Source organism: Neoarius graeffei, chromosome 15, assembly GCF_027579695.1.
Source record: "Neoarius graeffei isolate fNeoGra1 chromosome 15, fNeoGra1.pri, whole genome shotgun sequence".
Classification (NCBI taxonomy): domain Eukaryota; kingdom Metazoa; phylum Chordata; class Actinopteri; order Siluriformes; family Ariidae; genus Neoarius; species Neoarius graeffei.
In genome coordinates this window covers 72,160,810-72,304,988 of record NC_083583.1, presented here as the reverse complement: position 1 = coordinate 72,304,988, position 144,179 = coordinate 72,160,810, and the positions used below count along the sequence as shown (strand labels likewise).

General features: G+C 45.0%; 1 protein-coding gene across 1 annotated transcript; it reads right to left on the bottom strand.

Moving 5' to 3' along the window:
• Window positions 1–45,449: 45,449 nt before the first annotated feature.
• Window positions 45,450–123,446, bottom strand: LOC132899062 (complement factor H-like). Its single transcript, XM_060940703.1, has 12 exons — window positions 123,365–123,446; window positions 123,052–123,222; window positions 122,833–122,938; window positions 122,487–122,563; window positions 108,375–108,557; window positions 107,836–108,000; window positions 107,495–107,689; window positions 105,307–105,465; window positions 105,047–105,212; window positions 104,659–104,810; window positions 64,840–65,031; window positions 45,450–45,640 (listed from the first exon to the last, which is right to left on the bottom strand). The coding sequence occupies exons 1-12, from the start codon at window positions 123,444–123,446 to the stop codon at window positions 45,450–45,452; spliced, it is 1,839 nt and encodes a 612-aa protein (XP_060796686.1).
• Between the last annotated feature and the right edge of the window lie 20,733 nt (window positions 123,447–144,179).

Genomic DNA, 144,179 nt, shown 5'->3' with positions numbered 1-144,179 from the left:
ACACGAAATATGAAAGTGAAATGTTGCACCGAAATCTCGTAGCTTGCCTGTGTGCACTGTGTGTTATTGAACAATTCAATTCAAACATTATTTGTTTTGCTTAGTATTCCTTTCTGGCCTGTTGGATGTAGAATGGTAGGAGGACTGATCACGTCAGGTTGGCGAGCTAACTTGCTTGCATGATTAGCCAACCGAATAACAGACTAGTTACCATTATGTTACAGTACCAACAGGTTGCTACTTCAACATTAGCAATGCCATCCACTATTTTTGGAATATAACCAGCCTATTGTCAGTTTTACTATGGAAAGGAAACATTATGATCAGGGGCGCAGATACATTTTTTGAACTGGGGGGGACAAAAAACTGGGGGGGACAAAGCTGCCAGCAAACCAACCCCGATATGCCTGTCAAACTTGTTGTGGGTAACCATAGCAACCAAGCTCAAGCCCGCAACCTGTGCAGTCTGCGCAGCTCAACCAACCGAATATCAGTCTTTGTTTTGTTTTATGTGAGTTGTTGCAACTATGTATATACTGCTGTGCACCTCAATAAACCAAATGGTAATTAGTCTTTTGATTTTTCCGTGAGGTTTGCCTTATGCAAAGAAAGACAGCATAGACGTTTTTTCCTCCCTATAAGTGGGGGGGACCGAACGAGGTGAATTTAAATCTGGGTGGGACGAATCCCACCCATCCCACCCTCTATCTACGCCTGTGATTATGATGCCAATGACAATACTTACCTCAACATGCTTGCGCAGATTAGACGTCGAATTTTTGTATGCCGCAATGGTTGTCTTCTTGGGCACACATAATCTGCATTGCATAATGAAACTGTCACCCCTTTTCTCTACAAAGCTGAAGTGATCACGTATGTAGGGCCAGGGGTGCACTTCATTACTGAAAGAAATTGTGTTTTCTGCAGGGTCGTCCACCACAGGTTCCTCGGTCTCCTCCATGTCCGCAGGGGCGCTTTATCAACACCCGTGGCCCAGGGGCTAGGCCCCTCATAGGCTACCTGTCAACCCTACCCTTACCGTTGGCCAGGAAAACACTCTTATTTTATTTGCAATACGTGTCAAGCATTTATAGTGTAAGCGCGTAATTAGCCTAGAAGCCTACAATAGGTTACGTTTGGCTCAGTGTAGCTGCGCAAGGCCCACGCTCACATCGCTCAACACATCTGACCACAGAGGGAGAGAAGAACGCGTGCATTATCATTACAGAGCCGGTTCTGATTATTACCACGGACAGGACAGTGATACTGCGTAACTTTCACGCAGAGGCATGGCCAGAGATAACCACACAAGCGCGCGTGCGCTAATGTAGACCTATGTGTTGTAAACATAAAACACACACACCTATAGACAAGTCCTTTTAAAAAATACATAAAAATAGCTCAGCGGCATGAAAACAAACATTCACTGCAAGACAAGGTGCCCTAGAATCGCCATCAGTTTTTAATATCTATATGGACTTTGTTGTCAGGATTGCACAGCATGAGATATCAAAACTGTACCCAGATACAGGCTTCAAGTTCAGATATTGCATTCCAAATGAGGTATCCACAAGAGAAATGCGTACAAAAGCACAAGCATCAGGAGAGGGTTGCATAACAGAGATTCTATACGCAGATGATCAGGCCATACTCGCTGGATCCATTGAGGAGCTTCAGAATATTCTTCAGTTGTATGATAAGACCTACACCCGCTTTGGTTTACAAAGATCATATGTCAAAACAGAAACAATGGCTTTTAACGTCAATGAGGATATCAAATGTAAACCAAGTATCATTTCCCTTGGCGGCACTAATATTAAAAACGTCCGCACCTTTAAATATCTTGGTTATAATGTCAGCAACTGTGATGAATCCTCACACTTCCTGCATGCTAGGATAAGTGCTGCATTCATGAAATGGAATGAACTGAAACACGTTCTAACTGACCACCGAAGACTACTAAAAACCCGTATAAAGTTCCTAGTGGCATGCGTTCGATCTCGCCTCCTGTACAGCACACAGGCATGGCAACTATCATCCAATGAAATTCACAAAATTGAGGTAGTGTGGCACGGCTTCCTAAGGAAAATGATTAAAGGTGGATATAAACGAAAGAATGCCCCTGACCAAAAGAACACTACAAATGAAGATATAGACTGGAGCTACAAGATGTCCAATGCTGACCTCCGGAAACTGACAGGAACCCAGGATATAAAACTATCCTGCTACGTACAACAACTAAAATATATTGCTCACGTTTGCCGGATGGGCAATAACCAAGTGCAAAAGCAGCTCCTGTTTGACAAAAATGGTTACAAATGGACAAAATGGGAAAATCTGCTGGGCATAGACACCCAACAGATAAGACGTATGATGATGGACAAATCAAACTTTGAGCAACTGCTGCAACTGCTACAGCAGAAGCACCCCTAGAGAGTTTAACTTTTAACAGGGGAGCATGATGATGATGCTGAAGGTACTTGGCTCGGCGGCCACATGAAACGTAAACACCATGGACAGCGGCCAAACTCATAACTCTACAGACCGAAATACACGAAACCAAGTCCTACTAGGGTCTATTTTACCGATCTATGTTCAAGCATCATGCAAGTCTTCCTTCTCCTTGAATAAGACCGTGCATTCAACTGCCTTTTTGACATGACTGCATCGAAATACCACTCAACAATATTTCATGCACTCCATCAAGAAAAAAGTTAAACATGATGAGCACAGGCATACTGTTTTGAGCATACAATTTTTTAAAAAGAAACTAGCTACATCAAAGTCCTTCAATAAACCCATCCTTTAGCGCAAATGAGCTTAACCTAGTTCAAAGCATGACGCTAGCAGTAGCTGCATAAGGCAAAATTGTGTGGGCCTTTCGTCAACAACAAGCCACGGTGGGCAAACATTAATAATCAAGTGTCCTTACCTTGAAACGTTGTCTTGACCACAGAACTTCTCAAGTATTTCACTTAAATCCACACGAGTTAACAACACACCCAACACAGCTAGTGAGAAATGTGGATATGCGCTAGCTTTGTATTGCTATTCCCCTCAGTATGCTTACTCTGTCTGCTGCCCGAACTGTGAAAATTATAGGCTACAATCTTTTCATCAATTTCTTCAGTAGATGCCGTTTTAGACATTTTATTATCCCCATCGAAATATGCTATTATACTAACAGGATTATAACTCAAATCACACAACACATATTCAAATCACAACTGATTTATTTTACTGTTGGACAGATCATAGCATATCTAGCCTAGCTGCACATAGCCTAGCTGCTGGTAGGCTGATAACTGATAAGTAGCTGATATTCTGAACAGATTGGTGATCCTTACCTTAAAAAAGTCTGTGACTTTAGGCAACGATTCTATCATTACCTGCATCTCTCTTTTTTTCCTTTTATGTGCCCCGCTAACATGTGAACGCTTCATCTTTCAAAGCCTCTAAATTTGTGTCTCTGTAGTCTGCAGTCTTTGGCGCGCTTTCGTGCGTGACGTTACATTTTGTTACATTTTATTCTGGTACAGTTGTGGGTGTTTGTTTCGCGAACCACATCCACCATGTCTCTTACAGTAGGCTACTGTGCGCTCATTTATTTCTAACCTTATTTCTATCCGTACATTAATGTAGGCCCACGATTCCGACAGTTTATTATTTTATTAATATTACAAGGCCCCTGATTGGCTGTGGCCCAGGGGCTTGAGCCCCCCGAAGCCCCCCCCCTTAAAGTGCCAGTGCATGTCCGCCATCGTCTGTGTGAGACTCGCGCGCGCAACAACTGTCCTTCCCGTGATTCATTTCCAGAATGCATTTCCCCTTCTCCATTTTAGCCTTTTTTTATTTATTTTTTATTTATTTATTTTTTTACTCAGTAACGGTTGTGATGTAAAATGTACCGAAGTACACTACTTAAAAGAAAACATACTTAAGTAAAAGTAAAAGTACACTCTTTAAAAATTACTTGAAAAAGTATAAGTACACAAAAAAGATACTCAAGTACAGTAACGCGAGTAATGTAATTCGTTACTTTCCACCTCTGGTGTTACGGAATGAATACCGTTACCCTCTGCACACCGTTTTGTGCATTCTCTGCTACGCACTTCCTGGTTCCTGAGTTGTTTGCGCCGAGTCCTTTTTTCCCGCGAGCGCTGGCGTTAATTACTAATCTTTTTTTAACAAATAATTTTCCAGTATCCTCTTCATTTTTATTGTACTGTCGCTTTCCTTTTTCCATCTTTTTTCTCTCTCTTTTTTAGGAAGAACACCGAGATCGAAAGCTTTCTTTTTCTCTCCTCCTGTGTAAAGACCACAAGTGGAGGCCATCTACATTGGATCTGCTTTAATATCAACAGATCTTCGATTAAGGTACGTGAATCTTTTCATCATGGCACACCTTCAGCCTGTTCAGTGTGCTGAGTGCAGGATGTTTAGTCATTCTTCCTCCATTGCTAGCGATAGCTTTATTAGTGATAAGTGCAGATTAGTTAGCTCTCTGACAGAGAAGATTACAGTGCTAGAAGCGCGTGTCCAGGCTTTAGAGAAGGTTAGTGAGCATGAGAATAGTGTAGTTTCTGTAGGGGAAAGTCTGGATGCCCTAGGTGGAGTTAGTAATCCCCCAACTCCGGAATTAGAGCCCTTACAGCGGGGCGAAAGGGTGACGACTTGGCGACATAAGCGTAGAGCCAAAGCTACCGCTGAGGCTCGCCCATGGGAGCACCACTCCTCTCCGCATCACGTGTTGAACAGGTTTGCTCTCCTTAGTGATGCACCCACTGAGAAACCTGAAAGAGCTCTGGTTATAGGGGACTATATCATACGGCATGTGAAATCAGCTCAGCCTTTAGGGGCACCAGCAGCTTTAGTCAGGTGTATACCGGGAGCCAGGGTGCCAGACATAGCAGGTAATCTTAGGGTCCTAGGCAAGCACAGGTTCTCAAAGATAGTTATCCATGCAGGAGCTAATGATATACACCTTCGTCAGTCTGATGTTACTAAGAGTAACTTTGTAGAGGTGTTTAAATTAGCGAAGGCGATGTCCGATGCTGCAGTATGCTCTGGCCCCATCCCAATGCGGCGTGGCGATGTAGCTTACAGCAGGTTATGGTCGCTGAACTGCTGGCTGTCCAGGTGGTGCTCTGTAAACAGTGGGGGCTTTATAGATAATTGGACTAATTTTGAGGGCACTGCTGGCCTGTTAGGGCGGGATGGTATCCATCCCACTCGGGAAGGTGCTGCTCTCATTTCTTGCAGCATAGGTCATAGTCTCAGGACAGGCCTAGTTAATTCCTGACAATCCAGAGCCAAGGCCAGGGAGCAGATGAACAGGCTAAACTGACTGTCTGCTAGCTGCACAGAGTCGTCACTCAGGGTCCACTACATTGAGACTGTGTCTGTTCCCCGGGCTAAACAAAAAGGTAGAAATTTTCAGAGAGTTTGCTCCAGTAACCTAATCAATATAAAATTAGATCATACTGACTGTACAGCTGCTGCTAGCACCTTTGATCTAGAGGTGGGGCTATTAAATATTAGATCTCTTACATCTAAAGCGCTAATGGTTAATGAACTCATTACTGATCAGGAGTTTAATGTACTTTGTTTAACTGAAACATGGATTAAGCCAAATGAATATATAGCATTAAATGAAGCGAGTCCTCCTGGATACAGTTATATACACCAGCCTCGTCAAACTGGCAGAGGAGGAGGCATTGCGGTTATTTATAATGATTATCTAGGTGTAACACAAAAACCTGGTTATAAATTTAACACATTTGAAGTTCTTCATACTCATAGAATGTATGTAGCCTCGAAAAATAAGTCTACCCAGTTAATTCCATTGCTTATTATTTACAGCAATAATATTCTACAGCCATATTCTGAGTTTCTTTCTGAATTTGCAGATTTATCTCAGATCTGGTTATTTCCTTAGACAAAGCTTTAGTTGTTGGAGATTTTAATATTCACTTCGATAACCCAGAAGACCCTTTAAAAACAGTGTTTGTGTCCATTTTAGATTCAGTAGGGATTAATCAGAATGTCATAGGACCGACCCATAATGGTGGTCACACCCTCGATCTAATACTAACATTCAGGTTAAACATAGACAATATAGTCATACTTCCACAGTCTGAAGTTATCTCAGATCATTATCTCATCTCATTCAAACTATGTCTGAGTAATAATATATGCACCTATCCTCGCTACTGTATGAAACGTACATTCACGTCAACTACTGCACAGAGCTTTATAAATGATCTCCTAGAGTTATCAACTTTGATTGGATCACTGTCAGCCCCTGCAGAACTTGATCAGGCAACTGAATGCTTAGAGTCAACATTCCGCCATACTTTAGATAATGTAGCACCTCTTAAAAGGAAAATGGTCAGAGACAAAAAATTAGCACCCTGGTATAATGATGACACTTGCACATTAAAACGGACCACTCGAAAATTGGAATGTAAATGGCGTCAAACAAAATTGGTAGTGTTCAAATTAGCATGGAAGGAGAGCTTCCTGAAGTACAGAAAAGCTCTTAGTGCTGCAAGATCAACATATCTCTCCTCCCTAATAGAAGATCACAAAAATAATCCTAGATTCCTATTTAATACTGTAGCAAAATTAACCAGGAATAAGTCCACTATAGACACATGCACACCTGCAGTATATAATAGTAACAATTTCATGAATTTTTTTAATGACAGAATTGAGAATATCCGACAAAAAATTCAAACTACTAATTTAAGGTCAGACAATGAAAGTGACCTTGTAGTTAACCATATACAGTGGTGCTTGAAAGTTTGTGAACCCTTTAGAATTTTCTATATTTCTGCATACATATGACCTAAAACATCATTGTATGTGAACCTTTGCTTTCAGTATCTGCTGTGACCCCCTTGTGCAGCAATAACTGCAACTAAACGTTTCTGGTAACTGTTGATCAGTCCTGCACACTGGTTTGGAGGAATTTTAGCCCATTCCTCCATACAGAACAGCTTCAACTCTGGGATGTTGGTGGATTTCCTCACATGAATTGCTCGCTTCAGGTCCTTTGACAACATTTCCATTGGATTAAGGTCAGGACTTTGACTTGGCCATCCCAAAACATTAACTTTATTCTTCTTTAACCATTCTTTGGTAGAATGATTTGTGTGCTTAGGGTCATTGTCTTGCTGCATGACACACCTTCTCTTGAGATTCAGTTCATGGACAGATGTCCTAACATTTTCCTTTAGAATTCGGTGGTATAATTCACAATTCATTGTTCCATCAATGATGGCAAGCCATCCTGGCCCAGATGCAGCAAAACAGGCCCAAACCATGATACTACCACCACCATGGTTCACAGACGGGATAAGGTTCTTATTCTGGAATGCAGTGTTTTCCTTTCTCTAAACTTAACGCTTCTCATTTAAACCAAAAAGTTCTATTTTGGGCTCATCCATCCACAAAACATTTTTCTAATAGCCTTCTGGCTTGTCCACATGATCTTTAGTAAACTGTAGATGAGCAGCAATGTTCTTTTTGGGGAGCAGTGGCTTTCTCCTTGCAACCCTGCCATGCACACCATTGTTGTTCAGTGTTCTCCTGATGGTGGACTCATGAACATTAACATTAGCCAATGTGAGAGAGGCCTTCAGTTGCTTAGAAGTTACCCTGGGGTCCTTTGTGACCTCGCTGACTATTACACACCTTGCTCTTGGAGTGATCTTTGTTGGTCGACCACTCCTGGGGAGGGTAACAATGGTCTTGAATTTCCTCCATTTGTACACAATCTGTCTGACTGTGGATTGGTGGAGTCCAAACTCTTTAGAGATGGTTTCGTAACCTTTTCTAGCCTGATGAGCATCAACAATGCTTTTTCTGATGTCCTCAGAAATCTCCTTTGTTTGTGCCATGATACACTTCCACAAACATGTGTTGTGAAGATCAGACTTTGATAAATCCCTGTTCTTTAAATAAAACAGGATGCCCACTCACACCTGATTGTCATCCTATTAATTGAAAACACCTGACTCTAATTTCACCTTTAAATTAACTGCTAATCCTAGAGGTTCACATACTTTTGCCACTCAAAGATGTGTAATATTGGATCATTTTCCTGAATAAATAAATGACCAAGTATAATATTTTTGTCTTATTTGTTTAACGGGGTTCTCTTTATCTACTTTTAGGACTTATGTGAAAATCTGATGCTGTTTTAGGTCATATTTATGCAGAAATATAGAAAATTCTAAAGGGTTCACAAACTTTCAAGCACCACTGTAACTCTATCAGATCATCAATTAGAATGTTTTACTCCCCTTAAAGAAACTGAATTACTTTCATTAATTTCGGTATCAAAAGCCTCAAATTGCGTACTCGATCCCTTACCTACACGTCTATTCAAACAGATAATACCTGAAGTAATTGAACCGCTTCTAAAAATAATAAATTCTTCTCTCATGATTGGCTATGTACCCAAATCCTTTAAACTAGCAGTTATCAAACCCCTGATTAAAAAAACCTGACCTTGATCCCTGTCAGCTGTCCAATTATAGGCCAATATCAAACCTCCCTGTAGCAGTCCATGTAGGTGGGTGGAGCACAGAAGGACGGCAGGACAGAACTGTTTTAACAAAACTCTCTTTTATTTGCACTTTTCAGTTGCAAACACACACTCAGACACACACATCAGCCGTCTGGTTGTGGAGAGAGTCCCTCTGCTCTCACTCTCTCTCCTTAAGAAGGGCGCGGTCACTGGGAAGACACACAAACACATCAATTAACAACAGGTGTAGTGATTCTGCCACTTAACTTCCCCGACTCCACCCTCCTGTCACAGACCGATGCTAGACCACGCCCCTGCTGCCACATACCCCCACCATCCAACTCAGGCCGGGCAGCCATCCGGCCTGCAGCCGACTCCCCCCCCCTTGACGGGAGAGGAAGTCCGCCACGACCATCTGTGCCCCCAGCCTGCAGATCACCTTGAAGTTAAAGGGTTGGAGTGCCAGATACCAACGGGTGATCCGCGCATTGCCATCCTTCATGCGGTGGAGCCACTGGAGGGGCGCATGGTCCGAACAGAGGGTGAAAGGGCGTCCCAGCAGGTAGTACCGGAGGGCAAGGACCGCCCACTTGATCGCCAGGCACTCCTTCTCGATGGTACTGTAGCGCCCCTCATGCACCGACAGCTTGCGACTAATGTACAAGACGGGGCGATCCTCCCCCTCCACCTGCTGGGACAAAACGGCCCCCAGCCCTCTGTCCGACGCATCCGTCTGCAACATAAAGGGGAGAGAAAAGTCAGGGGAGTGTAAAAGTGGCCCCCCACACAGTGCAGCCTTAACCTTAGAAAAAGCCCGCTGGCATTGCTCCGTCCACTGGACCGGATCTGGTGCCCCCTTTTTAGTCAGATCAGTCAGTGGTCTGGTGACGTCCGAATAATTAGGTATAAACCTACGATAATAGCCAGCCAGTCCCAGGAACTGTCTCAGCCCCTTTTTCATCTTGGGCCTCGGGCAGGCCGCAATAACTGCAGTCTTGTTAATTTGGGGACGCACCTGCCCGTTGCCCAAGTGGAAGCCCAGATACCGTACTTCCACCCGCCCAATTGCACACTTCTTTGGGTTGGCCATGAGACCCGCCTGCCTCAGTGACCTAAGGACGGCCCTCAGGTGTTGTAGGTGCCGCGGCCAGTCATTACTATAAATAATGATATCGTCTAAGTACGCGGCCGCATAGGTGGTGTGGAGGCGGAGGACCCTGTCCATCAGCCGCTGAAACGTAGCAGGCGCCCCAAACAGCCCAAAAGGAAGGGTGACGAATTGGTGTAAGCCGAACGGTGTGGAAAAGGCCATTTTTTCACAGGATAATGGAGTCAAGGGGATCTGCCAATAACCCTTTGTTAAATCCAGTATCGAGTAAAAACGAGCCGTGCCAAGCTGATCGAGCAACTCATCAATACAAGGCATTGGGTATGCATCGAATTTAGACACCGCGTTGACTTTTCTATAGTCCACACAGAACCGGACCGACCCGTCGGCCTTGGGTACCAAGACCACCGGGCTGCTCCAGTCACTGTGGGACTCCTCGACGATGCCCATTTCGAGCATGGCCTCGAGTTCTTCCCGAACCACCTTTTTCTTGTGTTCGGGTAACCTGTGGTTCTCTATGAGGTTAGTGCGGCCGGGCAGGGGTGAGAACATGTCCGAAAACTCGGTCTGCAACTGAGCAACCTCCGCGAGTTGGGTCGGGGAGAGGTGGTCTCCACAGGGGACCGGAGAGGGACGTGATGCTAATGTTCCTTTTTGAACCTCCGGCCCCAGCTCCGCCTTCTCCGGAACCACCGACACCAATGCCACGGGGACCTCCTCGTTCCAGAGTTTGAGTAGATTGAGGTGGTAAATCTGTAGCGCCCCACCCCTGTCTGTTCACTTCACCTCATAGGCGACGTCCCTGACTCGCCGTGTGACCTCAAAGGGTCCTTGCCACTTGGCAACTAATTTAGAGCTCGATGTGGGCAACAGTACGAGTACTTTCTCTCCCGGTGCAAACTCTCTAAGGCGCGTACCCTTGTCGTACAGGCGGGTTTGCCATTCTTGGGCCTGCCGCAAATTCTCCTGGGTTCGTTGTGTGAGTGTGTGGAGTTTTGCGTGCAGGTCAATAATGTACTGAATTTCATTTTTGCCTGGTGAAGGTCCCTCCTCCCAATTTTCTCACAGCACGTCTAAAATGCCGCGCGGCTTATGCCCATATAATAATTCAAATGGGGAGAACCCCGTGGAGGCTTGGGGGGCCTCTTGCACTGCAAAGAGCAAGGGTTCGAGCCATTTATCCCAGTTACGCGAGTCCTCACTTACAAATTTCTTAATTATGTTTTTAAGGGTGCGATTAAACCATTCCACTAAGCCGTCCGTTTGTGGGTGATACACGCTGGTGCGGATCAGCTTAATACCTAATAACCCATACAGTTCATTCAGTGTTCGTGACATAAATGAGGTGCCTTGATCAGTCAGAATCTCTTTCAGGATTCCGACTCGGGAGATGACGCGGAAGAGCACCTCTGCAATACTGCATGCTGAGATATTGCGAAGAGGCACTGCTTCCGGGTATCACGTTGCATAGTCCATCAGAACTAATATAAAGCGGTACCCTCATGTTGACCGATCTAATGGCCCGACGAGATCCATTCCAATTCTTTCGAACGGGGTCTCGATTAATGGTAGAGGGCGCAAAGGCGCTTTTGGAATGGCCGCTGGATTTACTAACTGGCATTCGTGGCATGCCGTACACCATCTACGGACATCACCACGAATCCCCGGCCAATAGAATCGGGCCATTATTCGGGCTAGTGTTTTATCCTGCCCTAAGTGTCCAGCCATGGGATTAAAGTGAGACGCCTGGAATACCAGTTCCCGGCGGCTCTTCAGAATTAAAAGCTGCGTGACTCGCTCTTTAGTTTCAGTGTCCTGCGTCACTTGGTATAATCCTTCATAATCACGAAGTAGGGGAAGGATGGGGTGGTGTTTGGCTGGACCGTTTGACCATCGATTACTCTCACTTGGTCAAAAGCATGCCACAGAGTCTCGTCTCACGATTGCTCTAATGGGAAATCCGCGAGGGATTCCCCAATACAGAGAGGAGGAGCCGGCGGCTCCTCACTCTGGCGCGGAGATGATGTAGACGGCTCTGTGACAGCTGCTCCCGCCAAAGTGACACCGGGACCTCCCCCTGTCAAATGGCAGGACCCACTCGTGACTAAGTGTGTCATTAAACCCCGAAATCCCGGCCAATCAGTCCCCAAAATTAAAGAGTGGGTAAGGTGAGGATTAACCGCCGCCTTCACTATAAATTTTTCCCCTCTGAAAATAATGTGGACCGACACTAAAGGGTAGTTGTGAACATCCCTGTGCACACTCAACACCTTCACCAATTGTGCTCCCCCCAATGGCTCGTCTTGCACCAGGTTTTGGTGGATTGAGGTCTGATTACAGCCAGAATCCACCAACGCCTGATATGTATCCCCTTGGATACTCACCGGTATGCGATACGCTCAGGCCCGATTGAGGGCGGCTCCTGGCGTGTTGGGGATCCGAACCACTGCGCCCACCTCCATTATCGAGCACTGCTGTTGGAGGTGGCCCGGTTCCCCGCAGCGCCAGCAAACCGGCCCGGGCTTCCTCTCTGCACTAGTGCTCTGGGGCTCACTCACCTGAGGGGGGGGAGAGACAGACACAGAAGGGAGACACGGAAGGGCACCACGGGTGCGGCGGGCCGGCTGAGGTGGCACCGGCCCCCGTCTCCGCGGTGGAGGAATGGGGCGAGGAGAAGACACAGGAGGAGGGGAGAGAGAGAGAGAGGAGAGAAGAGAAGAGGTCGTCTGCTGTCCTGCCATCGGGACAGCCGCCAGATGATCCTCCGCCAGCTCGATTGCCTGATCCAGCGATGCCGGGCAGTGGCACTGGACCCACTCTGTGGTTCCCGCTGGTAGACGTGCGACGAACTGTTCCAGTACCACCTGGTCGATGAGTCCCTCGGCGTCGCAGCTGTCGGCCCTCAACCACTGCCAGCAGGCGTCCTGGAGTTGCTGGCCAAACGCGAATGGCCGGCCGACTTCCTCCAAGTGCAGAGCGTGGAAACGCTGATGTTGTTGCTCTGGGGTGCGTCCCACCCGCTGGAGGATGGCCTGGCGAAGGTCCGCGTAGGCCAGCCGGCGGTCAGCGGGGAGCTGTAGCGCGGCCAGCTGTGCCTCTCCCGTTAGCAGCAGGGGGAGGAGGCGCGCCGCGCGCTGTTCCACCGGCCACCCCGAGGTCTCTGCTACCTGCTCAAAGAGCGTGAAGAATGCCTCGGGGTCGTCCTGCTGGCCCATCTTCATGAGGTTGAGGGGGGAAGGGCCCGCGGCGGTGGAGATGGTGGACACCGCCGACGCAAGGAGGTGCCGGAACGCCCGACGATCTTCCTGTTGCGCCAGCACCAGGGCCTCGAACCGTTGTTCTTGCTCCTTTCGGAGGGCGAGCAGCGCCTGGTGCTGGCTCTGTTGGGCCGTGGCGAGGGCATGGATCAGGTCAGTGAAGGTGGAGGACTCCATGGGGCTGTTGTCTTCTGTGCTCGAGTCCCGGGTTTCGGCACCACTGTAGCAGTCCATGTAGGTGGGTGGAGCACAGAAGGACGGCAGGACAGAACTGTTTTAACAAAACTCTCTTTTATTTGCACTTTTCAGTTGCAAACACACACTCAGACACATGCACACACATCAGCTGTCTGGTTGTGGAGAGAGTCCCTCTGCTCTCATTCTCTCTCCTTAAGAAGGGCGCGGTCACTGGGAAGACACACAAACACATCAATTAACAACAGGTGTAGTGATTCTGCCACTTAACTTCCCCGACTCCACCCTCCTGTCACAGACCGATGCTAGACCACGCCCCCGCTGCCACACTCCCCTTTATCTCCAAGATCCTTGAAAAAGCTGTGGCACAGCAGTTATGCTCATATTTACATAGGAATAACATCCATGAAATGTATCAGTCAGGATTTAGACCTAATCACAGCACAGAAACAGCTTTGGTTAAAGTAGTAAATGACCTACTGTTGGCGTCTGATCAGGGCTGTCTCGCTGCTTGTGTTGCTTGACCTTAGTGCAGCATTTGATACCATTGATCATTCCATTCTTCTGGATAGACTAGAAAACATTGTGGGAGTTAAGGGAACGGCCCTCTCCTGGCTCAGCTCTTATTTAATTGATTGTTATCAGTATGTTGACATAAATGGTGATATTTCTAGACGTACTGAGGTAAAGTTTGGTGTTCCACAAGGTTCTGTCTTGGGTCCACTGCTTTTTTTTCTCTATATATGTTACCTCTGGGTGATATTATTCGTAAACATTGTATTAGTTCAGTGTTTCCCACAGACCAGGTAGCAATTTGTGGTGCTCCACTGTAAGGATTTATTCTTAATTGTAAGTTTTTATTCTTAATAATAATTGTAAGGATTTATTCTTGATCTCAGTTTAACCAAGACTGACATGTGCAAATATTTTGTGTTTAATCTTGTGTAACATTCTGCTTATTATTGATAAGAAATGGCCTTTGATATCTGTCTGAACATTCTATCAGAACATTCTGCTTATTATTGATGTAGATAATTTGACCTGCCCAGACCAAGGTCTTTTCACTTGCACGTAATCTTTCTTCCCCCCTCCCTACACACACACACACACACACACACACACACAGACATATAAATTCTGCTGTATTCTCTTGTCTTTTGGCGAAGCTGTGAATAAAAGATGGTGAAACTAATTTCTGGGTTCCTGTCTTTTTCACGAATCGCCCCAGAATTCTGGGTGGTACGAGGGGACCTATCTGCGAGAAGTGTAATCGCTCTTGTTGGGGGGCAAGAGGGAGAGATGGTGGATCTCTGTCCTTACAGTTTTGGGGGCTCGTCCGGGATACTCCTGATCAGGTAAGAAATCTCTTTTATTTTAAGGGACTTCCGCCTGGTTGGTAGTATCCGAAAACCCATTTATCACCATGTTAGTTGTCATGGAATGATTTATGTATCCCCATGAAGAGTTGCCACGGGATGATTAGTGCGCGCGCGTCTGTGTGAGTTACCACAGAATAATTTATCTCGAGACGGTCCTTTCGTGTCACCATGGGGGGAAGTTGTGTTAAGGTACCCAGACCGGACCCCGAAGAAACTCCACAGGATTGGATGAATCGCTGTGGTGTAGCATTCTACACTAGTCCATGGTTAGACAATTTGGCCAGCTGGACTGAATCCCAGCCTCAGCTTCTGACTCATCCTCATGCAGGCACTTTTAAACCAAAATACCTCGCTTCGGTACATAAACAAATATACGAGGGACTGGGCGACCCAGAATGGGATTATGATTATATGATTAAAGGCTATTTAGAATGGGTCAGAATGAAATCAATATGGATGATTTTCACGGAATTAAAGAAACTAAGGAGCAAAAAAAATCAGTACCATGCCCTAAGCCTGAAGATAAGGCAAAACCCGTTTCGTCTACATCTGTTACTGTTACACCTGTTATCACACCACCTATAGCCTCCACTCTACCACCACTGTATGAGGGATCAAATAATGTTCCTGCATCCACACCGGTCCCAAAACTATATTCGGATTTAAGTAATCATTCATGCCCTGCTGATAGCGCTCCCAGCGCACCTGCATCTCTTGAGACAGGTGCTAAACCTAAGAAACCTAAAGCAGGTAAAAAAAACCCTGTAAGCTCAAATATGCCGGTACTAAAAAAACAAGACTGATGATTCTAATACAGATGACAACTCTGATGAGGACGATGATGATGTGGGACCAGATAGACCGCCGCCTCCCCCCGCGAATACTGCTTGTGTATGGATTCAGAAGGGCAGAGGGCTAAAAATCACTCCGCCTTCTGCATCAGACCTAAAAGATAGTATTAAAATGTTGCCTTCATTAGACAAACCACTTAACTTCATAGACATGCTCGTAAAAATGTCACGACACTGCCAGCTGGTAGGAGCAGATTATCGTTTTATCCTTCATGCCGTCCTAGGCGACAGTTATGATGAAACTGCATTAATAGCTGCAGTGCCATGTCTAGATCCTAGATCCTAAGAATGATGAATACGAAGTGGTTAAAACTAAGATAGAAGTAGGTGATGGCAAAACCACCACAAAGAATGAGTTTAATTTCTACTGGAAGGATACCCGTAAAGCTATGAAGGAATTAAAAGAACAATTGACGTGTTATCTGCTCTCATGACAGCAGGCTAACCGTGATCTTTCACAGGTTACTAATTGTAAACAGGAGAAGGCTGAACTCACTTCAAAGTTTCTGACGCGTTTTAACGAGACGTGGACTTGCCTGGGAAACATGCAATTAGATCAGCAGCGAGCCAACCTGCTCTTTATCTCGACATTTTTGAATAACTGTCATCCTGACATACAGAAGGTTCTGAAATATAATTTAAGTGACTGTAGCAATATGATAATAAAAACCCTAGGGGAAAGAATTAGAACTATGGAGGGAGATGGTATTTTGGATAGTAAGCAGGTAGCCTGCCTCTCTGTGGCCGGTGGAAAATCGTACTCACAGCCCTGTGGAGACATGAATAGACGACAAAAGAATCAGAATTTGAGCATCCGCCCGCAAGGCAGGGTATGCTCTGGAGCGTGCCACTATTGTGGCAAAGAAGGACATTGGCAACATGAGTGTAGAAAGAAAAAGGCGGATGAAGCCAATTCGCAGCATATGTTTCACCCTCACCCCCCTAACCCTCAATCTTCTGATATGTTTCCCCTTCCTCCTCCTAATCTTCAGCAGCCACCACCGGCTGCCCCTACGGCAAATCCTTTTGCGCAGCAACACCCCACAGGCCCATATCAACCTTAGAGCTGCCTACAGAGCTGTGACCCCATAATGCTACATTGTTCTTTCAACTCTTATCTAGCCAATGATTTGCCTGTTGTAGAATTAGCTATAGATGGACAGGTGCTTCCTTTTCTAATTGACACTGGTGCTACGATGTCCTCTGTGGGAAAACCCCATGAGGGCCCTCTCTCTAACAAAACCGTTTGCTCTATGGGAATTGATGGGGTCCCCTTCTCCTCCCCTTCTCCTCTCCTCTGTTATTGGTAACCTGTCCCGCCGACACAGCACTTCATACACATCACTCTTTTGTGTTTATGCCACAGTGTCCCTTTAATCTACTGGGGCGGGATCTAATGAGTCTGTTACATTTATCCATTTCATTTCAGGGATCCAGAATGATTATTTGCACCCCTGACTTTCTGCCTCCCACCTTGGCTCATCTCTCTTCATGTATGACTGTCCCAAATATCTCTGCTGTTTGTACTGCTGCTGTAAACCCTGTTATATTTTCTCCTACAGATCCTTTGAGTGCCCTCCCCTCCTCCCTCTGGGCGGAACACAAGGACGAGGTTGGCCTGGTTCACTGTGTGCCTTATGAGGCTAAGCTTAAACATGTGCTTCCTGTTTATATTAAACAATACCCTCTCTCTAAAGCTAAGGCTCAGGGGATTGATGGCATCCTACAGTCTCTTCTCGAGCAAGGCGTGGTGAGACTGTGTACCAGCTCGTACAATACACCTGTCAATCCAGTACCTAAACCTGATGGTACCTGGCGTTTTATGCAGGATTTATGTAAGATTAATGAACTGATTGTCCCTGTTGCACCCATTGTACCTGACGTTTCCTCTGTAATGTCACAGGTTCCTGCTCATCATTGCTGTTTTTCTGTTATTGATCTCTGTTCTGCCTTTTTCAGTGTTCCTGTTGAAGAGCAGACACAGCCTTTGTTTGCCTTCACGCACAGGGGGAGACCGTATACTTGGACACATTTGCCTCAAGGTTTTATTGACTCTCCTGCTGTTTTCTCAGCCGTAGTTCATGACGCACTCTGTGACCTCTCCCTCCCCCAGGGCTCTGTGGTCCTGCAGTATGCAGGCGATCTTCTGGTATCTGCTGAGTCACCAGAAATCTGCCAAGACACTTCCTTACGCCTGCTCCAACATCTGGCGCACAAGGGCTTTAAGGTTTCCAGGACCAAGCTGCAATATTGCATGGACACTGTTAAGTATTTGGGGTTTGAACTTTCACAAGGTTGTTGTAAGCTGTCATCTGATCGGGTGCGGGTGATTCTACACACAAAGCGCCCTGCAACTAAACATGCACTGATGGCTTTCCTGGGTCTTATCAATTACTGCAGACAATGGATCCCTGACTGCTCTTTATATGACAAGATTCTCCGTTCTGCAATCTCTCATCACGATCCACTGCAACACCCTTTGACCTGGACTGACGCTATGGTGGACGCTTATCACTCCCTTAAAAGCGCTCTTTGTTCCGCCCCGGCCCTGGGTTTACCTGATTACTACAAGCCCTTCCATCTCTATGCCTGTGAACACCAAGGCACAGCCTCTGCTGTTTTGGCCCAGGAGCATGGGGGTGGGATGCATCCTTGTGCGTTTTTATCCAAAATGTTAGACACTGTTGCTCAAGGCTTACCTGCGTGTTTAAGGGCTGTCGCCGCATGTGCTCTCATGGTTTTAGATGTGGAAAAACTGGTTTTGTCTCACCCATTGATTTTGCACTCATCACATCAAGTTAAACAGGTGTTGCAAAATTTACAGACCCAACTGTGGCAGCGGGGGCGTGGTCAAGCGCCGGTCTGTGACAGGAGGGTGGAGCCAGGGAAGGTGAGTGGCAGAATCGTGACACCTGAGGATAATTAACCTGTGTTTGTGTGTGTTTTCCCAGTAACCGCTCCCTATTTAAGGAGGCAGAGAGAGAGGAGAGGGAGCGCAACCCGGGACCAGACAAGTGTGTGTGTATGGAAGTATTTAGACTGAAAAGTTGTGAAAATAAATAGATTTATCTGCCTCCAAGCATTGTCCTGCTGTCCTCTGTGCTTCAGCCACACTCGATACGCGCTACAGTGGTGCTGAAACCAGGGATTAAGGTGGAGCACCAACACAGCAGCCCCATGGAATCCTCCCCGTTCGCGGACTTGGTCCACACCCTCGCCACGGCTCAGCAGAGCCAGCACCAGGCACTCGTCACGCTCCGAAAGGAGCAGGAGCGCCGCTTCGAAGCCCTGGTGCTGGCCCAGCAGGAAGATCGAGAGGCGTTCCGGCGTCTCCTCGCGGCGGCAGGGTCCACCAGCGCCCCGGCCGCGGGCCCGTCTCCCCTCACCGTGACCAAGATGGGCCCGCAGGATGACCCCGAGGCGTTCATCACATTGTTCGAGTAGGTCGCCGAAGCCTCGGGGTGGCCGATGGAGCAGCGCGCGGCGCGCCTCCTCCCCCTCCTGACAGGAGAGGCGCAGCTGGCCACACTACAGCTCCCCGTCAACCGCAGGCTGGCCTATGCCGACCTTCACCGGGCTGTCCTCCAGCGCGTGGGGTGCACACCGGAGCAGCAGCGCCAGCGCTTCCGCGCGCTGCGGATGGAGGAAGTCGGCAGCCCGTTCGCATTCGGCCAGCAACTCTGGGACACCTGCTGGCGGTGGCTGAGGGCCGAAGATTGCGACGCCGAGGGAATCATCAACAGGTGGCGCTGGAACAGTTCATCGCCCGCTTACCAGCCGGAACCGTGGACTGGGTCCAGTGCCACCGCCCAGCGTCGCTGGATCAGGCCGTGGGACTCGTGGAGGATCATCTGGCGGCTGTTCCGGCGGCAGGACAGCGGACGTCATCAGCTTCTCTCTCCTCTTCTCTCTCTCTTTCTCCCCCCCTCCTCCCGTGTCCCGTCCTCTCCCCATTCCCCCACTGCGGAGGCGGGGGCCGGCTCCACCCCAGCCGGCCCGCCGCACCCATGGTGCCCTCCCGTTTCTCCCTTCTGTGTCTGTCTCTCCCCCCCCTCAGGTGAGTGAGCCCCAGAACACAGCTGCAGAGGGAAGGCCCGGGCCGGTCTGCTGGCACTGCGGGGAACCGGGCCACCTGCAGCAACAGTGTGCAGCGATGGAAGTGGGGGCGGTGGTGCGGATCCCCGACGCGCCAGAGGCTGCCCTCGATCGGGCCGGAGTGTATCGCATACCGGTAAGTGTACAAGGGGCTACATATCAAGCTTTGGCGGATTCAGGTTGCAATCAGACCTCAATCTGCCAAAGCCTGGTGCAAGATGAGGCATTGGGGAGAGCACAAGGGGTGAAGGTGTTGTGTGTGCACGGGGATATTCACAGCTACCCATTGGTGTCGGTCCACATACATTTCAGAGGGGAAAAATCGATAGTGAAGGCAGCGGTTAGTCCTCGCCTTACCCACTCTTTGATCTTGGGGACTGATTGGCCGGGATTTCGGGGTTTATTGGCATGCCTAGTAAAGAGTGGGTCCTGCCAGTTGACAGGGGAGGGTCCCGGTGTCGCTTTGGCTGGAGCTGTGGTCGCAGAGCCGTCTACATCATCTCCGCGACAGAGTGAGGTGCCACCGGCCCCTCCTCTTTCTATTGGGGAATCCCTCGCGGATTTCCCACTGGAACAATCGCGAGACGAGACTCTGCGACACGCGTTTGACCAAGTGAGAGTAATCGATGGTCAGACGCTCCAGCCGAACGCCACCCCGTCCTTCCCCTATTTTTCCATTTTGAAGGATAGGTTATACCGAGTGACGCAGGACACTCAGATGAAAGAGCGAGTCACCCAATTGTTAATTCCAAAGAGCCGCCGGGAATTGGTATTCCAGGTGGCTCACTTTAATCCCATGGCTGGACACCTCGGGCAGGATAAGACACTCGCCCGGATAATGGCCCGATTCTATTGGCCGGGGATTCGTGGCGATGTCCGTAAGTGGCGTACGGCGTGCCGCGAATGCCAGTTAGTAAATCCAGCGGCCATTCCAAAAGCGCCCTTGCGCCCCCTACCATTAATCGAGACCCCGTTCGAAAGAATTGGGATGGATCTCGTCAGGCCATTAGATCGGTCAACACGAGGGTACCGCTTTATATTGGTTCTGGTGGACTATGCAACGCGATACCCTGAAGCGGTGCCTCTTCACAATATCTCAGCACGCAGTATTGCGGAGGCCCTCTTCCACGTCATCTCCCGGGTTGGAATCCAGAAAGAGATTCTGACTAACCAAGGCACCTCGTTTATGTCACGGACACTGCGCGAACTGTATGGGCTACTGGGTATTAAGCCGATCCGCACCAGCATTTATCACCCACAGACGGACAGTTTAGTTGAACGGTTCAATCGCACCCTGAAGAACATTATCAAAAAATTCGTAAGTGAGGACGCACGTAACTGGGATACGTGGCTCGAACCCTTGTTGTTTGCAGTGCGAGAGGTCCCCCAAGCCTCCACGGGGTTCTCCCCGTTTGAATTATTATATGGGTGTAAGCTGCGCGGCATCTTAGATGTTCTGCGGGAAAATTGGGAGGAGGGACCTTCACAGAGCAAAAACGAAATTCAGTACGTTATGGATCTGCGCGCAAAACTCCACACGCTCACCCACCTAACTCAGGAGAATTTGCGGCAGGCCCAGGAACGGCAAGCCCGCCTGTACAACAAGGGCATGCGCCTTAGAGAGTTCACTCCGGGAGATAAGGTACTCGTCCTGTTGCCCACGTCGAGCTCCAAATTAATCGCCAAGTGGCAAGGACCCTTTGAGGTCACACGGCGAGTCGGGGACGTCGACTATGAGGTTAGGCGAATGGACAGGGAGGGGGCGCTACAGATCTACCACCTCAATCTGCTGAAACTCTGGAACGAGGAGGTCCCCATGGCATTGGTGTCGGTAGTTCCGGAGAAGGCGGAGCTGGGGCCGGAGGTCCAAAAAGGGTCATTGGCATCACGTACCTCTCCGGTCCCCTGTGGAGACCACCTCTCCCCGACCCAACACACGGAGGTCGCCCAGTTGCAGACCGAGTTTTCGGATGTGTTCTCGCCCCTGCCCGGTCACACTAACCTCATAGAACACCACATAGAGACGCCCCCGGGGGTGGTAGTGCGGAGCCGTCCTTATAGATTACCCGAACACAAAAAAAGGTGGTTCGGGAAGAACTTCAGGCCATGCTCGAAATGGGCATCGTCGAGGAGTCCCACAGTGACTGGAGCAGCCCGGTGGTCTTGGTTCCCAAGGCCGACGGCTCGGTCCGGTTCTGTGTGGACTATAGAAAAGTCAACACGTTGTCTAAATCCGACGCGTACCCAATGCCTCGTATTGATGAGCTGCTCGATCGACTAGGCACGGCTCGCTTTTACTCGACACTGGATTTGATGAAGGGATATTGGCAGATCCCCTTGACTCCATTATCCCGGGAAAAAACGGCCTTTTCCAGACCGTTCGGCTTACACCAGTTCGTCACACTTCCTTTCGGGCTGTTTGGGGCGCCCGCTACGTTTCAGCGGCTGATGGACCGGGTCCTCCGGCCAGCGCTCGAAACTAACGGTGTCCCGATGTCCCGGGGACCATAAAAAATGTCATCGGGACACAAAATTATTATATCTGGGACAATCCCGGGACAATGGAAAAAATAGATCTAGAAAAAAGTTCTACATTAATATTATTTACAAAGCCGTAACTCATACGTAGACATTCACCTAATTTGTCAATTTTAATTTTAAAACGTTAACAGCGAAAAATACATAGTAGCTACACTTTCGATGCACCTGCATCCGTAGGCTACAGAGCAGCGCATTCTGTTCTAGAATCTTCGGCCGGAGTCCGCATTATATGGACTTGGAATGGAATTGCTGCCGCACACGCTGCGCCGACTCTTGCCAGAACAAAAATGCTGAAGTGGTTGAAGCGGACCGACCGCGGGGAAGAAACTGAAAGCCCAGACATAACGTCTCCGGGACCTTCAGGATCCAAAGTGTCCTCGCCTGGTCTGCAGGCAACGCTAGCAACTGAATGAACTGAATGAACACTGTTAGACACGTTATAAAATACAACAGGAATGATGTGGATAATATTGACGGAAGATACCGTTCAACAGAATAAGTGAGTTTTCTTGGTGTCTTTCTAGTTCAGAAAGTTTAGTCAGTCAGCAGCACAACTAGGCTCGGACCTGCCACTATGCTGATGGTGCTAACATTTACACCCGGCAGTGAAAGTTCATAAAATGGATAATGGTAATGGATAACGGAAAGTTCATAAAATGGATAACGGAAAGTTCATAAAAATGGATAACGGCAATGGATAACGGAAAGTTCAGAAAAATGGATAACGGAAAGTTCAGAAAAATGGATAACGGTAATGGATAACGGAAAGTTCAGAAAAATGGATAACGGTAATGGATAACGGAAAGTTCATAAAATGGATAACGGAAAGTTCAGAAAAATGGATAACGGTAATGGATAACGGAAAGTTCATAAAATGGATAACGGAAAGTTCATAAAAATGGATAACGGTAATGGATAACGGAAAGTTCATAAAAATGGATAACGGAAAGTTCATAAAAATGGATAACGGTAATGGTGAAAATTATAAGTTGGCCTTATAAGTGCCAACAGATATTCAAGGTATAATTAGATGAAATGAACATAAAAGGGGTCTTATTTTCAACTAAAGTGTACTGCAGATGTAGGGAGTTGAAACATTTTCTGAATGAGCTAGTTGGCCCCTTTAAATAAACGGGTATCTATTCATACAGTGAGATCGCCAAAGTTTAATAAACTGAAAATGCAATAACTGTAATTTTGAAGTAGATGATGTATAGGACATGTGTCGCTTGTGTCTTGTGACTTATTGTAAAAATGATATAAAGGGTTCAAAATCGCATAGTTACAAATATAATAGTAACTTCATATGATGGGCGGCACGGTGGTGTAGTGGTTAGCGCTGTCGCCTCACAGCAAGAAGGTCCGGGTTCGAGCCCCGGGGCCGGCGAGGGCCTTTCTGTGTGGAGTTTGCATGTTCTCCCCGTGTCCGCGTGGGTTTCCTCCGGGTGCTCCGGTTTCCCCCAAAGACATGCAGGTTAGGTTAACTGGTGACTCTAAATTGAGCATAGGTGTGAATGTGAGTGTGAATGGTTGTCTGTGTCTATGTGTCAGCCCTGTGATGACCTGGCGACTTGTCCAGGGTGTACCCCGCCTTTCGCCCGTGGTCAGCTGGGATGGGCTCCGGCTTGCCTGCGACCCTGTAGGGCAGGATAAAGCAGCTAGAGATAATGAGATGAGACTTCATATGATAATATTAACCACTGGTTATTTCAGAGAGGAAAAAAATTGGGACACTATTGCTTCCATTCGGGACAATACAACACAGAATTCGGGACCACTGGGGGACACAAAGAAAAAAAGTTAATTTCGAGCCCTGCCTCCGGCCCCACACCACCTATGCGGCCGCTTACCTAGATGATATCATCATTTATAGTAATGAATGGCAGCGGCACCTACAACACCTGAGGGCCGTCCTTAGGTCGCTGAGGCGGGCAAACTCACTGCCAACCCGAAGAAGTGTGCGATTGGGCGGGTGGAAGTACGGTATCTGGGCTTCCACTTGGGCAACGGGCAGGTGCATCCCCAAATTAATAAGACAGCAGGGATTGCAGCCTGCCCGGGGCCCAAGACCAAAAAGGGGGTGAGGCAGTTCCTGGGGCTGGCTGGCTACTATCGTAGGTTTATACCTAATTATTCGGACGCCACCAGCCCGCTGACTGACCTCACTAAAAAGGGGGCGCCAGATCCGGTCCAGTGGACGGAGCAGTGCCAGCGGGCTTTCTCTGAGGTAAAGGCTGCACTGTGTGGGGGGCCACTTTTACACTCCCCTGACTTCTCTCTCCCTTTTGTGTTGCAGACCGATGCGTCGGACAGAGGGCTGGGGGCCGTTTTGTCCCAGCAGGTGGAGGGGGAGGACCGCCCGGTCCTGTACATCAGCCGGAAGCTGTCAGTGCGTGAGGGCGCTACAGCACAATTGAAAAAGAGTGCCTGGCGATTAAGTGGGCGGTCCTCGCCCTCCGTTACTACCTGCTGGGGTGCTCTTTCACTCTCTGTTCGGACCACGCGCCCCTCCAGTGGCTCCACCGCATGAAGGATGCCAACGCGCGGATCACCCGTTGGTATCTGGCACTCCAACCCTTCAACTTCAAGGTGGTCCACAGACCGGGGGCGCAGATGGTCGTGGCGGACTTCCTCTCCCGTCAAGGGGGGGGGAGTCGGCTGCGGGCCGGACGAGCACCCGGCCTGAGTCGGGCGGTGGGGGTATGTGGCAGCGGGGGCGTGGTCAAGCGCCAGTCTGTGACAGGAGGGTGGAGCCAGGGAAGGTGAGTGGCAGAATCGTGACACCTGAGGATAATTAACCTGTGTTTGTGTGTGTTTTCCCAGTAACCGCTCCCTATTTAAGGAGGGAGAGAGAGAGGAGAGGGAGCGCAACCCGGGACCAGACAAGTGTGTGTGTGTATGGAAGTATTTAGACTGAAAAGATGTGAAAATAAATAGATTTATCTGCCTCCAAGCATTGTCCTGCCGTCCTCTGTGCTCCACCCACACTCGATACGCGCTACACCAACATATGATTGTGCAGCGCCGCTCTGGACACGAAACCATTCTCTGTTCTACTAACAATCTCGAAATTCATGCCACATCCTCTTTTGATACTGTAGGTCACGCTCTCGCATGCCTCCTTAATTCTCAGGATGACACTTTAGATGACCTTTACCATGATTGTCTGTCTGAAATCGTACATACTACTACTATCAGGTCCGACCTCTCCTCCAGCCCTCTAGGAATGGGGGAAGTACTTTTTGTTGATGGCTCTTGTTTTAAACCCTCAGACGGTGTTTTCCTCTGTGGTTACTCTGTGTGCTCACTGCCTGATATTGTGCATGAGGCATATGCTCTTCCTTTCTCCTCAGCTCAGGCAGCTGAGTTGTATGCTCTTATGTGTGCCTGTATTTTGTTTCAGGGCAAGGATGTCACAATCTACACAGACTCCCGTTACGCCTTTGGTGTGGCTCATGCTTTTGGGAAGATTTGGCAGTCTCGAGCCTTCCACGCTGCAGACGGGAAGCCCATTTCTCACTCTACCTTAGTACAAAATCTCATTGATTCTTGTCATCTCCTTAGGTCACTCGCCATAGTTAAAACTAAGGCGCATACCTCAGGAAACACACCTGAAATCATGGGTAATTCTCTTGTCGATCGTATTGCAAAACTTGCTGCTGCCTCTGGTGTCATGTCTCCTGACCTAGATCCTTCGCCATGTAATACCTCTTGCCTCACCAGCGCGCTGATTCCGGACTTAGATCTTTTTTTCTTTACAGGCTTCAGCCTCTCCAAATGAATCTGCCTTTTGGCAGTTACAAGGTGCTTATGTTGCCCCTGATGGCCTATGGTACAGTCAGGATGGCCGCCTTTTGTCTTCCATCTCATTGCCTTCCCTTCCTCGTGCGCGAATTTCATGGCATGACACATCGCGCGTGAAGGGGGACATGAACAAACTTTTTTGTATAGCCAATTTAAACAGCTTGGTGGACTCAATTCTCGAGAGATGCCTCATCTGTGCACAAAATAATCCCTGTAAAGCAGGCACGGAACACGAGTGTTTACCCATACCTACGTCTCCGTTCCTAGAATGGCAAATCGACTTCACACACATGCCTCCCTGCGGGCCATTTAAATATCTCCTGGTGATTGTGGACAAATTCTCTAAATGGGTAGAAGCCTTTCCCTGTTCTCGAGAAAACACGAAGGTAGTTACTCGTATTCTGGCAAAAGAAATAATACCTTGTTATGGGGTTCCAGACGCCATAGACTCAGACAAAGGTACCCCTTTTACCTCAAAAGTCACACAAAACCTTTGCAAGTATCTCTCACTAAGCTGGCATATTCACATTCTGTACCACCCTCAATCTTCTGGTATCATAGAACGTACTAATCGAACATTGAAAGACAAACTAACTAAGGCCATGCAGGCCACAGGTTCGAAGAATTGGGTAGACTTATTGCCAGCCACTCTGGCTGAAATTCATATGACACCAACACCTAGCCTAGGGGGATACTCCCCCTACGAAATTATTTTTGGAAGACCTTTCCCTCTCCCCTGAAAGAAAGGAACTCCATCTCTGGGTACCTCTGATTTGAAAACACATATGGATGAGTATTCTGCAGCCCTTATAGATAAGTTGCATAAAATTTGTACCAAGGTCAATAGTACAATATCGTCTCCACCAGCAGCACCCACACACCCCTTTCACGTGGGAGACAAGGTGCTGGTGCGACTTTTTAAACGATTTGGACAATCGGGAGAACCTAGATATAGTGGGCCTGCAGAAATAGTCGCCATTACTCGTACTGCTGTTTTAACTGACCTTTTTACAAAGTGGATCCATGCCACGCGATTGAAGAAGGCCCCATAACAAAGCTGTATTACAATGACAAGTTTGCTACTTACATTTTCTCTGTGTCCCTCTCTAGTCTCTCTCTCCTCTCTAAACTTTGTACAGGGATCCTGCAGGAGCTGAGGATCTTCCAATCACTTCCTTCAAGAAGCCGTGAACAAAGAGGGGAAGAGATCTCACGGCCCGTCTGGGACCAATCATCCTCACTACAACCAAGAAAATCCTCATCACGAGCTTCGTGGCCATTCTACTGCTGCTTGGAGCAGGGTTACCCGCTCGAGCTGGACCTCGAGACAACATCTTTTGGCAATTCGCTCACTGGACTGCACGAGCGCACATGAATGAAAGTTGTTATGTATGTCATCTGATGCCGTCTTCTACTATTATTACACGTCCACCTTTGCCTCTATGCTCTGAAGCTCTGTATTATGCGTTCTCGGAGAATCACAATCTAATTTTTACTGTTTGGGGCCCCTTCTGTAATTACTCTCCACACCCCTCTGTGGCAGCAATGTTAAACCAGACTTCTTCAGTATCTAGCACGGAAACCCCTGCCATTGTCTTACAGGACTCTGTTCTCACTACTCTGCAGGTCGATATGCCCTCTAATTTCATTTTCCCTCACTGTTTTAGAACAAATTACTCTGAAGGAAGTAGTGTGTATTTGGGACAAATTCCTAATTCTCTATGTAATCACATATATGATCAGAATTCCACCACCTCTCCATGTCCTCGCTGGGTCCCAAATTCATGCCAATGTAACCCTCCGCTAACTAATTGCACACACAACAGCATCGGGTATGTCAATAATACGTGTAGGGCCCATCCTGCTTGTGTTCTGCCGCACCCTAATAATTATCCTGGTGTTAAATTAGCATTAAACTGGTACTGGTACTGTGGTAATAGATCTGACCTCTTTGTTTCATTTCCCACCAATTGGTCAGGCGTTTGTGCTCCCATACAACTCAAGAACACTATCACTGCTCTCCATCCCCTCTCTGCTCGTCACCCGAAACGAGATGTCTATAGTACTTTCCCACCCCCAGCACATCAGCTTACTTCTAAATGGCACCATTTCTGGACGTCGCTGTTTCCTCAGTTTGGTGTATCTGATCTGTGGAGGGAAGTAGAAATAACACATTATCCCTTAGCCAGCTTTGTTAATGAAACCACTAGAGCTGTAGACGGTATTAGGACTGAATTAACTGCCCTGCGACTAATGACTACTCAAAATCGTATGGCCCTTGATATTTTGTTGGCAGAAAAGGGGGGTGTTTGTGCTATGGTCGGAGAAAGCTGTTGCACCTTTGTCCCTGCTAATGACATCCCAGATGGCGAAATAGGTGCAGCTGTACATCAAATGAAACATATCGCTCAACAACTGGAGCATGACAAGCATGGAGACTCAGCTGGGTGGATATGGTTCTCTAGACTGTTTGGGAAATGGACTGCGACTTTATCTATGTGTGTACCAGTGATTGTGGTTTTCCTTTTGTTTCTTCTTTTTGGACCCTGTATTTTTAGATGCTTGGTGGATAGGATATATAATATGATGAATGTTTTTACCTATACTCCCCCGCGCAGGGAAAACCCCAATGTATATTATCCTGCTATTACACAGAATACCAGGGTGTGATACTAGTTGTAATCTCTAGTATCAAAGAGGGGAATTGTAAGGATTTATTCTTAATTGTAAGGATTTATTCTTGATCTCAGTTTAACCAAGACTGACATGTGCAAATATTTTGTGTTTAATCTTATGTGGAACATTCTGCTTATTATTGATAAGAAATGGCCTTTGATATCTGTCTGAACATTCTATCAGAACATTCTGCTTATTATTGATGTAGATCAGGGGTTCTCAACCTTTTGCAACCTGGGCCCCACCAAAGCTGGTTCATTGCAGTTGGGGGCCCCTCTTCTCGCCCCGCCCCCATCCCCCCCAAACACACTCACCCGCAGTGACGCCACCCGACCTACAGCACCTTATATCGACTGATAGATAGATAGATAGATAGATAGATAGATAGATAGATAGCCCTGGGCTAGATTATTATTATTATTATTATTATTATTATTATTATTATTGTTATTATCATTATTATTATTATTATTATTATTATTAGAAGTAGTAGTAGTAGTAGCAGTAGCAGCAGTAGTAGCATTATCCATTCCATAGAAATACATAGGCCTATTATCATTATTAGGCTATTGTTATAATTGGCAGTAGCACCACATTTCTAATCTGCTTTCGGGCATTATTATAATTATAATTATTATTATTATGGCCTATTATCATTACTAAGCTGTTGGCAGTAGTACAAGAATTATGTTCTTTCAGGCATTATTATTATTATTAGGCCTATTATTATTATTATTATTATTATTATTATTATTATTATTGCTGTTGTTGGTTGTTGATATTATTATTATTATTATTATTATTATGCTATTATTATTAATAGGCATAATTATTATTATTATTATTATTAGTGTTTTTATTAGGTATTTTATTAGGCTTATCATTAGCTGGCTATTGATATCATTGGGAATTGGGACCAGGCGTGAATTTAGGTTTTACTTTTTACTGTGCCTTTGTGATCTGCATTTGCGTTAATGCGAGACCTGAGCCTGCTTTGCCTTACAAAGATCCTCGATTCTTGGCGAAATGTTTGACAAGCACAGTCTCAAGTCATCCTCAATTTGCGCACGATTGCGATATTTCATTTTGAGCGCAGTCATTTTTGAAAATCCTGCCTCACACAAGTAGGTCAATGCGAATGGGATGAGCAGTTTCAAGGCTACGTCACACAGTTGCAGGTACTCCTGCAACAATGCTGCCCAGAATGTCGAAAGAGGGCATGAGGTGAAGACTGCCTTAAGTCTACTGTCACTCTTCAGCTCAATAAGCTGTTCCTGCATGTCAACTGGAAGTTCGTCAGCAGTACACACAAATGGATCTCAAACCCACGCAAAAGAGCGATAATCCTCTGTGAAGTATGCCGCAAACTGTTTTCTCATTACCGACAGGTGCTCTGACGCTGCTTGAAAGACAGATGAGAAATCGTGGGAAGTGCCTGCATTACTGATAAAGTCTGCAAGGCTTGGGAACATATCACAGTTCACCCGACTGATGCGGCCACACACACAAGATTTTATGATAGATTGATGATAGATTTTATAATAGTATTGATTTGTATGTAATAGTCCAATGTCCTGCATTTTGACATGGGTAAATGTGTTGCATCTGCTTAGCTACTATAGCCTGTTAGCCCCAGATTTTTTTTTTCCTCCATACATGAAGCCTACTCGCGACCCCCCTGGAGTACCTCCGCGCCCCACCAGGGGGGCGCGCCCCCCCGGTTGAGAACCACTGATGTAGATAATTTGACCTGCCCAGACCAAGGTCTTTCTTCCCCCCCACACACACACACGCACATAAATTCTGCTGTATTCTCTTGTCTTTCAGCAAAGCTGTGAATAAAAGATGGTGAAACTAATTTCTGGGTTCCTGTCTTTTTCACGAATCGCCCCAGAATTCTGGGTCATATGAGGGGACCTATCTGCGAGAAGTGTAATTGCTCCGGTTGGGGGGCAAGAGGGAGAGACGGTGGATCTCTGTCCTAACATGTGCCGATGAGGGAATCGTGCATTGTGGTGTCGTGACGGTCGGTGGAGTCGGTCATTGGGGTGTATGCAAAGTGTTTACAGCGGGCGGTGTTCAAACACAGTATTTTTCTTCAGAGTCACCTGCTGGGACTATTTTAAAGCTACAAGAAGCATTTGAGATTATTCAGTTCAATCTAAATTCTAATAAGTTCTTTAAAAGAAGACAGCTAAAACAATTTTTACCAGAACCCTGCCTGGTTTCATTCCTCGACCCAACTTTACATTACAGGGCAGGCCATTAGTTTGCTGGGCTTGATGTTGGTGGAAAACCTGTCTTTTTAAATGTATGAAAATTACTCACCAAAATTGAAGTTAAAGTTTAGTTTTTACCTTAGTTTTTTGCCTTTTTGGTGGCAATCTTTCAATCATTCTTTAGTTGACATTCAAGGAATAAATTGCAAAAAACAAGCTGGAGGTTTTTATTTTAAATATTGAACTCAACACTTACCTCAATCAATACTAAAATGAAATAAATAGTATAATGTAACAATAAAATAATAATAAAATATCACAATTAGATGTAAGAAACCACTTAAGGTAACACCAAGGCAACTAACAATAATAAAAAAGCATTACCCTAATTGGTGCAAAGCCTGCATGCCATATCAGAACATTTAATTCTGCGTGGCTTCCTGAAAAAAAACTCAAGTGCCCTATCGTAAGGGAAGTCATTGGGTTCAGGACCATTTATGGAGATTCGTAAGCAGGCTGCCAGGTGTTCCCCTTGGAGCCAATTCCTGAAGTCTGTTTTAATCTATGGATAAAAAAGTAAATTTTCTTCATCATCAAAGCACTAAAAATTTCCATTACATCAAAAAAAAATACAAAGGAATACTGAATTTCTATGTGCTTACCCTATTCATAGCTAAGAAATCCCACTCGCAATTCTACTTCACCAATAAAGCTAATAAAGATGTTTCTTAAAATATTCAGATTTTATCCTTCAGATAGCATCAACTAGGCATCCCCGCAAGTATAACAACATTTTATTTAGGCTAGTGGGAAATCCTTATTTATTGTGAATGTCAAGCCATTATTAATAACTTGCATGAATCCTGAAGCGGGATAAACGGGATAATGCAATAAGGCCGGTTCCTCGCATCAAGCTGCTACTGTATGCATCAAAATTGGTTTATAGCCTGACTCAGGGATGTCCGTTTCCTGTAAGCCAAGAAGGCTATTCTAAAGCTCATCACAAGCACGACGTAGGCTACCTTTTAAAATAAGGGGTTGGAAGGCAAATCGGGAAGGCTGCGTTATTTTTAATTAGCCTAACAGGCCTACTTGCAGTCCGGGTATATGCGCAATGGCAGGCCTGTGTACATGCCTCTCCGTCTCTCTCTCTCTCTCTCTCTCTCTCTCTGTGTGTGCACACGTGAACAAGAAGAAAGAGCACTATGAATGAACGGAACGATACGCAACAGAATTTTTTTTTTTTCAAAATCGCGAGTCTGATTGTGTGGCGATAGGAATCCATTGTGTGGCGCTGCACCACACAATGGTCTATGTATGGGAAACCCTGTAGTTTCCACTGTTATGCTGATGACACACAGTTGTATGTTTCTGCAAAACCTGATGAGAGACACCAGCTTTATAGAATTGAGGAATGTGTTAAGGACATTAGACACTGGATGCTTATTAATTTCCTTCTGCTTAACTCTGACAAGACTGAAGTACTTGTACTAGGACCACATACAGCTAGAAGAAAGTTTTCTGATTACACAGTGACTCTGGATGGCCTTTCTGTTTCTTCACATGCAGCAGTAAAAGACATCGGAGTGATTATTGACCCCAGTCTTTCATTCGAAACTCACATTGATAACATTACCCAGATAGCTTTCTTTCATCTCAGAAATATTGCTAAGATAAGAAATTTAATATCAGTACATGACGCGGAAAAACTAGTTCATGCTTTTGTTACCTCCAGTTTGGATTATTGTAATGCCTTACTGTCTGGATGTTCCAATAAGTGCATAAACAAGCTCCAGTTAGTTCAAAATGCAGCAGCAAGAGTCCTTATTAGAACTAGAAAATATGACCACATCACGCCTGTCTTATCCACACTGCATTGGCTCCCAATCAAATTTCGTATTGATTATAAAATACTACTATTGACCTTTAAAGCACTAAATGGTCTCGCATCACAGTACCTGAGTGAACTTCTGCTCCTCTATGACCCGCCACGCCTACTTAGATCAAAAGGTGCAGGCTATCTGCTGGTACCTCGTATAGTGAAGGCTACATCAGGGGGCAGAGCCTTTTCATACAAAGCCCCACAGTTATGGAACAGCCTTCCAAGTAGTGTTCAGGAATCAGACACAGTCTCAGTGTTTAAGTCTAGGCTGAAAACATACATGTTTAGTCAAGCATTTTGTTAATGGTGTTTATTAGGTAAAGGTGTAGATCTGGAGGGTCCTCAGACATAGAGTGTTTTGGTAAACTGGGATGTATGGATGCTGTCAGTCCTCACTCGCTTGCTCACTCAAGTTTGTTGATGGTGTAGTGGCTGGCTGCTTTATGTCCCGGGGCTCTCTCATGCCTGTGTTACCTTCTGGCTCTCCCCTTTTAGTTATGCTGTCATAGTTAGTTGCCGGAGTCCCTGCTTGTACTCAGTGCAATATGTATACTGCTCCTACTTATTCAGGTGACATTGGGCATACCTAACAACCTGTGTTTTCTTTCTCTCTCTCTCCCCCCCTCCCTCCAAATCTGTCCCTCTGAGTTACATGGAGTCAACAGGAAATCTTTTGGTGGAGAGGGTGGAGACCTCGACTGGCTATTGTAGCCTGCAGGGAATCAGCTGTCAGACATTCTGTCGCATGTCCCAGACCCGGTGAAATGTAACTGAATTGTCTTGGCCAGCCCTAAGGGTCCCATCTACATCCCATCATTGCTGAGGAGTGTGCTCCCATCACCCAATCAAGCATCCAGCCAGAGCAGGTCATGATATTTTTTAACCTTATTAACATGCCATTGTTGTGTATTATGCCTGATGTCAAGACTCTCGTCTCTGCGAGCCTACCACACAGACTTAATACTTTTGTCATTTTTAGGGCATATCTAACAACCTGTGTTTACTCCCCCCCCCAATCTGTCCCTCTGAGTTACATGTCGGTCCTGGGATTGAGATGCTGACCTCTTCTGCCCCTCGGACCTGCTTGATCCATCCTGGTGCCCTGTGTCTGGTTGGAGTCTTATTGCATCGCTCCTGTGGAGGATGGCCCCATGAGGACAGTTGAAAGTTACACCTGGAGGACGCTCTGGACTCTTACAGTAATGCTTTTATGGCTGAGGACTACAGTTGACTTGGTAACTTTAGGACTTCAGTTGTCATGAACAGTTTTGCACTCAAGTTTCCATAAATGAAGAATTACAACATCAACAAAACTGTCTTCATGTTAAAACTGTCAATGTTATAGTCATGCTGTCTGTTGTTGCCCAAATGAGGATGGGTTCCCTTTTGAGTCAGGTTCCTCTCGAGGTTTCTTCCTCATGTCGTCTGAGGGAGTTTTTCCTTGCCACCGTCGCCACAGGCTTACTCATTGGGGATAGATTAGGGATAAAATTAGCTCATGTTTTAAGTCGTTCAAATTCTGTAAAGCTGCTTTGTGACAATGTTTATTGTTAAAAGCGCTATTCAAATAAACTTGACTTGACTTAACATCCATCTGCCATGTCTTCACCTGCTTGAACTCAAGACTCCACTTCCCAGAATTCACAGCAGCCTTCAAATATGGCTGGAAAGGACCACAACACCCATCCTGCACTCACTGCTCACAGTCCCCCAATTACTGATCGCATGCATGTATTCACAATTAACACAGCACACTATTTAAGGACTAACCATTGCCTGTTTTTGATTCTGTGTTCTGCCTTATGATTTGGATTTCTCTGCCAGTTTCCCTGAATAAACTCTCTTTCAGTTTTTATATCTGTCTATCAACTGCATATCTGACAGATTACTTTATGGCTGTAGCAGAGGAGAGCAGGCACACTGCCTTGTCTGCACAGGGCCATCTCCTAGGACAACAGCAGCAACACCTGGGGGAACTCAACGCTTGTGTGATCCAGCTTACCAGTGCTGTATCGCAAGCACTTCTAGACTACCCTGTGTTGGCTATGAACTCCAGCACACTTATTCCCCATCCTGACAAGTTCTCTGGAGAACTATCTGAGTGTAATGGATTTCTGCTGCAATGCCCCCTATTTTCACTGCTCAGACAGGGGCCAAAGACCAACAGAAAATAGCCCAGTTTATCAACCTTCTCACCAGTAAAATGCTGAAGTGGGCGTTTCACAGGAAGAGGGCATAGTTTGCCAGCTGGAGGACTTCAAGGGACCTTGGCTTGAGCGCACTCAATGTATCAAGAGATTAAACTCAGCACCAGTCTCCCACCCATACTTGTTTCTTTCGCAGCAGTTGGTGGGTGCAATGGCTGTTGGGATGACCAGTGGCAGGAGATGTGTGTGCCCATGTGATGAGTCTGCTCCTGAGATGTTTAGGAATGTACAGGCGGCCCAGTGGGCAGTTGACTGGAGGATTCTATGGTTGTGAGTCCCTTATCTCCTTGTTGAGGTCCCAAGTGATTGCCTGGACGAAGCATTCAGGTGTCAGCATGGGATGAGGTTCCTGGTCATGAAGAGATAGGGCATCAGCCTTGGTGTTTTTGCTACCAGGATGATAGGATATCATGAAGTTGAAATGGGTGAAGAACAGTGCCCATCGGGCTCGGCGTGAGTTCAGTCTCTTTGCCTTCTTGAGATACTCAAGGTTTTTATGATCAGTAAAAATGACAACGGGGTGTGTGGCCTCCTCCAACCAGTGCCTCCATTCCTCTAAGGCGAGCTTGATGGCCAGTAGCTCTCGGTTCCTGACATCATGGTTTCTCTCTGCTGGAGTGAGCTTTTTGGAGAAGAATGCTACCGGGTGGAGTTTGGGCCTTTCACTGAAGCACTGGGAGAGAACAGCTCCTACACCAATCTCGGAAGTGTCCAGATGCTGAAAGATAGGGGCTGTGTTGAAAGCCGTTTTGAGCCTGTTGAAGGCCTCTTCAGCTGTGGGATTCCAGTGGAGGTATTTGGGTCCGTTCTTCAGGACGGAGGTCAGGGGTGCTGCAAGGGTGCTGAACCCTCTAATGAAATGATGATAAAAGTTTGCGAAGCCTACAAAACATTGGCGCTCCTTCACCGAGATGGGTACAGGCCAGGATGTGACTGCAGTTACATTGGAGGGGTCCATGCTGACCCCCTCAGCACTGATGATGTACCCCAGGAAGGAGATCTTACGCATGTGGAATTCACACTTCTCAGCCTTGACATAGAGATGGTTCTTAGATAGGTGCTTGAGTACTGATTGAACATAGTTAAGATGACTCTCTTCATCAGGGGAGTAGATCAGGATGTCATCGATGTAAGTTATGATGTACCTCTCTAACATGTCTTGCAGCACATCGTTAATGAGGCACTGGAACACGCTTGGCACTGAAGAGAGGCCATAAGGCATGACCCAGTACTCAAAATGGCCGGCGCTGGTACTGGAGGTGGTCTTCCACTCGTCACCCTCATGGATATGGACCAGGTTGTAGGCACTATGTAGATCAAGCTTGGAGAAGATCATGGCACTGCGGAGCTGTTCCAACGAGGAGGGCACAAGTGGAAGTGGATACGGATTTCACTGATATCCGATTGAGTCCTCGAAAGTCTATACATGGATGAAGTCCACCCTCTCTCTTCTCCACGAAAAAGAATCCTGCTGACGCTTGTGAAGTGGACAGGTGTATGTACTCCTGCTTGAGGGCCTCCTTTATGCACTCTTCCATAGCTGCTTGTTCATTCTGGGACAGAGGGTAAATGCGGCTGCGTGGGGGAGAAGTACCAGGCAGGAGGTTGATGGCACAATCATATGGACAATGTGGGGGTAGGCCACATGCTTTGCCCTTGCTGAAGACCTCCCCTAGGTCCAGGTAGCATGCAGGGATCCCTTCCAGGGAGTCAGGGTGAGGACTCTCTATGGAGGTGGAGGAAAGATTTAACTGAGAACATCAGAGGCAGTTCTGGAAACATGTCAGGGACCACTGGAGAATCTCCTTGTTCTGCCAAGAGATGAGTGGGTCATGAAGCTGTAGCCATGGATAGCCCAGGATGATGTCGTGATGCTAGGAAGCTGTGAGATTTGTTCAGAGTGGAGAGCTCCCACATGAATATGCATGGGAGCAGTCCAGGAGGTGACAAGGCCCTTCCCTATGGGGCCTCCATCGATGGACCGGATGCTGAGTGGGCTCTGCAGTGAGTTTGTGGGCAGATTGAACCTCTGGATGACTGAGCTGGCAATGAAGTTTCCCTGTGCCTCTGAGTCGATAAATGCAGACAGCACGTGGGTAGAGGAAGACAGTTTCAGTAATACTGGAAGCTTAAAAGACTGAGCTCTTAGTGATCTCATGGGACTCACCGAATCAGCCTTGGTCTCCTCGGAGCTGGTGCATGGCGGGTGGACTGGACACTGGATGACAGGGTGACTGGAGCTCCCGCAATAGAAGCACAAGCCCTCCTCCTTTCTCCAGTCTCATTCATTATGTTTCAGGTGAGCATGAGAAACTTCCATGGGAGAGGGAGAATCAGAGGTCATGGCGGGGTTGGCTTCCTCTCAGAGGGATGGGTGGCTGGATAGCAGATGGTCTAGCCAAATGGTGAGATCAATGAGAGCGTCCAGAGTGAGATGTTCATCGCAGCATGCTAGTTCACTCAATACTGAGGGGTGAGGTCCTTGGCGAAACACTGCCTTTAATGCTGGCTCATTCCATCCACTGGCGGCTGCAAGAGTCCAGAAATCTAGGGCATAATCGGCGACTCTCCTTGAACCTTGGGTGATGGTGAGTAGGCTTTCGGCAACTTCAATTCCTTCCAGTTTGTGATCAAATACACACTTGAATAACTCCAGAAAACTGTTGTAGGAGGTGGTGTGTTTGCCTCTGCTCTTCCACACTGTGCTGGCCCATTGTAGCACTTTGCCAGTTAAAAGTAAAAGAAATCCGGTGATCTTGCATTCATCGGAGATGTGTGGGAGAAGTATATGGAGCACTGAAGCAGAAACCTCTTGCAGCTGAGCGCATCCCCAGCATACTTCTTGGAAATGGGAGCATGGGACTTGGAGGAGCTTTGGGGTGCATTAGGAGGGCCTGCGGCGGCATCGCAGCGAGCTGAGCCATCTTGTTGTTGAGATTGGTGAGCATCTGCTGATGTTCTCCTGAGAGGCACCCTTGAGCGAATAAAGCAGTCTGCCACACCTCCTCTGCTGCATCCATATGTGGCGAAGTATCCTGTTAGGATGCAGGCACTTACGGATGTATGTGCAGGGGAGAGTGGGGAACGCAGGCTGGCAAACAAATCCAAAATGCTAGATCAAATTGAAGTCGAGGGACAGGCAGGGGTCAATCAATCGACAGACAGAGTAATAAGGGCTAGACTGAAGAGTAATGAGAACGAGACAATAACAAGGGTTGAGAACACGATAAGGCAGGCAGAATAACAAGACTTGGTATGACAGGTAAGACACTGAATGATACTTCACATCAAGTGAGTGTGGGAGAGGTGTTTATACAATGTGGGCTGATTAACCAGGAAATGAGTAACAGGTATAATTAATAGACAGGCGATAGAGGATGCTGTGGTTCTTGGGTGTTGTAGTTCAGATCGGCCATGTTTATAGTCTGACTGGAAGTGGCACATTCTATTGTGTTACTGACAACAAAAGTACAAAGAAAAGATTTCAATAGTTTTTCTGATCAACTTAATTGTATTTTGAAAATAAATAAATAAATAAATGCGCGCAAAGTTATAATTTGATGCCTGGAACACACTCAATAAAAAAAAAAAAACTTGGGACAAAGGCAAAGTAAGACTAAAATGTTTATAGGATATTCAAGTAACATCATTTTGGAAGATTCCACAATAAGCAGGTTAATTGGTAACATGATTGGGTATAAAAGGAGCTGTGGCAGCGGGGGCGTGGTCAAGCGCCGGTCTGTGACAGGAGGGCGGAGTCAGGGAAGGTAAGTGGCAGAATCACTGCACCTGATGTCAATTAACTTGTGCTTGTGTGTGTCTTCCCAGTGATCGCGCGCCCTATTTAAAGAGGGAGAGCAGAGAGCAGGGGAGCTCTTCCCGAACCAGACGCCAAGTGTGTGTGTGTGTGTGTCTGTAAAGTGCATACCAGTTGTTAGACTGAAAAGTGTGGCAATAAAATGCTCTGTCAACCCGGTCTCTGTCCTGCCATCTTCCGTGCTCCACCCATCCACACAAACCGCTACAGTGGTGCCGAAACCCGGGATGCCTGGAGCACAGACGCCGAACCGCCCCATGGAGTCTTCCCCATTCCCCGACCTGGTCCACACCCTCGCCACGGCCCAGCAAAGCCAGCACCAGGTGCTAGTCACGCTCCGTAAGGAGCAGGAGCAGCGTTTCGAGGCCCTGGTGTTGGCCCAGCAAGAGGATCGTCAGGCGTTCCGGAACCTCCTCGCATCGGCGGGGACTACCGACACTTCCACCGTGGGCCCGACCCCCCTCACCCTGACAAAGATGGGCCCGCAGGATGACCCCGAGGCTTTCATCATGCTCTTTGAGCAAGTCGTGGAGACCTCGGGGTGGCCGATGGATCAGCGCGCGGTGCACCTCCTCCCCCTGCTAACGGGAGAGGTGCAGCTAGCCACGCTACAGCTCCCCGCTGACTGCCGGCTGGCCTACGTGGACCTTCGCTGGGCCATCCTCCAGCATGTGGGGCGCACCTCTGAACAGCAGCACCAGCGCTTCCGTGCTTTGCGCTTGGAGGAAGTCGGCTGGCAGTTCGCGTTTGGCCAGCAACTCCGGGACGCCTGCTGGCAGTGGCTGAGCACCGACAGCTGCGACGCCGAGGGGATCGTTGACCAGGTGGTGCTGGAGCAGTTCATCGTGCGCTTGCCAACAGGAACCGTGGAGTGGGTCCTTTGCCACCGCCCGGCGTCGCTGGATCAGGCCATCGAGCTGGCGGAGGACCATTTGGCAGCTGTTCCGGTGGCAGGACAGCAAACAGCCTCTTCTCTTCTCTCCTCTTCTCTCTCTCTCTCTCTCCCCCTCCTCCTGTGTCCCGTCCTCGCCCCATTCCCCCACCGCGGAGGCGGGGGCCGGCACCACCCCAGCCGGCCCACTGCACCCGTGGTGCCCTCCCATTTCTCCCTTCTGTGTCTGTCTCCCCCCCCCCCCCCTCAGGTGACTGAGCCCCAGAACACTGGTGCAGAGAGGAAGCCTGGGCTGGTTTGCTGGCGCTGCGGGGAGCCAGGCCACCTCCAACAGCAGTGCACGGCAATGGAGGTGGGTGCGGTGGTTCGTATCCCCGATGCGCCAGAAGCCGCCCTCGATCGGGCTGGAGCGTATCGCATACTGGTGAGTATTCAAGGGGATACATATCAGGCGTTGGTGGATTCCGGGTGTAATCAAACCTCAATTCACCAAAGCCTGGTGCAAAACGAGGCACTGGGGGGAGCACAAGGGGTGAAGGTGTTGTGTGTGCATGGGGATGTTCACAGCTACCCTTTGGTGTCAGTCCACATTTTTTTCCGAGGGGAAAAATTCATAGTAAAGGCGGCAGTTAATCCTCACCTCACCCACTCGATAATTTTGGGGACTGATTGGCCGGGATTCGGGGAGTTGATGAGCCGTTTAGTGGGGAGTGGGTCCTGCCGTACTTCAGCAGGGGGAGGTCCCGGTGTTGCCTTGGCAGGAGCAGCTGTCACAGAGCCGTCTATTTCACCTCCGCGTCAGAGTGAGGAGCCACAGGCTCCTCCTCTCTCTCTCGGGGAATCCCTCGTGGATTTCCCGTTAGAACAGTCACGAGATGAGACTCTGCGGCATGCGTTTGACCAAGTGAGAGTAATCGATGGTCAAACGCTCCCGCCGAACGCCACCCCATCCTTCCCCTACTTCTCTATTATGAAAGATAGATTATACTGAGTGACGCAGGACACTCAGATGAAAGAGCAAGTCATGCAGCTTTTAATTCCAAAGAGGCGCCAGGAATTGGTATTCCAGGCGGCTCACTTTAACCCCCTGGCTGGACACTTGGGGCAGGATAAGACACTAGCCCGAATAATGGCCTGATTCTATTGGCCGGGGATTCGCGGTGACGTTCGTAGGTGGTGTACGGCATGCCACGAATGCCAGTTAGTAAATCCAGCGGCCATTCCAAAAGCGCCTTTGCGCCCTCTACCATTAATCGAGACCCCGTTTGAAAGAGTTGGGATGGATCTCGTCGGGCCATTAGATCGGTCGACACGAGGGTACCACTTTATATTAGTTCTGGTGGACTATGCAACACGACACCCGGAAGCAGTGCCTCTGCGCAATATCTCAGCATGCAGTATTGCGGAGACGCTCTTCTGCGTTATCTCCCGAGTTGGAATCCCGAAAGAGATTCTGACTGATCAAGGCACCACGTTTATGTCATGGACACTGCGTGAACTGTATGGGTTATTGGGGATTAAACCGATCCGCACCAGCGTGTATCACCCACAAACGGACGGTTTAGTTGAACGGTTCAACTGCACCCTCAAGAATATAATTAAAAAATTCATAAGTGAGGACACACGTAATTGGGATAAGTGGCTCAAGCCCTTGCTGTTTTCAGTGCGAGAGGTCCCACAAGCCTCCACGGGGATCTCCCCGTTCGAATTATTATATGGGCGTAAGCCGCGCGGCATTCTAGATGTGCTGTGGGAAAATTGGGAGGAGGAACCTTCACAAAGCAAAAACAAAATTCAATACATTATGGATCTGCGCACAAAACTCCACACCCTCACCCACCGAACCTAGGAGAATTTGTGGCAGGCCCAAGAACGGCAAACCCACCTGTACAACAAGGGTATGCGCCTTAGAGAGTTCGCACTGGGAGATAAAGTACTCGTACTGTTACCCACATCAAGCTCCAAATTGGTCGCCAAGTGGCAAGGACCCTTTGAGGTCACACGGCGAGTTGGGGACGTCGACTATGAGGTGAGGTGAATGGACAGGGGTGGGGCGCTACAGATTTACCACCTCAATCTGCTTAAACTCTGGAATGAGGAGGTCCCCGTGGCGTTGGTGTCGGTGGTTCCGGAGAGGGCGGAGCTGTGGCCGGAGGTTCAAAAAGGGGCATTGGCGTCATGTATCCCTCCGGTCCCCTGTGGAGACCACCTCTCCCCGACCCAACTCGCGGAGGTCACCCAGTTGCAGACCGAGTTTTCGGATGTGTTCTCGCCCCTGCCCGGTTGCACTAACCTCATAGAGCACCACATAGAGACGCTCCCGGGGGTGGTAGTGCGTAGCCGCCCTTACAGGCTACCCGAACACAAAAAAAAGGTGGTTCAGGAAGAACTCGAGGCCATGCTCAAAATGGGCATCGTCGAGGAGTCCCACAGTGACTGGAGCAGCCCGGTGGTCTTGGTACCCAAGGCCGACGGGTCGGTCCGGTTCTGTGTGGACAATAGAAAAGTCAACGCGGTGTCTAAATTTGACTCATACCCAATGCCTCGGATTGATGAGTTGCTTGATCGACTAGGCACAGCTCGCTTTTATTCGACACTGGATTTGACAAAGGGATACTGGCAGATCCCCTTGACTCCACTATCCTGAGAAAAAACGGCCTTTTCCACACCGTTCGGATTGCACCAATTCGTCACACTTCCTTTTGGGCAGTTTGGGGCGTCCGCTATGTTTCAGCGGCTGATGGACAGGGTCCTCCGCCCCCACGCCACTTATGTGGCTGCTTACCTAGATGACATCATCATCTATAGTAATGACTGGCCGAGGCACCTTGAACATCTGAGGCACCTTGAACACCGTGCTTAGGTCGCTGAGGCGAGCGGGGCTCACAGCCAACCCAAAGAAGTGTGCGATTGGGCGGGTGGAAGTATGGTATCTGGGCTTCCACTTGGGCAACGGGCAGGTGCATCCCCAAATTAATAAGACGGCAGCAATTGCGACCTGCCCGAGGCCCAAGACCAAAAAGGGGGTGAGACAGTTCCGGGGGCTGGCTGGCTATTACCGTAGGTTTATATCTAATTATTCGGACGTCACCAGTCCGCTGACTGATCTGCCTAAAAAGGTGGTACCAGATCCGGTCCAGTGAACGGAGCAATGCCAGCGGGTTTTCTCTGAGGTAAAGGCTGCACTGTGTGGGGGGCCACTTTTACACTCCCCTGACTTTTCTCTCCCCTTTATGTTGCAGACCGATGCGTCGGACAGAGGGCTGGGGGCGGTTTTGTCCCAGGAGGTGGAGGGGGAGGACCGCCCAGTCCTATACATCAGTAGGAAGCTGTCAGTGCATGAAGGGCACTACAGCACCATAGAAAAAGAGTGTCTGGCCATCAAGCGGGCAGTCCTCACCCTCCATTACTACCTGCTGGGGCGCCCTTTCACCCTCTGTTCGGACCACGCGCCCCTCCAGTGGCTCCACCACATGAAGGATGCCAATGCGTGGATCACCCATTGGTATCTGGCACTCCAAGCCTTTAATTTCAAGGTGGTCCACAGGCCAGGGGCGCAGATGGTCATGGCGGACTTCCTCTCCCATCAAGGGGGGGGGAGTCGGCTGCGGGCTGGCCGGCCGGCCGGCCTGAGTCGGGCGGTGGGGGTATGTGGCAGCGGGGGTGTGGTCAAGCGCCGGTCTGTGACAGGAGGGCGGAGTCAGGGAAGGTAAGTGGCAGAATCACTGCACCTGATGTCACTTAACCTGTGTTTGTGTGCGTCTTCCCAGTGACCGCGCCCTATTTAAAGAGGGAGAGCAGAGAGCAGGGGAGCTCTTCCCGAACCAGACGCCGAGTGTGTGTGTGTGTCTGTAAAGTGCATACCAGTTGTTAGACTGAAAAGTGTGGCAATAAAACGCTCTGTCAACCCTATCTCTGTCCTGCCGTCTTCTGTGCTCCACCCACATGAACCGCTACAGGAGTATGCACCAAAGGCTCAAATTTTTTAAGCAAGGATGGATCATGGCTCACCCGTTTGTGCCAAAATTCATGAGAGCATTGTTGGTCAATTCAAAAAGAACATTTTTCAACACAAGATTACAGAGAATTTAGGCCTTTCAAAATCTACAGTATGTAATATTGTGAAAAGATTCAGAGACTTTGGAGACATCTCAGTGCATAAAGGGCAAGGTCAGAAACCACTGTTAAATATGCGTAACCTTTGAGGCCTCAGGTGGCACTGCCTGAGAATCCATCATGCTAATATGACAAATATAGCCACATGGTCTCAGGAGTACTTCAGAAAACCATTGTCACTTAACCCACTCCATCACTATATCCAGAAATGCAACTTGAAACTGTATTATACAAGGAGGAAGTCATTCATCAATTGTATGCAGAAACGTCATCAAGTTCTCTGGGCCTGAACTCATCTGAGATGCATCGAAAGATGGAAACATGCTGTAGTCAGATGAGTCCACATTCAGCTTGTTTTTGAGGAAACTGGACATTGAGTTTTCACTGCCAAAGGTGAATGTGACCATCCAGTTTGTTAACAGAGAAAGGTGAAAAAGCCAGCATCTGTAATGGTATGGGCATGCATCAGTACCCAAAGAATGGGTGCACTGCATGTGTGTGAATGTACCACTGATAAATTGGAGCATAGATTAGAGATAAAATTAGCTCATATTTTAAGTCATTCAAATTCTGTAAAGCTGCTTTGCGACAATGTTTACTGTTAAACGCGCTATACAAATAAACATGACTTGACTTGATATATTGGGATTTTAGAGAGACATTCATCAAGGCAACATCTCTTCCCGGGAAGGCCATACTAATTTCAGCAGGACAATGCCAGCCTTCATTCTGCATGGGTTTTGGAGACACGGAGCATGTGTGCTTGACTGGCTTGCTCCCAGTCTCCTAATGAGAGTGTATGGTGCATCATGAAGAGAAGAATAAGACAACGGTGACCACAGATTGTTGAGCAGCTGAAGGCTTGTATCAAGCAAGAATGGACACAAATTCCAATTTCAAAACTGCAATAATTAGTATCCTCAGACCCCATATGATTTAAAAAGTGTTATTAAAAGGAAAGGTGATGTAATATAATGGTAATGCCTCAATATCCAGGAAAGGCCTAGCCTTTATGGAGCAACGATGGGCTGATGATCTCCAGTTTGTCAACAATTGTATTTTATTCTTACAATTGTTGCAAGAATAAAAATTGAAATGTGTTTATTTTGAAAAAACAATAAGTCATGAGGTAAAAAAAAAAATCAAAATGTGCTGCTGTGTTGTGCTGAATACAATATAGGACACAGTGTATTTAAAAATCATTGTTTGCAGTTTTAATTTCAAATTTAACATATTGTTCCAAATTTTTCTGACTGGGCATTGTATAATAAAGCCATGTACATTTGTTTTGTTTTGTTAATAGCTAGCTAAACTTCAAATTTTCAAAGGTCTTGAAGTATCACTAAAAATTATTAAATTTTAGACAGTAAATTAACAGTGTTGGTGTTGAGTGAGATGAATAGTGTGGCTCCAATGCCAAAGCACAGTGCTGGGGTACTAGTAAGAATATTAAGAGTTATATTTTTGGCTTGTTTGTTTGTTTGTTTGCTTGCTTGCTGGGTGGCATGGTGGTGCAGTGATTAGCACTGTTGCCTTACAGCAAGAAGGTTCTAGGTTTGAACCTATGTGGAGTTTGCATGTTCTCCCTTTGCCTGTATGAATTTTCTCTGGGCACCCTGGTTTTCTCCCACATTCTGAAGACGTGCAGATTAGGTCAACTCTAAATTGCCCATAGGTGTGAAAGTGAGTGTGAATGGTTGTTTGTTTGGTAACCTTATGATAGACTGGTGACCTGTGCAAGGTGTACCCTGCCTCTTGCTTGAAGTCAGCTGGGATTGGCTCCAGCTTTCCCCACAGGTTTAGATGTTTGTTTGCTTGTTTTATTTATTTATTTATTTATTTATTTATGAAACAAAGATAGTTTGCTACTCACATTATATGCATCGTGGGTAATTCCATTCTTTTGCAGAACATGTGGCCTCGGACCCATTCTCAAATTGAAAGCCTTCTTTACACTTGTATGTTACTGTGCCACCTTCCTCATAGTATGCTTTCAGTTGTGCGCTCACTCTTGTTGCATTATTTATTTCTCGGTCAGGAGATGGGCATCTGTGTTTTTCACTCACTATAATAAACATCAAACAATCAACAAAGTTACATCTACAGTCAGCAAAATGTTAATCATGCTAATCAAATTATTAATTATTATTATTATTATTATTATTATTATTATTATTATTATTATTAATGTTGCAAGTGGCAATTTTTGAAACTAGCACCCTCAGTGTTCAGTTCCTGCCAAGATATATCGAATGATATAGAAACCACACATGAACATACTTATCAAGCTTTGTGATAATAGCTCAAGGCTAGTTTTGTGAAATGCCTGTTGAAAGCTGAATGGCCGAAAGTACCATGGTTTTAAATGTATTCAATGGTTATTAAAAATTAAGTTCCACGTTTGCAGATTGATGCAGCACACCAAATTTCAGCTCAACTGGATTTAATTGGCTATTTCAAATTAACTTCACCCTCTATTGATGGTCTCTGTGGCTCTGATGAGAAAGAGGCATGCTGGGACCCCTGGTCTCTTGTGGACATTCTTATCCCAGAGAGCCCAGGTTGCCAAGTTGCAAGGGGAATTTTCCTATGTAGTTTTGCTTCTAGTAGGTCAAACAAACCTCACAGAGCACCACATTGAGACTCTTCCAGGTGTGATTGTATGGAGCCACCCCTACTGTTTACTTGAACACAAGAAAAATGTAGTTCAGAAGAAACTGAGGCTATGCTTCGCATGGGAGTAATGAAGGACTCCCATAGTAATTGGAGCAATGCTGTGATTTTGTTTGCCCAAGTCTGACAGGTCAGTCTGGCTCTCATACCAATGACATGCACTGATGAATTGCTTGCTCAGTTAGATGCAACTCACTTTTACTCAAAACTGGATTTAGCCAAGGATTTTTAGTAGATTCCTTTGAATCAAATATCCAGAGAAAAACTGACTTTTCCACTTTGTTTGGGCTACAACAATTTATCATCCTTCTATTTGGTTTCTTTGGAGCCCCAGCAATATTTCAACATTTCATGGACAGAATACTCCACCCACACAGTGCATATGCCACTGCTTATTTACACGATTGTGGCCATAGGCAGTGGTCAAGTTATAAAATCAAACCAGGGGGAATGGTGAAATTTTTAGTTGCTTGTCAACCCATCGGTCGGTCCGTCGGTGGGAAACTGGTTTGCTTTTAGGAGGGTTTGTACACAACGTAGGTCTGTGGGCCTTGTTCATTTACCAGACATACAGTATTTTGTGCTGATAAAGTGTGTAGTACACACTGTGTACCCTTTTTATTGTTGTAAAAAAAATAATAATCCACTGGTATTTTACTGTAAAACATGCACAGTGTGGATGTCATGTGTCATATTTAGTCAGTCTCCTGGCTGACATATCTACCACATTCTCCATATTAGGGTGAAATGCAGATGACAAATTTGAAGTGTAACTTCATAGTCATGGTACTGTAGGCTCCTTTTAAATCGTTTGGTAAATAATTTATTAAAACCTCAGCAGACAATGTAAATGAACAACTGAATCTTTTCATATCAAGTCAATAGAATTTTTATTCAAAGCTGAACATTGGGAACATTGAGTTAAATACAGAGGTAGGTAGGTAACCAATAAGCTAAAACAAGCAACAGTAAATTGTAAATCAGACTAAACTTCCTAAAAGATGTTTGAGGCATTATGCATTTTTTTGTTTTTTTTTCCTTTTTGTTATTATTGTGTTTATTCTTATGAGTAATGCAAATTATACATGTCCATACCGGTTATTATTTTAATGGAAAGAAAAGTACTTATAATGTTATTTCTGATTTATTTATTATCTGAACGAGGATTTGAGCTTTGAAAAATGACCGGATTCTTTCTGTAACGTTGATTCCTGCTGTTATCTAGGTCATGTGACACCTTAACGTTGACGGTTACCAAGGAGCTGCCTTGGATACTTTGATACTTTGCTTCGATACATACCAGCACTTTGATACATACTGGATACAAGCTAGCAAAACGAGTTAAAAGCAGGCATCTTTGGAAAGTTTCTTTGGAAAGGGGAAAAGGCCCATTGAGGAGACAGAAGAAGAGCCTATGACAAAGAAAAAGAAAGCTGCAGACACTTTGTCGAGTCCTACACCAATCCTGCTCTGCCTTACATGTTGTGTAACATGTAATCTCTAATGAGGCAATGAAGCCTTCAAAACTGCTAGTGTCATTTATTTTAGTCTTCCTGTCTTGAATAACATTTTTTTGTTGCCTGAAGAATAACAAACGAACGTCCAGGCTGATTAAATTAATGGCCTTATACAAGAAATCAAAGCTAACATGAACCTGAGTAAGCTATCGATAGCTGGCTAGACTCCAAACTAACATTCATTACGATAGCTGTGTTGTTATCCGCCGCCCACAAATTAGGCTACATATCGGTAACTTTACAGCATGATAGTGGGCTCACAGAAAGTGTGACTGATATTCGTAACTCTTGACGTACCTCCTGAAATGTTTTTTCTTGCGATCTTAAATCCGAACATGCTTAGGTCTTGCTGTCCACTCCGCTTGGCCATGATGCTGCAATCCGCTGCTGTCACTGATGCCGAATGAAATAAAAAATAACGGAACCCCAACTGAATGTCACCTCCTCAAACACTTCGCTTGTGTGTGCCCTCTCTCACGGTAGCTTATTGTATGCTCAGTTTCAGCAAAGCTACATGGAATGGCATTTCTAATTCCAATGTTAAATAAAGTAATGTCCACATTTATTGATAAAATTGCTCAAGGGAAGGGAGGGGGGATGCCCGTTTTAGAGGGGGGATGATTTTGACCATTTTTTATTCTGGGGGGATGGCATCCCCCCCATCCCCCCTCAACTTGAGTACAGCACCTGCCTGTTTCAGTGTCCACTGTACTAGGGAGACAATACAGCTTGTTATTATTAAACATTATTTCTAACTCCATTTCCAGAAAAATTGGGATATTTTCCAAATTGCAATAAAACAAAAATCTGTGATTTGTTACTTCATGCAAACCTTTGTTTAACTGACAAATGTCAGGATGCATGCACTTACAGATGTATGTGCAGGGGAGAGTGGGGAATGCAGACTGGAAAACAAATCCAAAACGCAAGATGAAATCGAAGTCGAGGAACAGGCAGGGGTCAATCGATTGACAGACGGAGTAATAAGGGCTAGACTGAAGAGTAACAAGAATGAGACCATAACAAGGGTCAAGAAAACAAAAAGGCAGGCAGAATAACAAGGCTTGGTATGACAGATAAAACACGGACTGTTACTTCGCATCGAGTGAGTGTGGGAGAGGTGTTTATATAGTGTGGGTTGATTAACCAGGAAATGAGTGACAGGTGTAATTAATAGACAGGTGATAGAGGGTGCTGTGGTTCTTGGGCGTTCTGGTTCAGATTGGCCATGTTTGTAGTCTGACTGGAAGTGGTGCTCTTTATCGCATTACTGACAGGACCCCCCTGAGGAGCTCCCTCCAGGAGCTACATTCTTCCTAGGATGCCCTCTGTTTCTGGGTGTGGGCTTGTCGGGGTGTTGGTTGTAAAATTCTTGAGTAAGGAGAGGGTCTAGGATGTCCTTTGCTCCCACTCAGCTTTGCTCCTCTGGTCCATAGCCCTCCCAATCTACCAGGTACTCTCACTGACCTCTTCTACGTCTAGAGTCTAAGATCCAATTTACCTGGTAGATGGGTTGTCCTTCTGGGCCAGGAGATGGGTGATCAGGGGTGGGCATGTTCTCAGACAGGGGACCCTGGATGGAGGGTTTGAGGCAGGAGACATGGAAGGTGGGTGACAGACGACTGTGAGTTGGGAGCTCAAGTCTATAGGAAACCTGGTTGATGCGCCGGAGCACCTTGTACGGTCCGATTTAGTGTGCCTGTAATTTTTGGCATGTGTTGAGTTCCCTAAAGTCCCTGGTGGACACCCATACCCAATTGCCAGGAGAGTACTCGGGGTTGTTGCTCTGGTGCTTATCGGCATATTCCTTGTACTTGGCATTAACTGACGTGATGCATTGGTGAACTTCCTTCCAAATCGACTGGCTATGGGTGAACCACTCTTCCACAGCCCGTACCCATGCTGGAGAGTCGTTCCAAGGAAACAGGGGAGGTTGGTAGCTGAGCATACACTGGAAGGGTGTAAGTTGTGTGGCTGAGTGTTTGAGAGAGTTTTGCACGTATTCGGCCCATGGGTTGAATTGGGCCCAGTCCCCTTGGTTTCGCATGCAGAAGATTCTGAGGAAACATCCTATTTCTTGGTTGGCTCTCTCTACCTGGCCATTTGACTGGGGATGATATCCTGAAGTGAGGCTCACCAAGACCCCTAGCCACTCCATGAAACTGGTCCACAGATGAGAGATGAATTGAGGGCCATGGTTACTGAATATGTCTTCTGGGATGCCAAAGTATCGGAACACATGCTGGAACAATAATACAGCAGTCTGAAATGCTGTGGGTAGGCCAGATATGGGATGGGTCTCAGCACCTTGGAGAAGCAGTCAGTGATGACCAAAACAGTGGAGTTGCCTTGGGATGGTGGCAGGTCGGTGATGAAGTCGATTCCTAGGTAGGGCCATAGTCTTTGAGGCACAGGAAGAGGACATAGTTTGCCAGCTGGAGGACTTCAAGGGACCTTGGCTTGAGCGCATTCAATGTATGAAGAGATTAAACTCAGCACCAGTCTCCCACCCATACTTGTTTCTTTCACAGCAGTTGGTGGGCGCAATGGCTGTTGAGATGACTAGTGGCAGGAGAAGTGTGTGCCCATGTGATGAGTCTGCTCCTGAGATGTTTAGGAATGTACAGGCGGCCTGGTGGGCAGTTGACTGGAGGATTCTATGGTTGTGAGTCCCTTATCTCCTTGTTGAGGTCCCAAGTGATCGTCTGGATGAAGCATTCAGGTGTCAGCATGGAATGAGGTTCCTGGTCATGAAGAGAGAGGCCAAAGATGTGTGATAGGGCATCAGCCTTGGTGTTTTTGCTACCAGGATGATAGGATATCGTGAAGTTGAAATGGGTGAAGAACAGTGCCCACTGGGCTTGGGGTGGGTTCAGTCTCTTTGCCTTCTTGAGATACTCGAGGTTTTTATGATCTGTAAGAATGACAAAAGGGTGTGTGGCCTCCTCCAACCAGTGCCTCCATTCCTCTAAGGCGAGCTTGATGGCCAGTAGCTCTCGGTTCCTGACATCATAGTTTCTCTCTGCTAGAGTGAGCTTTTTGGAGAAGAATGCTACCGGGTGGAGTTTGGGCCTTTCATCTGAGCGCTGGGAAAGAACCCCTCCTACACCAATCTCGGAGGCATCCACTTTGACCATGAAAGGTCAGGTCGGGTCCAGATGCTGAAAGACAGGGGCTGTGGTGAAAGCCATTTTGAGCCTGTTGAAGGCCGCTTCAGCTGTGGGATTCCAGTGGAGGCATTTGGGTCCCTTCTTCAGGAGGGAGGTCAGGGGTGCTGCGAGGGTGCCGAGCCCTCTAATGAAATGATGATAAAAGTTTGCAAAGCCTACAAAACGTTGGCACTCCTTCACTGAGATGGGTACAGGCCAGGATGTGACTGCAGTTACCTTGGAGGGGTCCATGCTGACTCCCTCAGCACCAGTGTTGGGCAAGTTACTTCAAAACTGTTTTGCATTATTTATTACTTGTTACTGTCATTTTAAAGTAATTAGTTCCATTACAATATTACTGTATTTAAAATGTAAGGCATTACACTACTATTGCATTACTTTTAAGTTACTCTCACCAAAATAAATGGAAGTATGGATTTGGCAATCTAAATGTAGCTCAAGATGCTCAATTAGCTCATCACACATCCAGTGGAAGGTGATGTGGTGTCTGACTGAGCTAGGCTTATGGTTAAAAACACTAGAATATAATAGCCACAGTGATGGCTCATGGCACAATACAAAGAACAATCATCGCAAGAACAGACAAAAGGTGAAAGTCTGGCAAATTGTGATAGAAATACTGTAACTTTAGGCCTATTCATATTAACAACTGTATTGTATTGTAATGTCTAAAGATATGACAGGATACAAAATTAGCATTTCTATGCCTTTATTGTTTTCAAGTTTATAGCATTAAGCATAGTTTATGCTTCATAAAGAAAAAAGATTAGCCCTAAGGGATATGACTCCATTTCAGAAATTTAACAAAAATGAACATATTATGGCAAATCGTAGCCTACAATAAAACTGGCCTGAAAAAAACACACGAGCCTTTTAAATCACAGCTAGACAATGACTATTAGCTATATGAAGCTACCCAGTCACATTTCGAAAAACAGAATTAGAAATAACAAAATCAAAGTGCTTTTAATGATATTGAAGTGCTTAGGCATATTAGCCCTCGAAGGAAAGGCAGCTCACTCACTTTAGTCTGACTTCCAACCAGAAAAAAAACTCAGTTATACAGGACAAAAATGTAAACAAACTGTCAGCATATCTTCAACAACATACTCCGCCACAAGTCTCCTAACCTCTTGAGGCTGAAAGAGCATCTCAGAGCGGCAGAATGTTAATTCTGGCTGCTTTGTGATTTTATCGCCACTCTCATCCTCCGCTTGCTTCCTTGCTAACTTCATGTTACTATGGCACCTCTGTAAATGCTTAGTTAAATTACTGGTGCTATTTCGGGAAGTGGACAGTTCTTTAGGTTTAGCACACAAAGTGCATTTGACTACGATGTTCTTCACATCCTTATTTTTCACAAACTTAAAGTAATGGGCATATGCCCATCTGGAGAATGTGCTATCCGACGTTAGATCAGCTGCAGGTTCACTCATCTCTCTCTTCTGTCTGACTAGCCTAAAGGAAAAGGAAGTGAAACATTTTGCATGGACGTTTCACCTCTGCTGATCTCACGTGATTTTGGTGAATTTGTATGAAGGAAAAAAAAGCCCACCACTTCATTCCAGGTTAAAAATGCATTGTAAAGCGCGTTACTGACATTTGTACCGAGTAAAATATTACCAAATTTTTTTTCTGTAATGCCTTACATTACCACGTTACTGCAAAAAGCAGTGCATTACAGTAATTCGTTACTTTTGTAACGCATTATTCCCAACACTGCTCAGCACTGAGATCTTGCACATGTGAAATTCACACTTCTCAGCCTTGACATAAAGATGGTTCTTAGACAGGCGCTTGAGTACTGATTGATCATGGTGTGGCAGCGGGGGCATGGTCAAGCGTCGGTCTGTGACAGGAGGGTGGAGTCAGGGAAGGTAAGTGGCAGAATCATTACACCTGATGTCTGTTAATCTGTGTTTGTGTGTCTTCCCCAGTGACCGTGCCCTATATAAGGAGAGAGCAGAGGAAGGGAGCTCTCTCCCCAACCAGATGACTTTTTTTTGTTTTTGTGTGTGTGTGTGTGTGTGTGTGTGTGTGTGTGTGGCTAGGAGTATAAAAGCTGAAAAGCTAAATAAAAGTGTTTTGTTGGAACTCAGTTCTGGCCTGCCATACTTCTGTGCTCCACCCACCCGCTCTTATACTACAGTGGTGCTGAAACCCAGGACTGGAGCACAGAGGAGAATCACCCCATGGAGTCCTCCCACTTCGTGGACCTGATCCACGCCCTCGCCATGGCCCAACAGAGCCAGCACCAGGGTCTGATCGCCCTCCGAAAGGATCAAGAGCAAAGGTTTGAGGCCCTGGTGCTGGCGAAACAGGAAGATCATCAGGCATTCCGGCACCTCCTTGTGTCGGCGGGGTCCACCACCTCCACCACCGCAGGCCCTCCCCACCTCACCCTAATGAAGGTGGGCCTGCATGACGACCCCGAGGCCTTCCTAGCGCTCTTTGAGCAAGCAACAGAGGCCTGGGGCTGGCCGGTGGAACAGTGCATGGCGCGCCTCCTCCCCCTGCTAATGGGCGAGGCACAGCTGGCCGCGCTACAGCTCCCTGCCGACAGCCGGCTGGTCTACGCAGACCTGCGCTGGGCCGTCCTCCAGTGTGTGGGGCGCACCCCTGAACAACAACGCCAGCGCTTCCACGCTCTACGCCTGGAGGAGGTCGGCCAGCCATTCGCGTTAGGCCAGCAACTCCGGGACGCCTGCCGGCGGTGGCTGAGGGCTGACAACTGCGACACCAAGGGAATCGTCAATCTGGTGGTACTGGAGCAGTTCATTGCCCGGCTGCCTGAGGGGACCGTGGAGTGGGTCCAGTGCCATCTCCCGGCATTGCTGGATCAGGCCATCAAGCTGGCGGAGGACCGTTTGGCAGCTGTTCCAATGGCAGGACAGCATGTTTCCTCTTCTCCTCTCTCTCCCCCTCCCCTTCTGTTCCTCATCCTCACCCCGTTCCCCCACCGCGGAGGTGGGGGCTGGCTCCACCCCAGCCAGCCTATCATTTCCCGTTTCTGTGTCTGTCTCTCCCCCCCTCAGGTGAGTGAGCCCCAGAGCGCCGGTGCAGAGAGAGAGCCCGGGCTGGTTTGCTGGTGCTGTGGGGAGCCGGGGCACCTCCAGCATCAGTGCTCTGCAATGGAGATGGGCGTGGTGGTCCGGATCCCCGACGCGCCAGGAACTGCCCTCGATCAGGCTGGAGCGTATCGCATACCGGTGAGTGTCCAAGGGGATACGTATCAGGCTTTGGTGGACTCCGGCTGTAATCAGACCTCAATCCACCAAAGCCTGGTGCAAGACAAGGCATTGGGGGGAGCACAATTGGTGAAGGTGTTGTGTGTGCACGGGGATGTTAACAACTACCCTTTAGTGTTGGTCCACATTCTATTTCGAGGGGAGAAATCTAGTGTAAAGGCGGCAGTTAATCCTCGCCTTACTCACTCGATAATTTTGGGGACTGATTGGCTGGGATTTCGGGAATTAATGACTCATTTAGTGAAGAGTGGGTCCTGCTGTAGTTCAGCAGGGGGAAGTCCCGGTGTGGCATTGGCAGGAACAGCTGTCACAGAGCCATCTACATCATCCCCGCATCAAAGTGAGGAGCTGCAGGCTCCTCCTACCTCTCTTGGGGAATCCCTTGTGGATTTCCCGTTAGAGCAGTTGCGAGACAAGACTCTGCGGCATGCGTTTGACCAAGTGAGAGTAATCGATGGTCAACCGCTTCAGCCAAACGCCACCCTGTCCTTCCCCTATTTCTCTATTATGAAGGATGGGTTATACCAAGTGATGCAGGACACTCAGACTAAGGAGCCGATTATGCAACTTTTGATCCCAAAGAGCCACCGGGAATTGGTATTCCAGGTGGCTCACTTTAATCCCATGGCTGGACACTTGGGGCAGGATAAGACACTAGCCCGAATAATGGCCCAGTTCTATTGGCCAGGGATTTGCGGTGATGTCCGTAGGTGTTGTATGGCGTGCTGTGAATGCCAGTTAGTAAATCCAGCTGCCATTCCAAAAGCGCCTTTGCGCCCTCTGCCATTAATCGAGACCCCGTTCGAAAGAGTTGGGATGGATCTCGTCGGGCCATTAGATCAGTCAACACGAGGGTATCACTTTATTTTAGTTCTGGTGGACTATGCAACGTGATACCCAGAAGCAGTGCCTCTTCGCAGTATCTCAGCATGTAGTATTGTGGAAGCACTCTTCCACATCATCTCCCGAGTTGGAATCCCCAAAGAGATTCTGACTGATCAAGGCACTTCATTTATGTCACGCATACTGCGCGAACTGTATGGGTTACTGGGAATTAAGCCAATCCGCACCAGCGTTTATCACCCACAAACAGACGGTTTAGTCGAACGGTTCAATTGCACCCTTAAGAACATAATTAAAAAGTTTGTATGCAAGGATGCATGTAATTGGGATAAATGGCTCGAACCCCTGTTATTCGCAGTGTGAGAGGTCCCACAAGCCTCCACGGGGTTCTCCCCATTCAAATTATTATATGGGCGTAAGCTACACGGCATCCTAGATGTACTGTGGGAAAATTGGGAGGAGGGACCTTCATCGAGCAAAAATGAAATCCAATACGTTATCGATCTGCGAGCAAAACTCCACACACTCACACACCTAACCCAGGGGAATTTACGGCAGGCCCAAGAATGTCAAATCCACCTGTACAACAGGGGTACGTGCCTTAGGGAGTTCGCACCGGGAGATAAAGTACTCGTACTGTTGCCTACGTTGAGCTCCAAATTGATTGCCAAGTGGCAAGGACCCTTTGAGGTCACACGGCGAGTCGGGGACGTTGACTATGAGGTGAGGCAGATGGACAGGGGCAGGGTGCTACAGATTTACCACCTCAATCTGCTCAAATCCTGGAATGAGGAGGTTCCCATGGTGTTGGTGTCAGTGGTTCTGGAGAAGGCGGAGCTGGGGCCGGAGGTTCAAACTGGAACATTGACATCGCGTACCTCTCCGGTCCCCTGTGGAGACCACCTCTCCCCGACCCAACTCACAGAGGTTGCCCAGTTGCAGACCAAATTTTCGGACGTGTTCTCGCCCCTGCCTGGCCGCACCTGCCTCATAGAACACCACATTGAGACGCCCCTGAGGGTGGTAGTGTGCAGCCGCTCTTAAAGGCTGCCCGAACACAAGAAAAAGGTGGTTTGGGAAGAACTCAAGGCCATGCTCGAAATGGGCATCGTAAAGGTGTCCCACAGTGACTGAAGCAACCCGGTGGTCTTGGTTCCCAAGGCCGACGGGTCGGTCCGGTTCTGTGGGGACTATAGAAAAGTCAATGCGGTGTCTAAATTCTATGCATATCCAATGCCTCGTATTGACAAGTTGCTGGATCGACTAGGCACGGCTCACTTCGACACTGGATTTGACAAAAGGCTATTGGTAGATCCCCTTGACTCCACTATCCCGAGAAAAAACGGCCTTTTCCACACCATTTGGCTTGGACCAATTTGTCACACTTCCTTTTGGGTTGTTTGGGGTGCCCGCTATGTTCCAGCAGCTTATGGACAAGGTCCTCCACCCCCACGCCACCTATGCGGCCGCATACTTGGATGACATCATAATCTATAGTAATGACTGGCCGCGGCACCTGAAACACCTGAGGGCCGTCCTTGGGCTGCTGAGGCGAGCGGGCCTCACAGCAACCCGAAGAAGTGTGCGATTGGGCGGGTGGAAGTACAGTATCTGGCCTTCCACTTGGGCAATGGGCAGGTGCGTCCCCAAATTAATAAGACAGCAGCGATTGCAGCCTGCCTGAGGCCCAAGACCAAAAAGGGAGTGAGACAGTTCCTGGGGCTGGCTGGCTACTATCGTAGGTTTATACCTAATTATTTGGACATCACCAGCCCGCTGACTGATCTCACTAAAAAGGGGGCACTAGATCTGTTCCAGTGAACGGAGCAATGCCAGCGGGCTTTCTCTGAGGTGAAGACTGCATTGTGCGGGGAGCCACTGTTACACTCCCCTGACTTTTCTCTCCCCTTTATGTTGCAGATGGATGCCTCGGACAGAGGGCTGGGGGCTGTTCTGTCCCAGGAGGTGGAGAAGGAGGACCGCCCCATGCTCTATATCAGCAGGAAGCTGTCGGTGCGTGAGGGGCACTACAGCACCATAGAGAAGGAGTGCCTGGTGATCAAGTGGGTGGTCCTCGCCCTCCGCTACTACCTCCTGGGACGCCCTTTCACCCTCTGTTCGAACCACAAGCCCCTCCAGTGTCTCCACTGCATGAAGGATGCCAACTTGTGGATCACCCATTGGTATCTGGCACTCCAGCCCTTTAATTTCAAGGTGATCCACAGGCTGGGGGTGCAGATGGTCGTGGTGGACTTCCTCTTCCGGCAAGGGGGGGGGAGTCAGCTGCAGGCCGGACGGCTGCCCGGCCTGAGTTGGGTGGTGGGGGTATGTGGCAGTGGGGACGTGGTCAAGTGGCGGTCTGTGACATGAGGGCGGAGTCAGGGAAGGTAAGTGGCAGAATCACAACACCTGATGTCTGTTAATCTGTGTTTGTGTCTTCCCCAGTGACTGCGCCCTATATAAGGAGAGAGAGAGAGCAGAGAAAGGGAGCTCTCTCCCCAACCAGATGACTTGTGTGAGTGTGTGTGTGTGTGTGTGTGTGTGTGTGTATGGCTGGGAGTATAAAAGATGAAAAGCTAAATAAAAGAGTTTTGTTGGAACTCCGTTCTGGCCTGCCGTACTTCTGTGCTCCACTCACCCGCTTTTATACTAAACATGGTTAAGATGACTCTCTTCATCAGGGGAGTAGATCAGGATGTCATCGATGTAAGTTATGATATACCTCTCTAATATGTCTTGCAGCACGTCGCTAATGAGGCACTGGAACATGCTTGGCGCCGAAGAGAGGCCATAAGGCATGACCCGGTACTCAAAATGGCCGGAGCTGGTACTGAAGGTGGTCTTCCACTCGTCACCCTCATGGATGCAGAGCAGGTTGTAGGCACTACGTAGATCAAGCTTGGAGAAGATCATGGTACTGCGGAGCTGTTCCAACAAGGAGACCACAAGTGGAAGTGGATACGGATTTCACTGATATCCGATTGAGTCCTCGAAAGTCTATACATGGATGAAGTCCACCCTCTCTCTTCTCCACAAAAAAGAATCCTGCTGACGCTGGTGAAGTGGACGGGTGTATGTACCCCTGCTTGAGGGCCTCCTTTATGTACTCTTCCATAGCTGCTTGTTCATTCTGGGACAGAGGGTAAATGCGGCTGCGTGGGAGAGAAGTACCAGTCAGGAGGTTGATGGCACAATCGTATGGACAATGTGGGGGTAGGCCACATGCTTTGCCCTTGCTGAAGACCTCCCCTAGGTCCAGGTAGCATGCAGGGATCCCTTCCAGGGAGTCAGGGTGAGGACTCTCTATGGAGGTGGAGGAAAGATTTAACTGAGAACATCAGAGGCAGTTCTGGAAACATGTCAGGGACCACTGGAGAATCTCCTTGGTCTGCCAAGAGATGAGTGGGTCATGAAGCTGTAGCCATGGATAGCCCAGGATGATGTCGTGATGCTTGGTAGCTGTGAGATTTGTTCAGAGTGGAGAGCTCCCACATGAATATGCATGGGAGCAGTCCAGGAGGTGACAAGGCCCTTCCCTATGGGGCCTCCATCGATGGACCGGATGCTGAGTGGGCTCTGCAGTGAGTTTGTGGGCAGATTGAACCTCTGGATGACTGAGCTGGCAATGAAGTTTCCCTGTGCCTCTGAGTCGATAAATGCAGACAGCACGTGGGTAGAGGAAGACAGTTTCAGTAATACTGGAAGCTTAAAAGACTGAGCTCTTAGTGATCTCATGGGACTCACTGAATCAGCCTTGGTCTCCTCGGAGCTGGTGCATGGCGGGTGGACTGGACACTGGATGACAGGGTGACTGGAGCTCCCACAATAGAAGCACAAGCCCTCCTTCTTTCTCCAATCTCGTTCGTTATGTTTCAGGTGAGCATGAGAAACTTCCATGGGAGAGGGAGAATCAGAGGTCATGGCAGGGTTGGCTTCCTCCCGGAGGGATGGGTGGCTGGATAGCAGATGGTCTAGCCAAATGGTGAGATCAATGAGAACGTCCAGAGTGAGATGTTCATCGCGGCATGCTAGTTCACTCAATACTGAGGGGTGAGGTCCTTGGCGAAACACCGCCTTTAATGCTGGCTCATTCCATCCACTGGTGGCTGCAAGAGTCCGGAAATCTAGGGCATAATTGGCGACTCTCCTTGAACCTTGGGTGATGGTGAGTAGGCTCTCGGCAACTTCAATTCCTTCCAGTTTGTGATCAAATACACGCTTGAATAACTCCAGAAAACTGTTGTAGGAGGTGGTGTGTTTGCCTCTGCTCTTCCACACTGTGCTGGCCCATTGTAGCACTTTGCTGGTTAAAAGCAAAAGAAATCCAGCAATCTTGCATTCATCAGAGATGTGTGGGAGAAGTATATGGAGCACTGAAGCAGAAACCTCTTGCAGCTGAGCGCATCCCCAGCATACTTCTTGGAAATGGGAGCATGGGACTTGGAGGAGCTTTGGGGTGCATTAGGAGGGCCTGCAGCATCATCGCAGCGAGCTGAGCCATCTTGCTGTTGAGATTGGCGAGCATCTGCTGATGTTCTCCTAATGCCGCTTTTCCACTACCAACGCGGCTGAGTTGGGCTGAGCCGTGCCATGCTGAGTTGGGCTGAGTCGAGCTGAGTGGGGCTGCTGGAGTTGCATTTCGACTACAACCACGCTGAACCATGCTGGCTGGAAGTGGGTGGACACATTGGGTGGAGTTAGCGAAAGTGGGTGGACATCAGGTGATGTCGTTAGGCAGCGCAAACAGTGACATCAGTGACCTTTTAAGTGGTAGTCTCACGACCCGGATAGTAAACAATAAACATGGAGGACATGGTGTCGTTAGTGTTGCTGGTCTTGGTGCTGTGGCTTGTTGTCACCGACAACGCCAACAGATACTGGCAAGAGCGTATAGATGAGGCAAGGCACATAAGGCTTCATAATTCTCGTAATTCGTAATTCTCCTTCTTCCGGGTTTACGGTGTTTACAGATCCCAGCGTGCTTGCGGGATCGTGTGTGGGCATGTGAGGACACGCCTCCTCACCAATCAGTGCACAGGGGAGTGTCTTCTCACGCCCCTAGCCTCACTCAGCTCAGTTTGGCTCGCTTCAGCCCCACTCCAAAACCGTGCGAGTTTTGGGGGCTGAGCAGGGCTGAAGCGAGCTGAGTCGTGCTGTTCTTAGATAGTCGAAACGCGAGCCGTGTCGGGCTGAAGTGAGCTGAAGTGAGCTGAAAAAGGGTAGTGGAAAAGGGCCATATGAGGCACCCTTGAGCGAACAAAGCAGTCTGCCGCACCTCCTCTGCTGCATCCATATGCGGCGAAGTATCCTGTTAGGATGCAGGCACTTACAGATGTATGTGCAGGGGAGAGTGGGGAACGCAGGCTTGCAAACAAATCCAAAATGCTAGATGAAATCGAAGTCGAGGGACAGGCAGGGGTCGATCAATCGACAGACAGAGTAATAAGGGCTAGACTGAAGAGTAACGAGAATGAGACAATAACAAGGGTTGAGAACACGATAAGGCAGGCAGAATAACAAGACTTGGTATGACAGGTAAGACACTGAATGATACTTCGCATCAAGTGAGTGTGGGAGAGGTGTTTATACAATGTGGGCTGATTAACCAGGAAATGAGTAACAGGTGTAATTAATAGACAGGCGATAGAGGATGCTGTGGTTCTTGGGTGTTGTAGTTCAGATCGGCCATGTTTATAGTCTGACTGGAAGTGGCGCACTCCATTGTGTTACTGACAACAAAAGTACAAAGAAAAGATTTCAATAGTTTTTCTGATCAACTTAATTGTATTTTGAAAATAAATAAATAAATGCGCGCAAAGTTGTAAGTTGATGCCTGGAACACACTCAAAAAAAAAAACTTGGGACAAAGGCAGAGTAAGAGTGAAATGTTTATAGGATATTCAAATAACATCATTTTGGAAGATTCCACAATAAGCAGGTTAATTGGTAACATGATTGGGTATAAAAGGAGCATGCTCCAAAGGCTCAAATTTTTCAAGCAAGGATGGATCGTGGCTCACCCGTTTGTGCCAAAATTCATGAGCGCATTGTTGGTCAATTCAAAAAGAACATTTTTCAACACAAGATTACAGAGTATTTTGGCCTTTCAAAATCTACAGTATGTAATATTGTGAAAAGATTCAGGGACTTTGGAGACATCTCAGTGCATAAAGGGCAAGGTCAGAAACCACTGTTAAATATGCGTAACCTTTGAGGCCTCAGGTGGCACTGCCTGAGAATCCATCATGCTAATATGACAAATATAGCCACATGGTCTCAGGAGTACTTCAGAAAACCATTGTCACTTAACCCACTCCATCACTATATCCAGAAATGCAACCTGAAACTGTATTACACAAGGAGGAAGCCATTCATCAATTGTATGCAGAAACATCATCAAGTTCTCTGGGCCTGAACTCATCTCAGATGCATTGAAAGATGGAAACATGCTGTGGTCAGATGAGTCCACATTCAGCTTGTTTTTGAGGAAACTGGACATTGAGTTTTCACTGCCAAAGGTGAACGTGACCATCCAGTTTGTTAACAGAGAAAGGTGAAAAAGCCAGCATCTGTGATGGTATGGGCATGCATCAGTACCCAAGGAATGGGTGCGTTGCATGTGTGTGAATGTACCATTGATAAATGGGAGCATAGATTAGGGATAAAATTAGCTCATATTTTAAGTCGTTCAAATTCTGTAAAGCTGCTTTGTGACAATGTTTACTGTTAAAAGCATTATACAAATAAACTTGACTTGATATATTGGGATTTTAGAGAGACATTCATCAAGGCAACATCTCTTCCCGGGAAGGCCATACTTATTTCAGCAGGACAATGCCAGCCTTCATTCTGCATGGGTTTTGTAGACACGGAGTATGTGTGCTCTGTACTCGAGTTGAGGGGGGATGGGGGGATGCCATCCCCCCTGGAATAAAAAATGGTCAAAATCATCTCCCCTCTAAAACGGGCATCCCCCCTCCCTTCCCTTGAGCAATTTTATCAATAAATGTGGACATTACTTCTATTTAACATTGGAATTAGAAATGCCATGCCACATAGCTTTGCTGAAACTGAGCATACAATAAGCTACCACGAGAAAAGGCACACGCAAGCGAAGCATTTGAGGAGGTGACATTCAGTTGGGATTCTGTTATTTTTTATTTCATTCGGCGTCAGTGACAGCAGTGGATTGCAGCATCATGGCCAAGCGGAGTGGACAGCAAGACCTAAGCAAGTTCGGATTTAAGATTGCAAGAAAAAACATTTCAGGAGGTAAGTCAAGAGTTACGAATATCAGTCACACTTTCTGTGAGCCCACTATCATGCTGTAAACTATCACTATCTGATAGTGATATCACTATCACTATCAAATATAGGCTACTGATATGTAGCCTAATTTGTGGGCAGCGGATAATAACACAGCTATCGTAATGAATGTTAGTTTGGAGTCTAACCAGCTATCGATAGCTTACTCAGGTTCATGTTAGCTTTGATTTCTTGTATAAGGCCTTTAATTTAATCAGCCTGGACATTCTTTTGTTATTCTTCAGGCAACAAAAAGTGTTATTCAAGACCGGAAGGCTAAAATAAATGACACTAGCAGTTTTGAAGGCTTCATTGCCTCATTAGAGAGCCGGTCACAACATGTAAGGCAGAGCAGGATTGGTGTAAGACTCAACAAAGTGTCTGCTAAAATGCAGCTTTCTTTTTCTTCGTCATAGGCTCTTCTTCTGTCTCCTCAATGGGCCTTTTCCCCTTTCCAAAGAAACTTTCCAAAGATGCCTGCTTTTAACTCATTTTGCTAGCTTGTATCCAGTATGTATCAAAGTGCTGGTATGTATCAAAGCAAAGTATCAAAGTATCCAAGGCAGCTCCTTGGTAACCGTCAACGTTAAGGTGTCACGTGACCTAGATAACAGCGGGAATCAATGTTACTGAAAGAATCTGGTCATTTTTCAAAGCTCAAATCCTCGTTCAGATAATACATAAATCAGAAATAACATTATAATTATATTTAATTAAATTATCTTATCCACTGCTCTTTATTTCAGATGACAGTCAGCAGCAACTGCAACACAGCGCGACAGGAGCTGGAGGGGACCGGAGTGTGAGACAATACAGGAGCAGGAGCAAGCAGGAGAACCAACAGCTGAAGAGCTGAAGATTTACAATTTACTGTTGCTTGTTTTAGCTTATTGGTTACCTACCTACCTCTGTATTTAACTCAGTGTTCCCAATGTTCAGCTTTGAATAAAAATTCTATTGACTTGATATGAAAAGATTCAGTTGTTCATTTACATTGCCTGCTGAGGTTTTAATAAATAATTTACCAAACGATTTAAAAGGAGCCTACCATGACTATGAAGTTACACTTCAAATTTGTCATCTGCATTTCACCCTAATATGGAGAATGTGGTAGGTATGTCAGCCAGGAGACTGACTAAATATGACACATGACATCCACACTGTGCATGTTTTACAGTAAAATACCAGTGTATTATGTTTTTTACAACAATAAAAAGGGTACACAGTGTGTACTACACACTTTATCAGCACAAAATACTGTATGTCTGATAAATGAACAAGGTCCACAGACCTACGTTGTGTGCAAACCCTCCTAAAAGCAAACCAGCTTCCCACCGACGAACCGACCGATGGGTCGACACGCAACTAAAAATTTCACCATCCCCCCGGTTTGATTTTACAACTCGACCACTGTGTGTGCTTGACTGGCTTGCTACCAGTCTCCTAATGAGAGTGTATGGTGCATCATGAAGAGAAGAATAAGACAACGGTGACCACAGATTGTTGAACAGCTGAAGGCTTGTATCAAGCAAGAATGGACACAAATTCCAATTTCAAAACTGCAATAATTAGTATCCTCAGACCCCATATGATTTAAAAAGTGTTATTAAAAGGAAAGGTGATGTAATATAATGGTAATGCCTCAACATCCAGGAAAGGCCTAGCCTTTTTGGAGCAACGATGGGCTGAAGATCTCCAGTTTGTCAACAATTGTATTTTATTCTTACAATTGTTGCAAGAATTTATTTTGAAAAAACAATGTCATGAGGTAAAAAAAATCAAAATGTGCTGCTGTGTTGTGTTGAATACAGTATAGGACAAAGTGTATTTAAAAATCATTGTTTGCAGTTTTAATTTCAAATTTCAACATATTGTTCCAAATTTTTCTGATTGGGCATTGTATAATAAAGCCATGTACATTTGTTTTGTTTAGTTAATAGCTAGCTAAACTTCAAATTTTCAAAGGTCTTGAAGTATCACTAAAGATTATTAAATTTTAGACAGTAAATTAACAGTGTTGGTGTTGAGTGAGATGAATGGTGTGGCTCCAATGCCAAAGCACAGTGCTGGGGTACTAGTAAGAATATTAAGAGTTATATTTTTGGTTTGTTTGTTTGTTTGTTTGCTTGCTTGCTGGGTGGCATGGTGGTGCAGTGATTAGCACTATTGCCTTACAGCAAGAAGGTTCTAGGTTTGAACCTGTATGGAGTTTGCATGTTCTCTCTTTGCCTGTATGAATTTTCTCTGGGCACCCTGGTTTTCTCCCACATTCTGAAGATGTGCTGATTAGGTCAACTCTAAATTGCCCATAGGTGTGAAGGTGAATGTGAATGGTTGTTTGTTTGGTAACCTTATGATATATTGGTGACGTGCAAGGTGTACCCTGCCTCTTGCTTGAAGTCAGCTGGGATTGGCTCCAGCTTTCCCCACAGGTTTAGATGTTTGTTTGCTTGTTTTATTTATTTATTTATTTTCTTATTTATTAAACAAAGATAGTTTGCTACTCACATTGTATGCACCGTGGGTAATTCCATTCTTCTGCAGAACATGTGGCCTCGGACCCACTCTCAAATTGAAAGCCTTCTTTACACTTGTATGTTACTGTGCCACCTTCCTCATAGTATGCTTTCAGTTGTGCGCTCACTCTTGTTGCATTATTTATTTCTCGGTCAGGAGATGGGCATCTGTGTTTTTCACCCACTATAATAAACATCAAACAATCAACAAAGTTACATCTACAGTCAGCAAAATGTTAATCATGCTAAACAAATTATTATTATTATTATTATTATTAATAATGTTGCAAGTGGCAATTTTTGAAACTAGCACCCTCAGTGTTCAGTTCCTGCCAAGATATATAGAATGATAAAGAAACCACACATGAACATACTTATCAAGCTTTGTGATAATAGCTCAAGGCTAGTTTTGTGAAATGCCTGTTGAAAGCTGAATGGCCGAAAGTACCATGGTTTTAAATGGTTATTAAAAATTAAGTTCCAAGTTTGCAGATTGATGCAGCACACCAAATTTCAGCTCAATTGGATTTAATTGGCTATTTCAACTTAACTGCACTCTCTATTGATGGTCTCTGTGGCTCTGATGAGAAAGAGGTGTGCTGGGACCCCTGGTCTCTTGTGGACATTCTTATCCCAGAGAGCCCAGGTTGCCAAGTTGCAAGGGGAATTTTCCTATGTAGTTTTGCTTCTAGTAGGTCAAACAAACCTCACAGAGCACCACATTGAGACTCTTCCAGATGTGATTTTATGCAGCCACCCCTATTGTTTACTTGAACACAAGAAAAATGTAGTTCAGAAGAAATTGAGGCTATGCTTCGCATGGGAGTAATGAAGGACTTCCATAGTAATTGGAGCAATGCTGTGATTTTGTTTGCCCAAGTCTGACGGGTCAGTCTGGTTCTCATACCAATGACATGCACTGATGAATTGCTTGCTCAGGTAGATGCAACTCACTTTTACTCAAAACTGGATTCAGCCAAGGATTTTTAGTAGATTCCTTTGAATCAAATATCCAGAGAAAAACTGACTTTTCCACTTTGTTTAGGCTACAACAATTTATCGTCCTTCCATTTGGTTTCTTGGGAGCCCCAGCAATATTTCAACATTTCATGGACAGAATACTCCACCCACACAGTGCATATGCCACTGCTTATTTACACGATTGTGGCCATAGGAGTGTGATCGAGTGGCGGCTGTGAGCAGAAAGGAGGCAGGTTGAACTGGCAGGTAACCCATGATGACTTTAACCTATGCTTAATTATGTTATTTACATACAGTACCAGACAAAAGTTTAGATACATCTTCTAACTCAATGTTTTTTCTTTATTTTTATTAATTACCAGTGTGATGACCCCTTGTGGTGTCATCTTCAAGTGTGCTTCCCAGATGGTGTCATCTGGGGGAATTATGTTCATGACCTGTCCTTCCCATGTAGGTAATTAGTGGCAACTTGGTACACCTGGGCCCAGTGTACTGAGTTTGGTAAACGCCATCTTCAGATTCATTCTTTTGCTGGCTAGTGCTCTGACTTGACTGCTTTTCTTTCTCTCTCTTCCCTTCTCTCCTTTGCAGGTGCTCTGTTGTTTGTTTGGTTATGTTACTTTAGTTTATTCCTTATATTTTGCACCATACAACACTGGCACACACATTTCTCACTCATCCACACCCTACACCACTGACTTCTCTGATTATTCATTTCATGTTGTTTAAAATATAATTTGGCTTCTTGATTTTGCTTAATTTGGATTAATAAAATACTTTTGTTAAATGTCTATGGTGGTGCATCTCCCTTGTGGCCGTTGAGCCAGGTCGTAACAAATGGGGGCTTGTCCGTGTTTTGTATTAACAAACAGGAGCTTTTCTAGTATGGTTAATTTGGTAAAAGTTTGTTTTGTGCTTCACGTAGCGCACCTGTTGTGATTGTGTAGCTCCGGTAGCTAATTAGTAACGTTAGTTCAGTGTTGTGCTGTGTTTGGGCTGCAGGGCTTTTCTCTTTCCTGACTTAGCTGTAGTGTTGGGAGACATATTATATTTTTGTTGGAAGCACTGACTGACCTGGTGTTGGATTGTTCGTTGCCACGCAGAAGGTAAGAGTTGCTGTTTGTTCTTGTACAGGGATTTCCCCATTAGGTCTAGTGGTATTTCCCCACTTCCCCACTTGGGTTGCACCCGTTAATTGTTTTCTTAGTATTTTGTTCTCGTGGTTTGTGCCAGCGTCTTCAGATAGCTGTCTCAGGGGCACATCCGTGTGACTTGCTGGGATTGCAAGTCGCTTTACTGGTCCACTGGTTTTTCATGCATAAATACCCACCACAATCCACATGAAGACTTGGGATGAGTATATAGTTAGTTTTGTGGTGGTAGTTAGGGGAAAATTCTCTGGCGGGTATTACTTTGTATTCTGGTCAGTAACATTAATTTGGTAAAGTATGGCTTCCTTGTTTGATTGTTGTGATGCGCCTATAGAGGCATTTGTGAATGGCTGTGAGAAGGTGCAGTTGTTGGGAATTGTGAACCATTATGAAGTGGAAGTTTCGGGTGAGACATGTAGAGATGAAATTGAAACAATTGTTTTGGCGCATCTGTTTTCGGGAGGCATGTTGTAGAGGAGTTGGTCTGGTGCATCCATGGCAGAGTCTGTGCACTTGCTAGTGCCCACTCTGCCAGTTGTGCAGGCTGCATTGAGTTTTGAGCAGCAGAAGGAGTTATTGGCTGTGCAGTATGAGCAAGAGGGAGTGTGACTTAAACTGGAGTTGGAGAGTAGGGAGTTTGGTTCTGTTACTTTAGTTTGTTACCCAAGTTTGGTGATTGGGTTGCGCATGCGCATTCTGTGCTATGCACTTCCTGGTTCCCGAGTTGTTTGCGACAAGTCTTTTTTCCGCAAGTGTTGGTGTTAATAACTAATATTTTTTTATTTTTCTACTATCCTCTTCATTTTTTATAGTACTTTCCCTTTTGTTTTTGTACTTTTCACTTTCTTTTTTTCTGTTTTTTTCTCTCTTTTTTCGGAAGAATGCCAAGACCGGAAGCTTTTTTTTTTTCTCCTCCTGTGTAAAGACCACAAGCAGAGGCCATCCACATCGGATCTGCTTTAATATCAACAGATCTTCGATTAAGGTATGTGAATCCTTTCATCATGGCACACTTTCAGCCTATTCAGTGTGCTAAGTGCAGGATGTTTAGTCATTCTTCCTCTGTCGCTAGCGATAGCTTTATTTGTGATAAATGCAGATTAGTTAGCTCTCTGACAGAGAAAATTATAGTGTTAGAAGCATGTATCCAGGCTTTAGAGAAGGTCAGTGAGAAGGAGAACAGTGTAGTTTCTGTAGGGGAAAGTCTGGATGCCCTAGGTGGAGTTAGTCATCCCCCAACTCCGGCATTAGAGCCCTTACAGTGGGATGAATGGGTGACGACTTGGCTACCGCTGAGGCTCGCCCACGGGAGCACCACTCCTCTCCGCATCATGTGTCGAACAGGTTTGCTCTCCTTCGTGATGCACCCACTGAGAAACCTGAAAGAGCTCTGGTTATAGGGGACTCTATCATATGGCATATGAAATTAGCTCAGCCTTTAGGCGCACCAGCAGCTTTAGTCAGGTGTATACCGAGAGCCAGGGTGCTGGACATAGCAGGTAATCTTAGGGTCCTAGGCAAGCACAGGTTCTCAAAGATAGTTATCCATGCAGGAGCTAAAGATATATGCCTTCATCAATCTGGGGTTACTAAGAGTAACTTTGTAGAGGTGTTTAAATTAGCGAAGGCAATGTCCGATGCTGTAGTATGCTCTGGCCCCATGGCCATGTAGCTTACAGCAGGTTATGGTTGCTGAACTGCTGGTTGTCCAGGTGGTGCTCTGAAAACAGTGTGGGCTTTATAGATAATTGGGCTAATTTTGAGGGCACTGCTGGCCTGTTAGGGCAGGACGGTATCCATCCCATTCGGGAAGGTGCTGCTCTCATTTCCTGCAGCATAGGTCAAAGTCTTAGAACAGGCCTAGTTAATTTCTGATAGCCCAGAACCAAGGCCAGGTAACAGACGAACAGGCTAAACTGACTGTCTGCTAGCTGCACGGAGTCATCACTCAGGGTCCACTACATTGAGAGACTGTGTCTGTTCCCCGAGCTCAACAAAAAAAAGTAGAAATATTCAGAGTTTTTGTTCCAGTAGCCTAATCAATATAAAATTAGATCATACTGACTGTACAGCTGCTGCCAGCACCTTTGATCTAAAGGTGGGGGTATTAAATATTAGATCTCTTACATCTAAAACGCTAATAGTTAATGAACTTATTACTGATCAGGAGTTTAATGTACTTTGTTTAACTGAAAACTGAAACATGGATTAAGCCCAATGAATGAATTTTTTATATATATATATATATATATATATAATTAAATGAAGCGAGTGCTCCTGGATACAGTTATATACACCAGCCTCATCTAACTGGCAGAGGAGGACGCGTCCAGGTTATTTACAGCGCCCTCCACAATTATTGGCACCCCTCATTAAGACATGTTAAAAGCCTTAAAATAAATTCTATTTTTATTGCAGAAACATAATCTCACACTGAAAACTGTAGAAAAATGTAACCTTTAACTCAAGTGAATTTAAAAAAAATCCCTGACTAAGAAATAATTATTTTTCATAAAATCACCTGTTCCACAATTATTGGCACCCATAATTCCTAGAAAATAAATGTAACTTAAGCATTTCTGTCATTTCTACTGTAGTTTATAAAGTTGATCAGAGTATCTAGGAATTATCTTTAATTAGTAATTCATCACATCCTGTTTCCCTGGGGTATAAATATGATGTGACACAGAGGCCTATTTCTCTTATCCACTCCTCAACATGGGAAAGACAAGAGAACACACCATTCAAGTAAGGCAGATGTGTTTCAACCTTCATAAGTCAGGCAATGGCAACAAGAAAATAGCCACTCACCTGCACCTGCCCATATCTATAGTCAGAGGAATCATCAAGAAGTTTAAAACAACTGGAACAGTGGCAAACAAGCCTGGACGAGGATGCAAGTTTATCTTGCCACCATGCACAGTGAGGAGGATGGTAAGACAAGTAAAAAGTTCTCCAAAGCTCACTGTTAGATAATTGCATCAAAGAGTAGCATCTTGGGGTCATAAAGTCTCCATAACAACCATCAGGTGCTATCTACATGCCAACAAGCTGTTTGGGAGGCATGCATGGAAAAAGCCTTTTCTCACTTACAACCATAAATGTAAACATCTGGAATTCGCTAAGCGGTACTGGGACTTCAAGTGAGACTGTGTGCTTTGCTCAGATGAGACCAAGATAGAGCTTTCTGGCAACAAATACTCTAATGCTGCTTTTCCACTACCAATGCGGCTGAGTTGGGCTGAGCCATGCCGTGCTGAGTTGGGCTGAGTCGAGCTGAGTGGGGCTGCTGGAGTTGCATTTCGACTACAACCGCGCTGAACTGTGCTGGCTGGAAGTGGGTGGACACATTGGGTGGAGTTAGCGAAAGTGGGTGGACGTCACGTGATGTCGTTAGGCGGCGCAAACAGTGACATCAGTGATCTTTTAAGCGGTAGTCTCACGACCCGGAGAGTAAACAATAAACATGGAGGACATGGTGTTGTTAGTGTTGCTGGTCTTGGTGCTGTGGCTTGTTGTCACCGACAACGCCAAGAGATACTGGCAAGAGTGCATAGATGAGGCGAGGCACATAAGGCTTCAGAAATTCTCGTAATTCGTAATTCTTCTTCTTCCAGGTTTACGGTGTTTACAGATCCCAGCGTGCTCGCAGGGCATGTGTGGGCGTGTGAGGACACTCCTCCTCACCAATCAGTACACAGGGGAGTGTCTCCTCAAGCCCCTAGCCCCACTCGGCTCGGTTTGGCTCGCTTCAGCCCCACTCCAAAACCGTGTGAGTTTTGGGTGCTAAGCAGGGCTGAAGCGAGCTGAGTCGTGCTGCTCTGAGGTAGTCAAAACGCGAGCCGTGTCAGGCTGAAGTGAGCTGAAGTGAGCTGAAAAAGGGTAGTGGAAAAGGGCCATAATACATCACAAAAGATGAGTATGCGGAAAAGCACCTCATGCCCACTGTGAAGTATGGGAGAGGATCAGTGATGCTGTGGGCCTGTTTCTCTTCCAAAGGCCCCAGGCACCTTGTTAGGGTGCATCCATCATGAACACTTTGAAATACCAGGACATTTTAAATCAAAATCTGGTGGCCTCTGCCCAAAAGCTGAAGATGGGTCATCATTGGGTCTTTCAGCAAGATAATGACCCAAAACATGTGGCCAAATCTACACAAAAATGGTTCACCAGACACAAAATCAAGCTCTTCCCATGGCCATCTCAGTCCCCAGACCTCAACCCAATTGAAAACCTGTGGGGTGAGCTGAAGAGGAGAGTGCATAGGAGAGGACCCAGGACTTTGGACGATTTAGAGAGATTGTGCAAAGAGGAATGGTTGAAGATCCCTCTCTCTGTATTCTCCCATCTTGTGAAATGTTATCGGAGAAGATTAAGTGCTGTCTTGTTGGCAAAAGGGGGTTGTACAAAGTATTAACATCAGGGGGCACACATGATTTCATGTAAAATAATTATTTCTTAATGTGGGACTTTTTTTTCCCACTTGAATTAAAGGTTGGATTTTTCTCTTTTTGCATTGTTGTCCTATATTATTTCAAAAAAATGAATTTATTAGAAGCCCAAGAACACATCTTAACGAGGGGTGCCAATAATTGTGGAGGGTGCTGTATAATGATTATCTAGGTGTAATACACAAACCTAGTTATAAATTTAATACATTTGAAATTATTCATACTCATATAATGTATGTAGCCTCGAAAAATAGGTCTACCCTGTTAATTCCATTACTCATTATTTACAGGCCCCCGGGGCCATATTCTGAGTTTCTTTCTGAATTTTCAGATTTTATCTCAGATCTAGTTATTTCCTTAGACAAAGCTTTAGTTGTCGGAGATTTTAATATTCACTTCGATAACCCAGAAGACCCTTTGAAAACAGCATTTGTGTCCATTTTAGATTCAGTAGGGATTAATCAGAATGTCATAGAATCAAACCACAATGGTGGTCACACCCTCGATCTAATACTAACATTCAGGTTAAACATAGAACATATAGTCATACTTCCACAGTCTAAAGTTCTCAGATCATTATCTCATCTCATTCAAAATATGTCTGAGTAATAATATATGCACCTCACCACGCTACTGTATTAAACGTACATTCACATCAACTACTGCACAGAGCTTTATAAATGATCTCCCAGAGTTATCAACTTTGATTTGGTCACTGTCAGCCCCTGCAGAACTTGATCAGGCAACTGAATGCTTAGAGTCAACGTTCCACCATACTTTAGATAATGTAGCTCCTCTTAAAAGGAAAATAGTCAGAGACAAAAAATTAGCACCCTGGTATAATGATGACACTCGCACATTAAAACAGACCACTCGAAAATTGGAATGTAAATGGCGTCAAACAAAATTGGTAGTGTTCAAATTAGCATGGAAGGAGAGCTTCCTAAAGTATAGAAAAGCTCTTAGTGCTGCTAGATCAACATGGTTCTCCTCCCTAATAGAAGATAACAAAAATAATCCTAGATTCCTATTTAATACTGTAGCAAAATTAACCAGGAATAAGTCCACTATAGACACATGCACACCTGCAGTATGTAGTAGCAACGACGTCATAATTTTTTTTTTAATGACAGAATTGAGAATACCCGAGAAAAAATTCAAACTACTAATTTAAGGTCAAACAATGTAAGTGACCCTGTAGTTAACAATATCTCTTCTCATTATCTCATCTCATCTCATTATCTCTAGCCACTTTATCCTTCTACAGGGTCGCAGGCAAGCTGGAGCCTATCCCAGCTGACTATGGGCGAAAGGCGGGGTACACCCTGGACAAATCGCCAGGTCATCACAGGGCTGACACATAGACACAGATAACCATTCACACCTACGGTCAATTTAGAGTCGCCAGTTAACCTAACCTGCATGTCTTTGGACTGTGGGGGAAGCCGGAACACCCGGAGGAAACCCACGCAGACACGGGGAAAACATGCAAACTCTGCACAGAAAGGCCCTCAATGGCCATGGGGCTTGAACCCGGACCTTCTTGCTGTGGGGCGACAGCACTAACCACTATACCACCGTGCCGCCCTAGTTAACAATATAACTATCAGATCAACAATTAGAATGTTTTACTCCCCTTAGAAAAATTGAATTACTTTCATTAATCTCGGCATCAAAAGCCTCAACTTGTGTCCTAGATCCCTTACCTACACGTCTATTCAAACAGATAATACCTGAAGTAATTGAACCGCTTCTAAAAATAATAAATTCTTCTCTTATGATTGGCTATGTACCCAAATCCTTTAAACTAGCAGTTATCAAACCCCTGATTTAAAAAACCTGACCTTGATCCCTGTCAGCTGTCCAATTATCAGCCAATATCAAACCTCCCCTTTATCTCCAAGATCCTTGAAAAAGCTGTGGCACAGCAGTTATGCTTATATTTACAAAGGAATAACATCCATGAAATGTATCAGTCAGGATTTAGACCTCATCATAGCACAGAGATAGCTCTGGTTAAAGTAGTAAATGACCTACTGTTAGCGTCTGATCAGGGCTGTGTCTCACTGCTTGTGTTGTTTGACCTTAGTGCAGCATTTGATAACATTGATCATTCCATTCTTCTGGATAGACTGTTGTGGGAGTTAAGGGAATGACCCTCTCCTGGCTCAGGTCTTATTTAACTGATCGCTATCAGTATGTTGATGTAAATGGTGATTTTTGTAGACATACTGAAGTAAAGTTTGGTGTTCCACAAGGTTCTGTCTTGGGTCCACTGCTTTTTTTCTTTGTATATGGTACCTCTGGGTGATATTATTCGTAAACATTGTATTAGTTTCCACTGTTATGCTGATGAGACACAGTTGTATGTTTCTGCAAAACCTGATGAGAGACACCAGCTTAATAGAATTGAGGAATGTGTAAAGGACATTAGACACTGGATGCTTATTAATTTCCTTCTGCTTAACTCTGACAAGACTGAAGTACTTGTACTCGGACCACATGCAACTCAAAGTAAATTTTCTGATTACACAGTAACTCTGGATGGCCTTTCTATTTCTTCATGTGCAGCAGTAAAAGACCTCGGAGTGATTATTGATCCCAGTCTTTCATTTGAAACTCACATTGATAACATTACCCAGATAGCTTTCTTTCATCTCAGAAATATTGCTAAGATAAGAAATTTAATGTCACTATAAGATGCAGAAAAACTAGTTCATCCTTTTGTTACCTCCAGGTTGGATTATTGTAATGACTTACTGTCTGGATGTTCCAAGAAGTGCATAAACAAGCTCCAGTTAGTTCAAAATGCAGCAGCAAGAGAACTAGAAAATATGACCAAATCACCCCTGTCTTATCCACGCTGCATTGGCTCCCTATCAAATTTCGTATTGATTATAAAATACTATTATTGACCTTTTAAAGCACTGAATGGTCTTGCACCACAGTACCTCAGTGAACTTCTGGTCCTCTATGACCTGCCAAGCAGGTGAAGGTGTAGATCTGGAGGATCCTCAGACATAGTGTTTTTGGTAAACTGGGATGTATGGATGCTGTCAGTCCCCCACTCACTTGCTCACTCAAGTTTGTTGACGGTGTAGTGGCTGGCTGCTTTATGTCCCGGGGCTCCCTCATGCCTGTGTTACCTTCTGGCTCTCTCCTTTTAGTTATGCTGTCATAGTTAGTTGCCGGAGTCCTTGCTTGTACTCAGTGCAATATGTATACTGTTCCTACTTATTCAGGTGACATTGGGCATACCTAACAACCTGTGTTTTCTTCCCCCCCAAAAAAAAAAATCTGTCCCTCTGAGTTACGTGTCAGTCCTGGGATCAAGATGCTGATCTCTTCTGCTCCTCGGACCTGCCTGATCCATCCTGGTGCCCTGTGTCTGGTTGGAGTCTCATTGCATCACTCCTGTGGAGGATGGCCCCATGTGGACAGTTGAAAGTCACACCTGGAGGACGCTCTGGACACTTACAGTAATGCTTTTATGGCTGAGGACTACAGTTGACTTGCTAACCTTAGGACTGCAGTTGTCATGAACAGTTTTGCACTCAGAGTTCCATCACTGAAGAGTTTATAACATCAACAAAACTGACTTCATGTTAAAACTGTTAATGTCATAGTCATGTTGCCCAAATGAGGATGGCCTCCCTTTTGAGTCTAGTTCCTCTCGAGGTTTCTTCCTCATGTCGTCTGAGGGAGTTTTTCATTGCCACCGTTGCCACAGGCTTGCTCATTGGGGATAGATTAAGGATAAAATTAGCTCATGTTTTAAGTCATTCAAATTCTGTCAAGCTGCTTTGTGACAATGTTTATTGTTAAAAGCGCTATACAAATAAACTTGACCTCGCCCAGGACGGATTCCACCAAGGGGCGAGGTATTGTTTTCGGTCAGGTTTGTTTGTTTATTTGTTTTTTTGTTAATGATATTATGGGAAAACAGCTGGATCGATCTTCATGAAACTTTCAGAATAGATGGGCATAGGTCTCAAATAGAACCTCCACCATTTTGAGGGTCATCCAGTCAAAGTTAAGGTCATGGCGACCAAAAAAGGTGTTTAAAAAAAAAAGAAGCCCTGAGCTCAAACTGCAGGAGCTCTGCCTTGGAAAGACTCCTCACACAAACACACTGATTGGATCACTACCTGCCTCATTTTCAAACATTGGATGGTTTCTTGGTTCATTTACATATGCAAAGGAATGGGTTTTGGCCACGCTCACTTTTAAACCTCATCGATAAAAATTTCCCCACTCTGTTGATTTATTATTTTAAATATAAATTATAAATAAATGGACTGCACTAAAGAAATTGCTTTCAGACATGTTTATGCTTATTACATAGGGAAAGTGTGTTCCACTGAGCTCTAGCGCCGGGCCATTTCCAGGAAATAAGAGTTTCATTCATGGTGACAGCATGTGTATGTCACCCTCGGTTTGGAGGTTTCAGTTTTGAAAACTGTAAGAGGTAAGAGTAGAATAATATAAAGTACAGACACTTGGTATATTTTACTTTGTGATTTTAAAATTGTTCATTTTTTAATTATGCTTCATTTTTGTGGCTACTGCCTCAGAGTGTGTGTGTGTGTGTGTGTATATATATATATATATATATATATATATATATATATATATATATATATATATATATATATATATATATATAGTTCCAAGATGGCGCCACGGACAGTTGCCTCGGTACTTCGCTCTCTCATACTTTCTATGTTTTTGTGTATTTGTTGTGTTTCTTGTGTTTCTTCACTGGTAACATACTCTAGAGAAGAACTCAAACATTGGATTAACCACCAGTAAAGTTCTTTCATCGGCTTTCATTAATCCAGAAAGTTTTTCAGAGTTACTTGTCGGGGGAGCAGCAGCTCTCTATGGATTATGCCGAGGACGCTGGAGACACCGGGGGAAGCAAGCCGGCGCGCTCATCAGACTGAGGCAGCGGGGTTTTCACACTGTGCTAACATCCGCTCTCTGGCCAATAAGATGGATGAACTGCTGCTCCTCAACACAATCAACACCGATTTTAACAGATCTGCTGCCTTGTGCTTCACCAAAACCTGGCTCAGTGAGCACATCCCAGACTCTTCTGTCCATCTGCCTGGATTCACCAAGCGGCCCGCGAAATGGAGCTCATGGGGAAAACGAGGGGAGGCGGAGTCTGCTTTTATATTAACGAAGGTTGGTGTACTGATGTCACAGTTCTAAATAAATCATGCAGTCCTCATCTGGAGACATTATTCATAAACTGCAAACCGTTTTATGCTCCACGAGAGTTTTCCTTGTTTATTCTGGTTGGAGTTTATGTCCCCCCTCAGGCGTGTGTTAATGAGGTGTTACAACACCTGGCTGACCAGATAAACAATGTGGAGAAAAACCACCTGGCTCATTGTTTTGGGGGACTTTAACAGAGCAAACCTCAGCCACAAACTGCCAAAATATAAACAGCACATTAAGTGTCCCACCAGGGACTCTAACACTCTGGACCACTGTTACACTGTTTTAAAGGACTCATACCACTCTGTCCCCCATGCAGCCTTGGGACTATCTGATCACTGTATGGTTCATCTTATCCCGTTCTACAGGCAGAAGCTGAAATCTGCTAAGCCTGTAGTTAAGACGGTGAGGAGATGGTCTGATGAGGCCAAAGTGGAACTACAAGCCTGCTTTGACTGCACTGATTGGAGTGTTTTTGAGGCTGCAGCTTCAGACCTGCATGAACTGACTGATACTGTGACATCTTACATCAGTTTCTGTGAGGATGTGTGTGTGCCCACCAAGACCTTCCGCACATACAATAACAACAAACCCTGGTTCACTGCAAAACTCAGACAGCTTCGCCAGGCCAAGGAGGAGGCCTACAGAAGTGGGGACATAGTCCTGCACAAACAGGCCAGAAACACACTGACGAAAGAGGTGAAATCAGCTAAGAGGAGCTACACTGAAAGGATCAAAAACAGCCTTTCAGCCAACGATCTGGCATCAGTGTGGACAGGCCTGAAGAATATCACTAACTACAGGAGACCGTCCCCCTACACTGCAATGAACCATCAACTGGCTGATGAGATGAATGTGTTCTACTCCAGATTCGACAAATTCACACCTCTCCCCCCTCAGACATTAAAGACCCATTTACAACCCCTGCTATTCTGCCTCCTCTTGCCTCTGACCCCACACCAGCACTCAAGATCTGTGAAGAGGATGTTTGTCAGCTTTTTTGCAGACAGAAGATCAGGAAGGCACCTGGCCCAGATGGTATGTCACCCTCCTGTCTGAAGGTCTGTGCTGATCAGCTGGCTCCCATCTTCACCCAGATCTTCAATAGATCCCTGGAGCTGTGTGAAGTCCCCTCATGCTTCAAACGCTCCACAATAATCCCAGTTCCCAAGAAAACCATCATCACAGGACTGAATGACTACAGGCCTGTAGCTCTCACATCTGTAGTCATGAAGGCCTTCGAGAGACTGGTATCCTCCTTGTCCGTTATGTTCCTTTTTCTGCTCTTGAGGAAAGACCAGTTGGGATACCTGCAGTTCTGAAGTGCTTTCTTGATGTGATTCTGCTCCGTCTCTCTTCCCTCTACCATTGTAGGGGTGTTCTGAGCCCTGTGTTGCAAGGTCCTAATGACCCCCAATTTGTGTTCCAGTGGGTGGTGAGAGTCAAAGAGTAGGTATTGGTCTGTGTGTGTGTGTTTCCGGTAGACCTCGATGCTAAGGCTTCTGTCTTGTCTAATGTGTACATCACAATCCAAGAAGGCTAGATTATTCCCACTGACGTCCTCCCAAGTGAAATTGATGTTGATATCCACTGCATTGATGTGCTTAGAGAAGGCTCCCACTTCATGGGTTTTGATTTTAACCCAGGTGTCATCCACATATCTGAACCAGTGGCTGGGAGCAACTCCTGAAAAAGTGGTCAAAGCAGTAAGACAGAAGTGCTGACTTGGAGGAAGAAATCTGACCAGGGTACACAACCGGACATAGAAGAGAAATGGGTGAAGAACTTATCCAACAGGGTATTCACCCAACCAGAGAAAGATGTTTTATCCAAGGGACTTAACTTTGCAGTTTCACCAGAGCAGATACCAGTGATAGATCTCATCAGAGCCACAGAGTCAGCCATCAGAAACAACAATCTGACCAACACAGAGGCAGAACAACTTAGACTGAAGATATCAGCTGCTCTGTCCAGTGCAAAAGCACCCCCCTCCAACCTCACCAGCCAAGAAAGGAGGGCTCTTACATTGCTTCAAAGAGACCGGAACATCACCATCCTTCCTGCTGACAAAGGGAGATGCACAGTGGTGCTAAACACAGTGGACTACCACTCAAAGATGACCAGTCTCCTCAGCGACACAACCACCAATGAAACCTTAAGGCGGGACCCCACCAGTTGTTACAAAAAGAAAGTTGTTAGCTGCCTGCAACAACTAGAAAAGGACCAAGCCATCAACCGATCTCTGTACTACAGATTGTACCCTGGGGAAGCCGTTCCTCTCATATACGGACTCCCCAATATTCACAAGGAAGGAGCTCCACTCAGACCTATCATCAGCAGTATAAACTCTGTCACCTATAACATTGTCAAACACCTAGCCACCATCCTGGCTCCTCTTGTTGGGAATACGCTACATCAAGTCAAAAACTCCCAAGATTTTGCTACTAAAGTTGCAGACCTCAAACTAGACTTAGATGAAACCATGGTTTCTTCCGATGTCACTTCTCTTTTCACCTGCAATCCCACCACAGAAGCAGTCGAATCTGTTAGAAAACAACTCCTTCAAGACAACACCTTACTGGATAGAATGAACCTCACCATGGACCAGATTTGCACCCTGCTTGACCTCTGCCTGACTACCACTTATTTCCAGTTTAATGAAAGTTTCTACAGACAGAAGCATGGATGCACCATGGGCTCACTGGTGTCCCCTAATGTGGCCAGTCTTTACATGGAAGAAGTGGAACATAAAGCTTTGACCACTTTTTCAGGAGTTGCTCCCAGCCACTGGTTCAGATATGTGGATGACACCTGGGTTAAAATCAAAACCCATGAATTGGAAGCCTTCTCTAAGCACATCAATGCAGTGGATATCAACATCAATTTCACTCGGGAGGACGTCAGTGGGAATAATCTAGCCTTCTTGGATTGTGATGTACACATTAGACAAGACAGAAGCCTTAGCATCGAGGTCTACCGGAAATGCGCGCATGCACACACAGACCAGTACCTACTCTTCGACTCTCACCACCCACTGGAACACAAATTGGGGGTCATTAGAACCTTGCAACACAGGGCTCAGGACATCCCTACAATGGTAGAGGGAAAAGAGGAGGAGCAGAATCACATCAAGAAAGCACTTCAGAACTGCAGGTATCCCAACTGGTCTTTCTTCAAGAGCAGAAAAAGGAACATAACAGACAAGGAGGATAACAGGAACAAATGCAAGAACATTGTCATTCCCTACATTTCTGGTCTATCTGAGAAACTCAGGAGGATCTTCTACAAACACACCATTCCGGTACATTTCAGACCCAGTAACACCCTGAAGCAGAAACTGGTCCACCCTAAGGACAGAATAGCCAGACACAAACAGGACAACATAGTGTATGCAATTCAGTGCAGTGAGGAATGCATGGACTCGTATATTGGGGAAACAAAACAACCGCTTCACGGGTGTATGGCTCAACACAGGAGAGCCAGTTCCTCAGGCCAGGACTCTGCTGTCTACCTTCATCTTAACAACAAAGGACACTCATTTCAGGATTGCAACATATGCATTTTAGCCAGACAGGATCGTTGGTATGAGCGAGGAGTTAAAGAAGCCATTTTTGTCAACCTGGAACGGCCATCACTGAACAGAGGTGGGAGTCTAAGACATCATTTATCAGCCACCTACAATGCAGTCCTTGGCACACTTCCCAGACAACTGAATGCACACCAAAACCCAGCTGTTTTCAGTGACTCACAGGAGGACAGAGAGAATCAGCATTCCATTGATCACCTTAACGGGCACTCCATTGATCACCCTAACGACTCTTGAGGCCGTTCACATCCAGCCCCCAGTGACCCACACCAACAGGATGACTCAACGACACCTTAGATGAGCTTTTCATCCATGAGAGGATAAATACCTGATACTCCCTACTAGTCAGACAGAACTGAAGAAGCCTTTCGGATGAGAGGTGAAACATCTTCAAGAATCTTCAAGCAAGTCCAGTTGCTCTCTTTTACCACCCACAATTACTATGACCTGAGAATCTTCCCAGAGATGTCTTCAGTATTTTTCTACAAATGTAGAAAATAGTCAAAATACAGGGCGGCACGGTGGTGTAGTGGTTAGCGCTGTCACCTCACAGCAAGAAGGTCCTGGGTTCGAGCCCCGGGGCCGGCGAGGGCCTTTCTGTGTGGAGTTTGCATGTTCTCCCCGTGTCCACGTGGGTTTCCTCCGGGTGCTCCAGTTTCCCCCACAGTCCAAAGACATGCAGGTTAGGTTAACTGGTGACTCTAAATTGACTGTAGGTGTGAATGTGAGTGTGAATGGTTGTCTGTGTCTATATGTCAGCCCTGTGATGACCTGGTGACTTGTTCAGGGTGTACCCCACCTTTCGCCCGTAGTCAGCTGGGATAGGCTCCAGCTTGCCTGCGACCCTGTAGAAGGATAAAGCGGCTAGAGATAATGAGATGAGATGAGTCAAAATACAGAAAAACCTATAAATGAGTAGGTGTGTCCAAAATTTTGAATGGTACCATATGTGTCTATGTGCTTGCAGGAGCAGGAACCCATGACAAGAAAGAGAGCACAGAGCATTGACATTGAGTTAGTGGCAGTTGTTGAGATCATCCAGACCCTTGCCAGCATCTACCTAGCCCAACATCAGGCCTTCATTGCACTGAGCGCAGAGCTGGAGCAGCAGTTCAGGACTGTGCTCCAGGCCCAGGCTGAGGACTGGCAGGTGATCCAGAGATCCAACCAGTGGGCACTCCAGCAGTACCTCTTGTGGATGCAGCAGCATGCTAGTCAAGACAGATCCACAGGGATCAGTCCTGAGATCTTTGAGCATGCCTCAGAAGCATGCTTGTGGCTAACCTTACAGTATCTGCCTGTTGACACTGCCTTACAGGTCTGCCTATTTGACGCTCTTGTTGGGAGAAACCCAACAGAGCCCAACAGCTCTCAGGCATGAACCTGCTGGATTATCCAGACCTGAAGTGAATTATTTTTCAACAAGTCAGCTGAACCCTGCAACAGCATCAACAGCACTCAGTAAATTCAGCTTCCTATTTGCCTTTACCCAACAGCTCCCAGACACCTGTCAATAGTGGCTGCTGGAAGAAGAGTGCGATGCCAATAACATCATCAGAGTGGTACTGGAGCAGTTTGGCATTTGGTTGCCAGAAGGAGTGACATTATGGGTCCAGTGGCATTGGCAAGTCAGCAAGTCCCATTTAGCTGCAGTTATTGCTGCACAAGGGGGTCACACCAGATACTGAAAGCAAAGGTTCACATACTTGTACCACTCACAGATGTGTAATATTGGATCATTTTTGACAATAAATAAATGACCAAGTATAATATTTTTGTCTCATTTGTTTAACTGGGTTCTCTTCATCTACTTTTAGGACTTGTGTGAAAATCTGATGTTTGCGGTCATATTTATGCAGAAATATAGAAAATTCTAAAGGGTTCCCAAACTTTCAAGCACCACTGTATATGTGACAAATATAGAGTAAGTATAATTGTAAATGTAGAGGCTTCAAATTCTAAAAATTTAATCAGGAATTTTCTGTAACAATGCGATTTTTACTGGCAACAAAATACATGAATCAACAGTCTTCACTATTATGAAGTCTGAATCTTACTCAGCTAGATAGCACATATGCATTACTGACACAGATACTCGTAAACAATCCTGTTGCCGTAGCAATGAAATTCTTGCCGTCTAAAGCTAAGGTCACTGTGGCAGCGGGAGTGTGGTTCAGCACCAGTTTGTGAATGGAGGGCAAGGCCAGGTAAGGTGAGTGGCAAAGTGATCACACGTATGTGTGTGCCTTTTGCAATGACAGCTGGAGGGAGGAAGCAGAGAAGGGAGAACTTCCCTGTGTACTGTTTGTGTGCATGTATCAAAGGAAATATTTAAAAGTTTTTAAGAAAATTTTAAAGCTGAAAAGCTTGAATAAAAAAGTTGTCCCAAGACTAACCTGCCTGTCAAAGTGCTTCAGTGTTCTGCCCCATTTCAGAAACCTTTACACTGGTGCTGAAACCTGGGACTCTGAAGTAGACTGCCAACATGGAGTCCTCTATGTTTAAACAGCTCATCCATGCCCTCACCACCGCCCAACAGAACCAGCACCAGGCTCTGTTTATGCTGTGCAAAGAGCAGGAGAAGCACTTTCAAGTGCTGCTGCAGGCCCACCAAAAGGATTGCCAGGTATTCTGGAACCAGCTCACATTGGCAGGTACTACAGCCTCAGTGTCAGCAGGCTTCCCACATCACACTGATGAAGATGGGGCCCCACAATGACCTGGAGGCCTTCCTCACTCTCTTCGAGCAAGCCATGGAGGTGTGGGGGTGGCCAGTTGAGCAGCGAGCAGCACACCTACTGCCACTTCTGACCGGTGAAGCACAGCTTGCCATGCAGTACCTACCCCAGAGAGCAGGCTGGAGTATCTGGCTCTGAAGCAAGCCATACTACATCACGTTGGCCACACCCCTGAGCAACATCATTAGTACTTCCGCATGCTGACTCTCAAAGAGGTTAGCAGAGGTCCCTTAGCAGGATGCCTGTTGGCAGTGGCTGATGGCAGAAGATTGCAACACAGTATCATCAACACGGTTGCACTGGAGCAATTCATTGCTCACCTGCCAGGAGGAACAGCAGAGTGGGTCCAGTGCCACCACCCAGCATCGCTGGATAGCATCATTGCTCTGGCAGAGGACCATCTGGTGGAGGTTCCAGTGGCAGGCAGATGTCCTGCCTCTTCTCTCTCTTGCTCTCCCTCTCTCTTTTCCTCCCATCCCCTCCCTGTCTCTGCAACACTGAAGCAGGGGTCAACTCCACTGCAGTCAGCTCACTGAGCCTGCAGTCCCCCCTCTCCTGCAGGTGAGTGATCCCAGTGCCACTGGTGCAGAGGTGAGGCCCAGGCTGTTGTGCTGGCAGTGCAGGGAGCCTGGGCACTTCCAGGACCAATACAACAAGATGGAGGTTGGGGCAGATCCCTGATGTACCAGAGACTGCCCTCGATTGAGCTGGAGCATACCGCATACCAGTGAGTACCCAAGGGATCACATACCGTGTGCTGGTGGATTCAGGCTGTAATCAGACCTCCATCCGTCAAAGCTTGGTGTAAGGTGAGGCACTTGTACAACATGTTTGGTGAAGGTTCTGTGTGTGCACAGAGATGTTCATGAATACCTCCTGATTCCTGTCTGAATTCAATTTCTGGGGAAAAAACAGTGTGGAGGTAGCAGTTAATCCATGCCTCACCCACACACCAATTCTGGTAATAGATTGGCCAGGGTTTAAGTGTTTCATGGAGCGAGTAATGGTGGGTGGGTCCTGTGGTAAGGTGTCATGGGGGGATCCTAGCATAGTGTTGGCCTGGGAGGTGGTCCCAGAACCATCTATGACAGCTCCACGTCATAGTGAAATGGAGAGTGAGGAGAACCCCAGCCCTCCCCGCTCTCTTAGGGATTCCCTAGAGGATTTCCCTCTTGAGTAGACATGGGATAGTTCTGCATCACGCTTTTGACCAAATGAGAATAGTCGATGGTCAAATCCTCCAACCCAATGTTGCACTCACCTGCCTGTACTTTTCAGTAATTAAGGATAAGTTGTATCAAGTGACACAGGACACTCAGACTGGTGAAAAGGTTGCTTTTGGGACAATTGCTTGTCCCAAAAAGCTGCAGGGAACTCGTATTCCATGGGGCTCATTATAACCCTATGGTAGGACACAACACCCATCTCAGGGCCTGTTTCTATTGGCCAGGGATTTGTAAGGATGTCTGCAGGTGGTGTGCAGCATGTTGCAAATGCCAAGTGGTAAATCCAGCAGCCACCCCAAAAATGCCATTGCACCCTCTACCTCTGATCAAGACCCCTTCAAAAGAATTGGAATGGGTCTCGTTGAGCTGTTAGATCAGTCTGCACAAGGGCATCACTTTATCTTAGTCCTTGTGAAATATGCAATGCGATACCTGGAAGCAGTACTGCAGCGTAACATTTCCATGCATAATGTTGCAGAGGTACTACTTAAAATTATCTCCTGAATCAGGATTCCAAAAGAAATCCTGACTGATCAGGGCATTACACTTATTTTATGCACACTTCATGAACACTGGGAGTTAAATCAATCCACACAAGTGTTTGTCACCCACAAACCCTTTAATCAAACCCTTAAAAACTTAATTTGTAAGTTTGTAAGTGAAGACACGTGTAACTGGGATAAATGGCTTGAGTACCTGTTATTCATAGTATGAGAGGTTCCACAAGCCTCCACTGGGTTTTCCCCATTTAAGTTATTATAAGGGCATAAGCTGTGTGGCATTCTAGATGTTCTACACAAAAATTGAGAGGAGGGACCTTCTACTAGCAAAAACAAAATTCAATACGTCCTCAATCTGCATGCAAAACTTCACATACTCAGGTAAACTAACTCAGAAGAATTTGTGGCAGCTGCAGGAACGTCAGTCCTGGCTGTACAACAGGGGTGCCTGCCTGTGGGAGTTCATACTGGGAGATGAAGTTCTCGTATTATTGCCCACATGAAGCTCTAAATTACTCACCAAGTGGCAAGGGTCCTTTGAGGTCACACAGCGAGTTGGGGACATTGACGATGAAGTGAAACGAATGGATAAGGGCAGGGTGCTGGAGATATACCACTTCAATCTGCTTAACCCTTTGGTGACTGACCCCTTGAAAATGGTTCCTCCAGGAACGATGACGTTTCAGTTGTCAAGACAACGGAAAAACTAAAATACAAGAGCATTTTGTTTTGTGCACAAGAGAATTGTGACGTATCTTTCTGTTTTTGTATTTTAGTTTTTCCGTTGTCTTGACAACTGAAAAGTCATCGTTCCTGGAGGAACCATTTTCAAGGGGTCAGTCACCAAAGGGTTAAACTCTGGAATGAGTGGGTCCCTGTGGCATTGACAATGGTAGTTCTGGAGGGGGAGGTGCTGGGGCTGGAGGTTAAAAGGAAAGTAACTGCTCAGTCCACCCTGGTCCCCTGTGGAGACCACCTCTCGCCATCCCGACTCACAGAGGTTGCTTGGATGCAAGTGGAGTTTTCTGACATGCTCTGGCCCTCCCCAGTCACACCCACTGCATTGATCACCACAGTGAGACACCCTCAGGGGTGGTGGTGCGTAGCCACCCATATCACTTACCTGAACACAAGAAAACTGTAGTTTGGGATAAACTCAAGGCCATGCTTGAAATGAAAATAGTCAAGGAGTCACACAGTGACTAGAGCAGCCTGGTGGTTTTGGTCCCCAAGGCCGACAGGTCAGTCCAGTTCTGTGTGGACTACAGAAAGGTCAATGCAGTGTCTAAATATGACACATAACCAATGCCTCACATTGCTGAGTTGTTTGATTGTTTAGGCATGGCTCATTTTTCTTTGACACTGGACTTAACAAAGGGATATTGGCAGATCCCCTTGACTCCCCTATCCTATGAAAAAGATGGCCTTTTCCACACTGTTTAGTTTACACCAATTTGTCACCCTTCCATTTGGGTTATTCGGGGCCCCAGCAGAATTCCAACATCTTGTGGACAAAGTCTTTCACCCACATGCAGCCAATGCTGCAGCCTACCTTGAAGAGACAATTATATATAGCAATGATTGGCCACAGTATGTAAAACACCTTAGGGCTGTTTTGGAGTCGTTGAGGCATGCAGAAATCATGGCAAACCCAAAGAAGTGTGCAATTGGGCAGGTGGAAGTACGGTATCTGGGCTTCCACTTGGCTCATGGGCAGGTGCATCCTGAAATTGACAAGACTTCAGCAATTGTGACCTGTCTGAGGCCCAAGACCCAAAAGGGGGTGAGACAGTTCCTGGGGATGGCCACTGGTCAGAGAGCAACACTCCAAATTCTCTGGTGAAAGTGGGTATTCAACACGTGTGAGCAAAGACGGGTAGCCAAGTTGTCGCCGTATGACATTTTCACACTCCTCAGTAGCTGACTTTTTTTTTTGTAGTTCAGAGCTGGTAGTTGGCACCAGCTCTGAACACTTCTTGAACAAACACCCTCTTGAACTTGCTGTGATTCCTCCAAAAGCTCTTCATACGGCTCCTTTATGAGCCTCTGGCAAACATGGGTTTGAATGAATGGCCACCTGCTCAAAGTGTCAATAACAATGTCCTTGCTACCAGGTATGTATTTAATGCTGAAATTGTACAGCAACAACTTGGCTACCCATCTTTGCTCACACATGTTGAGTTTGGGTTTTGTGAGGCATTAGGTCAGTGGATTGCTGTCTCTTACAGTGAAGGTGTGTCTCTTTAGCCAATGGCTAAATTTATCACAGACAAACCACTTCAATGCCAAAAACTCTAGGCGGTGAGCAGGATATAGTTGCACTCAGTAAGTGCCTTGCTGGTGAAAGCAATGGGGCATGCCTTACTTTCACCATCTTGGAGCTTAGATAATACAGTACCTAAGCCATCTTGGGAGGCATCAGTAGATAGAATGAATGGTCAGCTGAAATCAGGATGCACCAGTATGACAGACTCCAGGAGTGCAGCTTTCAGCTGTTTGAATGAGTTGTGATGCTCCTCTCTCCAGTCACTTGAGTGCAATTTCCTGAATGCAGCAGCCCCACTTGCATTTCCTCTCTTCCCTTTTGGTGCTGCAGTCAGTGCAAACAATGGCTTGGCTATGTAGCAACAATTAGGAATGAACTACTGATAGTACATGACCATTCCCAAGAATGACTTGATCATCTTCTGGGATGGTGTAGCACCATCCTCCATCATAAGATCAGGCTCAGACATAGAAGCAATGGTCTTGACCTTATCAGAGTCAATTGACACACCATTTTTGTCCACAATATGGCCCAAGAATTTCATACTCCTCCTCAGTAGCTGACATTTTTTGGGGGGTCAGCTTTAATCCATGAACATACAGTCTGCTGAAAACTGTCTCAAGCCTCCGGAGGGGTTTAGCTTCATTGGGAGCATAAACAAGCACATCATCCAAGTAGCAGAGTAAGGTCAGGAAGTTCTGGTCTCCAAATATGCCCATCACCAGTCACATGAAGCTTGCAGGACTATTACATAGGCCCTGAGGGAACCTATTGAACTCAGAGTCCCATAAGTATGGCAAAGACTGTGAGCTTTTTGTCCTCATTTGCCATGGTGATGTTATAAAAGCCAGAGGGGAGATCCATTGCACTGAATATGGCAATACCTCCCAGAGCTGCCAGACAGTCGAATTGATGGGGCAAAGGATGTGCATCCTTATTTGTGCATGCGTTCAACCAACGATAATCCACGCAGATCCTGAGACCCCCATTCTTCTTCCATACAAGCACTAGTGGGGAGGCCCACTCACTGATGGACTTGCGAATGATCTCACATTCTTCCATCTCTGTGACAACTTGCCGGAGCTTGTGATACTCCCCTGGTGGGACACGCTGGTATGGGAGTCTGAATGGCTGCTCATCAGACAAATGGATGTGATGGACAAAATCCTTAGCCAACCCACAATCAAGCTTGCTCTTTGAGAAAATGTCCTGTACTTCTGGATCAATTGCAGCAGTTGTGATTTCCAGTGGTCTGACACCAAACATGAATCAATATTCAGATCATCCAATCCTAGGTTTCATAGACTGTCACAAAAGCTGGGACACAGTGGGGGATCTGGGCCACTGGCTGCTTCACCACATACTGTCTGGTTCTGCACTCTGACTTCTGTGGCTGGTGTTTGCTCAGAGGTCATATCCAGATCCTCAATGGCTATGCAGGAGGACAAGTCTGCCAAATTGGTATGGCGCTTTAACGTGACAGCTTTGTCAGAGGTGTTCAAGGTTCTGACTGGGATCCATCTCTCACCATTCACAGAGGCTACAGACTGGCAAACAATGTTGTTTTTCTTGTGGATTTGTGTTTTTGATGGTTCAACAGTGCTGCCTTTAGAAAGGGGGTGAAGCTGCAGGTAACGTGCCCCAAACCAGATGCTCTTGATCCATCTGGGATCCATCCACAAAATGGTATGTGCATGCACATTCTGTACTATGCACTTCCTGGTTCCTGAGTTGTTTGCAACAAATCTTTTTTCAGCAAGTGTTGGTGTTACTTACTAATCTTTTTTAAATTTTTTTCTACAAATAATTTTCCAGTATCCTCTTGTTTTATTATAATTTCACTTTCCTTTTTCTGTTTTTTTCTCTCTTTTTTCGGAAGAATGCCAAAACTGGAAGTTTATTTTTTTCTCCTCCTGCGTAAAGACCATAAGTGGAGGCCATCCACATTGGATCTGCTTTAATATCAACAGATCTTCAATTAAGGTACTTGAATCCTTTCATCATGGCACACCTTCAGCCTGTTCAGTGTGCTGAGTGCAGTATGTTTAGTCATGCTTCCTCCATCGCTAGTGATAGCTTTGTGATAAGTGCAGATTAGTTAGCTCTCTGACAGAGAAGATTATAGTGTTAGAAGCATGTATCCAGGCTTTAGAGAAGGTCAGTGAGAATGACAACAGTGTAGTTTCTGTAGGGGAAAGTCTGGATGCCCTAGGTGGAGTTAGTAATCCCCCAACTCCGACATTAGAGCCCTTACAGCAGGGCGAATGGGTGACGACTCTGCGGCATAAGCGTAGAGCCAAAGCTACCACTGAGGCTTGCCCACGGGAGCACCACTTCTCTCTGCTTAACGTGTTGAACAGGTTTGCTCTCCTTACTGATGCACCCACTGAGAAACCTGAAAGAGCTCTGGTTATAGGGGACTCTATCATACGGCATGTTCTGTCTTGGGTCCACTGCTTTTTTCTTTATACAGTACCTTGAAAAAGTATTCATACCCCTTGAACTTTTTCACATTTTTCCACCTTACAACCACAAACTTAAAAGTTTTTTACTGAGATTTTATGTGATAGACCAACACAGAGTAGCACATAATTGTGAAGTGAAACAAAAATGATAAATGGTCTTCAAAATTTTAAACAAATAAAAATCTGAAAAAATGTGGTGTGCATTAGTATTCAGCCCCCTGTACTCTGATGCCTCTAAATATAATCCAGTGCAATCAATTGCCTTCAGAAGTCATCTAATTAGTTAATAGAGTCCTACTGTGTGTAATTTACTCTCAGCATAAATACACTTGTTCTGTGAAGGCCTCAGTGGTTTGTTAGAGAACACTGAAGAACAAACAGCATCATGAAGACCAAAGAACTCACCAGACAGATCAGGGATAAAGTTCTGGAGAAGTTTAAAGCAGGGTTAGGTTATAAAAAAAAATATCCCAAGCTCTGAACATCTCAGGAAGCACTGTTCAATCCATCATTCAAAAATGGAAAAAGTATGGTACAACTGCAAACCTACCAATACATGGCTGTCCACCTAAACTGACAGAGTGAGCAAGGAGAGCACTGGTAAGAGAAGCAGCCAAGAGGCCCATGATCACTCTGGAGGAGCTGCAGAAATCCACAGCTCAGGTGGGAGAATCTGTGCACAGGACAACTATATGTCGTACACTCCACAAATCTGGCCTTTTTGGAAGAGTGGAAAGAAAAAGCCATTGTTGAAAGACAGGCATAAGAAGTCCCATTTGCAGTTTGCCAGAAGCCATGTAGGGGACACAGCAAACATGTGGAAGAAGGTGCTTTGGTCAGATGAAACCAAAGTTGAAATTTTGGCCTAAATGCAAAGCGCTATGTGTGGTGGAAAACTAACACTGCTCATCACCCTGCACACACCATCCTCACTATGTAACATGGTGGTGGCAGCATCATGCTATGGGGATGCTTTTCTTCAGCAGGGACAGGGAAGCTGGTCAGAGTTGATGGGAAGATGGATGGAACTAAATACAGGGCAATCCTGGAAGAAAACCTGTTGGAGGCTGCAAAAGACTTGAGACTGGGAAGGAGCTTCACCTTCCAGCAAGACAATGACCCTAAACATACAGCCAGAGCTACAATGGAATGGTTTAGATCAAAGAATATTCATGTGTTAGAATGCCCCAGTCAAAGTCCAGACCTAAATCCCATTGAGCATCTGTGGCAAGACTTGAAATTTGCTGTTCACAGATGCTCTCCATCCAATCTGGCTGAGCTTGAGCTATTTTGCAAAGAAGAATGGGCAAAAATTTCAGGTGTCTAGATGTGCAAAGCTGGTAGAGACATACCACAAAAGACTTACAGCTGTAATTGCAGCAAAAGGTGGCTCTACAAAGTATTGATGCAGGGGGGCTGAATACTAATGCACATCACATTTTTCAGATTTTTATTTGTTTAAAATTTTGAAGACCATTTATCATTTTCGTTTCACTTCACAATTATGTGCTACTCTGTGTTAGTCTATCACATAAAATCTCAATAAAAAAACTTTTAAGCTTGTGGTTGTAAGGTGGAAAAATGTGAAAGTTCAAGGGGTATGAATACTTTTTCAAGGCACTGTATACAGTACCTCTGTGTGATATTATTCGTAAACATTGTATTAGTTTCCACTGTTATGCTGATGACACACAGTTGTATGTTTCTGCAAAACCTGATGAGAGACACCAGCTTAATAGAATTGAGGAATGCGTGAAGGACATTAGACACTGGATGCTTAGTAACTTCCTTCTGCTTAACTCAGACAAGACTGAAGTACTTGTACTAGGACCACATGCAGCTAGAAGTAAGTTTTCTGATTAAACAGTAACTCTGAATGGCCCTTCTGTTTCTTCACGTGCAGCAGTAAAAGACATCGGAGTGATTATTGACCCCAGTCTTTCATTCGAAACTCACATTGATAACATTACCCGGATAGCTTTCTTTCATCTCAGAAATATTACTAAGATAAGAAATTTAATGTCACTATAAGATGCGGAAAAACTAGTTCATCCTTTTGTTACCTCCAGGTTGGATTATTGTAATGCCTTACTGTCTGGATGTTCCAATAAATGAATAAACAAGCTCCAGTTAGTTCAAAATGCATCAGCAAAAGTCCTTACTAGAACAAGAAAATATGACCACATCACCCCTGTCTTATCCACACTGCATTGGCTCCCAATCAAATTTCGTATTGATTATAAAATACTACTATTGACCTTTAAAGCACTGAATGGTCTCGCACCACAGTACCTGAGTGAACTTCTGGTCCTCTATGACCCGCCACACCTACTTAGATCAAAAGGTGCAGGCTATCTGCTGATACCTCATATAGTGAAGGCTACATCAGGGGGCAGAGCCTTTTCCTACAAAGCCCCACAGTTATGGAACAGCCTTCCAACTAGTGTTCGGGAATCAGACACAGGCTCAACGTTTAAGTCTAGGCTGAAAACATATCTGTTTAGTCAAGCCTTTTGTTAATGGTGTTTATTAGGTAAAGGTGTAGATCTGGAGGGTCCTCAGACATAGTGTTTTGATAAACTGGGATATATGGATACTGTCAGTCCCCCACTCACTTGCTCACTCGAGTTTGTTGATGGTGTAGTGGCTGGCTGCTTTATGTCCCGGGGCTCCCTCATGCCTGTGTTACCTTCTGGCTCTCCCCTTTTAGTTATGCTGTCATAGTTAGTTGCTGGAGTCCCTGCTTGTACTCAGTGCAATATGTAAATTTTTCCAACTTATTCAGGTGACAGTGGGCATACCTAACAACCTGTGTTTTCTCTCTCTCTCTCTTCCCCCCATCTGTCCCTCTGAGTTACATGTCGGTCTTGGGATCGAGATGCTGACCTCTTCTGCTCCTCAGACCTGCCTGATCCATCCTTCCTGATGCCCTGTGTCTGGTTGGAGTCTCATCACATCGCTCCTGTGGAGGATGGCCCCATGTGGACAGTTTAAAGTCACACCTGGAGGACACTCTGGACACTTGCAGTAATGCTTTTATGGCTGAGGACTACAGTTGTCATAAACAGTTTTGCACTCAACTTTCCATCAACGAAGAGTTCATAACATCAACGAAACTGACTTCATGTTAAAACTGTTAATGTTATAGTCATGTCTGTTGTTGCCCAAATGAGGATGGGTTCCCTTTTGAGTCTGGTTCCTCTCGAGGTTTCTTCATCATGTCATCTGAGGGAGTTTTTCATTGCCACAGTCACCACAGGCTTACTCATTGGGGATAGATTAGGGATAAAATTCTCTCATGTTTTAAGTCATTCAAATTCTGTAAAGCTGCTTTGCGACAATGTTTATTGTTAAAAGTGCTATACAAATAAACTTGATTTGACTCTTGTTTTGGAAGAAGAGTTACTGCTTTCACCAGCTTGACTGTTCCAATAAAACCTGGCATTGTATCACCTCTCTATCTGTTGATAATGGATAACATGATAAGGAGCTACATTATCTCTGGCGGGTTTGTAGACTCAGGTTTGCTCAGAACTTGCCAGAAATGGGAAGACTGTTTAAACTGCTTTAGGAAGTGTTTAATGACATTTGTGCCCAAAATCAGCTGATCTTTCTGCCCTGGGACCACTAAAGCAGGCATACTGAATGTGCATCTGTACACTTCCATCTTCAGGTTGTGAATGCATTTGAGCCAGACTTGAACTCCACCACAACCATCAAGCACAATATCAAGGTGGGCATAACATGCTGAGCCAACATCCTTTAGCATTTGCTCACCCTCTTCCCTAATGGTGCAGGCCATGGAGCTGGTGTCTAGTATTGCTTGTAATGGGATCTTATCCACCTGTGTATCAGTGTAGAGCAGACTGTCAGATTTATTGAGCTGGGTTATATTCTGGAACAATAGCAACAGGTGGAGCAAATTTGAGGCTTTCTGCATACATGGACTGCATGTCTTCATTAAGTCAAGTTTATTTTTATAATGCTTTTAACAATAGACATTGTCACAAAGCAGCTTTACAGATTTTTAATGACTAAACATGAGCTAATTTCAATTTCATTAGAATTGAGGGTCTCATTGATGTCACACTGCCCCTTTCCCAGGTGTGAGTGACTTTGTTTCCCTGATCAGGTGAGCTGCTAGGGCAAGTCAGCAATTAGCAAGGGCAAGTCAGACTGAACAACAAGCTTTCTGAACCTTTTGCCATCCTGAACAGTGTAAAGCAAGGCTGTGTACTTGTGCCAACACTGTTCACTATCTTCTTCAGCATGATGTTGCACCATGCCATGGATGATTTGGGCACCGACGATGGCATTTACATCCGCTACTGCACTGATGGCAGCCTGTTTAACCTGAGGCACCTACAGGCTCACACTAAGACGATGGAGCAGCAAATTTGGAAATTTCTGTTCGCTGATGAGGCTGCTCTTGTTGCCCATACCGAGTCAGCCATGCAATGCTTAGTGACCTGCTTTGCAGAAGCTGCTCAACTCTTCAGCTTAGAAGTCAGACTAAAAAAGGCCAAAGTCCTCCAGCAGCCTGCACCAAATCAACAATACCAACCATCCCACATTACTATCAACCAGTCTGAGCTGAAAGCTGTTAAGCAGTTCACCTACCTTGGGTGCACGGTCTCTGCGGATGCAAAGATTGACAAAGAAATTGACAACAGACTGGCAAAAGCAAACAGCACCTTCGGCCGGCTCTACAAACAAGTCTGGAACAACAAGGACCTGAAGAAGAACACCAAAGTTACTGTCTACTGTGCTGACTACACAGCTGTATGGCTCGGAGTCGTGGGTCACCTATCGGCAACATATACATTTCCTCGAGTGCTTTCACCAGCCATTTCACCTCCATTTCATCCTTAACATCCACTGGAGTGACTTCATCATGAACATTTGAAGTCCTTCAGGAGGCAGATCTCACCAGCATCGAATCCATGCTTCTGAAGTCTAAGCTTCATTGGGCAGCCCATGTGTCCAGGATGGAGGACCACCGCCTGCCCAAAATCATCCTTTATGGTGAGCTATCATCAGGTTACAGAAACAGAGGACCCCCCAAGAAGCAGTTTAAAGACTTACTCAAGGCTTCCCTCCAGGACTGCAACATCAGCCCCACTCGCTGGTCCTCCCTAGCCACTGACCAAGACTGCTGGAGAAGTACTGTGCACAACACAGTTGCATCCTTTGAGAACACCCGTTGTGCCAGCCTCGAGGACAAGCAAGCAAGAAGGAAAGCCAGGCAATCCACAGCTCCTATTCCTGACCAGACCCTACCCTGCAGCCTGTGTGGTCGTACCTGTTTAACTCACATAGGACTCTTTAGCCACGAGTACACCTGTAGGAGACATGGACAGCCACGATCATAAATCTTCGTTTGCGAAGCCAAGCCATCATTTATAATAATAATAATAATAATAATAATAATAGTTCTGTCACATCAGATATTGACTTTGGTTTGTTTATTACTGTTCACTCCTTTTATAGTGATTTTTTTGGGGGTAATGTAGAAACATTTAATTTCATTTATGCTTTTGCACAGCACTGTATGTTGCCTTCAGTATGGAAAGAAAGAAAAAGTAACAATCCCATCTCATCTCATCATCTCTAGCCATTTTATCCTGTTCGACAGGGTCACAGGCAAGCTGGAGCCTATCCCAGCTGACTACGGGCGAAAGGCGGGGTACACCCTGGACAAGTAGCCAGGTCATCACAGGGCTGACACATAGACAACCATTCACACTCACATTCACACCTACGGTCAATTTAGAGCCACCAGTTAACCTAACCTGCATGTCTTTGGACTGTGGGGGAAACCGGCACACCCGAAGGAAACCCATGTGGACACGGGGAGAACATGCAAACTCCACACAGAAAGGCCCTCGCCAGCCACAGGGCTCGAACCCGGACCTTCTTGCTGTGAGGCGACAGCACTAACCACTACACCACTGTGCCACCCTAAAGTAACAATCCATTTTTAATATATTTTGACATAAAATTAAACCAAAAGCTAGTTTTTCCATTTTAGTTATGGCCATGAAAAGAAAATTATATGGCAAAAGATATTTTAATTGTAGTTTTATATTTTACAACCCCAAATCAGGAAAAAGTTGGGAGGGTATGTTGAAATTAAAATTGAAAAACAATGATTTGTAAATTATTTTTGACTTGTATTGCTTTCAAAACAATACAGCAGCACATTATTTGATGTTTGTCTCATGAAATTTATTCTTTTTCAAAATAAACATTTCAAGTTTGATTCATCTAAAACAACATTTTTTAAATGTTGGGATGGTTTATTAAGTAGGAAAGCATTTACCACTTTATAATGCTGCCATTCTTTTCACAATGGTTAAGATATTTAGGGACTGAAGACACCCAAGTAATGAAGCATTTCAGGTGTCCCATTCTTCCTGCAAGCAGGTCTTAAGGTGTGCAACAGTATGGGGTCATTTTTTTTTTTTTCAAAATTTGCCACATATGCTCTATTGGGGACAGGAACCTTCTTGTTCTGCAGCCATGCCTTTGTGTGTGCAGAATGTGGTTTTGCATTATCTTGTTGGAAAGATCTTGGAAAAGATGCTGTCTTAAAGGCAGCAAATGTTCCAAAATCTCAATGGACTTTTCTGCATTAATGCTGCCATGACAGAAGTGAAAGTTGCCTTTGCACTGACATAACTCCACAACATGACAGACCCTGGCTTTTGGACTTGTTGCTGATAACCGTTTGAATGGTCCTTTGGTCTGGTGCACATGGCATCCATTCCTTCCAAAAAAGCTCTGGAATACTGATTTTTCTGACCACTATACACATTCCCACTGTGTGATTGTCCATCTCAGATGCCTCCGAGCCCAGAGAAGTCAATGGTGCTTCTGGACACAGTTAACATGAGGCTTCCTTTTTGCACAGTAATGTTTTAACTGATATTCGTGGATGTAACTCCTAGTAGTAGTGCTTGACAGAGGTTTGCAAAAGTAACCCAAAGCCTATGTGCTTATATCAGCGATAGATGAAAAATGGTTTTTGATGCAGTGTCATCTGAATGATTGGAAATCACGGGTGTTCAGCGTGGGCTTGCACCCTTGCCCTTTACCCACCAAAATCCCTCCATATTCCTTGAATCTTTTAGTGATATCGTGCTCCACAGAGAGTGAAATATCCAAATCCATCCCTATCTTTCTTTGAGGAACATTTTACAACATTTCCATAATTTTCTTATGCATTTGTTGACAAACTGGAGATCCTTGCCCGATATTTGCTCCTCAAAGATTAGGCCTTTCTTGGACACTGATTTTGTACCAAAGCATCTGTTGACATCACTTGTTTCAAAATCACATTATGTAATTGTGTTACCTCATTAGTAGCCCTAAATTGCATCCTTTCTGAGTTTTTTGAAATGTATTGCGGGCCTGAAATCCAGGAATGGATGTGTATATTAACGAATGAAATGAAGTTGACCGACAAAACAAGAAATATCTTGGGTTCATCTTGTCTGCAATGAAATACAAGTCAAAGTAAATTTAGAAATCACTGCATTCTTTTTTTTATTTGCATTTTTCTATTGGGGCAGTGGAGGTGTGGTCAAGTGCCAGTTTGTGAATGGAAGGTGAGGCCAGGGAAGGAGTGGCAAAATGATCACACCTGTGTTTAATTGATGCTGTGTGTGTGTGTGTTTTGCAGTGATGGCTTAGGGCTAATAAGGAGGGAGAGAGCAGAGAAGTTGGGTCTTGTCCCAAATGGAGCATTTGTGGTTTTGTTTTGTTTTTTTTGTGCATGTGTGTTGAGTGACACACGTTAGTCAGAGCTGAAAAGGTGTTTAAAAGAGTAAAACAAGCAAATTTACCACCACTACTCACCTGCCTGTGCTTCAGTGTTCCATCCACTCCCAGGGACATTTACACTAGTGCTAAAACCCGGGACACTGAAAGGAACTGCGTGCATGGAGTCCTCACCCTTCAAGGACCTCATCCATGCTCTCGCCACTGCCCAGCAAAATCAGCACCAAGTGCTACTCACCCTGCACAAGGAGCAGGAACACTGCTTTGAAGCCTTGCTCCAGGCTCAGCAGGAGGATTGATAGGCATTCTGGAACATGCTCATGTCAAGGGGGCATTTGGCTGCTGTGCCTGCAAACTTCTCCCACGTCACCCTAGCAAAGATGGGGCCTCATGACAGCCCAGAGACCTTCCTTGCCCTTTTTGAAGGCAAGCCATCCTGCAATGCATCGGCTGCACCTCAGAACATCATCTTCAGTGCTTCCACGTACTGACTCTGGAGGAGGTTGGCTGGTTGTTCGCTTTCAGCCAACAGCTCTGGGATGCCTGTTGGTGGTGGCTGAGGGCAGAAGATTCTGATGCTGAGGGGCTCATCGATGTGGTGAGATTGGAATAGTTCATTGCTGGGTTACCGGGGGGGACAGCAGAGTGGGTCCAATGCCACCACCCAGTGTTGCTGGATTGAGCAACGATGTTGGCAGAGGACCACCTGTCAGTGGTTCTAGCAACAGGTAGACATTGTCTCCTATCTCTCTCCCTCTGCCTCGCTGCCCCCTCTTCCCATCCCTGCCCCATCTCTGCACCACAGAAGCGGGGCCAACCCTCCCGCAGCCTGCTCACTGAGTCTGTGGTGTCCTCCTCCTTCCCTCCCCTTATGTTTCTGTGTCTCCTCCCCCTCAGATGAGTCATCCCCAAATCACTGGTGCGGAGGTGAAGCCTGGGCTGGTATGCTGGCTTTTTGGGGAGCCTGGGCATTTCCAGGACCAATGTCATGCAATGGCCATGGTCCAGATCCCCAATGTGCCAGAGACCACCTGCAATTGAACCCGCAATTGCATACCAGTGACTGTTCAAGGACATAGAAATCACACATTGGTGGATTCAGGCTATCATCAGACCTCCAGCTACCAAAGCCAGATTCAATGTGAGGCACTGGGGAAAGCACGATTATTGAAGGTATTGTATATGCACGGGGATGTTCATGAATATCTGCTGGTGTCCATTCACATCCAATTTTGGGGAACAAAACATAGTGCAGAGGGAATGGTTAGCCCGTGCCTCACCCACCCACTGATTCTGGGGACAGATTGGCTAGGGTTTAAGTGTTTAATGGAGCATGTAATAGTGGGCAGATCCTGTAGTAGTGCATCACAGGGGGATCACAGTGTAGCATTGTTTGGGGAAGCCATCTCAGAGCCGTGGCAGTGACATGGAGAGAGGGGACCGGCCTGCCCCTCCTCTCTCTTTTGGGAATTCCCTTGAGGATGTCCCTTTGAAGCAAGCATGAGATGAGACTCTGCATCATGCTTTTGACCAAGTGAGAGTAGTCAATGATTAACTCTTCAGCCAAACACATCACTCTCCTGCCCATACTTCACAGTAATCAAAAATAGGTTATACCGAGTGACACAGGACACTCAAACCCATGAAAAAATAACCCAGTTGTGAGTCCCAAAGAGTCATAGGGAGCTTATATTCCATGTGGCTCATTTTAACCCTAGGGTCGTACACCTAGGACAGGATAAGACATTAGGCTGTCTAATGGTCCAGGGATTCATGGGGATGTCCAAAGGGGGTGTGCAGCATGCCATGAATGCCAGTTGGTGAATCCAGTGGCCATGCCAAAGGTGCCATTGTCAAGTCAAGTTTATTTTTTATCATGCTTTTAACAATAGACATTGTTGCAAAGCAGCTTTACAGAAAATTAAAGACTTTAAACATGAGCTAATTTTATCCCTAATTTATCCCCAATGAGCAAGCCTGTGGCAACAGTGGCAAGGAAAAACTCCCTCAGACAACATGTGGAAGAAACCTTGAGAGGAACAAGACTCAAAAGGGAACCCATCCTCATTTGGGTGATAACAGATAATGTGATTATAAATAACTTGCTTCTATAACAGTGTCCTATATAGTCAAAGTATAACTGTGAAACCATGAAATTCATTATAGTTTTAATATGAAGTCTGCTTTGTTGAAGTTATAACCTGTTCATTGATAGAAACTTGAGTACAAAACTGTTCATGACAACTGCAGTCCTAAAGTTAGCAAGTCAACTGAAGTCCTCAGACATAAATGTATTGCTGCAAGTGTTCAGAGCCATCTTCCAAGTGCTACTTTGTGCCCTCTTCCTCTGATTGAGACCCCCTTTGAAAGAATTGGTATGGATCTCATTGGGCCATTAGACCAGTCTGTGCAAGGGCATCACTTTATTTTAGTCCTGGTAGACTATGCAAGGCAATTCCCACAAGCAGTTTAGCTGCACATTTCAGCACACAATTTTGCAGAGGCACTGTTTAAAATGATCTCCCAAGTGAGGATTCCCAAGGAAATCTTGATTCATCAGGGCACTATATTCAGGTCACACACACTTTGTGAACTCTATGAATTATTAGGGGTTAAACCCATCTGCACTAGCATCTATCACTCACAGACAGACAGCTTGGTCAAATGGTTTAACCAAACCCTTAAGAATTTCACTCATAAGTTTGCAAGCAAAGACACATGCAATTGGGATAAATAGCTCAAGCCCCTGTTATTTGCAGTACGAGAGGTTCTGCAAACCTCCACTGGGTTTTTCCCATTCAAATTATTAGATGGGCATAAGCTACATGGTGTCCTGGATGTACTGTGAGGAGGGACCTTCTAACAGTAAAAACAAAATTCAATACATTCTCAACCTGTGTGCAAAACTCAGCACACTCAGTCACCTAACCCAGGAGATTTTGTGGCAGGTGGAAGAATGTAAGGCCTGGCTGTATAACAGGGGTATGCGCCTCCAAAAGTTCACTCTGGGAAACTCTGGGAAAGTGCTTGTATTATTACCCACGTCAAAATCAAAATTATTTGCTCCGTGGCATGGGCCCTTTGAGGTTACATGGCGAATCAGGGACATTGACGATGAGGTGATGCGAATGGATGGGGCAGGGCACTGCAGATCTACCACCTCAATCTGCTGAAATAATGGAATGAGAGGGTCCCTGTGGCATTGTCATCAGTAATTCTGGTGAAGCTGGGGCCAGAGGCAAAAAGGAAAGTAACCACTCAGTCCACCCTGGTCACCTGTGGAGACCACCTCTCATGGTCTCAATTTCATGGAGGTTGCCAAGTTGCAAACAGAGATTTCCAATGTGTTCTTGTCCTTTCCTGGCTGCACTCACCTCATAGAACACCTCACTGAGATGCCCCCAGGGGTGGTGGTGTGTAGCTGCCCTTACCACTTACCAGAACACAAGACAACTGTGGCTTGAGACAAACTCAAGGCCATGCTCAGGATGGGAATATTCAAAGAGTCACAAAGTGACTGGAGCAGCCCGGTGCTCTTGGTCTCCAAGACAGATGGGCCGGTCTGGTTCTGTGTGGAATATAGAAAGGTCAATGCGGTGTCTAAATTCGATGCGTACCAATGCCTTGCATTGATGAGTTGCTCGATCAGTTATGTGCCGCTTGCTTTTACTTGACAGTGGATCTAACCAAGGGATTTTGGCAGATCCCCTTGACTCCTCTATCCCTAAAAAAATGGCCTTTTCCACCCACTTTGGCTTACACCAACTTGTCACCCTTCCGTTAAGGTTATTTGGGGCCCTGGTGACATTCCAGCAGCTAATGGACAAAATCCTCCACCCGCATGCCTACCTAGACAATATTGCAATGATTGGCCGCAACACATAAAGCACCTCAGGGCAATCCTGGCGTCATTGAAACAACATGCAGGATTCATGGCTATCCCAAAGAAATGTGTGATTGGACAGGTGGAAGTATGGTATCTGGGCTTCTACTTGGGTCATGGGCAGGTGCAGCCCCAAATTGACAAGACTGCAGCTGTTGCGACTTTCCTGAGGCCAAAGACTAAAAATGGGGTGAGACAGTTCCTGGGGCTGGGTGGCTACTATCGCAGGTTTGTACCTAACTATTCTGACATCACCAGTCCACTGACTGATCTCACTAAAAAGGGGGTGCCAAATCCGGTCTAGTGGACAAAGCAATGCCAACAGGCTTTCACCAAGGTAAAAGCTGCACTGTGTAGGGGGCCACTGTTATACTCCCCTGACTTCTCTCTCACCTTTATTTTACAGATGGACATATCAGACAGAGGGCTGGGGGCTGTTCTATCCCAGATGGTGGAGGGGGAAGAGGACCCGGTGCTGTACATAAGCCACAAGCACTCAGTGTGAGACACAAAGTACAACACCATTGAAAAGGAGTATTTGGCCATCAAATGGGCAGTCCTCACCCTCCAATACTACCTGCTGAGGCTCCCTTTCACCCTCTGCTCACACCCCACTCCAGTGGCTCCACCGCATGAAAGATGCCAATGCATGGAACACCCATTGGTATCTAGCCCTCCAGCCCTTCAAATTCACAGTGACCCACAGGCTGGGAGCACAGATAGTGGTGGCGGATGATCTTTCCCATCAGTGGGGGAGTCAGCTGCAGGCTGGATGTCTCCCCGGCTTGATTCAGGCAGTGGGGGTATGTGGCAGCAGGGGCATGGTCAAGCACTGGTTTGTGAATGGAGGGCAAAGCCAAGGAACTGAGTGGCAAAATGATCACACTTGTGTTTATTTGATGCTCTGTCTGTCTGTGTGTGTGTGTTTTGCAGTGATGGCTGAGGGCTGATAAGCAGGGACAGCGGAGAGGTTGGGTCTTCTCCTGAAAAGAGCAATGTTTTGTGTATGTGTGTGGAGTGACACATATTAGTAAGAGCTGACAATCTATTTAAAAGAATTAAAAACAAGGCAATTTTCCACCACTGCTTGTGCTTCAGTGTTCCACCCACTTCCAAGGATGTTTACATCCATACCATCACAACTTTTTCTGATTTGGGTTTGTACAACAGCAGAAGTGCTGTAATGGGCAGTCACTGCCTTTTCAGTTATAATCACAAACCTTATGAAAATCTTATGTTATCTGAGCACAGACAAAACATTTTTTTAATTAATCAATTCAATAAATTAATAAATTCAAGCCAATTAATTAATCAATAAGCTTTAATTATTTATAAATCAGTTACATGTGGTCTTCTCTGAGATACACTAGCAACCTATCTTAGATGTACCCTGCCTCTTGTCCAATGTTAGCTGGGACTGGCTTCAGCTCAACCATGACCCACAATGGATGAGTGCTTCAGAGAATGAATGAATGAGGCATTCTATGTAATACAGTTTTAAAAGGATGTTGATTTGAATCAATTATTCTCTTCTGAGTTGTGAATCTTTTTTTTTTTAATATTCAAATTGACCTGTCAGTCAAATTATTAACAGATTTTTTGGCCACATGTAAGAATATGTAGCTAATAATGTGAATGGGAAGATGCATACATAATCATTTGTTTTTATTTAACTAACTTTGTATGGCTCTAAGCTGCTTTGATTTTTTCCCCTACATATTTTTGTTCATTAGCCGTTTGCAAAATATGAACTAAAATAATTGTATAAGCAGTTTATTTTCAACAATAAAGGATGTTTTAAATGTACTCATCTGTGCTACAAAACTTTCCATTTTGCTATTGAATGCCACCAGCACTACCACAAGAAAGTAAATGTCCATCCCTCTAGAGATACCACTCTATTAGGAACACTATACTTATACTAGCTAGCACCCCCTGCTGCTCTCAAAACAGTTTCATCATGACATGGATTGCACAATGTGTTAGAAACATGTCTTGTCATGAAATGCTGAAATGAATGATTCATATAATGACTGCAGATTTCATGTGCCTATTGAAGTACACTGAACTCATTATCAAGCTGGAAGTACTATAGGATAGTTAAATGCTGGCCATAAACAGATGCATGTGGTCATCAACATTCAAATGATGTTCAATTTGTATTAAGCAACCAAATGTTTGCCAAGAAAACATTTCCCATATTGTTACACCACCACTACCAGACTGAAATGTTGACACAAGGTAGGTTTGGTCCATGATGTTGATGCTAAATTCTGACCATACAATCAGCACGTTGCATCAGAAATTGAAATGCATTTTACCAGGCAATGTTTTTCAAATCTTTGACTGTCCAGTTTTGGTGAATCTGTGCCCACTGTAGTGCCCTTCATGGGATGTGTTTTTTTTGTTGTTGTTGTTGTTTTTCACACCAAGACACCAAAACAGTCTACAGACTGTTTGTAAAATCCTAACAGATCTGCAGATTCTGAAATACTCAAACCAACCTGTCTGGTACCAACAAAGATGACATTGTCAAAGTTACTGAGATTACATTTTTCCCATTCTCATGTCTGATGAGAACATTAACTGAAGCTCCTGACCTGTATCCATGTGATTTTAAGCAATGTGCTGCTGTACCAGTCCCTTCACTGGCTTCCAGTAAGCTACAGAATTGACTTTAAAGCATTGCTGCTGGTGTACAAATCTCTAAATGGTACAGGGCCCAATTACCTCTCTGATATGTTGCAGCGGCCTAACCCAATCAGATCTACCAGATCACAGCAGAAAAATTTACTGTTAAAACCTGTTGTTAAAACAAAGTGTGGTGAAGCAGCTTTTAGCTACTATGCAGTACAGCTATGGAACCAACTGCCAGAGGACATCAAAAATGCTCCTGCTGTTGGCAGCTTCAAATCTAGACTAAAGACCAAGCTGTTTTCAGATGCTTTCTGCTAAATTATTAATATTGCCATCTCTACATGTTTTAAACTCTTTACTTTTACAGTCTCTCCATGTTTTAGATTTTACTTAACTTTTATTCTATTTTATTCTGCTGTTTTTTTAATTAAACTTTTATCTCATTTTATTATTTTATTTCTACTATTGTTTAATTCTTATTAATTTTCTTCCCCATTTATTTTATGTAATTTTATTTTCTATTGTTTACTGTTTTGCTTTTACTTCTGTAAAGCACATTGAACTGCCACTGTGTATGAAATGTGCTATATAAATAAACTTGCCTTGCCTTGCCTTGAATAATTGTATGATTAAGTAGGCTTCCAGGTGTTTCTAATAAACTGTCTGGTAATTGTACATTTTGGGTATGTCCAATTCTTCCCATTTCAAACAACAGTGGTTTCTTCCTTAAAAAGAAAATCTCAATGTTTTGCATTTAAGTAACAATCTCAGTACAGACATGCAGTCAGTGACACTATAAATACATTTAAAGTATTAAAAAAAAGATAATGAAATCTAAAAAGGCATTGTGAAGCATGTTATTTAGGGAAATCAGAGCAGTTATGTACAGCACATACCAGGTCCATAATTATCTACTTACGTTCACAAGTTGGTGATTCTTTCCACTGTGAGTTATCACAGAATATTAACCGTTTTCCATTTATTCTGTAATTTTCTCGACACTTGTATTCCACATATTGGTGATTGTGAGAAGCAATAACTGCATTTTCAACATGAGGAGGAGTGCCACATCTCTTAGCTATTTAATATTAAAAGAATCAATAAGTGGACTTTTTTCATTGGGTGTTTCATTATGTAGTGAAAGTATAGTAAGAATAATTCTTGTTTATACAATTTTCTGGCAAATCAATCAAGCTGGGATCAATTACAGTTTCTATCTGGAATTAAATGTCAGTTAAAATATGGCAATACATTTTGCCCTGTTAGAAGTAAAATTTCCAATCAGCTAAATTGGTGAGGTCATCAACAAAAATGTCTTACATTCACAGTCTTGCTTTTTCCAATTTCCACTGATACATTTATAACAACATTGCTTTGATTCACATTCAAACTCCACTGTTTCATTCTCAGACCCTTTCTTTCGTTCACTGTGCTTTGCATAAACATTGGGTATTTGACCACACTGATCATGAGCTGTAAAGAAGAGACAAAATCATGAGAGCAATAAACAGCCATTCACCTCACATTAACAATAGAATGTGTACCCCGAAAAAATAAAACTACTTACGTATACACAGTGGTGCATCACTTTTTTGACCTTCAGTGCAGGTCACCATTCCCCACCATTTTTCATCAAATGCTTTATAGTCTGAGTCACATGAGTAGAAAAATCCATTGGCCCATTCAGATATGATCCCATTTTGTACTGAAGCTTCTGCACATTTTACTTTTTTTAAATAAATAAATAAATAAATAAATATACCAAACATCTATAAACAAATATGAAACATTTGATTTCTTCCTCTCCTTTCTTGTTCTCCCATGTAAATGATTATAATTGTTTTTTTTTTATTGTGCGTGCACATGTGTGCATGTGAAAATCTGAAGGAACAAATGCACTGACACTGGAAACTCCTTCCATAAATGTTAAATGAAGTCATTGTGCAGAAGGCTTCACCTTATTAATAATCAAATACAAGGGCAAGTTAAAAAGTTCGAAGACAGATGTTATAATTTCAAAAGGTGTGAAAAACATCCCCCAGAATTCTACAAAGAAAGAATTCTCTGATGGAAACACTGCTTGCAGAAGTGTTTAGACTTAAATAGAGGATATGTAGAGAAATAGCTTTGTTATTTTCATAAATAAACATTTTTTCAATTTGTCTTAGAACTTTTTGACTTACCCTTGTATTTCACTATTTGTTAAAGTCCTAAAATTTGTCAATTCTATTTATTATTAGGTGTAGATTATATGGAGCATCTGCCATACAATTTGGACTTTGTAAGTCCCTATGAATGAGCATTTCTTATAGAAACAATGATGTATTGAACAAGCCCATTTATATAAACATTTAATTTGTAATAATTGTTATTTGTAATAATTATTATGGCTTTCCTATCTCTGCTCAGTTTCACCTTGACACTCTCATGCCCTTTTTAGGCTCAAATTTTGTCTGTAAATATTTTTTGTAATGAGGGCCTATTTGCAAACAATTTCAGCAATATTGCACATGCAGCAGTACACTTAGACTGAAAATCAGCACAGCTGTGATTCAGCCATAGGCACAAGCTCGCAGGGTGCTAATATTCAGTATAACTGCACAATTGCAAGTATAATATAATGTTACTTTTACACAGTTCTATAAACCCCAAATTAATACTGAGTAGGTGACTTAGACACAGTATGGCCAAATTTTCTGTTTATTTTTGCTCCTCTAGCAGACATATATCCTGAAGAAGCCACATTCATTTTTAGCAAATCGGCTAGCTGGCTAACAAGCTCACATTAGATTAGGGATAAAATTAGCTAATGTTTAAAGTCATTTAAATCCTGTAAAGCTGCTTTGCAACAATGTCTATTGTGAAAAGCACTATAAAAATAAACTTGACATTGATTTGTCCATTCCTGTCAAAAGGGGCTTCTAGTTAAACTGGCATTTATTTTCATCTTCATCTGATAAGCTTTCATATTTTATGTCAAAAGTTAAATTCATGAAAATATCATTTCCCATGTCTGCTGATGATGTAACTAACACTACTGTAGTAATTGTTTCAAACTAGGAAGTGGAATTTTATGTGACGAACATAGACAATAGGAGTGTTACAAACAGTGAAACATCCCAATACATTTGTAGTAAATATAAGCATTCTTGGAAGGCCACTCAGCCAACCAAATCAGTGGACTAGAACTAACTGTTGTATAATATAAATTGATACTTACACTTGCACTGTTGCATATTGTCCCATTCCCCATTCTGCTTACAGGTGACAAAAAATATTTCAGGTTCATATCCACGATTACACCGGAGCTCTATTTTTGCGTGCAACTTATAAGTATTCTCTTGTTTTCTCACTACTGCTCCATGTGCAATCTCTGGTTTTCTACAAGTAGTCTCTGGAATGCAGGCAATTTTTATATTTACCCATCCATTATAAACAAGTCAATAAACTACTTACTTCTTAAAAATGTTTACATACCAGAACACAGTGGTTTTGGCTCCCAGCCATTCTCTGTACATGTACCGTAACGTTTAATACGATCTTCACAATAATACTCCATTCTGGTCTCTAATTTATAAGAGTATTTGCGGCGGAGTGAAACATATGACAGACGTTCATCATGGGGATAGCCACAGGTGATTTCTGCAAAGATGTTGGTTTGTATTACTGTTTATTAAGATTTGTTTTACTACTGTATCCTATAACTATAGTGCAAACAATATTTTAGCAGTCTTAATTTGTTTTTGTAATTTTACCTTCACACACTGGGTTGAACTCCCAGTTCCCATTCTCTTTGCATCTAATTGTTCTTGATCTTTGCTTTGTTCCTAAAACCCAGTACTTTTGTGAGCATTTTATCTCCACAGACTCTCCAACTCGAAATATATTTTTCCCTTTTGGGTTTGTGACGGCAACATCATTTGAAGATGATTGAAGTAGACAGACAATTTCTATTGGTATCAAAATAAGATAAAACAGAGAGGAGTTTAATTTCATACAGAAATTCCCAAAACAAGCAATATAAAACATGTTAAATTTCAATATTAATTTTGAGTAAATTTAACACAATCAGGAAATCAAAACACTTGGATACCACCTTCACATTCTGGTTTTACGCTCCAGCCATATTTTGTGCACTTAGGGTTTCCAGGCCTGGGCTTGTACCCTGTTTTACATCTATATTTTAATATATCATTTTTGTTGTACACCTCATCAGTGATAGGAAATGCATGTGGTATTTCAGGTGGCTGACATTTTATTTCTGTGAGAAATAAAAATGCACAATTTTTGTTGTACTATATTGTCATAGATACAATCAGACAGACAGACAAACAGCTAGTTTTTAAGAAGTAGTTTTTAAAAAGTGGTTTGGCTGTCTATGGAACAGTAACAAAGAAAATTTGTTTAAAAAATGTACAGAATTCTTTACATTAAAATCTTATCATACATGGTAAAATGAACTAAGTAAACCCTCAGAAAATTAAACTGACTCAAAATGCAACTCCAAGACCATAATACTAGTTTATTAATAAAAATATTTAAATTGAATGAATGAATGCACCAGTTAGTTAGCCAAAAGAAACAAATATATTGTGGAAAAATTCAAACTCTCAAAGTATTTCAAATTTTGATTACCTGTACACTTTGGTATAATGCCACTCCATTGTCCATTTTCTTTACAATGTATGTTTTCTGGCCCCTCTAACATCTTGTTAGGCGATTCACACTCAAAGTAGATAACGTCACCATAACTTGCTTCTTCAGTGTTGCCTGTTGCAATTACATCACCTAAATTGCTAATTATCGGGCATTTCACCACTGAGGGAAAGGAAAAAAATAACATCTTTGTGAATTAATCTTTAGAAACCAATGTCTGTGCAGTTGCACAACCTTTTCTCATGTTTCAGTATTTTTTGTAAATGTTTTAATTGTTGCTGAATTTTGCTGGGTGTAGTGCCATGCTGAAATATCACAGGGATTTTGTGGAGATTCACTACACCAGAGTTTCCCAAACTAAAGGTTGTGACCCCACATGGGCTCATTATATTTACAAATGGGATCACGAGAGAAACTCACAAAATCTCTAGGAGTCACATTCTAATGCCACATTTAAATTAAGAGTGTACATGCTATTTTAGTCTTTTTACTGTCCAGCACTAGCGTCGGAACTCAGCAGTAAAAATATGCATTTCTCCATCCATCTACCTGCATGAAACAAACTAGTGTTGTGTCACAAATTGCATACTTATTGACAATCCTAAACCATTACTGAGCACTAAATGTCATGTCTGTATCTATTCACATACAGGACTCCACAACCCAGAGTTCTCAGTGGCCTTCAAATATAGCCACCAAAGACCACAACAACCATCATGCATTGCACCATTCCCAGTCGCCAGAATTCTAATCAGAGACACCTGTTCCTGACCATAGTTCATATATAACAAGACTCTCGGTTACACAGTTATCTTATGAATTAACGCTCAGTGTTTCCATGCCTGACTTATCAAGCCTTTATAGTTCATGCTGATCATTTGGTTACTGACAGAGTTTGTGTTCTGAATATTGATTATAGGTTCTGTCCTTGATATTATGCTTGTGCCTTGCCTGACCCCTCTGCTTTGTGTTGAGCCATATCTCTCTCTCTCTCTCTCTCTCTCACACACACACACACACACACACACACAAACATGGTGCGGATTATTTTCTCATAGAACTTGCTCCATTTTGTTCAACTCCTTATTTATCATCTGAAGCTGGATAATCTTGTATAGTCAAGGATTAGGATCACAAAAAATTCATGATGTTTATTGGGGTTCACTTGCAAAAAGTTTGGAAACCCCTGACTTAAGTCTGACTATGTCCATCTGCTTATAGTATGCTTCTTTCACAGGTTGCACAAATAAAAGCATCTTGCAAAAGAATAAATGAAATGGTAAAAATCTTGTTTGCACATTGTTTCTTGTAATGTCTCATAGTGACTCAAACATTTAGAGAACAATTAGCTGAATTAAATCTCAGTAGATCAAATGGGTATTGTTTACTATATATATATATATATATATATATATATATATATATATATATATATACACACACACATACTTACATATATACATATATATACACACACACACACACACACACACACACACATACATATATATATATATATATATATATATATATATATATATATATATATATATATATATAAGACGTGAGTGTTTCACTGGGAAATATGCCACTCATATTTTTCATACAAGCTATATCTGAGGCATGGAGAGCCAAAACTGTGACATACAGTGGTGCTTGAAAGTTTGTGAACCCTTTAGAATTTTCTATATTTCTGCATAAATATGACCTAAAACAACATCAGATTTTTACACAAGTCCTAAAGGTAGATAAAGAGAACCCAATTAAACAAATAAGACAAAAATATTATACTTGGTCATTTATTTATTGAAGAAAATGATCCAATATTACATATCTGTGAATGGCAAAAGTATGTGAACCTTTGCTTTCAGTATCTGGTGTGACCCCCTTGTGCAGCAATAACTGAAACTAAATGTTTCCAGTAACTGTTGATCAGTCCTGCACACCGGCTTGGAGGAATTTTAGCCCATTCCTCCGTACAGAACAGCTTCAACTCTGGGATGCTGGTGGGTTTCCTCAGATGAACTGCTTGCTTCAGGTCCTTCCACAACATTTCAATTGGATTAAGGTCAGGACTTTGACGTGGCCATTCCAAAACATTCACTTTATTCTTCTTTAACCATTCTTTGGTAGAACGACTTGTGTGCTTAGGGTCGTTGTCTTGCTGCATGACCCACCTTCTCTTGAGATTCAGTTCATGGACAGATGTCCTGACATTTTCCTTTAGAATTCGCTGGTATAATTCAGAATTCATTGTTCCATCAATGATGGCAAGCCGTCCTGGCCCAGATGCAGCAAAACAGGCCCAAACCATGATACTACCACCATCATGTTTCACAGATGGGATAAGGTTCTTATGCTGGAATGCAGTGTTTTCCTTTCTCCAAACATAACGCTTCTCATTTAAACCAAAACGTTCTATTTTGGTCTCATCCATCCATAAAACATTTTTCCAATAGCCTTCTGGCTTGTCCACATGATCTTTAGCAAACTGCAGATGAGCAGCAGTGTTCTTTTTGGAGAGCAATGGCTTTCTCCTTGCAACCCTGCCATGCACACCATTGTTGTTCAGTGTTCTCCTGATGGTGGACTCATGAACATTAACATTAGCCAATATGAGAGAGGCCTTCAGTTGCTTAGAAGTTACCCTGGGGTCCTTTGTGACCTCACTGACTATTACATGCCATGCTCTTGGAGTGATCTTTATTGGTTGACCACTCCTGGGGAGGGTAACAATGGTCTTGAATTTCCTCCATTTGTACACAATCTGTCTGACTGTGGATTGGTGGAGTACAAACTCTTAAGAGATGGTTTTGTAACCTTTTCCAGCCTGATGAGCATCAACAACACTTTTTCTGAGGTCCTCAGAAATCTCCTTTGTTCGTTCCATGATACACTTCCACAAACGTGTTGTGAAGATCAGCCTTTGATAAATCCCTGTTCTTTCAATAAAACAGGGTGCCCACTCACACCTGATTGTCATCCCATTGATTTGAAAACACCTGACTCTAATTTCACCTTTAAATTAACTGCTAATCCTAGAGGCTCACATACTTTTGCCACTCACAGATATGTAATATTGGATCATTTTCCTCAATAAATAAATGACCAAGTATAATATTTTTGTCTCATTTGTTTAACTGGGTTCTCTTGATCTACTTTTAGGACTTGTGTGAAAATCTGATGCTTTAGGTCATATTTATGCAGACATATAGAAAATTCTAAAGGGTTCACAAACTTTCAAGCACCACTGTAAATCTATATTTCACTTGTGAGGAAATCGATGAATTGTTTTGATAAATTTGAGTTCTTTTTGTTTGTGAAGGTGTCTATATAATAAAAAGAACATCACACATTGGCTTGAAGATATGAAGTTTATCTTCTCGTATTGAAAAACTCACATTTTTCATACGAAATACATCATTGATATGAGTGACATTTCCCGATATTTCACTCTGATGACATCACTCCTAGTGTTTTTCTACTGACTAGATGCATGTTGTCAAAATGGTGAACTGATTCAAAATTAAAGTTCTTTTGATTAACTTGTGGGGTTTTTTTTGTGGATGTGTCCATAACGTGAGCGTGAATGGTTGTTTGTCTCTGTGTCAGCCCTGCAATAACCTGGCAACATGTCCAGGGTGTACCCGGCCTCCAGCCCATAGTCAGCTGGGATAGGCTCCAGCTTACCTGCGACCCTGTAGAGTAGGATAAGCGGCTACAGATAATGGATGGATAGATGTGTCCATATAACATTAAGAATATTATATGATGGCAAGAAGGTATGAAATTTATTTTCTCATGTTGGAAGTATTTACACTCATTCACTTCGCTCACTTGTGAATATATTCACCGCTCAAAGATAAACTTCATATCTTTGACAACTAATATATATATATATATATATATATATATATATATATATATATATATATATATATAAAATATATAGTCTCATCTTCTTCCACTTACCCAGGGCCGGGTCGCGGAGGCAGCAGTCTGAACATGGAAGCCCAAACTTCCCTTTCCCCAGACACCTTGGCCAGCTCCTCGGGAAGAACACCAAGGCGTTCCCAGGCCAGCCGAGAGACATAGTCCCTCCAGCGTGTCCTGGGTCTTCCCCGGGGCCTCCTCCCAGGGGGACATGCCTGGAACACCTCCCCAGGGAAGCATCCAGGAGGCATCCGAAAGAGATGCCCGAGCCACCTCAGCTGATTCCTCTTGATGTGGAGGAGCAGTGGCTCTACTCCGAGCTCCTCCCGAGTGACTGTGCTTCTCACCCTATCCCTAAGGGAGCGCCCAGCCACCCTGCGAAGGAAACTCATTTCGGCCGCTTGTATCCACGATTTAGTTCTTTCGGTCATTACCCAAAGCTCATGACCATAGGTGAGAGTTGAAACATAGATCGACCGGTAAATCGAGAGCTTTGCCTTTTGGCTCAGCTCCTTCTTCACCATGATGGACCGATAAAGCGACTGCATCACTGCGGAGGCCGCACCGATCCGCCTGTTGATCTCACACTCTATCCGTCCCTCACTCGTGAACAAGATCCTGAGATACTTAAACTCCTCCACTTGAGGCAGGACTTCTCCACCAACCTGGAGAGGGCAAGCCACCCTTTTCCGGTCAAGAACCATGGCCTCGGACTTGGAGGTGCTGATTCTCATCCCAGCCACTTCACACTCGACTGCAAACCACCCCAGTGCATGCTGAAGGTCCTGGTTTGAAGAAGCCAACAGGACATCATCATTTGCGAAAAGCAGAGATGAAATCCTGTGGTTCTCAAACAGGATTCCTTCCGGCCCCTGGCTGCACCTAGAAATTCTGTCCATAAAGATTATGAACAGAACCGGTGACAAAGGGCAGCCCTGCTGGAGTCCAACATGCACTGGGAACAGGTCTGACTTATTGCTGGCAATGCAAACCAGACTCCTGCTCCATTCGTACAGGGACCAGACAGCCCTTAGCAAAGAGCCCCAAACCCCATCCTCCCGAAGCACCCCCCACAGAATACCATGAGAAACATGGTTGAATGCCTTCTCCAAATCCACAAAGCACATGTGGACTGGTTGAGGAAACTCCCATGAACCCTCGAGCACCCTTTGAATGGTATAGAGCTGGTCCAGTGTTCCGCGACCAGGAACACTGGATCCAGGATCCTCCTGGATCCAAGGTTTGACTATTGGCCAAATTCTCCTTTCCAGTACCCTGGAGTAAACCTTCCCTGGGAGGCTGAGAAGTGTGATTCCCCTATAATTGGAGCACACTCTCTGGTCCCCTTTCTTAAAAAGAGGGACCACCACCCCAGAGGCAATGTCCCCGACCGCCACGCGATGTTGCAGAGGCGTGTCAGCCAAGACAGCCCCACAACATCCAGAGATACTCAGGGTGGATCTCATCCACCCCCGGTGCCTTGCCACCGAGGAGCTTGCTAACCACCTCAGTGACTTCGGCTTGGGTAATGGACGAGTCCACCTCTGAGTCATCAGCCTCCGTTTCCTCAATGGAAGAAGTGAGACAGTGGGATTGAGGAGATCCTCGAAGTATTCCTTCCACCGCCCGACAATGTCCCCAGTCGAGGTCAACAACTCCCCACCTGCACTGTAAACAGTGTTGGCAGAGTACTGCTTCCCCCTCCTGAGGCGCTGGACAGTTTGCCAGAATTTCTTCAAGGCTGGCCAATAGTCCTCCTCCATGGCCTCACCGAACTCCTCCCAGTTCCGAGTTTTTGCTTCCGCAACTGCCCAAGCTGTGGCACGTCTGACCTATCAGCTGCCTCAGGAGTCCCGGAGGCCAACATGGCTCGATAGGACTCCTTCTTCAGCTTGACAGCATCCCTTACTTCCGGTGTCCACCACCGGGTTCAGGGATTGTCGCCACGACAGGCACCGGAGACCTTGCGGCCACAGCTCCGAACAGCCGCATCGACAATGGAGGCAGAGAACATGGTCCACTCAGACTCAATGTCGCCCCCCTCCTCCCTTGGAAGCTGGGAGAAGCTCTCCTGGAGGTGGGAGTTAAAGACCTCCCTGACAGAGTGCTCGGCCAGACGTTCCCAGCAGACCCTCACCATACATTTGGGCCTGCCAGGTCTGTCCGGCTTCCTCCTCCGCCAGCGGATCCAATTCACCACCAGGTGGTGATCAGTTGACAGCTCAGCCCCTCTCTTCACTCGAGTGTCCAAGACATAGGGCTGGAGATCCAATGAAATGACAACAAAGTCAATCATCGACCTCTGACCTAAGGTGTCCTGGTGCCACGTGCATTTATGGACACCCCTATGCTCGAACATGGTGTTCGTTATGGACAAACCGTGACTAGCACAGAAGTCCAATAACAAAACACCACTCGGGTTCAGATCGGGGAGGCTGTTCCTCCCAATCACGTCCCTCGAGGTGTCACTGTCATCGCCCACGTGAGCATTGAAGTCCCCCAGTAGAACAATGGAGTCCCCAGTCTGAGCACCTCTCAGTACCTCTCCCAGGGACTCCAAGAAGGCTGGATACTCTATGCTGCTATTTGGCCTGTAGGCACAAACAGCAATAGCCCTCTCCCCGATCCTAAGGCACAGAGAGGCGACCCTCTCATTCACTGGGGTAAACTCCAACACATGGCGGCTGAGCTGGGGAGCTATAAGCAAGCCCACACCAGCCCATCGCCGTTCACCATGGGCAACTCCAGAGAAGTGGAGAGTCCAGCCCTTCTCGAGGAGCTGGGTTCTGGAGCCCAAGCTGTGCGTAGAGGTGAGCCCGACTATCTCTAGCCGGTACCTCTCAACCTCCCACACAAGCTCAGCCTCTTTCCACCCATTCCATGTCCCAACAGCTAGCTGCTGTGTTTGGGGATCAGGTCGTCGAGGCCCCTGCCTTCAACTGCTGCCCAATCCACACTGCACCAGCCCCCTATGGCTACCTCTGTGGGTGGTGAACCCACAGGAGGTCGGGCCCATGTCACCGCTTCGGCCTGAGCCCGGCCGGGCCCCGTGGGCAAAGGCCCGGCCACCAAGAGCTCGCATATGAGCCCCAACCCCGGGCCTGGCTCTAGGGTGGGGCCCCGGCTGCGCCATACTGTGCGACGTCACAGTCCTTGATAGATTGTTATCCATAAGGGGTTTTGGTGAACTGCTCTTAGTCTGGCCTGTCACCTCAGACCTGTCTGCCTTGGGAGACCCTAACAGGGGCATAAGGCCCCCGACAACATAGCTCCTAGGATCATTCAAGCACACAAACCCCTCCATCACAATAAGGTTGCAGTTCTAGGAGGATATATATATATATATATATATATATGTGATTCCACGCTTATGGGTACTGAAATGGGGACATGAACTTATTTTTAAAAATTCACCTAGAACCATTTCTTTTTTTACCATCAGGTCACAAAACATGTAATCTTTAATGAATGATATGTTAAAAGATAACTTTAATTTTCTGAGATGTAATAAAAACATATTTATATGCCAAAGTCAAGCCTATGAGTTCCAAAATGATGTCTGTTACATTACTTCTGTTACGATTGTCCATCTCGCGTCTGTTACAAATTAATTACAATCTAGCTATATACCATGTTAATCTTATTGAAAGAATGTGTATGTTTATTCTACTACACATGTTTATTAATTATATTTGCTAAAACATCACCTTCCTATGTTTCAAAAAGTAATTCTACATTGTTAAAATTGAGAATATATATGTCCACAACACTTCTGTTACGTTCTGACTTTGGCATATAAATATGTTTTTATTACATCTCAGAAAATTAAAGTTATCTTTTAACATATCATTCATTAAAGATTACATGTTTTGTGACCTGATGGTAAAAAAAGAAATGGTTTTAGGTGAATTTTTAAAAATAAGTTCATGTCCCCATTTCAGTACCCATAAGCATGGAATCACTCATATATATATATATATATATTTATATACACACACACACACACACACACACATCTGTAGCCGCTTATCCTGTTCTACAAGGTTGCAGGCAAGCTGGAGCCTATCCCAGCTGACTATAGGCGAGAGGCAGGGTACACCCTGGACAAGTGCAGGGCTGACACAGAGACAAACGACCATTCACACCTATGGTCAATTTAGAGCCACCAATTAACCTAACTTGCATGTCTTTGGACCATGGGGGAAACTGGAGCACCCAGAGGAAACCCACACAGACACAGGGAGAACATGCCAACTCCACACAAAAAGGCCCTCGCCAGCCACTGGGCTCGAACCCAAGACCTTCTTGCTGTGAGGCGACAGTGCTAACCACATATACACACACACAAGAGGATGTGTATTTTATATATATATATATATATATATATATATATATATATATATATATATATATATATATATATATATATATATATATATATATATATATAAGTGTACACACCCCATTAAAATTATAGGTTTTCCTGATGTAAAAAAAAAAATGAGACCACAATAAATAATTTCAAACCTTTCCCCATCTTTAATCTGACCTATAACCTGTACAATTCAATTGAAAAACAGACAAATCTGTTCAGGGTAAAACAAAAAATAAAAAATGTACAATATGGTGGTTGCATAAGTGTGCACACCCTTAAAATAATAGTTTGTTGAAGCACCTTTTGATTTAATTACAGCATTCAGTCTTTTTGGGTTGGCATCTATCAGCCTGCCATATCTAGATTTGGCAATATTTGCCCACTCTTCCTTGCAAAAGTGCTCCAAATCGGTCAGATTGCAAGGGCATCTTTTCTGCACAGCCCTCTTCAGGTCGCCCCACAGATTTTCAACTGGATTTAGGTCTGAGCTCTGGCTGGGCCGTTCAAAAAATTTTTTGGGGTCATTGTCATGCTGCAAGATGAAATTCCTCTTCATCTTTCTAGCAGACACCTGAAGGCTTTGGGCCAAAATTGACTGGTATTTAGAACTGTTCATAATTCCCTCCACTTTGACTAAAGCCCCTTGTAGAAATAGTTGAAGGTGGGTGGAGCACAGAAGCACGGCAGGCCAGAACTGAGTTCTTATATTTTGTGCTTTTCAGTGTCTTACTTCACTCACCCACACACACGCGCACACAAGTGTCCAGGTTGGGGAGAGCTCTCTTTCTCTGCTCTCTCTCTCCTTTTATAGGCCGCGGTCACTGGGGGAGAACACAAACACAGGTTAATTCACATCAGGTGCAGTAATTCTGCCACTTACCTTCCCTGAATTCCGTCCTCCATTCACAGAGCGATGCTTGACCACGCCCCTGCTGCCACATACCCCCACCGCCCGACTCAGGCCAGGGAGTCATCCGGCCTGAAGCTGACTCCCCCCCCCCAACAGGAGAGGAAATCTGCCACGACCATCTGTGCCCCCGGCCTGTGGACTACCTCGAACTTAAACGGCTGGAGTGCCAGATACCAATAGGTGATCCACGCATTGGCATCCTTCATGCGGTGGAGCCACTACAGGGGCGCGTGGTCTGAACAGAGGGTGAAAGGGCACCCCAGCAGGTAGTAGCGGAGGGCGAGGACCACCCACTTGATGGTGAGGCATTCCTTTTCTATTGTGCTGTACCTGCCCTCGCACACCGACAGCTTCCAGCTGATGTACAGCACTGTACGATCCTCCCCCTCCCCCTCCTGGGAAAGAACAGCCCCCAGCCCCCTCTCCAACGCATCCGTCTGCAAACCAAAGGGGAGAGAAAAGTCAGGGGAGTGTAACAGTGGTCCCCAACACAGTGCAGCCTTTACCTCAGAGAAAGCCTGCTGGCATTGTTCTGTCCACTGGACCGGATCTGGTGCCCCCTTTTTAGTGAGATCAGTCAGTGGGCTGGTGACATCCAAATAATTAGGTATAAACCTACAATAGTAGCCAGCCAGCCCCAGGAACTGTCTCACCCCCTTTTTGGTCTTGGGCTTCGGGCAGGCTGCAATCGCTGCTGTCTTATTGATTTGGGGATGCACCTGCCCATTGCCCAAGTGGAAGCCCAGATACCGTAATTCCACCTGCCCAATCGCACACTTCTTTGAGTTGGCTGTGAGACCCGCTCACCTCAGCGACCTAAGGATGGCCCTTAGGTGGTCTAAGAGCCGTGGCCAGTCATTACTATAAATGATGTCATCGCCAAGTATGTGGCTGCGTAGGTGGCGTGGGGCAGAGGACCCTATCCATAAGCTGCTGGAACGTAGCGGGCGCCCCAAACAGCCCAAAAGGAAGTGTGACGAACTGGTGTAAGCCAAATGGTGTGGAAAAGGCCATTTTCTCTCAGGATAGTGGAGTCAAGGGGATCTGCCAATATCCCTTTTTTCAAATCCAGTGTCGAATAAAAACGAGCCGTGCCTAGTTGATCGAGCAACTCGTCAACACAAGGCATTGGGTATGCATCGAATTTAGACACTGCGTTGACTTTTCTATAGTCTACAGAACCGGACTGACCCATCGGTCTTGGGAACCAAGACGACTGGGCTGCTCCAGTCACTGTGGGACTCCTCAACAATGCCCATTTCAAGCATGGCCTCGAGTTTTTCCCAAACCACCTTTTTTTGTGTGTTCGGGCAGTCTGTAAGGGCGGCTGCACACTACTACCCCTGGTGGCATCTCAATATGCTGTTCTATGAGGTGGGTGCGGCCGGGCAGGGGTGAGAACACATCAGAAAATTCTGTCTGCAACTGGGTGCCCTCCGTGAGTTGGGTCGGGGAGAGGTGGTCTCCACAGGGGACCGGAGCGGTGGGCGATGTCAATTTTCCTTTTTTAACCTCCGGCCCCAGCTCTGCCTTCTCTGGAACCACTGACACCAACACCACTGGGACCTCCTCGTTCCAAAGTTTTAACAGATTGAGGTGGTAAATCTGTAAAGCCCCACCCCTGTCCGTTCGCCTCACCTCATAGTCGATGTCCCCGACTCGCCATGTGACCTCAAAGGGTCCTTGCCACCTGGCAATCAATTTGGAGCGCGACGTGGGCAGCAACACAAATACTTTATCTCCTGGTGTGAATTCCCTAAGGCACATGCCCCTGTCGTACAGACAGACTTGACGTTCTTGGGCCTGCTGCAAATTCTCCTGGGTTAGGTGCGTGAGTGTGTGGAGTTTGGCGTGCAGGTCGATAACATTGAATTTCATTTTTACTTGTTGAAGGTCCCTCCTCCCAATTTTCACGCAGCACATCTAGAATGCCACGTGGCTTACGCCCATATAATAATTCAAATGGGGAGAACCCTGTGGAGGCTTGTGGGACCTCTCGCACTGCGAATAACAGGGGCTCGAGCCATTTATCCCAGTTGCGTGCATCCTCGCTTACAAATTTCCGAATTATGTTCTTGAGGGTGCGATTGAACTGTTCAACTAAGCCATCTGTTTGTGGGTGATAAATGCTGGTGCCGATAGGCTTAATTCCCAGTAACTCATATAGTTTGCGCAGTATGCTTGACATAAATGTAGTGCCTTGATCAGTCAGAATCTCTTTGGGGATTCCAACTTGGGAGATGATGCAGAAGAGCGCTTCTGCAATACTACATGCTGAGATATTGTGAAGAGGCACTGCTTCTGGATATTGTTTTGCATAGTCCACCAGGACTAAAATAAAGCAATATCCTCGTGTTGACTGATCTAATGGCCCGAAAAGATCCATCCCAATTCTTTCGAACAGGATCTTGATTAATGAGAGAGGGAGCAAAGGCACTTTTGGAGTGGCCACGGGATTTACTAACTGGCATTCGCGGCATGCTGCACACCACCTACGGACATTGCCGCGAATCCCTGGCCAATAGAACCAGGCCATTATTCGGGCTAGTGTCTTATCCTGCCCCAAGTGTCCGGCCATGGGATTAAAGTGAGTCACCTGGAATATAAATTCCTGGCAGGTCTTTGGGATCAAAAGCTGTGTTATCGGTTCCTTAGTCTGAGTGTCCTGTGTCATTCGGTATAGCCTATCCTTAATAATGGAGAAATAGGGGAAGGACGGGGTGGCGTTTGGCTGGAGCGTTTGACCATCGATTACTCTCACTTGGTCAAACAGATGCCACAGAGTTTCATCTCGCGACTGCTCCAACGGGAAATCCACAAGGGATTCCCCAAGAGAGGGAGGAGGAGCATGCTGCTCCTCACTCTGATGCAGTGATGACGTAGATGGCTATGTGACAGCTGCTCCCGCCAATGCCACACCGGGACCTCCCCCCGCTAAATTATGGCAGGCCCTACTCTTCACTAGCTGTGCCATTAATTCCCTAAATCCTGGCCAATCAGTCCCCAAAATTATCGAGTGGGTAAGGCGAGGATTAACCGCCACCTTTACTCTAAATTTATCCCCTTGAAATAGAATGTGGACTGACACTAAAGGGGAGTTGTGAACATCCCCGTGCACAGACAACACCTTCACCAATTGTGCTCTCCCCAATGCCTCATCTTGCACCAGGCTTTGGTGGATTGAGGTCTGATTACAGCCAGAGTCCACCAAAGCCTGATATGTATCCCCTTGGATACTCACCGGTATGCGATACGCTCCAGCCCGATCGAGGGTGGTCCCTGGAGAGTCGGGGATCCGGACCACTGCACCCACCTCCATTGCCGAGCACTGATGCTGGAGGTGCCCCGGCTCTGCACAGCGCCAGCATACCGGCCCAGGCTCTCCCTCTGAACCAGTGTTTTGGAGCTCACTCATCTGAGGGAGGGAAGACACAGACAAGGATGTAGGAACTAGTAGGGCACCACGGGTGTGGCGGGCTGGCTGGGGTGGAGCCGCCCCCCGCCTCCACAGTGGCGGAATGAGGCGAGGACGAGGAACAGAAGGGGAGAGAGAGAGAGAGAGAGAGAGAGAGAGAAAAGAGTGGAGAAGAGGAGACACGCTGTCCTGCCATCGGAACAGCTGCCATATGGTCCTCCGCCAGTATGATGGCCTGATCCAGTGATGCCAGGCGATGGCACTGGATCCACTCTGCTGTTCCTTCCGGAAGTTGGGCAATGAATTGTTCCAGCACGACTAGGTCAATGATTCCCTCAGCGTCGCGGTTGTTGCCCCTCACTGCCGGCAGGCATCCCGGAGTTGCTGGCCAAACGCAAATGGCCGGCTGACCTCCTCCAGGTGCAGTGCGTGGAAGCGCTGCTGTTGCTGCTCCGGGGTGCGCCCCACACATTGGAGGACAGCCCTGCAGAGGTCGGCATAGACCAGCCGGCTGTCGGCATAGACCAGCCGGCTGTCGGCAGGGAGCTGTAGCATGGCCAGCTGAGCCTCGCCCGTTAGCAGGGGGAGAAGGCACGTCTTGCGCTGTTCCACCGGCCAACCCCACGCCTCTGCTGCCTGCTCAAAAAGAGCGAGGAAGGCTTCGGGGTCATCCTGCGGACCCATCTTCATTAGAGTGAAGTGGGGAGGGTCTGCGGCGGTGGTGATGGTGGACCCCGCTGACGCGAGTAGGTGCCAGAAGGCCTGGCGATCTTCCTGTTGCGCCAGCACCAAGGCTTCAAACTGTTGTTCTTGCTCCTTCCGGAGGGCAACCAGTGCCTGGTGCTGGCTCTGTCAGGCCGTGGCAAGGGCATGGACCAGGTCCTTGAAGGGGAAGGACTCCATGAGGCTGTTCTCCTCTGTACTCCGCCCTGGGTTTTGGCACCACTGTAGAAATAGTGCCTTTTGCTGGAGGATGCAACTGAGTAAATGTCTGAACTTTATTTGGGGTTAATCAGAGTCATTTTAATTGATGGCAGGTGTGTACCCAAAAAGACTGAATACTGTAATTAAATCAAAAGTGCTTCAACAAACTATTAGTTTAAGGGTGTGCACACTTATGCAACCAGCTTATTGTACATTTTTTATTATTTTTTAATGTTTTCTCCCCTAGCATATTTGTTTGTTTTTCAATTGAATTGTACAGGTTATAGGTCACATTAAAGGTGGGAAAAGTCTTGAAGTTATTTATTGTGGTCTCATTTTTTTACATCAGAAAAACCTCTCATTTTAATGGGGTGTGTACACTTTTTATATTACACACACACACACACACACACACATATATATATATATATATGTGTGGTGGTGTAATTGGTTAGCATGGTCGCCTCATAGCAAGAAGGTTCTGGGTTTGCGGGGGCCCTTTCTGTGTGGAGTTTTTGCAGTGTGTTTCTTTACCTTCACAGACAGGTACGGCATTATCCCACCCTTCGATACGACAGTTCCGAGTATTTACTCTGCTGGCCATAATATACCTTAAAAAAAATCAAGAAAATAAGAGTATATGTAAGCATTTGAAAATAGTTTAATGAAAAAAACATGCATTTCAATTTGAGATTCAGAAGAAGGGTGACACCAATAAATTCAAATTTGTTAAATATTTTGCAATTAAATATAGCTAACAAAACCCTAAACATCACATATTTTGTTTGTTGTTTATATTGGGGGAGGGGGGGAGAGAGGGAGAGAGGAATAATAGTAAATATCAGACATACTAGCACTATTTAACAAGGCAGGCTCTTACCCTGTCCTGCATGTATATTCCACTGTAGCTCCAAATACAAACTCTGACTCTCTTATAAGTTTGAAATCTCCATTTGGTGTGTCTCCTGGGTGACCACATGGTCTTTCTACAAAATCCAAACAGTTTTCATTATTTCATGCAAAACACAAACTCTGGCTACTGGGTGCATCATTGTGATTTCATATACAGTATATTTGCTGTTGACCAGGGTCTGCTTACTTTTGCATTCTCTCCCTGCAATTAGATTCCATTTACCATCTTTACATTGAAGCTTCAAAAATCCAACGTAGCCGATAGCACAGCTCAGTTTCACTTTTTGTTCATTCAGATAGCTTTCAAGAAGATCACTTTTCTGGGTATTCTCAAACTCAATATTTGCTTTCAAACATTCTGTAAAATATAACATGGAACATACTAAGTTTGAATATCTATGGATTGGCTTCCCAAACTCAGGTCATAAATGATTTTTAATGCTAATAATGTTGCGTGAAAGGAAATAAACAATACATTTTAGAACATATCAGTACCTTACCTTGCTCTTCGGCTAGGGTAATGAAAGATACCCAAAAAGCAACAAAGAAGATTTTAACAGCCACTTGCATATTAGATCCCATCCCTCACGCATTTGCAGCACAGGGATTACTAGGCTCTCCTTTTTGACAGTAGATCAATAACAGTCCTCTGTTAATCATTTATCAGAGCTAACACAGCTCTTTGAACACATTTGGACAAGTGTTCCAAGAATAAATAAACAATAAATAAACAGAAAAACAAAAATGTGGAAAAGTTGGATTTCAATAAGTATTTATTATACTAGATTAAGTGTAGGATTGTATGTCAGTTTTAAGAAGTGATGTTGAATGCTTCAGGTCTTTGTGTGCAAGGCAGATATGTTGAGAGTAAAGGCCAAGTTCCAAAATAAAGGTGAAATAAATAAATAAATAAACAAATATTTTGAGTTATGAAAATCCAAATATGTCCAAAGATACTTGTATTATACAAATATTGTAAATTAGCTACCTTTTCTTCCAATAGCCAATAAATTAAGATATTGTCTGCAACATGGGATGGTATTTTATTTTGCAGCCAAAAATTATCAAGCCACAGTGTTTTCACAAGGATAAAAGTAAATTTTTATAGCCAAATAAAATTATTTCTTATTATAAATTGAAAGTAAATTCAATGTACAATTTGTTTTTGGAGTGTTGCAACAAATTGGGATAGCACTGCAGTGTACCTGAACACAACATTTAAAAACAGGACAGATTTGCAACACTGCAAACAGTGCCTGATGATCAATGATCACTGAGTCATTTGAAGAAGCTGTAAATTTAATTGCTATGAATTTACAAAATACATTACTCATAAAATATAAAAATTCTTATGATACTTTGCCAAGACACGTTTAAGTCCATGCTGTAATTAAAAAATTACTTTTAAATACCAAAACTAATTTATTTTTGCTTTTTGTGGACAGTTGCCACAAAAAAAAAACCTAATATGTACATAAAAGGTCAATATCCTTTTGACTGACCCAAAGCTAGAGGATCAGCAAAATCCAGTAAGTGGCCCCATGTGACTGACAAAAACAATTGTTTATTTAGCAAGCGATAAGAGGTAGGTTGCAAACATTTGGAAAATTTGTAGTCATTTTGAAGAGGAATACTCTTTGCTATGTTGAATAAATAAAATCAATGAATAAATCTCTCTTTTTTGTAAGTACTTTTGTCTTTCCATATAGTAATAAGGAAATAAGGCATAAGGAAAAACACAAATGTACTCAAACTATAGCTTAATGCCTGAGAGACAGACAGTCCTCCATCTGATAGTTGAATTGTGTAAATTTATTGTGCAATATTTTGAATATATTTAAATTACAGCAGATTTTTTTTTTTTTAGAAATTACAGCAGAATTTTTTTTTTAAGACAGATTTCACGTTTAACATACGGAGTCCAAGGTTTACACAGTTCATTGCTTCCTTCTATATACTGGGGCCTGCATATTAGGCTTTTGCCATACTGATCTGACTGATTCATCTTCATGGTTTACTTCTGCTTGGAGCTTCAGCACTTGTGACTCATTGTCTGCTGTTAAATTCAATTCAAATAAACTGTGTTTTGTAAAACAATTTAAACAACATTGCCACAAATCAGGTTTGCTGAAATTGAGCTAGGCCTTTAAGAGCACCAGAAGCTTTACTTAGGTACAGTGCCTTGAAAAAGTACTCATACCCCTTGAACTTTTTCACATTTTTCCACCTTACAACCACAAACTTAAAAGATTTTTATTGAGATTTTATGTGATAGACCAACACAAAGTAGCACATAATTGTGAAGTGAAACGAAAATGATAAATGGTCTTCAAAATTTTAAACAAATAAAAATCTGAAAAATGTAGTGTGCATTAGTATTCAGCCCCCCTGCATCAATACTTTGTAGAGCCACCTTTTGCTGCAATTACAGCTGCAAGTCTTTTGTGGTATGTCTCTACCAGCTTTGCACATCTAGACACTGAAATTTTTGCCCATTCTTCTTTGCAAAATAGCTCAAGCTCAGCCAGATTGGATGGAGTGCGTCTGTGAACAGCAATTTTCAAGTCTTGCCACAGATGCTCAATGGGATTTACGGTAGGTCTGGACTTTGACTGGGCCATTCTAACACATGAATATTCTTTGATCTAAACCATTCCATTGTAGCTCTGGCTGTATGTTTAGGGTCATTGTCTTGCTGGAAGGTGAATCTCTTTCCCAGTCTCAAGTCTTTTGCAGCCGCCAACAGGTTTTCTTCCAGGATTGCCCTGTATTTGGCTCCATCCATCTTCCCATCAACTCTGACCAGCTTCTCTGTCCCTGCTGAAGAAAAGCATCCCCATAGCATGATGCTGCCACCACCATGTTTCACAGTGGGGATGGTGTGTGCAGGGTGATGAGCTGTGTTATTTTTCCGCCACACAAAGTGCTTTGCATTTAGGCCAAAAAGTTCAACTTTGGTCTCATCTGACCAAAGCACCTTCTTCCACATGTTTGCTGTGTCCCCTACATGGCTTCTGGCAAACTGCAAATGGGACTTCTTATGCCTGTCTTTCAACAATGGCTTTCTTCTTGCCACTCTTGCAAAAAGCCCAGATTTGTGGAGTATACGACTTATAGTTGTCCTGTGCACAGATTCTCCCATCTGAGCTGTGGATTTCTGCAGCTCCTCCAGAGTGATCATGGGCCTCTTGGCTGCTTCTCTGATCAGTGCTCTCCTTGCTCACTCTATCAGTTTAGGTGGATGGCCGTGTCTTGGTAAGTTTGCAGTTGTGCCATATTTTTTCCATTTTTGAATGATGGATTGAACAGTGCTTCTTGAGATGTTCAGAGCTTGGGATTTTTTTTTATAACCTAACCCTGCTTTAAACTTCTCCAGAACTTTATCCCTGTAGCTTACAACAGGTTATGGTTGCTGAACTGCTGGATGTCCAGGTGGTGCTCCAAAAATTATGTGGGCTTTATAGATAATTGGAGTAGTTTTGAAGGCAACTGAAGTCTGTTAGGGGGGGATGGTATCCATCCTACTTGGAAGGTGCAACTCTCAATTTTTGCTGCATAGTCCATAGAATCAGAACAGGCCTAGTTGATTAGTAACAATCCAGAGTGAGGATTAACCCAAATGAGTATGTAGCATTAAATGAACCTAGTCCTCCCAAATATAATTACATATAGTACCAGTCAAAAGTTTGGACAACTACTCATTCATAGGTTCTGTATTTTTAATATTTTCTACATTGTAAAACAATACGGAAGACATAAAAACTATGAAATAACATGGAGCATATATGGAATTATGTGGTTAAAAAAAAGATTCTTCAAAGTAGCCAGCATTTACCTAGATGACAGCTTTGCACACTACTGGCATTCTCTTAACCAGCTTCATGAGTTGGTCACCTGGAATGCTTTTCAATTAACAGATGTGCCTTGTCAAAAGTTAATGAGTGAATTTTATTGCCTTCTTAAGGCATTTGAGATCAAACAGTAAATAGTAAATAATAAAAATACAGTAGTCCTATTTGAAAACTGTCCATATTATGTCAAGAACCGCTCAACTAAGGAAAGAGATCGATTGATAGTCCATCATTACTTTGACATGAAGTGTCATTTAATGAATTAAAATAAAGAAAAACCTTTGAATTAGAAAAAGTGTGTTCAAACTTTTGACTGGTATTGTACGACAGCCTTATCGAAGGGGCAGAGAAGCAGGCATCAAGGTTATTTACAGTACCCTCAACATTTATTCTACCCCTTGTAAAGATGAGTAAAAAGGGGTAGAAAAATCCACCTTTTGGTTAATCCAGCTTCATCTCACACTGAAAATATAAGAAAAATCCAACTTTAAATTGAAATACATTTATTCAGAGAAAACCATCCAGAAATAATTGAGGTGTTTACATTTGTGGTTAACTGATAGAAAGATGCTTTTTTCTGGCATACCTTCCAAATAATCTGTTGGCATGGAGATGGCATCTGATGGTAGTTTTGGAAACTTGGAAACCCCAATATTTTACTTTTTCTTGTAATTCACCAACAGTGTTCAGTGAGTTCAAGGAACAGTGTTTGGTGAGTGGTTGGATGACTAAGGCAATTTGGTCTCTGTGTCACCTCATATGTATACTTCAGTTCATCATAAAGTCATGGATTACAGATTGCAAGTTCCTACACACTCCAAGTCAAAAATGAAATATTTTATAGCAGTCACTATAATTTTTAGGGGTGCCAATAATTGGGGCAGGGTTTTTTTTTAATTATTTCTTGATTAGGGATTTGTTTTTCTCTGAATAAATATATGTAAATTAAAGGATGGGGTTTTTTTCCAGTGCGAGATGAAGTTACTTCACCAAAAGGTGGATTGTATTTCTAACCCTTTTTACTAATCTTTACAATAGGGGACAATAATCATAGAGGGAACTGTATAATCATATTTATCACACAAAAACCTGTACATGAAATCATAAATCCATCCATTATCTGTAACTGCTTATCCTGTGCAGGGTCACAGGCAAGCTGGAGCTTATCCCAGCTGATTATGGGCAAGAGGCAGGGTACACTGCCTCTTACCTGTCTAAACTGACAGTCAATTTAGAGCCACCAATTAACCTAACCTGCATGTCTTTGAACTGTGGGGAAAACCAGAGCACCTGGAGGAAACCCATGCAGACACACGGAGAACATGCAAACTCCACACAGAAAGGCCCCAGTCGGCCACTGGGCTCAAACCCAGAACTTTCTTGGTGTGAGGCAACAGTGCTAACCACTGCACCACCATGCCACCCCGACATGAAGGCACTGCATTTAAATTTATTTATACTAACATAGCCACAAAAAAGTCTACCCAGTCAATTCCACTAATTATTATTTATAGACCCCCAGAGCCATATTCTGAATTTATTTATTAATTTGCAGATTTAATCTCAAACCTTGTTGTTTCTTTATACAAAAGTATTTTTTGAGACTTCAATATTCATTTTGATAATCAGCAAGACCCTCTGAGAACAGTATTCATGTTCATTCTGTATTCAGTCGGGGTTAATCAAAATGTAATAGGACTCACTCATAGCTGTGGATACACTCTTCATCTAATGCTAAAAATAGAAGAAGAAGCCTTTGTCACATGCACACTCAAGCACAGTGAAATTCGTCCTCTGCTTTTAACCCATCTGAAGCAGTGAACACACGCACGCGCATACACAAGTGAGCAGTGAGCACACACACATACCCAGAGCAGTGGGTAGCTATGCTACAGTGCCCGGGGAGCAGTTTGGGGTTAGGTGCCTTGCTCAAGGGCATATATGTATAAAATCTCATTATCTCTAGCTGCTTTATCTTGTTCGACAGGGTCACAGACAAGCTGGAGCCTATCCCAGCTGACTACAGGCGAAAGGTGGGGTACACCCTGGACAAGACACCAGGTCATCACAGGGCTGACACAGACAACCATTCACACCTATGGTCAATTTAGAGTCACCAGTTAACCTAACCTGCATGTCTTTGGACTGTGGGGGAAACCGGAGCACCCGGAGGAAACCCACGCGGACACAGGGAGAACATGCAAACTCCACACAGAAAGGCCCTCGCCGGCCACGGGGCTCAAACCCGGACCTTCTTGCTGTAAGGCAACAGCGCTAACCACTACACCGCCGTGCCGCCCCATATTTTTTAAAAATATTGTATTTTCCCTTCTCATTTAAATTGTCTGAGTCATAACATATGCACTTCATCACACTACCATGTTATTCATGTTTGCTGCTGCACATAGTTTTATCAGTAATCTCCCAGAGTTATCAACTTTGATTTGATCACCATCAGACCCCACAGAACTTGATCAAGTGAGACTTAGAGTCAAAGTTCCACTACACTATACATGTCGTACCAATTAAAAGAAAAATAATTAGAGAGAAAAATAGCATCCTGATATAATGATCTCTCTCTCTCACACACACACACACACACAAACCCAGACCACCTGAAAATTCAAATGTAAATAATGTCAAACTGAATTGGTTATATTCCAGTTAAGGGGAGGAGACCCTCCTGAGATTTAAGAAAAAGAAAAAAAAAAAAAGCTCTTAGTGCTTTTAGATCAACATATTTAGATCTACCTTAATAGAAGATAACAAAAATACACGTGGATTCTTATTGAATAATAGCACAGTTAACTAGGAATAAGGCCACCACAGAAGCATGCACACCATCAATATGTAGTAGCAATGACTTCATGGATTTTTCAGTGACAAAATTGAAAATATCAGGCAAAAATTTAGACTATTAATTTAAAGCCAAAACAATTTGATCACTAGCCATGGAGATTACAATATAACCATATCAGATCAGTGATTAGATTGTTTCCCCTTCAAGAGACTGAACAAATACCACCAGTTTGATTCATCAAAATCACCAACTTGTGTTCTAGATCCTTTAACTGTTTCTTCAAATTGAAGCAATTCAGCCTCTTCTAAAAATAATCAGTTCTTCCCTTAGCACTATGTACCTACATCTTTTAAACTATCTATTTTCAAACCCCAGATTAAAAACCCTGACCTTCACACCTGTCAGCTCTCCAACTACAGGCCATTATCAAACTACCCCTTTACCTTCAATATCCTAGAAAATGTTTCAGCACAGTGGTTATAGTCATTGTGCGCATGCGCCAGCTCGCGTGCAGCCTGCAACAAATGCTCCTGATCCTTTTTCTCAATTTTCTATTTTTTCTACTTGTCTTATTTTCATTTTTTTGTGTTTTTTTTTTTGCTATTTTTTTCTCCGTTATTATAACACTGTAATCAAGCCACTATGAGGGTTGCAAGAGTTTTGGTGTTTTTGCTCGCAGTTGCAAAACTTTTTTTCAGTGCAGCCACGCAACAACTCCACACCACCCACATTGTTTACACCAGGGATCAGCTAATCGAACTGAAGCCGGACGTTCTAGTGACAAGACCGGAAGAGATCCCTGCGGTAATTTGGCTGAAAACACAGAGGATGCAGAGGAAATAAGAAGCGACTGAGGAAGAGGGTGACTTTGAGACAACAGAAGCTTATTGAAAAATCTTATAAGCCATGCCTCCCCTCTATCATCATGGGGAATGTGAGGTCCCTCGGGAATAAAGTGGATGAGCTAACGGCACTGGCCCAGAGTCAGATGGAATATCAGGAGTGCAGTTTAATGCGCTTCATGGAGACATGGCTGCAGTGGGATGTTCCCGATGACAACTCTACAAGGGACATTCCACCGAATGGGTGCCATTTGCTTGTTGTACACTGTAAAAAAAGAATAGTCGAGAATACTTGAAATTTCAAGGCAACCGTCTGCATTAATAATTTTATGTTTTGCCAACGATGTATGCCCATGATAATCCAAACTATGATAACACTGTTATCTTTATTAAGAATTCTTAATTAAGTCAATTTTCAATTCCTCATTCTGCCAACATAGATTTCTCTTTTTGCTGAACAGTGGCATTCACAGTAGTACAAAAAGGCAATTGAGGTTATCACAATTTTTGGGGGGGCTTTTTTTTTACCTTTATTTGGATAGGACAGTGTAGAAACAGGAAATGAGCAGGAGAGAGAGACAAGGAGGGATCGGGAAATGACCTCAGGTTGGAATCGAACCCGGGTCCCCAGATTTATGGTATGGCGCCTTATCCACCTGAGCCACGACAACATGAGCTTCAACTGGAGAGAGAACCACATTGCCCAGCCCTTGCATTTGGGAGAGGAAACCCCGTGTCTTGGTCATTAAGAGCATGCGCTGAATAAACACCTGTGGCAATTATGTATTTTCAATTCAGATTATTCACTATTGCATATTTACACATCATTGAGGTGCACCCTATCAGTTTGATGTGGATTTTTCTGTTCGTTAATAATTATTCATATTTTCTTGTCCATTCAATTGTGAATATGGAATTACTTGAACAAAGTGTAATTCTATTTTTTAGAATTATCCACATCAAGAAAAATCCACATCAAACTGATAGGGTGCACCTCAATGATGTGTAAATATACAATAGTGAATAATCTGAATTGAAAATACATAATTGTCACAGGTGTTTATTCAGCGCATGCTCTGAATGACCAAGACACGTGGGTTCCTCTCCCAAATGCAAGGGCTGGGCAATGTGGTTCTCTCTCCGGTTGAAGTTCATGTTGTCATGGCTCAGGTGGATAAGGCGCCATACCATAAATCTGGGGGCCTACGTTTGATTCTGACCTGAGGTCATTTCCTGATCTCTTTCTCTCTCCTGCTCATTTCCTGTCTCTACACTGTCCTATCCAAATAAAGGTAAAAAAAAAGCCACCCAAAAAATTTGTGATAACCTCAATTGCCTTTTTGTACTACTGTGAATGCCACTGTTCAGCAAAAAGAGAAATCTATGTTGGCAGAATGAGGAATTGAAAATTGACTTAATTAAGAATTCTTAATAAAGATAACAGTGTTATCATGGTTTGGATTATCATGGGCACATCGTTGGCAAAACATAAAATTATTAATGCAGACTGTTGCCTTGAAATTTCAAGTATTCTCAACTATTCTTTTTTACAGTGTACCACTCCCAAATTAAACTTAATTTGTTATATCTTTTCAACACTGATTATAATAACACACATATTTAACTATTCAAAATGTGTATTGGTCAACCTCAGACTACGTTACAAGGTTTGGAAGTCAAAGATGGCTGCATTTTTTTCAGTCCTGTTACCAAAACTCTGAAAGTAACAGGACTGAGTTTTTAGCCTAGGATTAGCTAATACATGGAATTAAGCCACATGGTGTCATCGCTAATAGCATGACCACACTTAGCACATTCTAGTGATTTACCAAAAATCTGTATTTTTAAAATAAACAAATATCATCTAAGAAATAATTTAAGTAACAGGATAGTATGTTGACTTTGACCTTATCAGTCAAAGTTAAAAAATCATCAAATATACAGAAAAGTAAATGAGAGAACTAACTTTTGGTCTTCCCATGGCCTTCAGAAGACACAACTGATGTAATTTCCTGTTGAGCATGTGATTTATGGAATGTTCCAAATTTGTCAGATGGGGTAATATGTTTGGGTAACAGGACTGAGTGAAAACCCAGGGACATGACTAAAATGTGTATTTTAACTAAGATATTGTGGATTTCTTATGAAAAAAATATATTTAAACCATGGATAGGATATGGAGTCACACAGCAGTGCAAAAGAAATACTGTTTCTGAAGGGGAAAAGGGAGTTGGGAGAATGTGTGTGAGAAGTTCAGTGGCAGGAAGACTGAGAGGCTGGTGGGAGCATGGTGGTGATGTCTGAGGTCTCCCATCCAAGTACTGACCAGGCCCAACCCTGCTTAGCTTCTGAGATCAGACAGGATCAGGCATAGTCAGAGAGGTGTGGCTGTAGGATGACAGCTCTTGGGTTTCAGGCAGTCTCCCAGCAAGCAGTCCCTCAGCAGGCAGGAGATAGAGAGCAGGCTGGAACACAGAGTCACAAATCAGGTAGCAAGATAGGGGACAGAAATGCAGGGTCAGGTTACCAGGGCAGAAGAGTAGGGCTCCAGGCAGGGCTGCTCACACCAGGCAGATGGAGAGGCAGGTGAGCAGCAGGGCTGGGCGAGCTGGAGATCAGGCGAAGGTACAGGAGAGGCAGGCAAGAGGCAGAGTCGACAGGACAGAAGGCAGATCAGGTTACCGGGGCTGGAGAGCAGACAGAGTCAGACGGAACAGAATATCTTCAGGAGTCAGAGTAGTAGGAACACAGAGCAGGTTATCATGCTGAGAGTTGCAGACAATCTGACACAGAAGCTTGGGAGGACTGCAGTATTAATACACACAGGGGGAAAGCAGGTGATTGGTAACAGCCAATGACAGTCACTGAAAGTTAATAAGAAGAAGTGAGTGCGGGCGTGGCCAGTAATGCTGAGTGGAGATGTTACCTGAAGAGAGAAGCCCACAGGTAGGACCATGACATTTTAATCATAATATTTCATAGTTAAGTATAAAGTTAGAGTGCGGGGACAGGTAACACATGCTATTTTTCAGTATTTTAGGTAGTTTTTATTAATCCTTACAATTATATATATCTTAAATTTGAAATAAGACCAATGTGCAGGACATTCTGTGTAATAAGGAAATGTATTTTAAAGTACATTTTTATGTGCATTTATACATATAATTTTCTAGGGACGGAAATGGCACCGATTCGGTGGAGTGGCTCACAATCAAAGGATTCCACACGGTGCATGCGGACAAAGACTGCACCAGGAGTGGTAAGCGCAAAGGGGGAGAGCTTTCCGTTCTTGTGAACAACCGGTGGTGTAACCCAACTCTCATCACCGTGAAGGAGCGCATCTGCAGCCCAGATGTTGAACTGTGTGCTGTCGGACTTCATCTATATTATCTGCCCAGGGAGTTTTCTAAATGTTATCATGGTGGCTGTTTATGTTCCCCCCTCTGCAAACCCAAACACTGCTTGTGACACTATTCACTCTGCAATAGCTCGGCTACAGACTCAACACCTGAGTGCATTCATTGCTATCTTAGGTGACTTTAATCATGTTAATTTGGACAAAACACTTTCCACTTTCACCTAATTTGTGAACTGTCCTACCAGAGAGATACGAACAATAGACCTGCTGTATGCTAATGTTAAAGAGGCTTACAGCTCTTCCCCCCTCCTCCCACTGGGCAGGTCAGACCACAACCTGATTTACCTCTCCCCCTGCTATGTGCCTCTGGTGAAGAGACTACCCACCACATCAAAGATAGTGAGGAGATGGACAGATGAGGCCAACGAGATACTGCAGGGATGCTTCAAGGTGACAGACTGGCAGACACTGTGTGAGCCCCACAGAGACGACATTGATGGGCTCACAGAGTGCATCACGGGATACATCAACTTCTATGTGGACACCATTGTCCCAGCCAGGACTGACAGCTGTTACCCCAACAAGCCGTGGATAACGAAGGACATCAAAGCTGTCTTAAATGAGAAGAGGACTTTCAGAGCTGGCAACAAGGAGGAGATGCGAGGAGTACAGTGTGAACTGAGAGCAACGATCAAGGAGGCCAAGGAAAAGTATAGGAGGAAGTTGGAGTGGAAACTCCAACAGAACAACATGAGAGAGGCGTGGCATGGAATGAAGACCAATCACTGGTTACAAGCCAACCAACAGTGAAGGAGTGGATGGCAATGTGGAAAGGGCAAATGAGCTGAATCTCTACTTCAACAGATTCGATGGCATGACCCCAACCCACCACCACTCTTCTGCGGGATGGCTACAATCACACACTTCACATTCTCTCCCCTCCACCACCTCTTCTTTCCCAACCTCATCCCCATTTCAGGACCTCGCTTGCACCTCCTCAACAGACCCCCTGGCTGAGCACACCCCCCAAGAAACACCTTCATCCCTCCCCCACCAGTCACCTCCACACCGATCATCAGCGAGGAGCAAGTGAGAAGACAGTTAGAGAGACTCCATGCAGGAAAATCAGCAGGCCTGGATGGTGTTAGCCCCAGGGCCCTGAAGACCTGTGCCCTCCAGCTAAGTGGAGTACTTCAGCATGTCTTCAACATGAGCCCATGCTGTGGAAGATGTCATGCCTCATCCTCATGTACCAAAGAAGCCACGTCCCAGTGACCTCAAAGACTACAGGCCTGTGGCATTGACATCACACATCATGAAGACCCTTGAGAGACTCATTCTGGAGCAGATCCAGCCTATGATCCAACCACTTCTTGACCCCCTTCAGTTCACCTACCAACCTCGTCTTAGAGTAAAGGATGCAATCATCTACCTGCTCAACAAAGTCTATGGCAACCTGGACAAGCTAGCCAGCACTGTGAGGATCATGTTTTTTTTATTTCTCCAGTGCTTTTGACACCATCTGGCCGGCTATGCTGGGTGAGAAGTTGACAGCAATGCAGTTGGATGCCCCACTGGTGTCCTGGATTGTGGATTATTTGACTGGCAGACCACAGTACATGCGTTTGCAGTGCTGTGTCAGGCAGAGTGATCAGCAACACCAGGGCTCTGCAAGGGACTGTCCTTTCTCCTTTCCTTTTCACTCTCTACAACACTGATTTCAACTACTGCACAGAGACCTGCCACCTCCAGAAATTTTCTGATGACTCTGCAGTGGTTGAATATATTACCGGTGGTGATGAGGGCGAGTACAGGACGGTGGTGGACAACTTTGTCACATGGAGCAGGAAGAATCACCTACAGCTCAACATGACAAAGACGAAAGAACTGGTGGTCAATCTGAAGAGAATCAGGGCTCTGGTGAAACCTGTTAACATCCAAGGGGTCAGTGTGGACATGGTGGAGGAATATAAGTACCTGGGGGAGTACTTGGATAATAAACTGGACTGGTCCAAAAACATGGACACTGTATACAAAAAGGGCCAGAGCCGTCTCTGTTTTCTGAGATGGCTGAGGTTCTTCAACATCTGCCGAACGATGCTGCAGATGTTCTATGAGTCTGTGGTGGCCAGTGCCATCCTGTATGCTGTCATCTGCTGGGGCAGCGGCTTGAAGGTGAAGGACACTAACAGACTCAATAAGATCATCAGGAAGGCCAGCCATGTTGTAGGTGTGGAACTGGACTCTCTGACAGTGGTGTTGGAGAAAAGGACACTGTCCAAAATAAAAACAAACAAACAAACTTAGACTGTCCTTCCCACCCTCTACATGATGAGCTGATCAGCCACAGGAGCATATTCAGTAAATGGCTGATTCTTCCACGCTGCACAACTGAGACACACAGGAAATCATTCCTACCTGTTGCAGTCAAGCTGTACAATACCACTGTATAACTGTGGTACACTGTCTTACCATGTATATGGTATCCTTAACTCAGGTGTAATATATGTATATAAAATCACTTCATTTTGCTTTTACTTAAGTTATTGAACTTATTTAAATTTATTTTTATTTATTCTTTTTTCAGACGATTTTATCTTCTATTTTTAGATATGTTTACGATTTCTTTGATTCAGGAGCTTGGTAGCAAATTTGAATTTCTCTCCAGGGATTAATAAGGTAATTCTGATCTGATACTCATTTACGTCGCAGCAGCACAGACCGCAACAATGGTCATTGGTCTGCTTGGCAGCATCACATTTCACCCAATCCATTTCTGGCTGCTCCTTCTTCTCGGAAAAATCAGAAATCTATCGTCACGATATTGTGTTCAATTTATAAACTGTGAGGCTCTATAAGGGCTGGAGTTCATTATAAAGGCCAGTGTAGTCCTGCAGGATTGCACACTTTTCTATATTTTTCTTCTAACAGACTCCCAATAAACAGATACCATCAGTGGTGTAAACCATAACTCACTAAAAAAAATAAAGCATCTGTCAGTGATTCACAGATTTGTGGATTTAAAATGCTCATACTGCTGAATACAGAGGAGTTAAAACACTTCAAAAATGCTTTCAGTGAGAATTTACTTGGTTGACAATGAAGTCACCCTAGGTTTCTTTCCCCCCCAGTAAATTTGTTTCAAAACAATACATCCATATTATTTTGTTTATATAATTCCTACAGTGGAGTTTGCATGTTCTCCCCTTGTCTGTGTGGGTTTCCTCCAGATGCTCCGATTTCCCCCACAGTCTGAAGACCTGCAGGTTAGGTTAATTGATGGCTCTAAATTGATCGTGGGTGTGAATGCGAGTGTGAATGGTTGTTTGTCTCTGTCAGCCCTGTGATAACCTGGCGACTTGTCCAGTGTGTATCCCGCCTCTCAGTAGAATTCCTACAGCCCCCAATATGGACTGAGGTCGAGAAAGCTGTGGGGAAAGCAAGGACATTCAGCTCCAGGGCCAAACGGAGTCCCGTACCAGCTTTAAAAAAAATGCTCCGAATGTCCTACAGTTCCTGTAGAGGCACATGAAGGTGGTTTGGAAGAAAGGAACATCCCAAAAGCATGGCGAAGAGCTGGAGAAGTGGCAATCCCAAAGGGAAAAGATGCTTCAAACATTGAGCAATTCCAACAAATCAACCTCCTGAATGTTAAGAGGAAGACCTTCTTCAGTGTTGTTGCCCAAAGTTGATTCAGGTTGATATCGTACCTGAAATGGAACAACCTGATAGACACATCAGTACAGGTTCTGGGTTCAAACCCAGTGGCCGGCGAGGGCCTTTCTGTGTGGAGTTTGCATGTTTTCCCCGTGTCTGCGTGGGTTTCCTCTGGGTGCTCTGGTTTCCCCCACAGTCCAAAGACATTCAGTTAGGTTAACATGGGGCGGCCTTGGGCTGAAGTGCCCTTGAGCAAGGTACCTAGCCCCTGACTGCTCCCCAGGCGCTCTAGTGTGGCTGCCCATTGCTCTGGGTGTGTGCGTGCATGTTCACTACTTCAGATGGGTTAAATCCAGAGGATAAATTTCACTGTGCTTGAAGTGTGCATGTGAAAAATAAAGGTTTCTTCTTCTTCTTCTTCTTCGAAGGCTGGGATACCAGGCTTTTCAGGATGCTTAGAACACACAAGCATGATATGGCATCAAATTCCCCAAAAGGAAGAGACCTACACATTTTATTCCTGGATCTTGCCAATGCTTTTGGGTCTGTCCTCCATTCTCTCCTGTGGACAGCCTTCAATTATTTCCATGTGCCAAAGACCATCACAAATCTGGTCAAAAACTACTTTCAAGATCTGCAGTTCTGTATTACAACAGAATATACAACAACCTGACAACCTTTTGAAGTGGGAATAATGGCAGGGTGCACAATCTCCCCACTAGCCTTCATCATGGTTATGGAACTAATCATTCAAGCATCCAAATGGGTGGTAGGAGGAAAATGTCTGCAGTCTGGAAAGTGCCTAACTCCCATTCGCGCCAATATGGATATGACCACCCTCACCTCAACCATTGCATGTACCAAGCGGCTGCTGAATAAGCTTCACACCAACATAACTTGGGCACCGATGAAGTTGAAACCCAGAAAGTCAAGGAGCATATCCATCATCCAAGGAAAACTTGTGGAACAGAGATTCCATATTGGTGACAGACCTATTCCAATGGTGTTGGAGCAGTCTGCCAAGAGCTTTGGGCACTGGTACAACTTCAGTCTCAAGGACTCAGACCAGAACGACCAACTAAGGGAAGACACCATCACAGACCTTGCTAGTATAGACAAGACCTCTCTTCCTGGAAAGTTGAAACTGTGGTGCCTGCAGTTTGGATTGCTCCCCCATCTGATGTGGCCTCTCACAGTCTATGAAGTCTCAATCACCAAGGTCGAGAAGCTTGAGAGAACAATCAGCTCATACATCAAGAAGTGGCTTGGACTCCCACGCTGCTTCAGCAATATTGGCCTGTATGGATATGGTGCTCTAGAACTGCCTGTCTCAAGTCTCATCAAAGAGTACAAATTGAGGCTGGACATGACCCTGACTGAGCTGCAAGATACTGCTATATGAGCAGCTGCTCCCAAGCTAGCAACGGGGAGGAAGTGGACCCCATTTGATGCTGCACAGCAGACAGTACTGGCTCTCGGGTATGGAGACACTGTGGGTTAGGTGCAGCAGGGAAGAGGTGGATTTGGTCTTGGAGCAAGTCATCCAACTTGGCACAATGCTATATCCATAGAAAGATGAAAACTGGTTGTCGCTGAGGTCCGGCAGCAAGAGGAGGCGGAGAGATGTACGAAGGCAGTCTCACAGTCCAAATGGGGCCAGTGGACTAGCTGGGAGAACCTTGAGCATTGTAAACTCACCTGGAGAGATCTGTGGGAGACAGAAGGAAGCCGAATCAGCTTCATCATCAGGGCTACCTATGATGTGCTTCCAACACCCAAGAATCTACACCAATGGGTTGGAGAAGATCCATCATGCCACCTCTGCCAAACCCCAGCAACATTACAGCATATCCTTACCAGCTGCAAAATCAGTCTCTCACAAGGCCACTACACCTGGAGGCACAACAGGGTCCTGCAACAACTGGCCATTATCTTGGAATGAAGAATATTCACCACCAATGCCCTCCCTCCCCCAATGTCTGATTTCTCAAACACCATCCCCTTTGTGAAAGCTGGACAACTTCCTGGGAAACCATCTGTAAGGATGGAGTTGACCCTCCTGGATACTGCTTGGGACTGGAAAATGCAGGTTGACCTAGGTAAAAGGCTCATTTTTCCATCAGAGATGATCACAACTAAACTCAGGTTTAGACATGATCCTATGGTCAACCTCACAGAAGTTCCTATACATTCTGGAGTTAACTGCCTTGGGAGGCTGCAGTTGATGAAGCATATGAATGCAAGAGACTGAAATATGCTGACCTAGCAGCAGAGGCAGAACAAAGAGGTTGGCGGACCAAGGTCCTCCTGGTAGAGGTTGGCTGTAGAAGGTTTATAGCAACCTCAAGATCTAAGCTCCTGAAGAGGATGGAAGTTTGAGGCCAGGCCCTCTGACAAGCAGTCAGGTCACTGTCAGAGGCTGCAGAAGGAAGTAGCAGCTGGATCTAGCTTAAAAGAAAGGATCCCATCTGGGCTGTGAAATGACCAGCAAGGGGGGTGAAATTGGAGGGTAGCACACCTGGGATGCTGGGTGTCACTGTTGAGCCCTCTGGAGGTGTCATGGGCCTATCAACAAAACATCAATGAAGGAGGGCTCCCACCTGACGACCCCAAGGAAGTGATTAGCCCCTTCTCTACTCAAGATCTCAGAGTGCCAACTTATTTGAGGGATTGAAACATCAAGTCCTATGAGCTCACCAGTGAAACATGGAACTCGTGGTTTTTTCCTTTCTATTTGATGTCAGTAAATTCTGTAAGCAAATAAATAAAGTAAAAAACAACTGTGGTGCAGTGGTTAGCACTGTTGCCTCACAGCAAGTTGTTTCTGGGTTCAAGCCCCATGGCCACAGAAAGGTCTATGGCCAGGTGGGACCAAGGTCTCTGAGGTACAGGGAGAGGGCATAGCTTACCAGAGGGAGGGGTTTGTGGAACCTTTTCTTGGGCACATTCAGAGCAAGAAGCAATAAAGTGATTAATCTTGGTTCTCCTGTTTTCCCACCAGTACTTACTTCTCAACATCTGATAAGTCCTTTGACTACTAGGATGTCCCCTAGCAGGAGATGCATATGCCCATGTGATGAGTTTACCTCGAAGGGTTTTGGGGACATATAGCAGTTCTGGTGGACAGTCCTCTGGGCCCCTCCAGGGTTGAGAGTTTCTGATCTCTTTATCTAAATCCCAAATTATAGACTGCATGAAGTATTCTGGTGCAAGAACAAGATGTGGTTCAGTGTTGTGAGGAGCAGAACTGGGGGTTTGGGATTGAGCATCAGCCTGTGTGTTCCTAGACCCGGGATGAAAAGAGATCATGAAGTTGAATCTGATGAAAAAGAGGGCCCATCAGGCCTGACATGGGTTCAACCTCTTTGCTTTCTTTAGGTATTCCAAGTTCTTGTGGTCCGTCAAAATCACAAAGGGGTGTGTAGCTCCCTCTAGCCAGTGCCTCCATTTCTCGAGGGCAAGCTTAATAGCTAGTAACTCATGATTCCTGACATCATAGTTCCCCTCCACAGATGAGAGCCTCTTTGAGAAAAATGCTACTGGGTGAAGCTTTGGTTTTTCGCCGAAATGCTGAGATAGCACCCCTCCAACTCCTGTTTCTGAGGCATCCACCTCAACAATGAATGGTTTGGTGGGGTCAGAATGTTGTAGGATGGGAGCTGATGTGAATGCAGTCTTAAGTCGGCTGAAGGCTTCCTCCACTGCTGAGTTCCAGAGGATACATTTTGTACCTTTTTTAAGCAGGGCAGTTATTGGAGCAGCGATGGTACTGAAACCTCTGATTAATCATCTGTAGAAGTTTGCAAAACCTAGAAAGCATTGGAGTTCCTTAATAGATGTGGGTACAGGCCAAAACGTGACCGCAAATACTTTGGAGGCGTCCATACTGACTCCCTCTGTGCTGATGCAACCCAGGAAAGAGATCTGATGTAAATGGAACTCACATTTCTCAGCTTTGATGTAGAGATGATTCTCAAGTAGACATTTTAGCATGGATAGGACATGTTCCAGGTGACTTGATTCATCTGAGGAGTAGATCAGAATATCAATGTAGTCAATGTAACCTCCCCAGCATGTCCAGGAGCACATCATTGATCAGGCACTGGAAGACGCTTGGGGCTGAAGAAAGTCCATAAGGCATGACCCAGTACTCAAAATGGCTGGCGGTGGTGCTAAATGCTGTCTTCTATTCATCACCTTCTTGAATTCTGATCAGGTTGTATGCACTGTGCAGGTCAAGTTTTGAAATATCTTTGCTGAACGTAGTTGTTAACGCTGAAGGGACAAGTGGAAGTGGATATGGATACTTTATAGAAGACTTAATCAGGTTTCTGTAATCTATGCATGGACAAAACCCCCCTCCTTTCTTCTCCACAAAGAAGCCGTCTGCGGAAGCAGGTGACTTGCTGGGATGAATATACGTAACCTTGCCTGAGAGCCTCTTGCATGTACTCCTCCATTGCTGCTTGTTCTTTCTGGGAAAGTGGGTAGATGTGGCTGTGAGGAGGTGATGTACCTGGGAGAAGGTCAATGGCACAATCATAAGGGCAATGTGGAGGTAGGCCACAGGCCTTGCCCTTACTGAAGATCTCCTTCAGTAAAGAGTAGCACTCCAGCAAGTTGTCTAGGGAGTCAGATTGAGGACTTTCTACTGAGGTCGAGGAGATGCAAAGTTGAGGACATAACAAACAGTTCTGGAAGCATGTGCATGGGGGACCATAAGAGGATTTCTTTGTGTTGCCATGAAATCAGAGGATCGTGGAGCTGTAAACCAAGGATAACCCAGGATGATGTGATTGACCGTAGAAGTCACAAACAGTGAAATGAATTCAAAATGTAGAGCTCCTACTTGGATACAAACTGGAGTGATCCTAGTTGTGATGAGACCATCTCCTATGGGTCCTCTGTCGATGGTCCTGATGCTGAGTGGACTTTGCAGAGGGATTGTGGACAGGTTGAACTCCTGGATGGAATTGTTAACGAAGTTCCCCTCCACCCGAGTCAACAATTGCAGACAGTATATGGGTCAAAGCTGGCAGTTTCAACAAGACACATACTCGGAGTTAAATTTCCTTGTAGAACATGCCATGTCAGGAACAGGTTCAGGGTTGTTGCAATTTCTAGTGGGACAGACAGGGCACTGAGAAATGTGATGGTTGGAGCTCCCACAGTAAAAGCATAGACCCTCATGTCATCATCTCTCTCATTCAGAGCACCTCAGTCTGGTTTGGGAAACCTCCATGGGTGAGGACACATTCCTAGACTGAGCTGGCCTGGTGTCCTCTTTGAGAGAGGGATGGCTGGAGAGTAGATGATCTAGGCGAATCATGAGACCGATGAGGGAGTCCAATGTGAGAATCTAAACATAAAACAAATTTTGACAAAGGGGGGGAAATCATATACTCGAGGTTTTACTTCAACATGGTACCAGCGCAAATCCTGGCGAGCTGGCTGCAAGGACACCTCAGCGGTTTTCTGCTACCCCTGCTTACTTTTCCACCCTGGAGGTGGCTCCACACTGCTTGGACTGTCACTGGAGTTTCGGACATGCATCATTTGTCGGAGAAAATAAAAAAACATGAGTCATCAAAGATTCACATGGGCAGCTGCCTGAAATTTTCAGCTTTTGGGAGAGTGAACATCGCTACACAACTAGATGAGGGCTACAGGCTAGCAGTTCACCACTACAACGATGAGGTGAGCAAGAACAGGCACATATTAAACCGGCTCATCCAACGCGTGAAATTTTGTGGAGTGTTCGAGTTAGCTCTACGAGGCAAAGACAAAACTGAGGGCTCCAGTCACTGTGGTGTTTTTCTGGGTTTGGTTGACTTCGTGACTCACACACACACACACACACACACACACAGTCACAGAATCAGTTCACTTTTGATGTTTTCAATGTGCATTTTTATATTTGCCATACTTTCCTCTGAGAGTTAGCACTTTGGTAATATCCTTGGTAAGTACCAGAAATTGCAAGATCTAAAGATCCACTCATCTATTTATTCAACTGGTATTGTTATGTTAGCCAACTATTTACAATGTTTTGTTACAGTAAATGCACTTTCCTGTTGTCCTTAAGTTGCACAGTCTGCAAAATTCTTGCTGGTCATGAAGTTTGAAGTACAAAATCTATTTACAGAACATTCTGTAGAACAGTACCTTCAAGATTGGCAAATAAATATGTATTATTTTTTAAAAATATGGTTTCCTTTCTTATTTAGTTGTTGGACATATCTTTTATAAAGATATCATTCACATCATCTCAAGCCACTTTATCCTTCTACAGGGTCGCAGGCAAGCTGGAGCCTATCCCAGCTGACTACAGGCGAAAGGCGGGGTACACCCTGGACAAGTCGCCAGGTCATCACAGGGCTGACACATAGACACAGACAACCATTCACACCTACGGTCAATTTAGAGTCACCAGTTAACCTAACCTGCATGTCTTTGGACTGTGGGGGAAACCGGAGCACCCGGAGGAAACCCACACGGACACAGGGAGAACATGCAAACTCCACACAGAAAGGCCCTCGCTGGCCACGGGGCTCGAACCCAGGACCTTCTTGCTATGAGGCAACAGCGCTAACCACTACACCACCGTGCCGCCCCATTCACATCATACAATATTGAAATAATGTGAATAGGGCGTAATTGGAATTGGTCATTGTGGAGCCAAACTATTCTTCGATTGTGAATGTTGTTTGCAACTTTACACCACAGCCTATAGCTTAGGTAGCTACAGGGAAAAGATTTCTGTAATGTGCTGCCATCTAGTGGACAGAAGTGGCATGGAACTGTGAT

Coding starts and splice junctions, on each gene's coding strand:
- LOC132899062 (XM_060940703.1), bottom strand. CDS start 123,446: ATGGGATCTAATATGCAAGTGGCTGTTAAAATCTTCTTTGTTGCTTTT. Junction 107,690..107,835: donor CGTAAAACCAGAATGTGAAG/GTGGTATCCAAG, acceptor TGATACCAATAG/AAATTGTCTGTCTACTTCAA. Junction 45,641..64,839: donor TTACCCACGGTGCATACAAT/GTGAGTAGCAAA, acceptor TGTTTATTATAG/TGAGTGAAAAACACAGATGC.